This window comes from Martes martes (genome assembly GCF_963455335.1).
Source record: "Martes martes genome assembly, chromosome: 4".
In the NCBI taxonomy this organism is placed as follows: domain Eukaryota; kingdom Metazoa; phylum Chordata; class Mammalia; order Carnivora; family Mustelidae; genus Martes; species Martes martes.
In genome coordinates this window covers 57,446,069-57,590,247 of record NC_137891.1, presented here as the reverse complement: position 1 = coordinate 57,590,247, position 144,179 = coordinate 57,446,069, and the positions used below count along the sequence as shown (strand labels likewise).

The following is a 144,179-nucleotide window of genomic DNA, read 5'->3' as shown; positions in this document are numbered from 1 at the left end:
TTTGAACAACATGGGTTTGAACAGCACAGACCCACTTTTTTGTGGATTTTTAAAAATAAATACAGTACAGTACTATAAATATATTTTCTCCTCCTTATGATTTTCTTCTTCTTTTTTTAAGATTTTATTTATTTATTTGACAGAGTTCACAGGTAGTCAGAGAGGCAGGCAGAGAGAGAGAGAGAGAGAGGGGGACGCTGACTTCTTGCTGAGCAGAGAGCCCAATGCAGGGCTCAGTCCCAGGACCTTGAGATCATGACCTGAGCTGAAGGCAGAGGCTTAACCCACTGAGCCACCCAGGAGCCCCTGATTTTCTTAATAACATTTTCTTTTCTCTAGCTTCCTTTATTTTAAGAATTTGGTATTTAATACGTATAACATACAAACTATCCGTTAATCGATGGTTTATGCTGTTGGTAAGACTTCCAGTGGACAGTAGACTATAAGTAGTTAGGTTTTGGGAAGTCAAAAGTCAGATGTGGATTTTCAACTGCGTGTGTATGTGGAGTCAGTGTCCCTAACCCCTGTGTTGTTCAAAGGTCAGCTGTAATTACTGAGAAGTATAATGGCTGGATTCTATGGAAGAAACTGTCAAACTCACTTCCTGATTGTACCACTTTATGTTCCCACCAGTAGTTCTTGTTTCTTTACATTCTTACCAACACTTGGTATCCCCAGTCTTTTAATTTTAGACATTCTAAAAGTTATGTAATGAGATCTCTTTGTGGTTTTAATTTGCATTTCCCTAATGACTAATGAATATGAGCATTTTTTCATGAGCTTATGTACATGCATGTAGTTTCTTTGGTGAAGTTTTGTTCAAACCCTATGCATCTCCATCTACCTTAAGTGGGTGTGTGTGTGTGTGTGTGTGTGTGTGTGTTTTCTGAATTTTTTTAAAATTTAATTTTATTTTATTCTTTTTCAGTGATCCAAAATTCATTGTTTATGCACCATACTCAGTGCTCCATGCAATCCATGCCCTCCTTAATACCCACCACTGGGCTCACCCAGCACCCCCCCCCCCCAAGCCCTCCAAAACCCTCAGTTTCTCAGAGTCCATAGTCTCTCATGGGTTGTCTACCCACCTTTTAAAAATTGAGTTATTTTCTTATTATCGAATTGTAAGAGTTCTATATATAGTATAGCTACAAGTCCTTTATCAGATAGAAGTTTATTCTCCTCCATATGAATTTATTTTTATACAAGGGCTGGATTTGACCAAAAGAAAAAGACAGTAAATGATATTTCAGTCATTAAAAAAAGAATAGCATGTGCAAATGAAAAAAAAAATAAAGTTAGTTTTATGGCTTTATGAGACCCTGATGTGTGGTAATATAGGAAAAGGTGGTGGAAAGTAAGTTTATAAAAATAGAAAGTGGTCTGAACATAGACACTTTTTTATGCCATGCTATGGAATTTAGGCTTTTTTTTGTGAGCACTAACATTAATAAATATCAGTATAATAACAATAATGATACTAATACTTGCTTTACAGTTTATAGAATTCTTTTATATGTATGATTTGTGGTGCTTTCGCCTACATTATTTTATTTACGTCCTTTGACAGCCATGGGAAGACAAAGACTTGGAAGCATCTGCAGCCAATATTAAATATGGGTTTTTGGATTTTGAGCCAGTGTCTTTTTAGTGAGTGTGTGTGTGTGTGTGTGTGTGTGTGTCTGAATTTAATGTGAGATGCAAGAGTGATCGTTGTGTTGGTCTGTAAGGAGTACACTCTCCCAGCAGGGCAGGGGATAGCGTCCTGCTGAGTTTTGGGAAATGGTATAGTAGACCCTGGTAAAGGTTCGGGAGTATAGTTATACTTTGAAAATGACAATTCAGTCAATGTGGTACAAAAATTCCAGAATCTCAGAGGATTTTGTAGACTCTGAATGTTTTTAGTTGTCCTTTATTTGTAAGCTGATTCTAGAGGAATAAAGTCAAATCATATGTATTTGTTAGTTAATTTGCTAAAGAAACATATAGGATGACCCAGTTGGTTTTTTTTGTTTTGTTTTGTTTTGTTAAATTTTTTTTAACTTTCTCTTGAGAAATTCAAAGATAACAGGAAGTTTTTAAACATAATTCTTTGGTTCAGTATATTTGGTTTCTTTTGTCCTGTTCAGGACCCTGACTTGTTTTCCCATACCACTGACATGCACCATTTGTCAACCTCAGAAACATGAAAAAAATTACATGCTGAACAAGCTCACAATTTATGTCTGTCTTCTTTCTTTCTTTCTTTCTTTCTTTCTTTCTTTCTTTCTCTTTTCTCTCTTGGAAGTTTTGACATTTCCACATTTGCTCCTTTTTTGGAAATTTCATCCATCTTTAATTTCTGTGGCTTCTTTTCATGGTAAAGAAATATTCATACTCTCAAGTAAGGGATTTATTCATATTCAAATACCCTCTTACCAACTATGTAAAAGCAAATTAAATAATTATGTTTAGTGTGTCCATACACATTGCTGTGTTATCTGTAGATCTTCTGTGTAATCATTTCAAAATCACTTCAAGAACTGCTCAGGTACTGTGAAATATATCTATGCAGATTTAGCATGGGACTGCTGTTTTCTCACCGATTAATCTGGAATGCCAGAGGGTCTTTTGAAGCATATTTGCAAAGCCCTTCTCATCAAATGTATGCGATTTAGATAGTTTGGGACAATGGAAAGAAGATCCAGTCTATCAAGTCAAACAGAATTGACTCAAACCTGTAGGGCTATGAGGATGTTAGCCAAGTGATCTGAGCCCTGCCTTGCTCATGCGCACAGTGTGTTTGTTAAATGAGGCGCGGCTGGCTGGATCATTTGGTAGAGCATGCGACTCTTGATCTCCGGGTCATGAATTCAAGCCCCATGCTGGGCATAGAGAGCCTACTTAAAAAAAAAAAAAAAAAAAAAGCTAAATGAGACGGCATTTAAAGTATCCAATATAGAGTTGGACATGAGACAAATACTGAGATCACTTGCTCATTTGCATCCACTCTATATCATGTTAATATTTCTTTCTTTTTTTTTTTAAAGAAAGAAGTCTTTAGACTTAATTACCTTCTCATAGGGCTCACATAGTTCTTTTTTTTTTTTTTTTTTTAAGACTCCATCTATTCATTTGACAGACAGAGATCACAAGTAGGCAGAGAGGCAGGCAGAGAGAGAGGAGAAAGCAGGCTCTCCACGGAGCAGAGAGCCCGATGCGGGGCCGATCCCAGGACCCTGGAATCATAACCTGAGCCGAAGGCAGAGGCTTTAACCCACTGAGCCACCCAGGCGCCCCTCATGTTAATATTTCTATATATTTATCCTGCTTCTGTAGGTTTCATATACATACATATAGATATAAACACATACCCATAACTTACTATGACCATTAACTACCATGACTAGTGACCATTTATTAAATATTTTCTGTGTGCTGGGCTCTCAGTGCTTCACGCAAATCATTTAGTCTTTACACTAACACCATAAGGTATAAACTATTACTATCTCCATTGTGCAGATAAGGAAACTGAGGCAAAGAGGTAAAGACGTAGCTGAGACTGCACAGCTAGTTAAATGTAAGCATCAGGGTCAATCAAGGCCATTAGCCTCCAGAGTTTAGATTTCTCTTCTTACAGAGATGTTATGCAGTTGATTTCCTCTCAGTTTTCACAGTATCTTTTCAGGCTAACAATGAAATAAAGTAATTTTATTTTCCTCATATTTTGTGTCCCATCCTTATTCATATGAAGCATGTCACTGATGTCACTGGACTCATTTGAGCATCTCTCAGGTTAAAGTAACTTATCTAATAACTGCATATGTAAGCAAACACCTTGGTGTACTGACGCCTGAATCAAGCTGGAATAGATCGTACAACACTGAACTGGAGCTTTTAATTGTAGATAATTTATTAAAAGCAGGGATAACAATTATAACAGGCACATGTTTGATGACGTAAAACCTGAGGCTTTTAAGGGGTGGACTTTCAGAATTTTTACCTGTTTTGCACAATGAATTGAAGCATTTTGAATATTAACTTAATTGTAATTGTGTGTACATTATCTTCTCTTCAGGTGTTAGGGATAAGTATTAGTTGAAAATTCTCTTAAATTATGATTATTTGATAATGAAACTTCTTAAGAAGGAAGGCTTATAATTTAAAAGGCCTAGAGTGTTTAAAAGATGATTTTCCTTTCTTAGTTTAGTTGATCAACTTCTTTCTGAACAAAGAATCCTGCTACCTGAAATTATGGATATGTTAAATAGGAAATGTAAGGATATGTATACCTAGCATATATAGTATATACTGAACTACTTTCTGTTACCACATGGCTTATGAATTTTTCTTCTATTATGCATTGGTTCCCAGAAAGTTGAAACTTATACAACTTGTAGAGTAATTGTTATCTGAGTAGAGTATTTTTGATATATGTCCTCAAACAGCATTAAACACTTAAATTATAAAGAAGAATAAACAATATGCATGCATAACACATAGTTCTTTTATTTAAGCCTAAAACAACTTTGAGTAACATTATCATTTTCAACCTGTATAAGGCATATATTTTTCCTTATACGTTGAGTCCAAAACCTAACATTTCATTTTGTGAAACTGAATTGATAACTTGTATATTTGAAATAAGTAGCTGTGATAAAAATGTATCCTTCATTAAAAAGGGTTGTAATTAGGCAAAGTTTTTGAGTGAATATTATGTACAAAACATATAGTGCCTTAAGTAGTATGAGGAATAAATAGAATCCCTAGAGTTTAGGAACTAGCAAAATAGTTGGAGAAATAAATACAAAAATAATTCTCATTCAGATTGGTTTATGGTAAATGTTGGAATATACAAATCGCTTTTTCCTGGATTCTGATATATATATAATAAAGAATTACATAAATCAATTTCTATAGAAATATATACACCAAGAGTTTACATAGCTCCTATTTTTGATATAGTGTATCCCAGATATAGGGAAAGTATGCAGAACTTATCTCAAAAAAATTTTTTTCTACTTGAAGAAAATTAATGAATAAAATATTTTTTAAGGTAGGTGTTGGTAGTATGCTAGGGCTGCCTTCACAAAATACTGGGGGTTTTAACAACAGAAACTGATTTTCTCACAGTTGTGGGGCCTAGATGTCCAAGATCAAGGTGTTGGCAGGTTTGATTTCTTCTGAGACCTCTCTCCTTGGCTTAGAGATGGCCATTTTCTCCTGTGTCTGCATTTTCCTTTTGTGAACGTCTGTATCCTAATCTCCTTTTCTAAGGACACCAGTTTTATGTCAGGGCCATCCATATTTTACCTTGATTACTCTTTAAGGACCTTATAGTAAGTACAATCATATTTTGAGGTATTGGGGGTTAGGGTTGGGGGTTAGGGTAGGGGGAGGGCACAATTCATCACATAATAGCAGGGTAACCATGAAGTGAGTTAGTCTTACTAAAGTTTTATACGTTTAAATCTTCCTTATGGTTCATGCATATATTTATTTTAGACCGCAAATTAAATCGACTTAGTCCAAAACCCAAACCATTCATGTTGATGTTTAGAAAGCCTTCTTCTGTCTTAAAACTCACCCCCATCCACACTGTCATTATTGCCTTCATGCATCCTCCCTTTGACCAGTCTGATTAGGACAAATGGCAAAAAAATGATATGGCTTGAGGATACCATCTGGAATCACTGAATAGTACATAGAAAGATGAATCTTTTCTGAATAATCTAGACTATGAATAGTAAGTCTGTTATTTTTCAAGATTATTTCTATATGCTGCATGTGTACATACTGCTATTTCCCTGTCTTGGCCTTTGAGTAACTGGTGCAGTGTTTTGATTAAGTAGCAGTAGAGGAAAATTCAGTGGGTATGTATGTTTATTTGTGTCACTGAGACTATGAGAAGTTAAAGAGCAATGCCAAATCAAGCTGAACTCCAAAATAGGGCAGGTACTGTGTTTGCACTTTGGAGGAACATTTTAAAATATCTACTGTGTCTAGGACCTCATATAAGACATACATACCTCACTGTATGTAGTTTAGAAGCACTGAGTTTAAGAAGCGTTGAGTTTAAGAAGCATTAGATATACAAAAGAATATATACAGTAATTCAAGGACTGATAAACTGTGTATTTCTGGCATTAATGGGAAAGAGACATACAACAAAGCACCATTGATGCTGGTAGCGTTAAGTACCCAAATGCCAGGTCTGTTCGGAGCGACGCTCTCCGTGGCTGCATCCTGCCTACCCAGGGCTGCACATCCCATCTATCCAGGGCTGTATCCCGTCTTCCCTGGTGTTGAGATAAACAAACACACAAGGCCTTTCAGGTGCAAAGGGAAGTTTCTGCATTTGAAGTAATGCATTAAATAGATGGTTTCAGAGTTTCTCAGGTAGAATCCTGACAGCCCAGCTTGCAATGAAAGCACCCTGATTCATCCTCACAAACACTTTTGTTTTACTAACAATATAATTGAAAATCACAGTGTTTGGAACAGTGTGCTCACTCCAGTGGGTCTGTTGTAAAATTGTGGAAGATTGGTTGCATTATGTCTTCAGCCATCTTGTAATAAATATCTTAGGAACAGTAGTTCATTGATTTAGAGAAAATTATCAGTCTTGGTATGGGGTGGTATGTGTAAAGCATTTAAGACAGAGGGAATTAGATAGTAGACTAAGCTACTACTGAGTGACCCTTGACAAGTTACTTAACTTGTTTGTGCTTTAGTTTGCCTGTCTCTCATCTAGAGGAATGTTACCTACTTTCATAGGGCTCCTGAAAAACTTAAATTGGACAACAACAGTAGAAGAAACCGCCCAGCATCATTTTCTAGTACTTGGCAGTTACTAAATGAATGGAAATACGGTTTCTTTTCATCTCCGTGATTTTTAATTTTCTCTTATGATCCTGGAAGTTGATATTTAAAACAGACAAATAAACAAAACAAAACAAAAAACCTCAATATTTTGCTTAAACCATAAGCCAGGAGTTATTCTTCATTTCTGCCTTTTCCTTATACACCCGGTCTAATTTGTCAGTGAATGAGAGATCCACCCATATTACTTACAAATTAGCCTTTCAGTTTCCATACCCTCTTCCCTCTCTGCTGCTGTGTCATCCAAGGCATAGTAATTGCACACCTGGACAACTCCAGCTGCCCATTAACTGTTCTTTCAGTTTCCATAGTGTTCCCTTCAATGGTGATCTTAAAACATAAATAAGAACCTATCACCTCCTGTCTGAATCCATCCAGTTGGTTGCCCATTGTGCCAGGAATAAAGGCCAGACCCTTTGTTGCAGCCTCTGAGGCATTTGATGTTCTGGCTTCCCCTGGTCACTCTCTTACCTCTGGTCACATTCACGTTTTCTCAGTTCTCAAAAAAAAAAAAAGCCAAGTTATTTTTCACAACTTTGCCCTTTTCATTCAAAACTCCTTCTAAACTCACCCCAGCCTCCCACACATAAACATGACCTGAATGTCTTCATCCTTTCCTTCTCAGTTTAAATGTCACCTCTACAGAGAGGGTTCTAGGCATTTCCTCTGATTTGTGTGTTCTTCTGTAGTCATTGTTATTGTTGTTTGTAGATAATCACGTCAGCCCCACTGGCTGAGACGTCTCAGCAAGCAGAAACTTGAGCAGACATTGTAAAGAGGAATAAAACAAAGGCCAGGAGAGCAAGAGAAGAAAGGAAATGCTAAGTATTTAATAAAGTAAAAAAGGTCTGACACATTCTTTAATCTACTTGAAAATTTCTTTAATAACTTGAAACCTTATATTTCATGACATAATTTTTTTGTTTGGAGTAAGATATGATTATTAGTAACTGCTGGTTGAAACAAGGGAAAATATTTGTCATTATCTAGTTTATTTAACCCAGTATGTCAAAAATGCAATCATTTCCATGTGACTCAATATAAACATAAAAATTGTTAAGGATATAGTTTACATTGTTTTTCTTATTAAGCCTTCAAAATCTAGTACATTTTTATGTTTACAGCACGTTTCAGTTTCCACTCGTCCCAGTTCAGGTGCTCAGTAGCCACATGTGGCCAGTGGCTATCGTGTTGTTCAGTGAGGATCCAATGGTGATTCAAATGAGATTCAGTATACCACTCTTTCAACGTCTGGGATGATTTTTGGTTTAATTTTGGGACAATATAACTTTGAATTGTTTTTTTCATATTAAATATGTTAGATTTCTGTTTTCAAAGATTTTTAATCAATTTGTGGAAAAATATTTTCTGACATTTATGAAAATGAAAAACCTATCACTTCTGTCTTAATTATGTTTGAAGATAAATAGAGTTAACAAGGGTTAGTTTATACCAGAGAGTTAATGGCACTGCTAGACTTTCCGCTACTTATAAGATTTAGTGGCGAGGCGGTTTATATGGAATGGCATTTACAAGTGATTTTTAAAATTGAGTGGGCATCAGGATCACCTGAGAGCTCATAACCCTGCAGATTTTGGGGACCACCAGAAATTCTGACTCTTGGTTAGAGATGAGAATCTGCGTTTCCAGTATGCCTCCATGTGTTGCTACTGCAGCTGATGAGGACTGTTACGGGGCCAGATCATTCGTCTACCCTCAGGCACGGTGCCTGTCAGGATTGTCCTGAGCAGAACCTTTCATTTCTTCTTGTATGTGTGTGTGTGTGTGTGTGTGTGTGTTTGTTTGTTGGAGGGTGGTGATGACAGATGGAGGACATTACCTGTCCATTCATACCATTCATATGAAGAATAGAGGAGCAAAAGAACCATAAAAGGGGAAGAAAGAGAGAAACACTTAACAAATTTCAGAGCAGGAAATTGTTGAAGAAATGCCACCGAGATGCGGGGGTGGGAGTGTGCAGTATAAGCTCCCTCATGACAGTGTCTTATGTTCTATCACTTTTGCTGTGAGGGGTGGGGGAACAGACTCTGTATTCTAGGTCTAGATGATAGACTTTTATTGAAGCAATAATAGCTCTGTTGAATACTCAACCACAAGCCTAATATGTCCCGGCTATAATTTATCTGTTTCTCTAGCCATTTAATACCACTACATTCCAAATTTTAAAATTAGCTGTGAGGCTTATGTGGAAACAAGTACTATTGTTTATATGAAAAGAGTATTGCTTATGTACCTACCATATCATGTTGAATTTCTACAAAGCTGTCATTGTGTGAATCAGGCCTCTCTCTGCGAATACTAGATAAAATTAATATTAAATTTCTGAGTAATGAGAAAAATCATTACCAAACTAAATATAACTTTGATAAAGCAGTGAGCTTGAAAATTTTTAAAGGCTAAATTTAGAAAAAAATCAAATGAAATTAATCTTTATTTCTTCTGCAAGCTTTAATTCCTGTTGTATTATCTAATATTAATTGAGTACTTATTATTGGCAGGCATTGTTCTAAATGTTTCACCTGCCTTAACTCATTTAGTAATGAGGATAACAACCCAATGATTCCGTTATTATTGTTCTTGTTTTTAGAGGGACGATATACAGCTAGTTAATAGCAGAGATGGTATTCTGAAACACTTACCTGCTTAAACTCTTACCTGATACTCAGCTGGCTTAGTTTGTTCTTTTAAGGCAGGATTCTCTCTTCCTTGTTTTTCTGTTCTACAAATCTATACCCAGCTACACAGCCATTTGAATTTTTTGCTTAGAATTTTTTCCTGTTGCATAATTTAGTACTTTCGCTTTCCTCTATGTCTTCTCTATGTCATTTACTTTATCTGAAGTGTAATCCCCTTTCTGCCCCTTGGTAACAGTTTACATTAATTAGTTCTTGAAATATTGAATATATTTATACATGTTCTTACGGTTATTAGAGGAGAATTATAACAGCTTCAAAGAATTTTTTAAAATGAAAATTGAATCTTCCCTTATTCAACACACACAAGTTTCTTTTTTATACATTTCTACCTAGTCTTTTATATAAGTGTGTTTATGGGCATGCATTCGTTTTATAGTTATTCACCATGAGTAATTTGTATTTGGATTTTTTTCACCAATTTTTTTAATTAAGTTTTTTTTTTCTTATTAAAGAAATTTTTGAAATTATTTTTGTAATATCACATAAAATTCCATTAAATTGAAATAACACAATCACCTGTTTTCCTATTGTTGTATAGGTTGATTTTAATTTTTTTTCCTGTTCATAATTTCGTAATGCATGTTTGTACATGAACACAACTTTTTAAAACAGATTGATTTTTTTTTCCCTACTACTAATTCAGTAAGTCAATAAGTCAGCCTTCGTTAGCTTTTGACACATATTGTTGTATTTCTTTTGCTTTTAACTGAGGATTTTTTTATAGAGTTTTAACTGTTCTTAGGCATACACTCAAAGGTTTACATATGTAAAATGTAATCATTGACACCCAGAGTATTTCCAGTTCCCTAAAAAAATACCATTATGCTCCTACTTACACACAGGTTAAATTTGCCTGTTAACTGTGTTGCTGTATATATTAGTAGCTAATTCTTTTTCCTTGTTCTGCAGTATGCCATTGAATGTATGAACAGCAGTGAGTTTACTCAGTCTACTGTCCATGGACATTTGGGTTGTTTCCAGTTTGGGGCTATTACAAATAAAGCTGCCTTGAGCATACTTTGCATGTCTTCTGTTGGACCTGAGCCCTCATTTCTAATGGATATATTCTCAAGAACAGAATTACTGGATCATAGAGGATACGTATGTTTAGCTAATATTAATTTTTTATGGTTTAAAATCAATTTAAAATACCAGTACAAATATTTCTGTGTTATATATTGGTAAGAAAATTATACTCATCATACAAAAGGGGAGAGAATGAATAAAGTAACAAAGTTGTATTTAGAAACTGTGTTTTGTTCATGGCAAAACTTAGCAAGTTACATCTGCCTTAGATGATTCCTTTTCTTTCTGTACACATTTATCATACATGGAACTATATTCGTCCACATAAATACATTCCTAAACCGTTAAACTTTTCTTATAACAATAAAAATAGTGATAACTATTTTTTAAATTGAGATGTAATTGGCATACAACTATTCTAACTGCTTTGGCTACAGACACCTTTCACTTCTACTTCTCATGGAATTTGCTCATGTGTATCACCTCCCATTTAGTAAGTACTGAACACACACTACCAACTGACAGGTAGGTATTTGTTTATGTTAATGAGCCTCATGGAACCATACCTTTGCACTGTGTTTAAGATAGAGTTCATGTAAATAATTTAGGTAAGCACAGCACATGCAAACACCAAACACACAAATCCTGAGCTTTACTGTGTATTAGTGAATATGATTTTGAAAACATGCTTTTTATTTAAGTAAGGTTATGAAAACAATGAGTTTTAAAGAATTTAAACTATTCTTAAAAATTAGATCTTCTGCTCATATTATGGTAAAAATTTCCCTGAATAAATTGGATGATTTTTTTATATCCTCTCTTATACTTCTCAACCAGGAAGTAAGCACAAAAAATTCCTTTAACACTGGCTTTCCTGCATAGTCATTAAGTAGCTTTTATATTTGTCAGGGTGTGTTGGCAATAAATAGCTTCTCTCTGGGACACCCAAATTATAGCCCGGTGTTGAAGCTTAATTATATCATTGAACTGCAGACCAGACAATGTTTCCATTATTGCAATTCTTATTTATTGGAAGATAAAAGGGTGTAAAGTGAAAAGAGTAGTTGGGAAGTGATAATGATGGGCTAAGTACTATGAAACTCCCTGCCACTGATCAAACTATGTCAGTGTTTATTTTAGTCCTCAGGAGTAGTAGTGACCTGTTAAAACTCCATCATGTAAAGCCATTTCCAGGCCTGGGGGTTGTGATGAGGTGGGAGAGAAATAGAATGATTTATTTTAAAGGCAAGACAAATACCAGATTTAAACATTTTAAATTTGTATGTTCCTTTCCATATGGTTATGTAAGTGACTTTACTTTTGGGGGAAAAAAAAGTTGGGATGGAACGTTTAAAGACACTGCTATTACATTGGAAGTAAAGCAGTAAGACGTGATTTTTTTTTTTTTTTAAGGACAGTTTTACCAACAAATGACAACGTACCCCATACTGGCTCTTCACAGGTATGTTTTCACTCATGGTCTCACTCTGGTTCTTGGTATCTGAATGAACCTGACCTTCTGAAGACCATGAGTAGGGTCTGGTGTTAAGCATCTAACAAGCATCCAGACTCTAACTGTTGGAATAACTGTTAAAAAAAAATTAAGAATACTGTGGTATCTACTATAGTATCTGACACATAATGAGTGTCTCAGTAAATATTTGTTGAATAAATGACTGTATTAATGAAATAGGTATATTTAAAAATGTAGAAAATGAAGAAAATTTATATAGTACTTCAATAAATACATATGTATAGCATAAAGTATAATTCACAATTTATGAATTTAACTGATCTCTGAAGGTTTGTGTAGCACGTCAAGCAGCAGTTCTTTTCCTAGCTGTATACCCTAGCCGAGCACTTGCACATACGTGTGAGTAGTCAGGTGCTGCAATACCTGATGCAGAAATCAGCAGACTATCCCAGGGTCTGTCACTAGAGCAAAAGTAAGACATTGCTTTCCATGCATTCAGTAGGACATTATATGGGCGTAAGAATGAATGAACCTGAGGTACACCATCAACATGGTTGAATCTCAGACACATATCATTGAGTGAAACAAGCAAATCAGAGAAGGACATATTGAGTATGATTTCTTCTATATGTTTTCAAAAACTAGAAAATCTAGACACTTTTGTACATAATACATAAATATGAATGTACTTAATTATATTCTATGAAGGGAAGAGTGGGAATATTGATCAAAACTTCATGTTAATGGTTAATTATTTGGTCATATACCTGGCAGGTGGATGTATGACTGTAGAAAGGCACAAATGAGGCTTCCACAGGCTGTCAATGTGCTCTTTCTTTACTTGGATAATGTTATTCAGTGTTTCATTTATTATTAATATTTAACCTGTACAAGTACATTATATGCATGCTTCCTTTTCTGATATATTTTACAATTTAACGAAATAAACTGCTTCTTAGGGGCATGAGTATGTTAGGTAATATCCTTGTATTCATGGAGCTTTCAGCTAGAGTAAAGGTAGACATTAATTCAATAATTGCAATTACCCTAGGTTTATTGAATAAGAAGTACGTGGTGCCATAAGGCTTTGCAATAGGTGATATGATCTAATCAAGGAAGTGCAGAAGGAGTTTCACTGAGAAAGTGAGAATTGAGCTAATATCTAAATCATGAGTGGAAACTAACTTGGAAAAGAAGGAAGAAAGGTAAGAGTATTTGTTGTAGGGAAACTGATCTAGGCTTTGTGGTGCAGGAAGGAGCACTGTGAATGAAGAAAAGAAAGAAGGACAATGTATTGGTGCAAAGAGAGAAACAAGTATTGGGAAGAATATTATTCAAGAGGTAGGTGGGATTACAACATGGATCCGATAGTTAATATTAAGTCTTTTGTCTTTTCGCAGAGTGTTGAGAAGCTGTAGAGATGTTTGAAGTAGGGAGATGATGTAAACAGATTTACATTTTGAATTTATCACTCTGGCTGCAGCTGGGTAGGGGCAAAGGTAGGGACAAATGGGGAGACCAGCTGAGCGACTATTTTAGTAGTCCAGGTAACACATTATGAAAGCTTGGATGAAGGTACTGGTAGAGGGGATGAGAAGGTATAGATTGATTTAGAAAACTTTTGAGGACAAAATGTAGGGGATTTGGTAATGAAGTGGATTTGGGGAGAGAGTAAGAGATACCTCAAGAATGGTTTCTAAGTTTCTAGCTTGCGTAAATGAATGGTTGGTGGTACTCTTTAACTGAGATAGGGAACAGAGGAAGAAGGCCATCAGTTAAAGGGACTCTATATGGCTCATATTTGTACAAATTAAATGTGTGTATATTAGACCTCTGAACGCAGATACTGATCTAATTTAGGCCTTCTTTCAAAAGTGTGTTTCTATACGGTTTGCATTACATCTTGAGCTGAATATTTGATATGGTATAAGCCCAATTTTTTCTCCCTCCTTTTTTAGAGTACAGACAGACATGAATATAAAGGAAGTCTTTTTTGTCTCTTTCTCTCTGCCTTTCAATTTCCAGTCATCACCTCTTCCTTCTACTATAGGAATCTCTGACTCACCTTTTAACATATTAGAGGATTATTGGTTCTTTGCTGCTCACCATGGTTAAAATATTACCCTTTCTCAATAATGAAGCAAGTGGTGTCTCATGTTAGGCTTGTTCGAGAATTTATGAAGATCTTAACATTTCGTATAGGTGTAATGATTGAAAAGTAGCTCTGTGCTGTCTGTCCCCTTTGAATAGGGAAGGTTAATTAGGGCCTTCCTGAGTCTAAGACATACGGCTAGAATCGTAACATCTCATTGTTTTCTTCAAACCAGAAATCCCATAGTCATTCTTCCCTTTAATTTCTGATAGTACGGTGGACTGTGTATCTAGAGAAATCTTCCCATTAGTAAAAACCAAAAAATGCCAACAGAATATAGTTTTTGAGAAATCTATTTTTTAAAATTTTTTAAGATTTTATTTATGTATTTGACAGAGAGAGAGAGAGATCACAAGTAGGCAGGGAAGCAGGCTCTCCGCTGAGCAGAGAGGCCAATGCGGGGCTCAATCCCAAGACCCTGAGATCATGAACTGAGCCAAAGGCAGAGGCTTAACCCACTGAGCCACCCAGGTGCCCTCAAAAGTCTATTTTTTAAAAAGATTATTTAATTGTATAGCTGAGTTGGTGGGAAAGTAAAGGGAATTTTAAGAGTACATGAATACCATGAAATCACAAATCAAGAGAAGTTAGCAAGCACTGAAACAGATGTTCTTTCTGGGATATTTGGCAGTTCTTCATGGTATACAGTTTAGGATTTGAGAACATTTTTGATAAACAGAAAATAGCTTTGGCAGGCAAAAATTGGTTAGATTGTACTGGAAAACCCTCTGTATAATTAGGATCTCTGGAAGGAAACTCTTACTGCGAGTTCATTTAAACAAGCAGAACAGATACGAAAGAGGTGGGAGAGAGAGGATGGATATGCTCTTGATGGAGAATAGGAATAATTACTTTTCTTGGTCTTGGTTCTGCGTGCAGTGTAAGCATAGGAAAGTTTTACCTGAAGAAAATTCCTAACTTCACCCTCATGTAATTCAAATTCACATTGAAAAATAAATTTCAGTTTTAAGGTTGATAATTTCCCCAAGTACTTTGCAGATGCAAGCAAAAATCCCACAAAAAGAGAAGCACTTTAAGTCAAGGCCTTAAATAATTCTTACAGATAAAATTTCAAAGGGCATGAGATCATATTAAAAATCAGCACTAAATAAGGTAAAACAAAGCATAAGTTTATTCAGAAAATAAACACCAAGAAACAAATTAAAAAAGATAGTAGCTACTGGAACTTTCACTTACAAAATATAAATTAATTATATTTAATATGTTTAAAAATAATATAGTTTATCTAAAATATAGCCAAAGACAAAGACTAAAAGCAAGCATACATTTGAAAAAAAGAACCAAACAGTAGTTTGAGAGATTAAAAAAATAGCAAATGATAGTTGAAATTCATTTTATGGGTTCTATAACAGAGGAAACACAGCTGAAATGGGAATTTTTTGAGATAAAAGATCTAAAGAAAATACAAAGAATATAGAACAGAGAGACAGCTAGGAAATATGAAAGAGACTTTAAGAGGTGTATAAGATAAAAAGATAAAATGTCACATATATCTGATTGGACAGCCAGATGGAGGGAAGAGAGAAAATAGGGTGACACAATATTCAAAGTGATGATGGCTGAAACAGATTTTGAATTGATGAAAGACATTGATCGTCATATTCACAAAGCAAAACAAATCTCAAGCCAATAATATAGTATAGTATAATCAACAGAACACTTTAAAAAATATATTTTATTTATTTATTGGACAGACAGAGATCACAGGTAGGCAGAGAGGCAGGCAGAGAGCGGGGTGGGGGCAGGGGGGAAGCAGGCTCCATGATGAGCAGAGAGCCCGATTTGGGGCTCTATCTCAGGACCCTGAGATCATGACCTGAGCCGAAGGCAGAGGCTTTAACCCACTGAGCCACCCAGGTGCTCCAACAGAACACTTTAATATAGTATAGCAAAATCACTGAACATTGATCAAGATGAAGAAAGACAAAAAAAAAAAAAGTTAACAAAGAACAGAAGGTAGAAGTAGATGGTAGAGACAAATCCAAACACAGCAGTGATCATTATAAATAGGGATGGATTAAAAGTTCCAGTTAAAAGATTATTGGGCAGAAAACAAAACAAAACAAATCCCAGTTCTGTTGTTAATAGAAAAGCTCCTAAACTGAAAAAAAAAGAAAATGTTGAAAGTAAAAATTGGGAAAGATACACCAAATAATTGACAACCAACAAAATTTTAAAAAGTTTATTTTTTAAATAGAAGATAAAGAATAATCTAAAAAATGTTTCTTGTGGTGACCAGCCTCTGAGATGACCCCCTAGTGATCCTGGCTTCCTGGTAGTCATGGCTTTGTTTAGTCTCTTATCCCCATGAATAGGCATCATCTGTATAACCAGTAAGATACTCCAGAAATGATAATGTGAGAGAGAGGGAGGGAGGGGAGGTGGAAGGAAATAGAAAGAAAGTTATTAAGCTTTGAGAGGAAATAAACAAATTTTGATTTGTTATATAGATGACGTGATTTCCCGTTAGGAAAAAAATCTACAAATTATTAGTAATTTTTTTAAGGATTTATTTATTTTTTTAGAGAGAGAATGAATGAGAAGGGGAAGGTTGAGAGGGAGAGGGAAAGAAAGAGAATTTCAGGCAGACTCCCTGCTGAGTGAGGAGCCTGTTGCAAGTCCGTGCCCTCAGTCTAATGACCCCCAAGATCATGACCCAACTGAGCCACTCAAGTGCCCCAACAAAATTCAAATACAATTCCATATATTAATAATATATAGTTAATTTACTAATATTTAGTTAATATTTTAACTTGGAAAATATTCTATTTTAATAGCAACATGAATTATAAGGTATCTAAGAATAATGAAAATCATGCAAATTTTTTATGGAAATTATAAAATTGTATTGAAAAACATTAAAATACATCCAAATAAATGGAGACGCTATTTTTAAAATGAACATTTTCCTCAAATTGTTGCATGATTTAATGCAATTCCTATCAAGTCTCAACAAGACTTTTCATTAAGCTGACTATCTCATTTTAACATTCATATGGTAGATCAAAAGGACAAGAACTGCTAATTCACTACTGAAAAAAGTAGTACAAGGAAGCACCTCTTAGCCTATCAGATATCAAGATCTATTTTAAACCTATTATAATTATTACAATGTGCTAGTTCAGGAATAGAGTGCTGGAACAGAGTGCTTAGCTCATGAGCAACCCACACATACATGGGAACTTGTTTCCTTAGCATTGCAGATCCGTAGAGGGAGCTTAGTCTTCTGGCAAAATATGTTGGGAAAATTAGCAATTAATATGGAAAAGATAAAACTAGACCCCACCTCACACTTCACATAAAAATCAATTCCAGTTGGCTTAATAACTTAAATTTGAAAGGGGACATAATAGAATGTTTTTGATCTCTTCCTATGAACGGATTACGTTTAAAAAGAAGCACAACCCTAGGGATAGTTTGATAAATTTCACTTCATTCAAATTCAGGGCTTCCTCCATCAAAAGGTACTGGGAGAGTAGTGAAATGACAGTTCTAAAGCTGGAATAAAATGTTTATTGCCCATGATCAACAGAATTTAGAATCTAAAATATAAAAACTTGGTAAGCTAATAAGAACAAGACAAGCAACCAATGAAAAAGTGGGGATAAGATGTAGTCATTTCATAGAAAAGAAATCAAAATAAGCAAGAAAAATTTGTAAATATGTTGACACTAACCTGCATCACTGGAAAGGCAAATTTAAACCACTGTGAGTGTTATATCTCAGTTTATATCCAGGATTAAATGGCAATATCAGCATTACTGAGCAACTAGAACTGGCAGATGCTGTAGATGTACCATGCTTCAGAAAACTGTGTGGAATTAATGGTAAAATTCAGCAAGAACTGTGAGCTAGCAGCTCCACTGCTAAGTGTACCTCGGACCAGGGCTTCTCAAACGATCCAGGACAAAGGAATCCTAGTTTTGAAATTTTCCTCTTTCCCTCCTTCCCACTTCCTTTTCTCCCTGTCACCTCTCTTCTCTTCCCCTTCTTTCTTTCTCCACCCTTATAGTTATGATGCTCATTTGAAATACAATTGAACTGCATTTGTTTCACCTCGCTTTCAGGGTTTTTTGTGTTTGGGTTTTGGTTGTTTTTTGTTTTTCTGCTTCTTGTTCTTAATTATTTTATTTTTCTAATATGAATGCTATGCTTTCAAAAGTAAAAATTATATATAAAAAGAGATTCCTTACAGAAGCTATGCCTCCTCCTGTATTCCTTCCACTCTATACACCTCTCATGTAAACCAAATTCACTGGAATTTTTTCTTTTTTTCTTTTTTTGCTGTGTTTAGAATATATATCAGTTTATTTTCCCTTCTTTCACAAATGGGGTTATTATATATGCTTTCTGCATTTTGATTCTCCCCCCAGCCCCCATGACATTCTCTTGAGATTTTCTTTCATTTCTCAAAGACCTTCCTCATTCTTTTTTTTTTTTTTTAAAGATTTTATTTATTTATTTGACAGAAACAGATCACAAGTAGGCAGAGAGTCAGGCAGAGAGAGAGGAGGAAGCAGGCTCCCTGCTGAGCAGAGAGCCTGATGTGGGACTTGATCCCAGTACCCTGGGATCATGACCTGAGCCGAAGGCAGAGGCTTTAACCCACTGAGCCACCCAGGCACCCCCTTCCTCATTCTTTTTTTACATAATTCTCCATTGTGTGAATACATCACAGTATATTCAGCCAACATCTTAGGTTGAACACAGAGGTAGTTTTAATATTTTAGGTTCCATTTATTTGGAATCACTTCTTTTGTCTTTATTTTGCTTATGGGTACTACTACATTCTTGAAGGTATGTTTTGTCTTAACAAAAGAATCAGTTGAAGCTTACATTGCTGTCAATAAATTAGGCATGAAAATAAATTACACAAATTTTACTACTCTAATTTAGCTATAATGTTAAATGATAAATTTTAAAAACAGGATTATTGGGGCACCTGGGTGACTCAGTTGTTGGGTGTCTGCCTTCAACTCAGGTCATGATCCCAGGGTCCTGGGATCAAGCCCCGCAACAGGCTTCTTGCTCATCGGGAAGGCTGCTTCTCCCTCTCCCACTCCCCCTGCTTGTGCTCCCTCTCTTGCTGTCTCTTTTTTCATCAAATACATGGATAAAATCTTTAAAAGAAAAAAAAAGTACTAGTGCATTGGGGCTTGCCTTCATTTGCTTCTGAGAACTCTCAGACCACCATGGGAAGAAGGCCTGACCTCCTGAACTACTAGAGGTCACATGAGAAGAGAAGACTCAGCCATCCCAGCTGAGGTCCTAGACAAGAGCATGAGACCAGTGTAGATCCTCCAGACTCAGCTGAATCATGTCAGAGCTGCCCTACCACCCCAAAAGAAGTCTAAGACATAATAATTATCATTTTAAACCACTAAGTTCTGAGGTAGCTTATTATACAGTGAACTTCAATTTCCTAATACTTATTAGCAAAACCCCACATGCATTTTGCTTGGTAATCTGACTACCAAAGATACCTTCCTATAATGGATAGTTGTAAACTGTGTCTTAGTCATCTAGTTCTGGCCAGTGGGGTATAAACAGGAATTACTGACTGACGTTTAAAGAGGGAAGCAGTTTTAAAGGGAGGTGATTTTGATAGTCTGCGTGGTCCTTTGGCTCTTTGCCCTTCCTTCTCTGTCAAATATATAAAAATAAAATCTTAAAAAAAAAAGGCTTATTTACAAATGAAAAGAATGTACAGATATTTATAAAATATATATGTATTTAAATTTTATCCAGCTTTCATACATTTTTGGATTACAGTTGCCAACCTGTAAATATCATTAAAATATCACGATTGTAACTACACATAACTCCTATGTGGTTTTTGCCGTAGTGTGACTTACCTGAGTTCAAACCGTCAGACTGGTAAAGCCCTATTAAATGAGATGAGTTGACTGATTCTAGCTCAGATATTACAACAAAATCCAGTTACTATTAAAGCTTCTAAATGCTTACCCCCATTTCTGTATTTGTCCTATCATGGACTTAAAACAGTTCATGGACTGGCTTGAGTCCACAAACCACGTGTTGATATGTGCACTGGAAACATACACCAGAACATTTATGGCAGCACTGTTTGTAAAAGTAAATATTGGAAATACCCCAAATGTCTATCAATAGTGGAATGGATAAATGCATTGTGGTATGTTCACATGGTAATGTATTATAAAACAGAGAAAATATATCACTCCTCTATCAACTTAAATCTCATAAACACAAAGTTCAGTTAAAAAAATAAAATCAAAGAAAAATATATTATAGTAATATTTTCATTTATATAAAGACCCAAACAGAAATAACTAAATAACACATTGTTATTAATTTATAGATATGTGGTAAGACTCAAAGTACTGTAAGGAATTAATAGCATAGGATAGTAATTAACTCTAGGAGTGGAATTCAATCAAGGAATGGTATCCAGGGGCCTTCAAAGTGACGGTTCGTGTTCTACTTCATAAACTAAGTACTGGGCATATGGATATTTGTTTCATTATTAGTAAATTGAGCAGATACTAGATGTTATTTTGTATATATCAGAGGTTTCATAATAAATTACTAAAAGTATAAATATGTAAGACTAAAAATAGGACTTTTTGAAAGACTTGTAAAGAGATCTAAATAAATAGGAAGATATTCCTCTATGGAAAGTCTCAGAATTATAAAGCTTCTAGTTCACATGAGTTCTATACATTTGTTCCAATTCCAGTCAGAAAAATGAAGAAAATAAAATTCAAAAATTAATATCCATATCTTAATGTCTCTGAAGGAGAGGAGGTCATCATTGCATACTGAGTTCAATATAAAGATTTGATCATGACAACACAAAAATTTGGTTTTTAAGGTGTTCTGGGATAAAATATATAATAAGATGCCTACATTCAGTGAGTTCGCCAGGACCATTGTAGAATTAATACTAGGATCATTGGAAATCATGACAGAGAGCAGGGGTGCTGGATCTCAGGCTCTCCTACGTATTGACCTCATGACTTTAACTGCATCATCCAATTTTCTAGTATCTAAAATGAAAATACCAATAGTGTTAGTAACTAAAATAAAAATTACTTGTCTTAGCCTTACTGTAATGAAGAACTCCATGACATTAGATTATTTTCAGGTTTACTTTGGAAATGAGAATGTATGGTATATGAATGTCCTTTTATGTGGCTGCTTTTGTATTTCTATTTTGTTAGCTTTCAGTCCTATATGCCCATTGGTAGGCCACTTTATTTTCTTTTTGGTTTTATTTTCTGCCAGGAAGGGCATATTTCTGAAGCCCTTTTTATTTTAGTGTGTAGCATAGTACCAATAAGCTCTCAGCTTAATTAACGGAACATTCAGTTTTAGTTGACAGTAGAGTGAGTGGATCAGGGACGCAAAAAAACACTTGAAATGGTCCATCAAATGTTATTTCAGAAGAAGTAAATTCTAGCTTTTTACCCTTTTTCTCTCTGATATTAAATTTAGTTATTCTTTGTCATAATATGTATATATTTTTAATGTAAGCTCTTTGCCCAGTATGAGGCTTGAACTCACAATCCTGAGATCAAGAGTCACATGCTTCACCAACTGAGGCAGCCACGTGCACCATCCCATTATTTTAAGTCTTGAGAAAGGTGATAGTATTCCAAACATAACTTATTTTGCAAATCAGGAGACTTTTGAGAGTAGCAAGGGAAGCTGTTATTAATTACGCTTGGGCAGTAGTCAGAGACTGTCACTGCCCTGTGCAAATTTGGGCTACTGGTCACTGTAAAAAGGGTTAACTATGACCAGTCAAATTGAATTTTAATATTCAGTGGAAGATTTGCTATTTAGTAATTATGAAGTAATCATAAACCTCTTTTAACAAAGCATTTATGTTAAAACATTTGATTTTACTGACTCTATTAGAATGGTAATAACATTGAGAAATTAAATGATTCCATCTTTATGATACATTGTCTCAGGTAGAGGAGGGTGGAGACTGTAGGAACTGACTTTTCTTGTTTCCATTTGGAACAGTGGTTTTTTTATGTCATAGATGCAACCTAAAATTCAGCATTTAACTTTTGAATTCATCAAAAATTTAAATTTTCTGATTCATTTCTTAGAGTTCTACGTGTTTTCTTTGTTTCACCAGCACTGTATAAGAAAAATGGTATTTTTCTATTTTCATCCCTCACAAGGGATGACATATACTGTATAGAGAATGACCCAGCGCTTTAAGTTGGAGTTATTGGGTTCACCTTAATTCATCCTGGAGTTCAGTGACCTGCTCCTACAATTATTCCCTTATCTAGAGTTTCATCATGTGAGTCTTGGAACATAGCTTATCACTGGTCAGGCTCCTTTCTTATTCTTGGGCTTATTCAAACCTTCAAAAGCTAAATTTGCAGCTGTAAAGTATCCAGAGTAGTTGTTAAAGAAGACACATGTCACCATTTATATAAGTTTGAGCTTTTCAAGTTTCCTTCCTCTAAAATTATTCTGAAAAACCTGACTTTATTTCTTAACTATTTAAAGAAAGAAGAATATGCATTGTTTTCCTATGTACATGTTTCATTTTTTAGTAGTAGGCCATGCTTATATACCTAGGTTAAATATTTCCATCCATTATTATTGTTATCAGTGAAGAAATTCATGACCTGTGAAGATTTTTGAGCGTACGGCTTATTATTAGAAAACTAATTTAAAATTACAGGGGTTGTTACAGGAGAGAGAGACAGAAGAACCCAGTATAGCCTATGTCTGCCAGAAAATTTTTAGACTTTATGATGGGAATTTATGCAATATTGTTTTCTCACAAGATACATAGAATGTTATGCAATGACTGAATAGAATATTAGAGGCCCAGTGTGATCATGCATCTTTATTCCCAAAATTTCCTGGCTTTATATTTTCATAGCACTTTTTCTGAGTATTTGTTGAACTTATATTATCTTGAATGATATGTCCTTAGGTTTGCTTTCCACTTGAATGAGGGATCTCTGAAGGCACATAAAATTATTATTTGTTATAATTCTTAATCATATTGCCTACTCTGTATTAGGCCTTTAATAGATATGTTCAGAGTGATTAATAAAGAAATGAATGAATATATTGGGATTTTAATGTTCAGAGGGAACATTGAGGAATTAAATGATTGCTCGCAGTAGGGTAGCAGTAATGTCAGGCCTCTTGAATTTAAGCTTTCTATACCCTATACCACCAGCCTGTTCTAGTATCTTCAGCCTAATTCCCTGGTCCAGGACTATAGGTTGTGGCTGTGTTGTTCCTTGCTGGAAGTGAAATAGCACAGGAACTACTAACATTGAATTGGGTTCTGGGAATTAAGTGATTGATCTGCCTTACTTCATATTTCTGATCTTAATGTTTTTTGTTTGTTTGTTTGTTTGTTTGTTTTTAATGAGGAAAATAATGTATATCACATGTGATGGTACTGAACATTAAGTAACATGTGTAGTAAGTCTTTAGTACATTGGCTAGTACATTTTGACCAACCCTGTCATTCTCCAATCACATTGGCCTACCTCAACTTTCCAGAATATGCAGATTGTTGGTGCTTTGGTGTTGCTGCTGCTGTGCCCTCCACAGAAGCCCTCTACTCCCCAGTTACTTTTGCTAGGTCTTTTCCTAAACATTAAATTCTTGGAGAGCTCTTATCTAATCAGCCTATCAATAATATCCCTGATCATTCTATCATCTCATCTTTTTTTATCTTTCTTCATTATACTTAGCAGTCTCTGATATTTTGACATATATTTTTTTATAGTGCCCCTCTTGCTTGCAAGAATGAGGTCCAAGAAAGCAGGGACTTTGTCTTCTTTACACACTTCTCTAGCTGCAGTGCATAGGAGAGAACTTGGTCTATTGCATCATCAAACACCTATTTTTTGACTGAATGAAAGGAATTGTATGAGAAAATGCTGCTATTAAGAATCAAAGTATTGGGGCACCTGGGTGGCTCAGTTGGTTAACTGTCTGCCTTTTGCTCAGGTCATGATCCCAGGGTCCTGGGATTGAGCCCCACATTGGGCTCCTTGCTCCATGAGAGCTCCCCTTCTTCTCCCTCTGCAGTTCTCCCCTTCTTGTGCTCTCTCTCACTCTGTCTCTCAAGTAAATAAATAAAATCTTAAAAAAAAAAAAAAAGGAAACTATTAAGGAGGGCACTTTTTTTGATGAACACAGGCTATTATATATAAGTGATGAATCACTGAATTCTACTCTGGAAACCAATATTGCACTATGTGTTAACTAAGTAAAATTAAAAAAAAAAATCAAACTACTTAGAAATACTTGTATATATGCATATCACTCTAAACATTAGCATTTTGTAGGGAATAAGATTGTCAACCATATATAAAAAGATTGTCAACCATATATAAAAAATGAAATATAGGTCTTGAGTCCTTCCCTATTGCTCCCACACCCATGCTTTTTATGCAGATAACATAGTCCTTAAAACATTTTTCTATCTCAGGCGCCTGGGTGGCTCAGTGGGTTAAGCCTCTCCCTTCAGCTCAGGTCATGATCTCAGGGTCCTGGGATCGAGTCCCGCATCAGGCTCTCTGCTAGGCAGGGAGCCTGCTTCCTCCTCTCTTTCTCTCTGCCTGCCTCTCTGCCTACTTGTGTTCTCTCTCTGTCAAATAAATAAATAAAATATGTTTAAAAAAAATTTTTTTCTATCTCTTCAAAACCCAAACAAATAACTCATCTTTCAAATTAAATATACCAACCCTCAAAACAGTAAAACACTAACTTTTTAGGAGATTGACTTCCTAAGAAATGGATGCCAGAGTACACTATTTGAGAACACAAAATGTGGTTTTCGAGAACATAAAATTTATGAACTTTTTAAACCTAAGTGATATGTTTCATATAACTCTTCCATCCTTCTCGATTTAGAGTAGTTTTATTATTTTATTATTATTATTATTTCTGGTAATAACATTGCTTCTAGGTGGATAGAAGTGATTAATAATTAAAAATTAAGTTTCATAAAATGTTGGTATTTTTAGTTACACACATATCCAACAATGACAGTCAATGTGGTTAAGTAATGTTCAAGTATTTGTACTCTAGGGAACAATTAAATCATTTAGTAGAACCTGGTGTTTTCTGTTATGCGTGAACATAGAGAACTATAGTTTTCTGGATAGTTGATCTTAAAGTGTAGCAAAATGAAATGTGCAAGTAATTAAAGAAAATGTTTTAGTAACATTTATCTTGATAAATTATTTCAGTTCTACGTTTCATCTTGCAGACACATCCACAATGTTATTGAATTCATGAAATAACTGAAAAAGCTCATACAAGTGGTAATTGTCTTTATATTTTTGAGCAGGATGTTAAAAAGATTTTAATAAATAACCATGGTGCTCTATTAACACAACTTCTTCAGTAAGGTATTGCTGTTTTTAAAAGACTAGTAGTTTCAGGGATGCCTGGGTGGCTCAGTCCATTAGCATCCAACTCTTGGTTTCAGCTCTGGTCATGATCTCATGGGATGTAGGATCAAGCCCCATGTCAGGCTTAGCGCTCCATGCTGAGTGTGCTTGAGCAAACTCCCTCTGCTCCTCCCGCCATAAATAAATAAATCTTAAAAAATAATAATAGTAGTTGCAGTGTTTGCATATTTTCTGTATACAAACTGATTTAATCTCATCTTCAAAAAACTAAATCAAAACAGAAGAAAAAAATGCCTTAACAGAATATGGTTATAGCTCTGTGGAATTAGGTATTCTAAGTCATAACTGGTTACAATGAGTTGTATGGACTTTTCTATCTAGTGAACATTATTGACTAAGTGATTATGGGAACCATAAAATGCACTCCTTATCCGGGACTTCTTTGTCTAGAAGTACACAAAATTTTACAAACCTGTCCAGAGCTTCATGTATCTAAAAGGCTCATTTTTCTACACTTTGGATATCTTATTTTCTATATAAGATCTTAGTTGAATTATTCAAAATTCAACATAAACATTATGAGGATATAGAAATGTATAACGTTAATATAGAATACATTGAGCATCTACTAAGAATGAGATTACAAATATTTGAAGGTGGTATGATAAATAACACAACTCAAGAAGGGACTTATGGGGTTACTATAAGAATTTGTTGATTTATATACTTGAGATTTTTTGGCGGGGAAGGGAAGAAGGAGAGGAAGAGGGAGAATCTTAAGCTGGGTGTGGAGCCTGACTTGGGGCTTGAGATCATGAGTTGAGCTGAAATGAAGAGTTGGATACTTAACCGACCGAGCCACCCAGAGGCCCCAAGATTTTTTTTTAAATCTTTTTTCTATTTCCTTGAAAGCACAGCCCTATGAAAAATAGAACTCTTACTGTGTTTTATTGGATTACTTAATTTTCATTTCAAGTTTATTTGCTGTTCTATCTTATCTGGGCCATTTTTAGGCCTAATTCCTTTATTTATTTATTTATTTTTAGTGGAGCATAACACCCTGGGCATGGAGCCTAATTAAGATTCTCTCTCTCCCTCTCCTTCTGTCTTCCTTCACCACTTGCTGCTCACATGTGCTCTCTCTCTTTCTAAAAAAAAAAAAAAAAAAAAAAAGAATATAAAGAATTGACTTCAAAATTTCCTTAGAAAGTGTAAGAAATATAGTTTTACCAAGGTGGTAACTGAAATATGTTCCTGGTATTGTGAGGGTAAAATTAACACTCCATATAAAAGCCGTATGGAATAAAGAATCTGTTTTAACCAGTTATTTTTTTAAATATTTATCAAGTCTGATATATCTGGGACAGGTCCATTGACTAATTAATTTACTCATTTACCAAGTATTCAGAGCAGGTTCCAAGTCTCCGTACTAATAACAATGGACTAGTCTGCAGGCTAGTTGTAAAAAGAATACATGTGTGTCAGTTTTCATGATGAAGAACCATATCTCTTACATGTCTGTTCACCTAAAAGAAAATGAGATGAGGGTGTGTATTAAGTCCTGCCAGTCTTCCCCTTTATTAGCATAGTAAGGTAGCCTTGATTTATCGCGCAGCTTTGTATGATCTTCTTTCTTGGCCTTAAGATAGAAGGGAAGGGGGCACCTGGGTGGCTCAGTGGGTTAAGCCTCTGCCTTCCGCTCAGGTCATGATCTCAGGGTCCTGGGATCGAGCCCCGCATCGGGCTCTCTGCTCAGCGGGGAGCCTGCTTCCCTTCCTCTCTCTGCTGGTCTCTCTGCCTGCTTGTGATCTCTCTCTCTCTGTCAAATAAATGAATAACATCTAAAAAAAAAAAAAAAAAGATAGAAGGGAAGTTGGTGCCCACCATGGGCTATATATATTGTATGCTTATCCCTCACTATACTCCTGAAGTAAATCTTTCTTTAAGTGAAGAAACTGAAGATGTCCAGAATGAGACAAGTAACAGAGCCAGAATTAAAATCTGGGTTTATGTGAGTTTAAAGCCATTCCCTTAGATTTTTACTGTGAATTATTTGAGGAAAGAGGTAATCTCTTAGGTTGAAACTTTCGTGGAGCATGACGTGTAACATTGAATCTAATAGGTGGATCTTCTGGTTGCACTAGAGAACACCTCTGAGAAGGTATGTGGAACATCTGGGGTGAAGGAGTGGTGGAGGTAGGGTTGGTGGTTGCTCAGGTCTTGGTCAGCAAAGGGGTATTTACTCTTAGGAGCTTTACCATAGGGGAGAGTAGGCTCCTTTCTGGAAATGAGAAGGCAGGATCTAAGATCTGATGGAGTAAGGGCTTGATTTGCTGGTAGGAGTGGTTAGAAAGGGCATCTGTAGGTGAAATTAGATTGGTGGTCAAAGTGAGCTGAGGTGTGAGCTTGAGAGATGGCCCTGAGCTCATCATGGGTCCTAAGCAGCTTCATGGGGAGCCTGGTGTCACCATTAGGCTGGATTCAGGACAGGATGATTAATTAATTGAGAGGAGTGACCATAGTAAGGAAGCATTCATCATTAGATAGTTAAAATTTTTAAGAAAATAAAAACTTGCCATTGGAGTTGCAGAAATTATGTTCTCCTTAATGAGGAATTATAAAAATGAGTTTGTAACAGATATAGTATATAGAATGAAAGACCTGCTATACCTTAAAAAAATACAAATCTATATGTACTTTGTAAGAATATATGCATACTTACAAAAATGCACGTGTGTTTATACACATTCATATATATTTGTATACTGCCAGGAGTGAGATGATGGCCATGCTCAGTAGAGGACAAATTAGAGAATGATACTAATTTTAAGGAGAATATAATGAGCTGTTAAGTTGTGTTTTAAGACTAGGCTGGGGAGGGGCAACTGGGTGGCTCAGTGGGTTAAAACCTCTGCCTTCAGCTCAGGTCATGATCCCAGGGTCCTGGGATAGAGCCCCACATCGGGCTCTTTGCTTAGCAGGGAGCCTGCTTCCTCCTCTCTCTCTCTCTGTCTGCCTCTCTGCCTACTTGTGATCTCTGTCTGTCAAATAAATAAATAAAATCTTAAAAAAAAAAAAAAAAGACTGGGCTGGGGACTGATATGTGGTTAGGATTAGAAATATAACTTTGGGAGGTAATAATAGTAGCAGCTCCTGTGGTTCATTAAGTCCCTGAATTAATGTGTATATAGGTAAAGAAGATAAAGTTAAAGACCAATTCTTGTATTAAGGGTGGGAGGAAAAATGTATACCCCAACAAAGGAAATGAGGAAAGAAGAAAATAATCACATGAAAAAAGACCAGTGTTTGTATTTAGAGGGCTAGCCTTTATCTACTTATAACAGAGGAATAATTGTCAAAATGAGAGAAATCCTGAGAACAAAGAGACACCCCAAGTCATTTTCCCAAAGGGAACAGGAATCAAATTTTCATGATTTCCACTGGAGACCAAAAACAAGCAAACAAACAAAAACCCAACAAGAAGAAATAACAAAACAAAAAACTTGTTCTGATTTTGACAATTAAATATGCATATATAAATGTCTGCACTATCCTGTAAGCTCCGTGAAGGCTGAGGAATTGTGTCTTCTTTCTTCATTTCCTGAATGCCTGATACATGTACATTTATTTAATCGAATTTACACCTTCATTGGAAGAAGCAATAACCTCCACTTACAGGTTGGCATTACAGGGGCAGAGTTCATGTTGCTTCAGCGTTGTAACTGGGTCAAAGTTAAGAACAGTTTTTAATCTCACGTAGGCTTTTTAAATCAAAAGTGAAAGCCCAGGAGAATAATGATAATCACTCTTTCATTCATTTTCCTAATGGCTTTCTGATTTTTTAACTACTATTTAACAGATATGATATTAATGAAAAAATGTTGATTATATTGAAATATATATTTTAAGGGACAGTAATGGTTTCTATCTTAGGTGGTTAAAATTATGAAACAAGCTATTGTAACTATATTCAAAATACAGCTATATAAAGTATTAGGCATTTTAAATTTTTCATTTATTTTTTATTCACTTATAATGACTACATCTGTTTGACATTCATTCAACAGTCTGTCTATCTGTCTGTCTGCCTACCTATCATCTTCCTCACTCTTCTAGCCAGGGTGGAATTATAAAGAGACATAATATCTATTTCCTAGTAGGAAGGAGCTTCATCATAGCTGGGCAAATGACATATAAAATTGAATAGAATGCAGGCTAAATAATAATACCAAGTATGTCTTGTAACAATACATGGCTCTATCCCTAGTCAGTAGGAAATTCTTAAAGTGTCATGAGTTTTTAGGAAGGAGAGATCACTGTGGCCTGTCAAGAATATGAAACCTAATATAGGTGCAGTATTTTAAACTTGTACCTGGATTGTTCTCATTATGTAGAAAAAATATTCTGATTTCTCTGTGCCAAATGGATAAATGATATAAAATATGATCAGGTAACTAATAGGAACATGAAAAAAATATAGTTAGGTGATAGGTGATAGGTGATAGGATTCTGGGTAATAAAATATTTATTCTAGTTTTCACTTCAAAATGTTGCTTGTGTATTGGTGTTTATAAATGAACTGTGTACTTTGGCTTTGTGTAAGCAAAGAGGAGTAAGCTCTGCTATGTCCTTGTGTTAAATCAAGTAACTAATTCATACATATGTTCATTCAGGAAGTGTTTGTTCATTTATGCATTTAATCATATACATGTTTATTCATACCTCCTGTCTTAGTTCAAGCAGCTCTAACAAATTACCAGTGACTGGTTGGCTTAAACAAGAAACAGTTATTTCTTACAGTTCTAGAAGCTGGAAGTCCAGGATCATGGTGCCAGTATGGTCAGGTTCTGGTGAAAGCCCTCTTCTGGGTTGTGGACAGCTGACTTCTTGATGTATCCTCACATGGTAGAAAAAGAACAAACTAGCTCTCTGCTCTGTTCTTGTGGGGACACTAATTTCATTCAAGAGGACCCCACCTTTGTGACCTAGTGATTACCTTCCAAAGGCCTCACTTCTAAATACCATCAAATTGGGATTAAGATTTCAACACACACATTTTGGGGAAACAGATACTCAGCCCATAACACCTCCTATCCATTGGAGTGATCCAGACACTAATGGTGTGATGTTAGCATGGATGGGCAGTTGTCTTCAGAATGCTGAAGGAGTCTGGAAGAGCTCCCCATTTCTGGAATGTTAACTCATATATGTGTGTGTGTATGTATATAAATATGTATATATATGTATATACATATAAATATGTGTGTATATATGTATATATGTTATATACGTATGTATATTACACATATATATACGTGTGTGTGTGTGTGTGTGTGTGTATATATATATATATATATATGAAACTCTGTAAGTATTTAATGAACACCTATTAGCTTCATACAAGATATGGGGACTTTTCTGTTTGGTGATGTCTAGTAGTCATTCTCACATTACAGATAGGAAATACCCAAAGCAAAAGTTTACTTAGTCCAAAGCTAAATAAATGTGTAAAATCTGTAAGATCTTTTTTTAATTGATATAAATAATGGTTCCTTGGGGGCGCTTGGGTGGCTCATTCGGTTAAGTGTCCAACTTTTGATCCCAGCTCACATCTTGATCTCAGTCAGTCCTGAGTTCAAGCCCACATTGGGCTCCACAATGAGTGTGGAGTCTACTTAAAATAATAATAATAATAATCCTATTCAGTAGAATTCTATTGAATAATTCTATTCAATAATAATTATTATAATAATTACTATTATTATTATTTATGGTTCCCTAAAGAGTGGCTTTTCAGAAAACATAGATCATGTTTTAAAGGGATGTACATACCAGTGAAAAAACCATATGCTATGAAATAGGGGGAATTATGTAGTAAATTATTTTTCCTTTGTCACATTCTACACTTTTTAGAGTGATTATGGTTTTCAGTGAGAATTTGCCTGATCGTGAGGCCCCTTGGATAGTAATGAACTCATGCAGTGTTATGATACAATACATAGAAAGCGTAATCCATTGTGTCTGAAGAAAAAATCTCTTTAAATACATTGTGAACACAAAGAATTCCTGAAAAACAACTGGTATCTAAATGGTTTGAAAGAGTTACTATAATTCCCTACAGGCCTAGTTAATGAAGGCAGTACCTATCCCTATATTGAAAAGATGAACATGGTTTTCAGATATAGGCAATTTATGTGGGGAGACTGTGGTGACAGAAAATACTTATTTCCTTTAATCCAGTTTACCATTTAATCTATAAATGCAAACCATGTTAAGGGATGCTTGAAAAAAATAAACTTGAAAGTCAACATTAACCTCCCAAGAACCAGCTGAAGTGCTCAAAAGACAATAAAAGTAAAATTTCATTATACAGACTTCAAGTGGGTTTTTAAAAAAAAACACCTAGCCTTTCCAACTAAAATGATGAATGTTGTTCTGATTCTAATTGACAAGTATTATATAAAAAAGAGTTCTTGCCTTCGTTCTTATCAAAACTGTGGGGATTTCCAATGATAGGACAATATTATGTGGGTGGAAACTTCTCAGAAGAATAGAGAACTTATCAGTATTTACTTAAGTTCTATTACATTCAGAGCCATAAAAGCAACTACACTCATAAATTTATAGCCAGTCAAGGATATTGCCTCTTCCCCAAAGAGGCTAGATATTAAAGGAGTACAGTGAATGAGCTCAAATCATGAAGTGGTTTCAATATTGGAGCAGTTTTGCTCCTTCATATTTCAACTTGTAGCCAATATGTTATGAAGAATCACTGGCTAGCTAACTTTGGGCGTTTGGAAGCAAAAAAAACTGATCTTAACCATTTTTTTTCTTAGAGATTTTGTTTTTCTTCTATAGTTGGTACCTAATAATAGTATTTACCCATTAATGAGCTCTAACTGTAGATGAATGATCACCCTACTTGCCTTTTATAATTTCAGATTTGTGGATGAAGAGATAGAAGTTCATAGAGGTTTAGGATCTTACCCCGAACCATAGCAGAAACAAGACTTAAACCCAGATCTTTCTGATTCTGAAGCCGATTCTAGATCAGTTTCCTATTTCTGCTGTAACAAATTACCACAAATGGAGTGGCTTGAAATAACACATATTATTATACGTGATACTGTTTTATAACACAAGAAATCCCAAAGGAGTCTCCTTGGACTGAATTTAAGAAGTCAGGAGAGCTGCATTGCTCTGGAGACTCTGGTGGAGAATCCATTTCCTTGCCTTTTCCAGCTTCTAAGGGTTTTTCTCCACTCCTTGGCTCATGGCCCCTTCTTCCATCTTCCATCTTCAAAGCTAACAATCCTATCATTCTAACCTCTGTTTCTGTCACGACATCTCCTTTTCTGACTCCTCTAACTCCCTATTCCGTCCTCTAAGGACCCTTCTGATTGCATTTGGCCCACCTCGCTTATTCAGGATATTCTCCCTATTTTAAATTCTCAACTTAATCATATATTCCAAGTCACTTTCTTTTCTTTCTTTTTTTTTTTTTTTAAATTTATTTGACAGAGATCACAAGTAGGCAGACAGGCAGGCAGAGAGAGAGAGGAGGAAGCAGGCTCCCTGCTGAGCAGAAAGCCCGATGTGGGGCTCGATGTGGGGCTCGATCCCAGGACCCTGGGATCATGACCTGAGCCGAAGGCAGAGGCTTTAACCCACTGAGCCACCCAGGCGCCCCGTCCAAGTCACTTTCTTTTTTTTTTTTTTTTTTTTAAAGATTTTATTTATTTATTTGACAGACAGAGATCACAAGTAGGCAGAGGGGCAGGCAGAGAGAGAGAGAGAAGAGGAAGCAGGCTCTCTGTGGAGCAGACAGCCCGATGTGGGGCTCGATCCCAGGACCCTGGGATCATGACCTGAGCTGAAGGCAGAGGCTTTAACCCACTGAGCCACCCAGGCGCCCCCAAGTCACTTTCTTTTGCCATGTAAGGTAATATACTTAGAGCTTCCAAGTATTAGGACATTTTTGGAAGGCCATTATTTTGCCTACCACAGAAGCTAAGAAAAATACAGGTAAATAGTACAGTTGTGTGTGTATTTTTTCTTAAAGATTTTATTTATTTATTTGACAGAGAGAGAGAGTGAGCACAAGCAGGGGGAATGGCAGGCAGATGGAGAGGGAGAAGCAGGCTCCCCGCAGAGCAGGGAGCCCAATGCATAGTCCCATCTCAGGACCCTGGGATCATGACCTGAGCTGAAGGCAGACTGTTAGCCACTGCACCACCCTGGTGCCCCAGTTTTGTATGTATTTTAAAATTAATATTTTGATACTATAATTTAGTAGACCAAATATAACCAGTAAGATTAATAATCACTAAAAAGACTATAGTAGTATAATATAAGAGAAGTAGTTTAGGATCCAGATAAACCCTTGCTCTATCGTTTTCTAACCTTAGATAAATCTCTTAGTGCTATTTCTTTAGAGTTGATATGGTGGTAAAATTACATCAAATATTATTCCTTAGAACAAATAAAAACGTATTTAAACACTTAACTGGTAGATGTTTAACACATGCTTGTTTCTTCTCCCTTATTTTTAGAAAATAACAAAGAGAAGTGGTCAAATAGTACAGGCTGCATGCAAATGGCCCAAGTACTGAGTGATGATGATTAAACATGCAAAAACTGTTTTCTAAGTATGTTTACATTCTGCGTAGGCCTTATTTTTATTTAACAGATAATATTGTGGTACTCAGTATTCGCTCCTTTTTCCCTTTCATGTTTATACCAACATTCATATTCATACCTGCATTTTTTTTTTCCTAACAGTGTTAAATTTGGGCATTTGAATTAATTCATTCGCCTGATGATGGCTTTTTCTCATTTCATTTTAGGTACTTATTTTTTTAAGATGAAAGTTTTTCATTATTTGTTGCTATTCTAATTTACAGCTAGTAGTTTTATGGGACATGAATTGTGAGTCAGTCTTAAAAATCATTTTTTTTTAAATTAATTGCAATCGCATCTTACAGGACAGTTATAATAAAAAGTACTCTCCCTGCCTTGTCATTCCTTCATTCTCATCAAATTCTCAGGGCAACTCCTAACTGTTGGTTTTCAGTTCTTTTCTGTTGGAGTGCTACTCTGTAATTCTTGATCACATGCGTGTCAACTTCTGAAACTTGAGGATATGTCCCCCTTAAGTTACCCTATCTTTCCTAGCCCTTATTTTCAGTATTTGTTACAGTTTTCATTTTGTTCTTTTATTGTTCACTTTTATAACTTGAAATAATGTAGTTAAAAATTCATTTCTGTTTTTCAGCAGGTCTGTGTTCTTAATTTTTTAAGAGTTATTACTATACTACTTCTACTCATTTCCTCAACTTTTCCTTCCTCCTGTGGCTTACTTTGGTCATCTCTAAGCTTGTTTATATTTATATTTTTCTATAACCACCACCAAGTCATCCTTTTTCTTCTTCTTTTTTTTTTTTCTATATATTGACTGTAAAGGTTGGAAACATGTAAACTGTTGACCGTCCACAAGTACTGTCTAATGCTGAGGCTCATAGGATACTCTTCTACTTGGGTATAGGTTCACGCCAAAAACCTAGGATGTGGTGGGAAAAAAGTTTACTGTGTTCAAATGGATTCTCTTGGTTCTTGTTTATTATTATTATTTTTGCTTATTATTACTAAACTCAATTGCTTGACTACAGTCTAAATTGACATTTGCTTTATATCTGGGCTTTAACTTTTTCAGACAGGTTTGTTTTTAACCCTGAAATTTCGAATTATGTTTCTTTTTGTTTCCTTCTCTTATATTATCCACATTTTTTAACCCCCAAAGTCTAATGTTGTCTCAGATTTTCTTCCCCCCCCAAAACATCCCTTGTGGAGCTCTATATGCTTTTGAAAATCTCATGATGCACAGAGTTAGAAAATTTCAAAAGGATATGAATGTGGGCCTTTTTTCATTCTTGGACTTGAGATCCCTAAGGGCATGTTCAGTTTTGAAACTTATATTCTGCTTTAATTTGGGGATGTTTTCTAAGTTTTTTTTTAATGATTACTTCTTTCCCGTTTCTTTTCTTTTTTTTTTAATTTTCTCATTCTCATTTTTATTAGTTGGATCTCCTAGATTAATATTCTTTGTCTTGACTCTTATTTCATATTATTATTCTCTTTCTACATTTGTTCTTTACATTTTGTGCTTTGGTTATTATATGTTTAAACTCTAAGATCTCTATAACTATTTCTATTATTTATTTTAATATTTTTAAACTATAAAATATACCATACATGCATAAAAGCAAATAAAATATTTTCTTCAAGATTATCTTAGCTGTTCTTATTCTTCTGAGAACTACATAGATGTTTAGAATGGGCTTATTAATATTCATTAAAAATCATGCATGAATTTTCGTTGAAATGATGTAACTTTACTGGCAAATTTGCAAAGACCTTGGTTTTTAGAGTCACCTGTTGATACCATCTTCAACGTTGGGGTTTTCTGCACAAAAGCGTTATATATACATTTTGCAAGTACATTATGCTTTTATAGAAAACGAGTCTTAACGAAAAATAAAAACACACCTCTGTTTTCTTTACTCTGAGGTAAAGGAAAACCTGTATTAGTCAGCTGTTGCTACACTCATGCTGCATGACAACAAGAAGAAGCCATAAAATGCTCAGTGGCTAATTGTTACTTTATTTATTTTTATACTCTCAAGGGTGTAATAGGGCTGATGTAGGCTAGGCTCCTTTGGATTTGAGCTATATTACAGGCCTCTGATTATATTACAGGCCTGAAGTTCTGTTGAAGGAGCAGTAGGTAGAATGGCATATTCTTTTTGTGGCAGATCACAGGTACACAAGAGAACAAGCCAAGCCATGCAAAGTTCTGTTACATCATGTCCACTAATGTTTCATTAGTCAAAGCATTTTCATGGCCAAGCTCAACGTTAGTGGGATGGGGAAGTATCTTCCACTCACAGTGCAGGCACTAGGAAATTACCGAGCACAGGGTGTGTATATATAATCCTAGTGTAAGAAACTGAATAATTGGGACAATAATCCAATTTATATCAGAAGGAAAGTATATGAATATGAGTATTCTTGATGTTTATGACTTTTTGTTTATTTTGCCGTTATTAGAAACTTCCTCGGGCTTTTTAAAAAAATTTCACTTATAAGATTAAAAATGTTACTTGTTTACTTGTTAATGATATGTAAGTAGTTACTTTACTATAATGGTGGTGAAAATCAGAGGACAAAGGGCCTCAGTCTCTCTTGTGAATAGAAGACCTGTGTACAAACTGTCCAGTGAATATTCCTCAACATACATCAGTCATTTCATTAATTCTTCATTCCCCTAATCCTGCTGCTGCTCAATTTCCAATCTTCAGATCTCTCCAAGTTATCTGCTGGCTTTTCTTCTTTCTCACCCCTCCATCCACTTGGTGGACAGGTCCTGTCAGCTCCAACTCAACATACCTTTCAAATCCATGGACTCAATTTTAATTCCATTATAATTTTTCATCTCCAACCAAGAGTTTTACCTCACAGACATTTGGAGTCAGAGCCATCTTGGAAAAGAGGAATCTGAGAATGTCCCATGTTCAGAAGCCTCAACTGCTAGAGCTCTGGCTCCACATTGACTACAGGATAAAATCTGAATGTCTTTAGGACAGGATCTATAGCTCTTCAGAGCTTGGTCTCAATATTTTTCTCTCCTGAGGAACATTCAGTTTCCAACTCCTCTCCATCCATCACTCAAACTATGTGGAATGCTGACTTTAAAACTTTTTCCTCTTCTAGATGATTCTGTCACTACTCCAACTATCATCCACTGTCTTCTACACTCCGTAAGTCAGTTCAGATGTCACTTTTGCTCTTAGCCTTTGCCTGACTCTCAGTCAGTGTTCTTGTCCTGGGGTTTTTACAGCATTCTACCCAAATACCCATTAAAGAATTTCTCTCTTGGATCCTTTACTTTTTGTTATAAATGTATAAAAAAATTCTTACAAAAACCAGGTGATATATAAAGAAGAAAATAAAGTCTATAGTAATCACTGTTCTCTGCTTAGGAGAATGCGGTTAATACTTTGGTATTCTTTTGTTTTAAAGGTCAGTTGGCTTCATTTAACAACGCGGCAGAGGCATTTTTTTCAAATTACATCCCATTGTAAAAATTAATTTAGCTGTTTCTCTCTCACCCTAGACTGTTCATTCCTCCAAGGAGCATCTATTCCCACATAATGCCTTACTTCCAGTGAACAGTGCAATGTCTGGCAAATAGGAGGCATTTAATTAATAGTTTTGTGAATGTTAAGTGCAATGGGAATATGTTTCTAAGTCCAAATATCTCAGTGAATCAAAAAAAGTTTAACTATAGTCAATGATAATATCTAAAAGTGGTAGCATTTTACTAATGTCAGGACATCTTGTTATGTTAAATATCATTTTTTGGAATGCTGGCTCTGCGGCAAGGTGATAGTTATGTTGTAATTGTTTGTTAATCCTATTTTCCTCTGTTTTGACCTTTGGAAATTATTTGCCGTAAGGAATTCAGTCACATAAGGCTTTAAAAATTGATCAAATAATGCTGCAGTTTTAATACTGGTAAAAGATACAAAGGGTTAAATCATTCTAGTCTTTTTTTTTTTTTTTTTTTCTTTTAAAGACATGTAACTCTTTTGTCTGATCTCCTTATGGTCCTTGTCACAACTGTATGGCTTTTAATCACTCAGACATTCAGTGAGTTACTGCACTGCTGGAACCTTAATAATGTTCTAGTTTGTTTGGATGATCTTCCTGATAAGGTCCTGACAATCTCTCAGTATAATGGGAAGACAATCAAAATAAAAAATGCTCTAAGAGTTCAGGTAGTAGAGCATGCTATTATTTTTCACATGGTGCAAGGATATTAAAATACTGACTTCCATGCTTTTGATTGAGTTTGTGATGAAATTCAAGAAAAATTGAAAATTTGAATTATTCTACTGCCAGTAGGGACTGTATATCATGAGCAGAAAGCGGGCATATATAACCAACTGTTGTATCATAATCTCAAGAGTGTCAGATTGTCCTTCTTTTATATGAGTTTCTGTGGTATGTCTAAGCAATTAGTTCATTATATAGCTCTTTTATATTTGCAATTACCACATGGAATTTTACAAAAATATCAGATGTCAACTTCAGTGCACATTGTTTGAATAAATAATAATAATAATGACTTATATTGATAGAGTATTTCAGATTTTTCAAGGTGCTTTCCATTAAATTATCTCATTTAACTCCCCAGCCCTCTTAAATAAGCAGTGGAATTATAATTCTCCACTTGTCCCCGCTGTTCTGCCTTCTTCCCTTTTACTGTTTCCCTATTTCTCTTTCTTTCTTTTAAAGGAGAAAATTTGGTGTTTCAGAAGAACACAGAATATGAATTCAGGTATTTAATTCCATCCTTGCTCCCATTGAATTATTTTGGTATTGGGCAGATCACTTCCATTTCTTAGAACCTTGGTTTCCTAATTGGCAAAATAAGAATAATGCAGAGCTTCACTCCTCAATGTTGTGAGGATTAAGGTGAAATATAGGAAACATAAAAAAAAAACAAAAAGCAAAAAAACAAATGTAATGTCCTTGTTAGGTTTTTTTAAGGGGATCTTGGGATAACAGAAAGAGAACATTTTGGCCTTACTGCTTCTTAATTATAGTACTTGATCAAGTTATCTAACCTTGAGCTGTATTTTTCTCATGTGTAAATGGGCCTAATAATTCCTATCTTGTGAAGTTGTTAATAGAAAAAATAAGGAAACATATATACTGTTCCTAACACAGTTTTTTGAAATATAGTAGTACATAAACTCTATTAAAAATAATTTGTCTTCCTTCCTCCCTCTTTACTACCTCATTTCTTCCTACCCTATTCTTCTTCCTCCATCTCAACTTGTATGGCAGAGAAGATGAAGTACATGATTGCAAAACCTTGAGGTTGAATAATTAAAACATTTTTTTAGTATCAAGATTTTTCTCTTTTTTCAAACAAAATTGTAAGCTGCAGTTGAGGAAGGAGAAGGGGGGTCCAAGCCCCCCTTCGCCTTCCTCTCATGCTTTAGGACCTCCCTTTAATCCTGAAAACTTTTCCCAGTAGAATTTGAAAACCACTGATATAGGCCAACCCCTTCATTTTACAGATGAGGAAACTGAACTTGAGAGAAGTTGAGTGACTGACTTAAACTTGCAAAGTGGGTAAGTGGTGAGCTAAGGCTAGAACTCACTGTGTTTTCACCTTACCCTATTGTTCCCCTTACTAAGTGAAGGTACAGAGTGCAAATGTGTATATTTAAGATTCCTCTCTTGAAGGATAGTACAGTCTATTTATGGAGATGGAATTTAGATTAAAAAGATGAAATGTGGGGCGCCTGGGTGGCTCAGTGGGTTAAGCCTCCGCCTTCCGCTCAGGTCATGATCTCAGGGTCCTGGATCCAGTCCTGCATTGGACTCTCTGCTCAGAAGGGATCCTGCTTCCTCCTCTCTCTCTGTCTGCCTCTCTGCCTACTTGTGATCTCTGTCTGTCAAATAAATAAATAAAATCTTAAAAAAAAAAAAAGATGAAATGTAAGGTAGTATGATGCAGCTATGAAATGGATGGAATAGGTAAATACTTCAAGAAAAGAGGAACACGGATGATCCTTCTCTTTTGGGACGGACTCTTCCAGTTCCATGAGGGCAGGGACTTGTTTGCTCTTTGTCATTTTATTCCCAGTGCAGACAGAAATGTCTGACTTCCAACAATACCAGGGATACTGATTGTAGGCAATAGAAGCTTAAAGAAAGTGGACAGGGACAACTATTTTAATCAAGGATATGTTATTACTCTCCTAATTTTGTGTTACTAACAAGAGACATTTATTGTGTAAAAACATTTTATTTGCTGTGTAAGAATCATATGCTTTATTCACCCCAGATATGTCTAGGACACTACTGCCATTTGAGAAATTACAAAGTTGTTAACATTTCCATTCATGTGGTAAGTTAGGAAGTTAGAAGAGGAGTATTGTATGAAAAGTTTTAGATTTCCCGGTTCTTAAAAATTAATTAAAATGAATTTGATAATGGTAAAGCCAATTCAGAAAGCTAGAAATATAATTAGAGTGTTAAAATATGTTAACATTAGTCAAGCCTTTTTTAAAAAATTTGGTTTATCTGCCATTCAGAGGAAATTTAGAGGTCAAGAATTATAAATAATTACAATTTAAATAAAAAGCCATTACTTGACTTATTTCTTTAGAAAATGAAACTAAATAATGCCCCTTTGTTGTTTACTGAAGGAAAGATATGATGGCATTATAGGTGTCCCATAAACATGGTTTTGTGAGTTTATATAATTAAGAGAGCATGAGTGCATGTGTGGTGTGTATGTGTGTGTGTGTGTATGTAATGAAACTGTCTCCAAGCATGGTCAGGTACAAAGGTCCATCACTTAAGTCTCAGAACTAAATAAACATGTGAGTTTATGATTATTTTATTGAGCTTGCTTATTTTATGAGCCACTAATAGCCCTTGGATCAGTTATATTGATGAGCACTGGAAACCTAAGTCTTCAAAGAGATTTTATTTATTTATTGTTTTTTATTTTAAAGTGCCAAGAAGAAAATGGCCAGTTCCCAGTCTTATTTTTCATTTACAACAAACCATAGAAATAAAATTTTTTATTATAGAGAAGAAACTAAAATAAATGTTAAGTGTTTATAAGTGGTAATTTGTTTATGACTTTCTAATTTACTTTCAATTTCCAAAGCAAACTGTTGAACTTCTGAGTTAAAGTATATGTTTTACTGTCAACTTCAATACCAGGCTTATGCTGCTTTTACACTTGCTGAACTTATTGGCAAAATTAACAGGGTTATGTGGTTTAGCATTTGTGAGGAAATAATGTGTAATGAAGCACAAATTTTAAAATTTGTTTTTGTTTTGCTTTTACATATACTGTAATTTATTTATGTAATTTGCATATATTCATGTAATTTATTCATGTCCTTTTTTTGAGAATTTCTTTCTGTGTAACTTTCTGTGGGCCTAGATGGAGTGATGCATCATTCCAGTTTAGTCTTTCCAAATTTGCCACCAGGTAAGCCCCTCACCTCTTCTAGAGCTAGGAAAATAAATCAGTGTTGTGAGGTAAAGAGACAGCCCCAGTTTCACAGAAAAAGACTTGAAGAGTCTTTAGACAAGTAAATGTTCCCTGACCAAACTATTAATATTCCTAATATGAATAGATCTAATTTGAAAATTAAGCATAAAAGTTTCACTTAATGTAGTAGTTGTTGTTTTGGGTTACTTAATCTGTTTCAAAATAAAAACTTACCTGTTTCAAAATAAAACTAAAGATTTAATATTTAGCTTTAGAATTAAGTAAACTCCTTATTCTGCTTTTTTTATTAGCATCTTTTCATTTTTATTGATAACACCTCTACTAGAGTTTGTCATGTGAAATAGAGGCATTTGCCAGTTTAGCTTCAGGTATTGTAAATATTGTGGGTTTTTTATTTAGATTATCCTAAAGTTAAAAAGGAAACCATTTCACCTGATACTTGAATGTGTTCCCTGTGGTCAAAGCCTACCTGGAAATTTTGAAGGGATTCTTAGGTTAATTTTTGAATCATGACTTTTAGTGCTAGACTATTTATTAAAATCACACTATGGAGAATGAAAAATATTATTGTCAGTTGAATCCTGTGTGTTTAGAATTAAATCCTTCAAGTTTCTTTACATGTATGAGAGTGGAAGAACAGTTAATTCAGGTGACCAAATTTGGAGTGTAAGGTTAAAGGATATCTAAGCAAGAAATGCCTATTTTCTAAGTATATAAATATTCTAAATAGGATTTATGTCCAAGTTAAATAAAACCAAAATCTAGTGTCTATTATTCTGCTAGACCTTGCATTTCTTTGTATTACAATTTACACCTTTGTAAAAATTATGAAAACAAATTCTCATGATTCATAATCTCACATAAATTCAAATGATTTTGAAATTCAAATGATTCTGGAGACAGAGGATAAAGACCTTTAAGGGGAACTCCTGGATATGAGAGCTCTAATAATACTTCTACAGACATTTCTAAAGTCCTAAAACTTGTCATTATATAGATTCTGAAATCCAAGTCTCTTAGAGTGGATTTTTTTTAACTAATATTTTTCTCTCAGTGAAGATAGTAAAATTTATAGCAAAGTAAGAGCTAGATGTTGAGTCTGGGAATGGAGTAGCTAATGGAGCCCACTGTAAAAACTAAATAAAGTGTCTTGTTAGACTCTGGAGTCCCCAAATGTGATGCAGTGACCTGAGAATGCATTTGGTATCAAATAAATTTAGGTTAGAATCTTGGTCTTGTCTGTGTTACGTGTCCCTGCTGAAGTTACTACACCTTTTGAGTCTCAGTTTTCTCATCTATAAAACTGAGGACAGTAACACATCTTAGTGTAGGGCCTGGTTAGGATTTAATTAGAAAAGGGCCTTGCAAAATGCCTTGCTCAGAATTGGCCCATCGTACATGTTAAGGCACAGAACTCTTCTTTCAGCGCAACTCTGGGATTGTCCCGCCAAAGCTACAGCCCTTTCTAAGAGAGATCAGCCTCTTAGATTATCTTCCTAGTTTTGCTCATGAATGAAGGCAAATGATTGTTTTACCTAAAAAAATAGAAATGATTACCTTTAACAGTCAGCAGTTACATAAACCAAAAAGGACAGGAGAAGGGCTATATTTCCTGCAAGTTAATTAAAGCTTTTATTTCTTGCATACCTTAAACATTCTAAAAATCTACACTTTTTTTTTTAGTTTCATAATCCATATGGAATATCTGGATTTTCTTCTGCCTTCTTTGAAAAAACAAGTGTGTGACTCCTTCATTTGTTTAGAGTTTCAGACAAATAATAACTCACACTAAGAATTTTATGAAGGCCAGTTACAATCCTAAACGATTCACATGTATTAACATACTTACTCCTCAGTTATATGTGAGATATTATTTCATTTTTACACATAGAAATTGAGACAAAAAGAATTCAGGTACATTTCCCTGAGGTCACATAACTAATAAGTAGTAGAGCCAGGATTTAAACTTTCGGAGACCGTCTTTAGAGCGCTATGCTTATTCATAGCACAGTAAAAAATCAGAGATAAGTCAGTCTATATAAATAATACTGGGCTCTGTCATTAATGAGGTCCTGTCTCTTGTTTTTAATAGTTTTTTTTTGTGTGTGTATGTGTATGTGTATGTTTTGTATAAAGAAATTGCTATGCTGTGTGAGTACTTATTGGTTAAATAAACATTTTGTTTATTAGAAACTAGGTAACAGGAGGAAATATAACAAGTGTCCTATATTTGTTTAACTACCATGAGGTATGAACATGAAGGAGCACTTCACCATAAACTGAAAAAAATTGAAACGTATACTTTTTCAATCCCGAATAGTTTAGATATTTTTTGGTGTTTGGGTAAGAATTTTGTTTTTGAAAAAAATCCTCTGCTATTTAAGAACAGTGTAATTTTTATTGAATGGATGCTTAATTGCCTAATAGCTAATATTTGGCTTGTTTATGTTATATGTAAGGTAATTATGTTATTAATCAAAATAGTTTTAAAAGTTTATCCAGAATTAGTAACACACCGGAAAATATCTACCATGTGCAGTGCATTAAATCTGAACCTGGGAAAAATAGCCTTCCCTTTTTGGAAAGGGACACATACTGATGGTCAGTGTGTGCAGCCACAATGGAACCCAGGCTGGAAGTGCCAAAGAGAGCAAAGCAGGCAGCTCTGGCAAAATCCTACATGACTGCACTTGAATATGCAAATACAGGTCTTTGATATGATTTTCAGTTTTACATTAAGACAGGGAAATTAAGAGTGAATAATAAAGATAGCATTTAAAATAAAAACTCAGCTGGAGAGCGAGAAACTGTTCACGACTCTTCGTTTCTTCATATCTAGGTGTGATACCAGAATAATATCTTACCTTATTTCTTGAACCTTACCCTAAAATAGCTGAGGTACTACATAGTGTTATACATACTACTGCAGAGTAAGTAGAGGACGCCTGGTCTCCAATCCTAAAACTGATCTTGAGTGAGTAACATCCTTTCTCTGGATCTCATTCTCTCATCAGAGGTTGGAATTAGGTTGTTGGCTTTCAAACAGTGCTCTGCCAAGTCCAACAGATCTGGAGTGCTTTAGTTTCCCACATAATTGACTTTGTGTTTTACCTCTTGGTTGCATGCTTGATATTTATTTAAAAGATACTCCCATAAAATAAAGATTTGAAAAGTTCCTGGATTAGATTACATCTGGAAATCCTTCCATATTTTCTAATCCATTTCTTCTGTTCTAATTTCTGGGCTAGAATTAGACACACAGATTACCAGTGCTTTATATTCTAGACTTTTCATGGGCTACTCATCTACCCATTTGTACCAGTGGCAGCTCCAGTTGTTTTTCAAGGTCCAACTCTATGGCCATCTCTGTGATGGAGAGACTTCATACACCAGGGAAAAACTCTCCTTCCTTGGAATTTTAGTAACAGTATGTTAGCATATTTCTTTATGAGGCACTTACCTGTTCCGCATTCTCTCATGGTTTTTATGTCTTTGAAGAGTTTCCGTCTCTAATTCCTGCAGGGATAGCAAGAGTATAGGGATGAATAAAAGATAATGATGCAATGATAGGGCACTCCCTGGAGAGCATGTGTGTCATCAGGAGGGGTCAGAGCCTTAATGGGCTTCCTGGAGACTGTCCACAGGGAAATTTAAGATCAATAGTACCAAATTGCATTTCAGTAAAACAGAATGTACACCCAAATGTCTTATGAAGGTTTTAGCTTTTGGAAATTTACATTAAAAAATAGAAACCAAATAATGCCAGAATAACAACCAAAAAATGTGCAATGGCCAATTCTGTACACCTCTGAACTACACATGCATGTATGTCTTCATTCCTTAACATGAACACAATCTATGTGTTTATACCTTTGTTCAACAACAAAATTTAGTGTATATTATTGGGAACAGTCTTTTTATATAGGCTTGAGTCAAATTATGATATTAATTAAAACCAGGTCAAGCTTCACTGTCAAGAGCAATATGACAATATCCTCAAAATGATAAAATTGTAAGTGGGGGTCATGTTTAAAGGTAAAATCTTTTGCTCTTCACCTCAATATTTTCCTACTCTATGCTCTGCTGTATAATGTAAATACCTTCCAGAACAAGAAGGAAGTTAAGGAACATTTCACAGTATTACTAGAGTTAAGTAAGAGGCAGATGGCTTGGCCAGTTGCCTAGAAGAATAGTCTCATCTGAAAATTGAGGAGGGTTTTAGTGCCAGCTTCTTCTGTTAATCTCAAAGGAGATAGTTTTCTGTTTTGTCACTTTTCCTGAGCAACTTTAGTACTTACTAAATAAAGTAGGATATGCCAGAATACTGACAAGTTTATATTCTTTTAAATATTGATCTGCTGGTGATCACACTTTACTTATTCTCATCAAAATAGTTTTAATTTTAAACTATCCAAACAAAATTTTAAGCACTCATATTTTAATCCTCATATAACAGTGATAGTGTTTATATTACATTTATGCTAGTGTTTTATTATTGTTTCCTATTTGAAGTAATTCCCAATTAGCTTTCATATTCTAGTTAAAAGAATAATCTAATCTTATTCTGTTTATGACTAAATAACAGAGTATTCAGTAGTGACTGGGCATTTAGGAAGGATGCTTGAGCACTTCTGAACTCAATGACCTATGAACTTAACATGCACAAACAAAAAAAAAGTTTGAAATGATGTGTTTATGATAAGATGACAGCTTTTCAATTATGAGGAAATCACCAGTTGTTTATCAGCTTGCACTCTACTAAAATAAGTATAAGATTGATTATATTCCTTAAAAAAAGTGAGTGATGATTTATTAAAATATATATTCATTTATTTCAAATAGTTTGAATAAAATTTCTCTTGATTTTATTTTAATAAATCAGCCAAGAGAAGTTCACATTTTCTTTCCAGCACAAATGTAATTCTTAAAGTAGTTTTGATAGTTCAGAGATCTCTGCACTACTCAGTACCTTTTCTTTTTAATAGTCCTGTTAACAAAGTAGACAGAGATGATCATTTATTATAAGAAAGGATAATCCACCTATTTTCCCCACGGAAATTCCCGCTGGTGCAGGGCCCCTCCCTGCACAGACTCTTACACTTCTGCCATTTCTTTCCTCAGCCTTTGTTACACTGCCCCCTGCATCTCGCCAAGCGGCCTCACACTGTAAATTGTTCAGGTTAGTCATCTCTCTTTTTTCTCCCTAAGAAAGTATAGTCTGCAATTTTTCATTGAAGTTCAGTATCATTGATCTAAAGCTGAGCTTATTCAGTGATAAGTCTATTCTCTTTAAACTCAAGGAGGCAGCTAGTATTTAAAAAGAAAGTATAGATAATATTTTTAAACTATATACCAGATATTTTCCTTGAAGATTTATCATAATAGATCCGTTGCAGGACTAAACAGGCTAAGATCTTAATAAGCATTACTAGTTATATTTGCTTAGAACTATTTCCGTATGTTAATATACTTGGTCAATAATAACTAACAACAATGATGAGAAGAAAAACCAACTTAACACAATTTTCTATGCAGAAGACATTTTCATATGAAATACCTCATTGAATTATAACTACCCTAGTCTTAGTAGTAGTATTGTATTAGTAGTGTTATTACAGATACTAGTAAAGATTCAAAAGTTGGGTTAAGAAAGACTAAAGTTAAGGAAGCCAGTGTATGGCAGCTTTCGGAATGTAAATCTTTTATTCTTGTAATGAAATAAAATTCTGGCAAAACTGACAATATTTTTCTTTTTGACCCAGTATATCATTGTGGGACAATAATCTCAAGTAAATATGAATTTTTAATATCAGCATTTCTTAAAGTAGAAATTATTAGAAACAAATCAAATTATTAAATAAGAGAATAGTTAATTATATATCTTCATGAGAAGCATTAAGCCTGCATGACAAGGTGTGTTTTTTAATAACATGGGAAAATGCTCACAGATTTTTTTTTACATTATTTTTTTAAGTTTTTTCTTAAATACCAGTTCATTAGTATACAGTGTATTTCTAGTTTTAGTACAGTGTAGTGATTCATTATCTTTCTGTTAATCTCTTTCTCTGACTTATTTCACTTACAATAATACTCTCTAGCTTCATCCATGTCATTGCAAATGGCAAGATTTCTTCCCTTCTTATGGCTAAATAATACCCCATTGTATAGATGTATATGTATGTGTGTTTATATGCGTATATAAGTATATAGACACATGCCTCACATCTTCTTTATCCACTCATCAATCGATGGACACTTGGGCTGTTTCCGTAATGTGGTTATTATAAATAATGCTGCTTTAAACATTGAGGTGCATGTATCCATTTAAATTAGTGTTTTTGTATTTTTGTGGTAAATATCTAGTAGTGTGGTTGCTGGATCGTAGGGTAGTTCTATTCTTAACTTTTCGAGAAGCCTCCACACTGTTTTCCACAGTGGCTATACCAGTTTGCATTTCCATCAAAAGTGTAAGACAGTTCCTTTTTCCTCCATATCCTTGCCAACATCTGTTGTTTCTTGTATTGATTTTAGCCATTCTGACAGATGTGAGGTGATACTCTATTGTTGTTTTGATTTGCATTTCCCTGATGATGAATGATGATGTCGATCATCTCTTCATGTGTCTGCTAGCCATCTGTATTTTTTCTTTGGATAAATGTCTACTCATGTCTTCTGCCCATTTTTAAATTGGATTATTCGTTTTTTGCATGTTGAGTTGTTCAAATTCTTTATATATTTTGGGTACTAACTCTTTTTCAGATATGCTGTTTGCAGATATTTCCTTCCATTCCACAGGTTGCCTTTTAGTTTTGTTGGTTGTTTCCTTCTCTGTGCAGAGCTTTTCATTTTGATGTAGTTCCTATAGTTTATTTTTGCTTTTGTTTCCCTTGCTTCAGGAGACATATCTGGTTACTATGGCTGATGTCAGAGAAATTACTGCCTGTGTTCTCTTCTAGGATTTTAATGGTTTCAGGTATCACATTTAGGTCCTCAGTCCATTTTGGATTATTTTTGTGCATAGTGTAAGAAAGCGGTCCAGTTTCTCTCTTTTTACGCTGCTATCTAGTTTTCCCAGCACCATTTATTGAAGAGACTGTCTTTTTCCCATTGGATATTCTTTTGTGCTTTGTTGAAGATTACTTGACCATATAAGTTTGAGTCTACTTGTGGGTTTTCTGTTCTGTTCTATTGACTTAAGTGTCTGTTTTTGTGCCACTACCATACTATTTTGATCACTACAGCTTTGTAATATAAATTGAAGTTGAGAATTGTGATGCCTCCAGCTTTGATTTTCTTTTCAAAATTGCTTTGACTATTCAGAGTTTTTTTTGGTTCCATACAAATTTTAGTGTTGTTCTAGATCTGTGAAAAAAATGCTGTTGATATTTTGATAGGGATTACATTAAACATGTAGATTGCTTTGCATATTTTAAACATTTTATCAGTATTTGTTCTTCCAATCCCTGAGCATGGGATGTTTTTCCATTTCTTTATTTTAGCTTCAGTTTCTTTCATCAGTGTTTTATACTGTTCAGAGTACAGTCTTTCACCTCTTTGGTTAGGTTTGTTCCAAGGTAACTTACTATTTTTGGTGCAAATGTTAGTTGGATTTTTTTTTTTTAATTTCTCTTTCTGCTGCTTCATTATTGGTGTGCAGAAACGCAACAGATTTCTGTACATTGATTTTGTTTCCTGAGATTCTTCCTGAATTCATTTATTTGTTCTAGCATTTTTTTTGGTGCCATCTTTGGGGTGTTCTGTATACAGTATGTCATCTGCAAATAGTGAAAGTTTTACTTCTTTCTTACCAGTTTGGATGTCTTTTCTTTTTGTTGTCTGATTGCTGAGGCTAGGACTTCTAGTAGTATGTTGAATAAAAGTGGTCAGCATGGGCATCTTTATCTTGTTCCTGACCTTAAGGGTAAAGCTCTCAGTTTTTCCCCATTAAGGATGATGTTAGCTGTGGGTTTTTCATGGGTGGCCTTTATTATGTTGTGATATGTTTTTTCTAAACCTCCTTTGTTGAGGGTCTTTATCATGAATGGAGTTGTACTTTGTCAATTGCTTTTTCTGCTTCTACTGAAATGATCATATGGTTCTTTATCCTTTCTGTTATTGTGATATATCATGTTGATTGATTTGCAAATAGTAAGCCACCCTTGTAGCCTAGAAATAAATTCCACTTGATCGTGGTGAATGATTTTTTTAATGTATTATTGGAATCTTTTTTGTTAGTATTTCGTTGAGGATTTTTGCATTGGTGTTCATCTGGATATTGGCCTGTAGTTCTCTTTTTTAGTGGTATGTTTATCTCTTTATAGTATCAGGGAAATTATGACCTCATTGAATGAATTTGGAAGTTTTTCTTTCTTTTTCTATATTTTGGAATAGTTAGAGAAGAATAGGTATTAACTCTTCTTTAAAATGTTTGGTAGAATTCACCTGTGAAGGCATCTGGTCCTGGACTTTTGTTTTTTGGGAGTTTTTTGATTACTGAATCCATTTCTTTGCTGGTTATCAGTCTGTTCAAACTTTCTGTTTCTTCCTGTTGCAGTTTTGGTTGTTTATATGTTTCTAGAAAGTTATCCATTTTGGCTAGGTTGTACAGTTTGTTGGCTTATAGTTTTTCATAATATTCTCTTATAATTAATTGTATTTTTATGGTATTGGTATTTCTCCTCTCTCATTTGTGATTTTATTTATTTGAGTCCTTTCTCTTTTTCTTGGTAAGTCTGGCTAGAGTTTTATCAATTTTATTGATTTTTTTCAAAAAACCAGCCCCTGGTTTCACTGATCTGTTCTACTGGTTTTTTTAGTTTCTATATCATTTATTTCTACTCTTATCTTTATTATTTCCCTCCTTCTACTGGTTTTAGGTTTTGTTTGTTGTTGTTTTTCTGTCTCTTTTAGGTATAAGGTTAGGTCATTTATTTGAAATTATTCTTGCTTCTTGAGGTAGGCCCGCATTGATATAAATTCCCTCTTACAACCTCTATTGCTGCATTCCAAAGGTTTTGGACCATTGTGTTTTCATTTTCATATGTTTATGTGTACTTTTTAATTTCTTCTTTAATTTCTTGGTTGACCCATTCATTGTTTAGTAGCATGTTAATTAACCTCCATGTATTTGTGGTCTTTCCAGGTTTTTTCTTGTGATTGACTTTTAGTTCCATAGCATTGTGGTCAGAAGAGATGCATGTTAGACTTTCAGTCTTTTTGAATTTTTCGAGCCTTGTTTTGTGGACTAATAATACATGATCTGTTCTGGAGAAGGTTCCATGTGCACTTGAAAAGAATGTGTATTCTGCTGTTTAAGATGAAATGTTCTGAATATATCTGTTAAATCCATCTTTTTCAGTGTGTCATTCAAAGCCATTGTTTCCTTGTTGATTTTCTGTTTAAATGATCTGTTTGCTGATGTAAGTGAGGTGTTAACATCCCCTACAATTACTGCATTATTATCAGTGAGTTCCTTTATGATTGTTACTATTTTATGTATTTGGGCGCTTCTGTGTTGGGTGCATAAATATTTACAGTTGTTATATCAGGAAATGTTCACAAGTAATGGTCAGTGAAAAGAGCAGGATATACAATATACAACAAACATTATCACAGTTATGGAAACATACCTTTGAGTCCTGAGCCTAACTGCTCCAATGTGTTAGGCTTCTACCCATCTCAGGATCTCAGGGCCTTCTCTGGAATTCTCTTGGTCCACTTCTTTGCCTGGTTACTCCTCCTTCAGGTCCCCGATTAAATGTTATTTTCTCAGGAAAGCATTTGCTGACCCTCAGAGTTGTTTTAGACTAGGTATGCTCTTTCTCCAGTTATGTAATTCTCGTAACACTTAAATTTTCCTTCATAATACTTTTTATGATTATAGTTAACTTACAGTATCTTTTGAATATCTGTCTTTCTCAGTAGACTCTAAGCTTAATTGAGCAGTAACTGTGTCAGACTTGTTTGCTAAAATGCCTGGCACAGAGACTGGGACATAAAATGAATTATAAATATAAACAAGTAAATACTTGTTGAATAAATGAATGAATGAATGAATGAATACAGGGCACTATGCTGAGAACTTTTCATGTAATCTTATTGAGACCCCACAAAAATGGTGTGGAGTAGGGAACATCTTGGTCACATTTTATGAGTAAAGAAACTAAATCTAAGAGAAAATTGTCCGAATTTATATAGCAAGTAAGTGGGACAGCTTAAATTTAAACTCTGGTATCTTTAATTATAGTGCCCAAGATTTTAGCCTCTGATTGTGTGTTTGCATAACTAATGCAATTAATAAGAAAACTATATCTTATTGAACTATATTAAATGTTTACATTTGTAGGTCAAATATGGTAATATATCACCAATTTCCTATTTATTAATAATAATGATAAATGAAATTAGTGGTAGAATTGCTGTGTGTTTTTTTGCATACTCTTCTACATTCTTCAAATTTTCTATACCAAGTATTTATCATTTTCTGTAAAAATAAAGACAGTCATGGGGCATCTAGGTGACTTAGTCAATTAAGCATCTGCCTTTGGCTCAAATAATGATCACGAGGTCCTGGGATCGAGCCCACATTGGGCTCCCTGTTCAGTAGGGTGCCTGCTTCTCCCTCTCCTTCTATGTATACTTCCTCGATCTCTCTCTCAAATAAGTAAATAAAATCTTAAAAAAAAAAAAAGACAGTTATTAAAGTCTATTCACCCTGAACTGGTGAGGCTAGATCTCAAGTCTATTTCTTTGGCACAAAATCCCAAAGAATTACCACTGAGTAAATAGACTGTGAAAGAGAACATCAGAGTTCTGTGTATTGCAAAGTTGATAACTCTCTTGTGATTTGCTGTTAAAACTGACAGCTAATCAACTTTTCTGGTTAATGTAATCCAGAGTCAATCTTTAAAATACATTTTTAAAATTTCCATTTGAAATTCTGTGTAAAATCTAAGGCTGCAGAACAGGAAGCCACATTAAATCTATAACATTGAAAGAATTAATGTATTGAGCTGGTTAAATGTATTTCTTTATAATATGCCTTTCACCTTTTCTGATATTTTCTCATATACTGCTAGCAGTCGAGTTTATAGCATTGAGCTTTAAAGACACACATTTTATTTATTATAAGCATTAGTATTCAAGGTAAACTTAGCTTTCAAAAGTTTGTTTTGTTCCTGGAACCCACCAAGGTAACATAATTTAAAATTTATTTCTGTAATTTTCATCATACTTTTGACTTCCCTCCCCATGATTGTTATCTTGATTGTTCCTGCTCTTGAAATAGATACAAATGAGCAAGGACTATGAATAACAACAGGTACCTACCACTCTAGTTTGTTAAATACTTTTAACAGGGAAGGATAAAGTTTCTTGGAATATAGGCATTTGATAGGCATGGAGTTAGGTCATGCTGCCTACACATGGATCCTGATGATTGTGATAGCTTCTGGCTCCATATAAGTCTACTCCAGCTGTGCATTCATTATACTCTGGGTCCAAAGAATCAGATATGAATCCTAAGTGATCATACAGGGCCTATTCTTACATATGATTTACCTGCCTTGAATGAATGAATGAATGAATGAATGATGAATGATGAATGAACGGACTATACCCTAGCTGGATTCTTAATTTCTAGCTGTTGTTTCTTGGTGATTACATTGGACTTGTTGGCCTTGACCTTACAGATGAACCTGATTGTTCCCTTTGCACATTGTCCTTAAAGACCAAGCTTTGCCAAATTACTTCCCCTTAAGCCCTCTTAAAGTAAAGCTTTAATTGTCCCTCTTGAAGGGACCCCAGCATAATTTCTTTCTGGACATTGACAGTAATTTTAATATATTTTAACAACTAGATTTAAATAACTTGGCTTGGCTTTCCTTTCTTCCTTCACTGATCATATGCATGTTGAGTTTGTGTTATCTGCAGAGGAGTGAGCTAAGCTTTGAGAGGGAAGACAAATGCACTTAAACAATAGTCCTTGCCTAATGGTATTGTGTACTTTAGTTAAATTAGTAATAATTTGCTATGGTTCATTTGCAGAAATCAGTGTGTTTCCTTATAGATGGAACCTGGCCAAATTCAAGCAAATGACAAACAAAAATTTAAAAACCTTTTCTAGGCTTAAAATTTTAAAGTTGATTTTGAAAATTCACTCTCCAAAAGTGAATTCAAAAACTGAGTACTTTAAAAATCTTATTTAACATCTCAACAATTTAAAATAGGACAAAACTTAGTAACCCACTTGTTTCTTCCCTCACTCTTTTCTGAATGATGTCAGTGCTTTAAAACTCAATTTCAAAATCTTTAATTTCCTTCATGATAATGTTTACCTTGGGACAGGCTTCTCTTGCCAACTCACAAACAGGCTGTTCTTTTGCACATAATTGCATGTGTGGATCAACCGCTCTTTTTATTTATTTTATTATACTAGTAAAATTTATAGCGTGTTCTTAGCTCCAGGACCTGCCACATTGAAGACTTCCAAGATAGATATGTATTGATCATTTTTTGATCTTTTTATTTGTAAACTGCTTTGTAAACATTTAATGGCCTCCAATCATTCATGGAAACAAATCTGAAAATTCTGCCTAGCTCTCTCTAAACCTCCATAATATGATCCCACTCTAAAGACCCAATGACATTTCTCACACATTCTTTCGAACATCCATTACTCGATTTCCTTTGACCCCCCAAATCTTCTTTTCTTTTGTTCACCAGTCAAAATTTACACCTTCTGTAAAGTCTAGCTTTACAGGTTGGATCATTCCAATCTTCAATTATGAATTGTCCTCTGAATTTCAGAAGTAACTAGAGTTAGAAGAATGTAATTGCCCAGTTATTCATTCTAATTATTCTTACCAGTTTTTCTCTCCACAAATAGTTAGGACTCCTTAAGACTAGAAAGCATGTTTTCTATCTTTATGTCCTCAGACCCTAGCACAATGGTATTCCTCACTAAGGACCACTTAATAGGGAGTTTAGAAATTGCTTCTGTTATATATAATTTGACAAAACTGAACATTTGGACATTTTGAACAATAAGCTTAGAATCATGCAATTTTAGAAGTCTGAAGCATTAGGAATCTTAAGGATTAATATACTGAATTCTTCATGGTACAGATAAGACTGAAATTTAAATGGAGACAGTATGGATCATCCATTCCTGGGGGACTTTATCTCAGTGTCTTTGATATCCTTTCTTGTTCTGTTTCCTCTGACTTTAAGTGGAATATATGTGTTGTGATGGTTCTCATCTATTAAAAGATGTTAAAATACAGTGTCTTATTTATGCTTTGGTCAGAAAGGCAGAAACCACTTCAGGAATTTGAAGAAGGAAGGAATTAAATTCAAGAAACACAGGGCTCACAACACCATTGGAAAACCTACAGAAACAAAATTCAGGAAAGAAGGCTATTAGCTTTCAGGTTCACTGCTAACTTTGGAGCCAGGGAGCTGCCATCACTGATCAAACTGTCTCCAACATCAAGGGGCTGGGTTCCAGGAAAACGGGCAGCGGGCTTTATAGAAACTTCCGTATGGTAAAGCTCAGGCATTTATTTGCTTCCCATTGCCACATGAGCAATAGATTCTACATCTCTTCCACCTTGTAAATGTATGCAAGTGTTTCTGAATGGCAGAATCTGAACTGGAAAAAGAAATTTATTCTTATATTTGCATCTTACTAGTTCTCTATTCCAATGGTTTGGTGCCTTTCCGCACACTTCAGTAGCTCACAAATGATCAGTCTGCTATACCACTGAACAGTAATAGTGTTTATAATAATAGAATTGTTAGTACTGGAAGGAACTAGAACTAAATTGAACCCATCTTCTCTTAATTTAAAAGGTCAAAATTGCATAGTAATGGGGTTGGACAGCCACCTTTTAAAAGCCTACCTCCTTGGCTAGAGATGGAGGGTTTTCCACTACATGAGCTCTGAACCTGCCCATTGCTCTATACTTACAGTCAATTTAATTTTATGACCTTCTGATTTAATGAGATAAGTACTTCTTATGCCTAATTACTTAGTGCTAAAACCACGTTTTAGTTTTATAAGACACACTTCAAAAATTGTTATTCAATTTTATCACATACATACTGACCAAAAAGGAGTTTAGATTGCTCATTGCTGTTTCAAGATGAAATCACCATTTTATCTGATGACTTACAAAAGGGAAAGTTGACCAATAAATCTGTTTAATCAGATCTCTCAATATTGTGAATGATCCTCCTGGTAGCCAGATATTATAAGTCTATTGTGGCCACTTCTCATTTTTACTTGTTGTTCTGCATGGAACTTACTGTGGCACTAGGGCTTTCTTAAGAATAAACCATTCCAAAATCACACTGTTATTATAGGTTGCTTTGTCCTCAGGCTTTCTAGTATTCCTTTTGGGCTATTGGTCTTTCAACATGCAGTTAGGGGATTAAAGTAAATCATTTAATCCATGCAGCATGTCACTCAATAGTATACTTTTGGAAATTGTTTCCACAGGAGCACCAGTGAAAGCAGCCAGTCTGAGATATTGACACTATAGAAAAAACTGACAGCTTACTCCTTGTATTGATTCTACTCTTCTCTACAAATATAGACTCCGTTCCCTACCACAGCCTTGTAAGTGGTGACTGCTGAGGTTTCTAAATTGCTTTGTAAATTATTTATTACTTGACACCTTGTAAAGACCTCTTTTCTTCTTGTCTGACTTGCTAGTGATTTCTAAGGTCTCATTTATATTGAAAGGTCTCAGTCTATACTGACCACACCTTCCTATAAGTTTTTCTTATTACTTTATGTTGGAAATATGACTAGTTCTACCATATTATGACCATACCTTTGTCATTCTTATTTCTGATATGTTGTCTACAAATTGTCATAAATGCTTATATGCATATGTTCCCCACTGAGCCCTGGACAGGCTGGCAATTTGGAACTTTGCACGGGCAGTTAAGTAACGCATTTTCAAATTTAAAAAGTTGAAAATATTTGGAGGCCACTTATTTAATGTTGGAGGAAATAGTTTTTATTAGTAAAAATTGTTTATCACATCAGATACACATTTAATTCATGTACACTGATATAATAGAAACAGTGTTCTGAAAAAATTTGCAGATCCTTTTTTTAAAATTACTCTCTTCTTACTTCAATTTTCTTTTGTGATTCTGTGTACCATAAAATTTTTAATGTTCACAATACGGATAATAAAAAACAGACTATTATGTCTGTAAATGGGGCAGTTTGAAGACTGTGACTGCCTACTTTTAGTTGACTAAAATCATATACACGCATATAAAAATACTCAACATAAAAGTTTTGTGCTTGACAGTATGAGTTTCTTCCTTCCTTTCTCCCTGGTTTCCTACATTGGTAGGCTCAAGACCACTATATACTTGGTGACTCAGGGCTGGAGTTACTGTAGCATCCCTTATAGGTTGGGAATTCAAGAAGCTTCTCGTCCCATCCATTCTTTTTTTTTTTTTTTTTAAGGTTTTTTAAAAAATATTTTATTTATTTATTTGACAGAGAGAGTGATCACAGGTAGGCAGAGAGGCAAGCAGAGAGGAGGAAGCAGGCTCCCCACTGAGCAGAGAGCCCGATGCGGGGCTCGATCCCAGGACCCTGAGATCATGACCTGAGCCGAAGGCAGAGGCTTTAACCCACTGAGCCACCCAGGCGCCCCTCGTCCCATCCATTCCTTAAAATTCACTTGATTATGTTTGAAAAGTGTGGACTTCTCAGTGTCATCTCCACCATTTATGAGCTTCTGTGACTTGAGGAAAGTAAATTAGGTTTTGTACATACTAGTTTCTTCAGTAAAATGAAAGAACAATAATGATGATAACAACCCAGAAGGTTATTGGAAGAATAAATGTGGTAATATAGGGTATTAGCACAGGCACATATTAGATATCTATCATGGTTATGACATAAGTTGTACATAATTTTTGCTAAAGAATTTAATTTTATGATGTTTTTATTTTTATGTAATACCAATAGATATTGCTGAGAATAAAGAAAATATGTAGCAAATAATGGTACATTGAAACCATAACATCTTTTAGGAAATTTTTTCTAACTATAGAAATTTAAGGAGGATAAAAACATACTTGTAAGATCACTGTAATTTGCAATGAAATCAGGAATACAAATCTGTTGGAAGACACAGGTTTTGATCCATTATGAAGATTTATAAGCAGAGGAAGCCAACTATTTCCAGACAGACTGCTGTGGGCAAGAGAGTGCATAGGAAAAGCAAAGCTGGAAACCAGCAAGCTGTCTTTAGAGAAAGAGACCATTGTAGCCATACATGTCAAGCCTGTTTCAGTGATACTCTTACCAAGCAAAGTTTGGTCTGGAGCAATGCTGATTTTCTTGTCCACCGTTTTATGTCAACATATATTGTTATGACCTTGTTTCATTCTTTCCCTGCATACTTTAATGGCAGTTGCTTTTTTTTTTTTTTAAGATTTTATTTACTTATTTGACAGAGAGAGATCACAAGTAGGCAGAGAGGCAGGCAGAGAGAGGTGGGGAAGCAGGCTCCCCGCTGAGCAGAGAGCCCGATGTGGGTCTTGATCCCAGGACCCTGAGACCATGACCTGAGCCGAAGGCAGAGGCTTAACCCACTGAGCCACCCAGGCACCCCTGGCAGTTGCTTTTAAAACGAGTTGTCTATACCTATTTTCATACTTTACTTCTGGCTTTAAATACTTGTTTCTTAAAATTGTTTCAATGTTTTAAGGTCCCGCTAAAGTGCCACCTTCCCGTAATCTGTCCCTAGAGTTCCCACTCACTTGTTTCTTTTCTTTCCAAAGTCTTTTGGCCCTGATAACGATGAATCACCCTAACCATTATCTGAGGTTAGATACCATCCTATTTGGTTAAGTAATTATTTAATATAAAACTATTCCAGAGCTAGACACATGTAAGGCAAGGAAGATTATTTTACTGCCCCTTCAGTAGCTACATAATGAAAGATTAAAAGGAAAACTGAAAAGCTGGTTAAGTCAGAGAGTATTTTCAGATAAAATGCGCATTCTAGCACTAAACTAGAGTTTTCTAGTAATCCTCTATGTTGTGCAACATCTTACATATATATCCTACTGTCGCCTATTAATAACTGACTTTACCACACTACTTCAGAGATTCCATAAAGCTTTCACATAATTTATTTCATTTATTTTTCAAAATAATTTTATGAGATTAATCTTAACCTCATTTTGCAGAGAAGAACCAAAGCCCATAAGAGGTTATGTGATTGGTTCTGAGTTGCACTGAAGTCCTTTGCTTTTCTGTCAGTCCCAGCTAACCTCACATAGTGTGGCTCGTTCATCCTCACGGTAACCACATGAGGAAGGCCAGGAAGACATTTTCTAGCTTTGGTTAGTAAGCAGTGGGGCTGATTTCTCTTGATAAAAAATGAGAGAATAACTACCCATCCTAAGCAATCTCTGCGTATTTCCTTTTCGAGTCAGGAGAGGTGGGGGCATTTCTCTGAATAAGACTGATTTGACACAAAAAACCAGGTGACAGCCTGCAGACTTACTATCTGCAAGAGATGCATGACAGAACAGAGCTGGGACATGATTTAAAACATTAAAAACATACATACAATGTATACATATATATGTACACACACATACATACACATATATTCAGATATATGTGAATAATAAAATATTAAAATACATGTGAAAACATGTATATCTATTTATATTTCTATTGTTAAAAAATAAACTGAAGCATATTAAAAATGTTAAGAGTTTACTTGAGCGAAAATCAGTTCTTTGCTACTAATTTCTTTAAGCCTGATTATGTTTTTATTGTGCTTCATTTCCAAGAGAAATTTGAAAATTTGTCCCAAGTAATTAGAAGTATGTATTCTTTTATTGTCTCTATTACAACATTTCCTACTTCAAGTGGATTTGCAGACATAGACATCAGTGCCAAATAATAGAATGACTACCATCACCATATTAATATTTAACAAAGGTGAAGTTTCCAAACAGCATCCCATTGATATTTACATGATAATATTAGGGCTGCTAGCTAAATGATTATAAACTTTAACTTCATTCATGAAAATTCATTGAGTCCATACTTTGTTGAAAAATTTGTGGGAAAATCCAAGTCTTAAAAACGCTGAACCTTTCTACAAAAACCAGAGTGCAATGAGTCTATGAACATGTATTCAATAAATTAACAGACAGCATGAAAATAAGTGATATAATAAAGTCAGACAAAGTGTTTTTTCAGGGAGTGAAGAAAAAGCATTCCCTGTCCTTCCAGTACACACACACACACTCACACACACACAGAGCTGACAATGTAGAAGGAGACTAAGGAAAAATCATGTGGTAGAGAAGTGAAAATTTAAGTCATTTTTATTGCCTAAAATAATGAGACGAACATTAATAAGGTTTTTATTATAGTTGCATAAATTGGGCTTTAATTTGTGACCATTGAGAATACTGCTACAGATTGAATTTGTTTTTATTGAATGTAATAAATAAAGACTGTACATTCAGATATCATGAATCGTGTATTTAGAAACAATTTTATCAGGTGCAGGTACTCTGACTTATTAATCTTTGAAATTATTGCCTAGATTAGTGCCTAGAACATAAAAGTGGCCATTAATTTTTTTTTGAATGAACAAATGGTGGTAAAATGTAATATTTGAAAGGGCCAAATTTAAGATAATGTCATTTAACTCAGCATATGTAGAAATAAACATGAGTTCAAATACAAAATCATAGAAAAATGTTTTAGTTTAACAATGAACATCTACCTTAAAAAGTGACAATAGCAGTTTTTTATTTAATTATAAATTATGGCCTGCCAGTTATGTACAAGGTAATTTTTTGGTGGTAAGGAAACAACATAGTTTAATGAAGTTTCATCTCCATCAAAGAATAATTATGATCCAGTAGAAAGCTAGTATATGTCATCAAATAACAAAAATCAAGGATAGAATGAGATTAGTATCATAGAAGAAGTGGGAAAGGCAGTGATTTTGGAGTGAAATGAATTTATGCTCATTTTATTCATAGTTGTGTGACTGACACAGATTATATTTTTAAGATTGTACCTGTTATTACCATTTAATTTATGAAAAGGGAGAACCTCCCCTGCAAAATTCAAAACTGATATTTTTTTTTTTTTTTTTTTTTAAAGATTTTATTTATTTACCTGACAGAGAGAGAGACAGAGAACACAAGCAGGCAGAGAGGCAGGCAGAGAGAGAGGAGGAAGCAGGCTCCCCGCTGAGCAGGGAGCCCGATGCGGGGCTCGATCCCAGGACCCTGAGACCACGACCCGAGCCGAAGGCAGCGGCCCAACCCACTGAGCCACCCAGGCGCCCCTCAAAACTGATATTTTAACAGTTCAGAACTGTCATGAAAGAGTTCCTACAATGTTTGTCTTTTGTTTCACAAAAGTTAACAGAACTTAATGTTACTGCAATTAGAAAAGTAAGGAAAAGACACAGAAAACATAGAAACAATGTCTTGTGGAAGTTATATTAAAATGGAGCAGTATCAAATAAATCATTACTACATGTGTAAATGACATTAAAATAAGTGTAGAAAAAGTTTTGCTTGTCTCAGATAACCAGCATAATATTTTGTGGTTGTGAGAATTGCAGTTTTAGGGAAAATCTAAAGTAGTGTCTACTAGATTTTGACATGTTGTCTTATCAACCAAGTATGAATTTTGTTGTAGAAAGTGCATGTCCTCAGTTCTAGCAACCTATCATCCAGAATAACCTGGTTAAGTAGAATCCATAGCCCTTTGCTTGCCTGCTGCTAGATTTGAATGGGTATGTAAATGATTTGTAGATGAGAAGGGTTTAATGACTGAGAACCAAACAGAGCTGTCTTTTTATTTGAATCTATATTAAAGCCATCCAAAGTTCCTTAGGTACATTAAAAAAAAAAAAAAATTTTGTAAAACAAAATCTGTTCCCTCTATTGGCAGAAAGAAACGCTTTCGTGTTTGTGTGTTGTTAAAACATATTTAACTTTAGGGGCACCTGGGTGGCTCAGATGACTAGGCATCACTTCCAGCTCAGGTCATGATCTCTGGATCCTGGGATCCAAGACCCTTGTAGTGTCCTTGGGCTCCCTGCTCAGTGGGGAGTTTGCTTTTTCCCTCTCCATTTGCCTCTCCCCACGACTCATGCTTTCTTTCTCTCTCTCAAATGAATAAATAAAATCTTTTTTAGAAAACATAGGGGCGCCTGGGTGGCTCAGTGGGTTAAAGCCTCTGCCTTCGGCTCAGGTCATGATCCCAAGGTCCTGGGATCAAGCCCAGCATGGGGCTCTCTGCTCAGCAGGGAGCCTGATTCCCTCTCACTCTCTGCCTGCCTTCTGCCTACTTGTGATCTCTGTCAAGTAAATAAATAAAATCTTAAAAAAAAAAGAAAAACATTTAACTTTATTAGACATAGGACATAATATCTGATTTCTTATAGAAAGAAGTCCTAACTGTGGACATAATAGAGAAATAAGAGGACTAAATCTTAGTAAATAATATACCTAATAAATAACACAGAGGCAAAGATAGCATTGTTTCCTATAGCTATTGAAGAGCACATCATTATAAATTCAGGGCAGAAAATCCTTATTTCATCTTAACTCCTGTTATCAAATCTATTTTCCTCCTGGTTGCTCCCTGATCTTCCTAGGTATCTTCGTTTTCACTACAGCATTGAATCCCTCCAGATATTTTTGTGTTTCTAGCTTTTGCTACTCTGTGTTTGAATTTATTCATAGGATTCCTTAGAAATTACTGTTTTATTAAAAGAAGATTATGCTATGATATGCCAAATCAATTTAGAAACTAAGCTTAATTGCATTTAATATTAGCCTGGTGTCTGTTTTTAGATACAAAATTTTCCCAAAAAAGTACACTTTAATATTTTAAATATACATATTAAAGGAGGTCTCACTGAAAATTTCAAAAGAAATTTTAAGTATTCATACTGCAGGCAAACACTAAGACATTTGGGAACCACATAGGATCCTTAAATTCCATCATGTAATTACTTAGAGCATCAATCATCAATATATAACTCTTAGAAAAATCATGCTTAATGCCGGAGATGCATATAGACTCTTATTCAGACAACAACGTCTATAAATTAAATTTCTCTGAGAAAATTATATTTTCCCAATTACAATTATTTTTTTGGAGTATACTATTCAAAAGCTATGTCAGCTTTTAGATCTTCTGTGTCAAGATAACAAATAAGAGAGGAAAACAACAATGAAACTCCACTATGAACAATTATATGCCAACAAATTTAATAACCTAGATGAAGTAAATAAATCCCTAGAAAGATACCAACTATACAAAGTGAGTCAAGATCTGAGTAGGCTTACAATAAATAAAAAATTGAATCAGTAATCAGAAACTTTCCACAAAGAAAAGCCCACAATCAGTTGGCTTCAGTGATGAATTCTGACAAGTATATGAAGAATTAACACAAATCCTTGGAAAATGCTTCCAAAAACTGAAGAGGAGGGAACCTTTCTGAATTTATTCTACGAGTTCAGTATTTTACCTTTATAACAAAGCTAAACAGGTATCACAAGAAAACTATAGAACAGTAACTCAACAAAGAGATACAAAAATCTTCAACAAACTACTAGCAAACCAAATAGAGCAACATAAAAAAAGGTGATGCATCATAACCCAGTAATATTTATCTCAGAAATGCAACATTAATCCAACATACAAAAATCAACTACAGACAATGCATACAAAAGGATAAAGGACAAAAGCCACATAATTATCCCAATAGACATAGAAAAAGCCCTTGACAAATTCCAGCATCATTTCTTGATAAAAACATTTAACAATCTAGAAATAGAAGTGAAGTTCCTCCACCTTATAAAATGCATCTATGAAAAGCCCACATCTGTCACCATATTTAATGCTTGAAGACTGAAACTTTTCCCTAAATACCAGGAACAAGAGAAGGATGTATGTGTTTGAGACTTCTACTTAACATTTTATTGGAGCTTCTAGCTAGGGCAAATAGGAAAACAAACAAACAAACAAAGGAAAAAAGAAAAGGAAAAAAAGAAAAGAAAAGAAAAAAAAATGTATCCAGACTGAAAAAGAAGTAAAATGATCTCAGTTTGCAGATCATGATATTGTATATAGAAAATTCCAAGGAATCCCCAAAAAGCTATTAGAGCAAATGTGAGGTAAATAGGGCTACAGGACATAGGGCCAATTAAAAAGAAATAAGTTGTGTTTTTATGCACCAGCACTGAACAAACCAAAATTAAAATTAAGAAAACAGTTCTGTTAACTATAGCATTAAAAAGAATAAATATAAAGAATAAATTAAATAAAACAGTTAAGACATGTACACTAAAAACTCTAATGCATGATTACAAGAAATTGAAGAAACCTGAATAAATGGAAAAACATCCCATGTTCGTGGTTAAGAAGACTTAATATTATTAAGATGGATCAAATTGATCTAGTGATTCAACACAATTGTAATACATTCCAGTTATTTTTTTTATTTTTAATTTTTGGCAGAGCTAGACAAGGTAACTCTAAAATTCATATGAAAATGGAAGGGACCAGGTGCCTGGGTGCCTCAGTGGGTTAAGCCTCTGCCTTCGGCTCAGGTCATGATCCCAGGGTCCTGGGATCGAGCCCCGCACCGGGCTCTCTGCTCAGCAGGGAGCCTGCTTCTCCCTCTCTCTCTGCCTGCCTCTCTGCCTACTTGTGATCTCTGTCTGTCAAATAAATAAATAAAATCTTTAAAAAAAAAAAAAAAAGAAAGAAAGAAAATGGAAGGGACCTAGAATAGATGAAACAATCTTGAAAAAAGGGACATAGGAGGACCCATGCTTTCTGACTTCAAAACTTACTACAAAGCTAGTAATGGATAAAGAAGACATGGTATATATACAGTAGAATTATTACTCAGCCATATAAAGGAATGAAATCTTGCAGGTAGACCTAGAGGGTATAAATCTAAGTAAAATAAATCAGAGAAAGGCAAGCACCATATGATTTCATGCAAATGTGGAATTTACACAACAAAACAAATGAACAAAGTAAAAAGAGACCCAAAACAAAACAAAACATAACAACCAGACTCTTAAATACAGAGAACAAATCAGTGGTTGCTAGAGGGGAGGTGGATGAAATAGAGGGGATTAAGAATTTTATCTTGATGAGGAATGTATAGATTATTGAACATTATATTGTACCCCTGAAACTAATATAACACAATATGTTAATTATACTTGAATTTAAAAAATGTTAAAAGAAAAAAAAGAAGACTGGATACTGGCATAAAAATAGCATATAGATCAGTGAAAAAGAGTGAGAGTCCAGATAAAAACCATACATTTATGGTCAATTGATTTTGACAAGGACACCAAGACAATTTAGTGGGAAAAGAATGGTCTCTTCAACAAATGGCGTAGGGACATTTGGAAATTCATATGCAAAACAATGAAGTTGAAACCCTGCCTAACACTGTATCCAAAAATTAACTTAAAATGATCAATGCCCTATATATAAGAGCCAAAACCATAAAACTATCAGAGGAAAGCATAGCTTTACCTCTTCATGATCTTGGCTTGGTCAGTGAATTCTTAGATATGACACTAAAAGCATCGACAGAAGAAAAGAAAAACAAAACAACCACTAACAATGAAAAATAAATTGGACTTCACCAAAATTAAAAAACTTGTGCTTCAAAGGACCACAAGAAAGTGAAAAGGTTAACCCACAGAATGGGAGATAGTATTTGCAAGTCACATATCTGATAAGGATTTCGTATTCAGAATAAAGAACTCTTACATTGCAGTGTATCATACAAAAGCCAATTAGAAATGGGCAAAGGGTTTGAATAGATGTTTCTGCAAAGAACTTATGTAAATAGCCAATAAAAATATGAAAAGAAACTCATTGTCATTAGTCATTAGGGAAATGCAATTTAGAACAACAGTGAGAGAGAATTCACACCCACAATGACGGCTATAATGAAAAAGGCAATAGCAGGTGTTGACAAGGATGTGGAAAAATTGAAACCTCATACACATTACTCGATGAATGCAAAAAGTTGCAGCTGCTCTGGGAAAAAGTTTGGCAGTTCTCAGTAAGTTAATGTATAGTTACCATACCACTCCACTCCCAGGTATGTACCCGAGGGAATTTAAAATATATATTCACACAAAAAATTCATATGTCAATGTTCATAGCATCATTATTCTTAATAAACAAAAAGTGGAAACAATTCAAATTTTCATCAACGAATGGATGAATAAACAAAATGGGAAATAGCCATTATATAGAGTATTGTTAAATCATAAAAGGAATGAAGGACTGATACATGCTACAACGTGGATGTATCATGGAAACACGCTAAGTGAAAGCAGTAAGACACACAAACACACAAATATTGTGTAATTCCATTCATGTGAAATGTCCAGAATGGGGAAATCATAATTAGTGGTTTCCAAGGACTGCTAATAAGTACAAGTTTTTTGGGGTTTGATAAAAAATGTTCTGGAATTAGAGAGTGATGAAAGTTGTACAACCTTTTGAATATTATTAAAACCAATGAATTGTAAATATACATATATAAAATATATATTCATTTATATGTATATACATATATATTTATAGAATTTAATAGTGTATACATGAGTGTATGTATGTACAATACCTGGTCTATACAAATAATTAAAGAAATGCAAGTGTAAACAATAACAATATTTCTAGTGTTCAGGTTAGCAAAAATAAAAGTGATAGTATTTGAGGAGATTGTGAGGTATTCTGTTAACCATATGGTGTTGGAGTGAGTGTAAATTATTGGAATCACTTTGAAGTAATTTGACCTCATCTCTTAAAAAAAGAGTCTCTGCCTGTCTCTACAAAAACACATATTGTTAGGAAAGATGTTTGTGGTTATTCGTGATAACATTATAAAAGGAAAGCCCTGGGAAAAACCCAATTGTCCATTGGATGAGTGATTACCCACTAGAGGATGATATGGAAACATTTCCTGGATATATTCTCAAGCAAAAAAGACATTTGTAGGACATAATGTAAATTACTATTTGTATTTTTTTAAGGGTTTTATTTATTTGTCAGAGAAAGAGAGCACAAGCAGGAGGAATGGCAGACAGAGGGAGAAGCAGGCTCCTGGCTAAGTAAGGAACCCATTGCTCTCAAGACCCTGGGATCATGACCCGAGCCAAAGGCAGACACTTAACCAACTGAGCCACCTAGGTGTCCCTATTGTATATAAGTACTATACACACACAGTTTTTGTATGCATAGATTTTTCTCTGGACAGACCCACAATAACTCAAAAATAGTGGGTAGAGCCACTAGGAAGGGCAACTTGGGAATCTGGAAGGAAGGGGAGATTACTTTCCATAAAGAAAACTTTATAGTTAAATAATTATCAAACATTTGAAGAAATTTCATGTGGTAATGAAAAGCATTGGTTTAGAGAACGATCTTTGACATTCTCTAGCTCTATATGTGTGTTTGATTTGTTACTGAATTCATTTTGGGCAATTAACCTCTCTATACCTCAGTGTTCTCATAAAATAAAGATAAAAATGATGGTCACCTACAGAGCTGCTGTAGGTATTGAATAAATACAGAATGTAAAGTAACACCAGGCCTGGCAAAGAGGAATCATCTGATAAATGCTATATAATATTTTTATTAGCAATAGTAGTACCTCAGAATGATTGAATGTACCAAGGTTTTGGCTTCCAGTGAGAGGATGTCAAGATATTCTCACAGTAGCAGCTGATCAAGATCAGAGTTTCCTACTCATGGTGCCATGACAAGCTGATGAGTTAAAATTATTATGTGTTTTGTGAGTAATTTGTTTCTTTTAATACTTGACCAAAGTTAGAAGATTGTTTATGTTAGAACTAAATCATTGCTGTGCCTGTAAAGACTCTCTCACTCTCCTGAATTAGGAAATTAATTTTTGAGTGGGATAGAAAGGAAATTGCTGACAGCTATGGGTGTGCCAATGGAGTGTATGGGGACATATGGGAAAATCATGTCATCACAAGCTGTAATCCTTTGCTATGGATAGAAACTAGTTCAAAGTCAATAAACGCAAAGTTCCAGATGATTTAAAGATCTAGGAATCACTGTAGAATATTTTCAGAATACATGAGCCTGAGTTGCCTCCATAATCCTAAAGGCCAATAAAATTCTAGGCATGATCAGGAAAGAAGACGAAAATATAACCTTGTTCTTTATATTAAACAATAGCATTACTGCTTTTAAAATACCAGTGCAGTGATGAGCACTCGGTGTTACAGGCAACTAATGAATCGTTGAACACTACATCAAAAACTAATGATGTACTATATGCTGGCTAATTGAACATAATAATAATAATAATAAAAAATGCAGGGTAGTCTGGTTATCACATCTCAAGAAAGGTACATTCTTAGAACTGGCATTATTAGGGCAAAGTTATAAGCATTTTAATAGCTTTTGATATATACATGTTAATATACATATACATGTTTGGGGGAAGGCGGTTTACATTGTTACCAGCATTGTATGAATCATATTGGTTATCTGCAGCATACAATGTTGTCATTTACCAAATAAGCTAATTTACTAGGCATAAAATTGTATTTTGAGGTGAATGTCCTTTGAATATTACCAAATTTGGGCATTTTCCCATGTATTAGTTACCTATTTACATTTCCCTTTGTCTAAATTGTCTATTTATGTTCTCCTGATGACTGTTTATTTATTAGGTTTTGATATTTCTATTACAAACTTAAATGATCTCTTATTACTTACATATGAATAATCCTGAGATCTTATACAGTGAATTATGAATTGTGGAAATTAGTTCGAGTCTCTTCTCTGCCAGACTCTATAATGTGATTTTGAATTACACCAATTATATTTGGTGGGCTACAAGTGGAAGGAGGGTAGATATTCTGTAATTCCACTCACTGATGAAAGTTATTATAGAAATGTTATCAGAATCTGGGATATATTCAATGCTTAACACTTACTGTGATTATCACTGAGTACTTTTCTTTCCAGAGGATTTTATTGCTAACTTATTAGGATTTAGAAAGAAGGAATCAGAATTTAAATAAAAACTTGGAACAAAAAAAACAAAATAAGAAAGAAGGTCTCTGTTTTTGTAGAGTGACATTTTCTAAAAAGATGTTAGTTTGGGGGTGTACTGATTTTACCCGCTAAATATTTGATGTGGTTACTGATTGCTAAATCTGATTCTTCTGGTAACTTATTGGTGAACCTTTGACAAGTCACTTAACCTTTTTGTTTCCTCAAGCACAAATGAAGCGTTAGTCTTAGATGTCTCTAAGCTCCACGCTAGCTGATTCTTTCTGATTGATTTATACCACCCATTTCTTGCTCCCAAATACGCCTTTGGAATTTCCAAATGAATTTAGGATTATCTGTGGTCCACCATGAGTTGGCTTCTCTTTTTATCTAATTCTTTAATCCCTTTTTCAGCACAAGATAAGTAGTCCAAAGTTTCAGAAGTTTGGAACTCAAAAACCATGTTTTGAAATTATACTCATTCACTAAAATACAAAGTTAAAGCAAAATATGTGAGAGCATTATTTTAACTTGCAGTCTTTTTGAGTGTGTTGCTCTGTCCTGTTACTCATAAACAAACACAGACATGCCTTATGCTGGAAAGAATTATATTGCAACCTCCATAATAGAAGGGTTGCAGAAAGTACATGATACAAGAGTTGCAAATATATGTATTTGGGGATTCTTGCCACATGTTAAACTAATTTAAAAATCGTCTGAAGAAGAATGTGATGAATTCATTTAACTCTGTTACATTTTAAATATTTTGTAGATACACAGACTCTAAATAATTAACTCTGCTTACTCCTCAATGATTTAAGTGGAATGACCCTTGACAGTCTGTTTGTAATAACTAACACGGTGCATTTTAATTATTATTTTTTAAAATTGGGAATAGACATCCCCAGAGTTTTAAGGTTCTTGGAGGTAAAATTGCACTTTTCAAATTGGTTAATTTAGTGATTTTTCTTAATGAAAATGAAAGTGTTCTGCATTTTAAAAATGTGAAGCTGCTTTTAAAAGTGATTATGTAAGTAATTCAAGATTAGGTATCTATTACAGGCAGTTGTGCCCTTTCTTTCCACCACAGCATATGTATCTTCTAATGTATTAAAAACTGTGTAGCCTGAATGTTAAAGAGGTCTGAAAATAGACTCAGTGATTTTTATATAAAAATCTGAGTTTGGAAGTTCAAACAAATACTAATTTCATAAATATAAAAGTTAAAGATAGCAAAAATAAAATCTATCATAAGCTTTACAAGCAGCTTTAGTAGTTATTAAATACAGATTCTGCACACAGGGAACTCTTATCTTCCATTTTAAGTGCCTGTTTATCTTGTACTTGAACTCTTCCCTCATTTTATCCTTTTGAATAACACTGTACTAAAGTGGATCTCTGATTAATATTTAAATGTACATGGGGATAAATAGGTAACCTAATCAGAGAAAATAATTAACAAGCCACCTCATTCTCATATCCTTTAATTCCTACAAAGGAGCATATATCTTGATTACTAGAATATCATTCCCTTTGACCTCCTTTTTAATTCCAAGTTTAGTAGGTTTTGTGATTGAACTGGCTCACTAACACTTAATTATAGTTCCTAAATATTTTCTGAATATGCTGCTTGTGTACTGTTTTTTTCCACATTTGACTTTTCTCCTCTTGTATAATATCAAGAGATAATCTGCAAGGATTATTTTCCCCATTCAGTTTTGCCAATTTTTTGATAGGATGCAGGGCCACACAGGAGCTTAGGTGGGAACTACTGAGATATATTTTTGGCAAAAATAATTTTATTTGGTGATTAAAAATGAGGTGGGTCTCCATGTATCAATGTGGAATTATATTTATGTTTTGATGTTTGCACATTACAGTTTTATTTGGGCTAAAAATTTCTGTAGGCATATGAAATGCTTACATGTATAGAAAATTCTACATGTATATATGTATGTTGTATAGGAGAATAAGTGTTCATGAAATATATGTTTAATTTATTTATATATAGATGATCTATAGAAATGATAAATAATTACCTATTTTTATATATAACCCATCACTTGCCTTCCTACCTATTTTATTACAATCTTTGTCTCTATAATTCTATCACTGGGGAGTGAAATTGGGAAGCAGAAGTATTGACTTTTAAATTTTAATTTACATAGATTATAAAATTTGCTTTTTTATGATCAATCTTACAAGACTTTTATAATTAAAAATACAAGGAAAGTGATAAGTATTGTCTTTTTACAAATATATTTTATAAAACTATTTAATATTTTTAATAAAATTTCAAAACTGTTTCAAAAAATATTACCTAATTCCATTAAAATTTAGTAATACTTTTTTAAAATACATGGTATTTGGAAATAATTGTGAACAGAGGTGTGTCAAGTATAAGATAATTATATATTTAAGTGCTTTAAAATAAAACATAATAACTAATAAATGGAATTACCAGATTTTGGGGTAAGACAACTAAAATGTAAAGAATTCAGAAGCTTTTGAATTGATTTACAGTTTGGGTAAAACTTGTCAAAAGGATTCTAGAGTTAACTTTAACATTATAAACATTATAAACAGAGTAAGATAGTAATTTTGAAAAAAAAAAAAAAGGACAAAAATGAATGGGGAACTAACCATATTGATGTTAAACAATATTGTTATTAGGCTACAGTGATGGTGTTAGTGGCAGGAATATACAGAGAGAATATTGTAACAAATGGAGAGACCAGAGGGAAACTCTCATGTATAGGTAAGAAAATTCATTCTCCTGTGGAAGTAAGAAGGTTAGGGTAGAACATCTATTCTACCTTCCCTCCCCAGCAAGAATTTTCAGACACTGTTTGAGAAGAGGGCTGGAGCCATTTGGAGCCAAATATAAACTCAAATAGGATATGTTTTTCACAGGGATTTACTCTGTGTGTGTATGTGTGTGTACATATATATGTGTATATATAAAATATGAATTGTATATTTCTTTATAAATATTAATATAAATATGAAGATAGTTTTATATAAATTAGCATATATATATATATATAAAAGTGTGGTTTTTTTTAAAGATTTTATTTACTTATTTGACAGAGAGAGATCACAAGTAGGCAGACAGGCAGGCAGAGAGAGAGGGGGAAGCAGGCTCACTGCTGAGCAGAGAGCCCGATATAGGGGCTCGATTCCAGGGCCCTGAGATCATGACCTGAGCCAAAGGCAGAGGCTTAACCCACTGAGTCACCCAGGCGCCCCTATAAAAATGTTTATTTAAATCCAAACTGAAAGGAAGTTAGATCCTCATCTTATACCATATCCCCCAATATTCTAAATATATTAAATCATTAAATTAAAAGAAACTAAATAAAATAGTTAAATAAAAACGAATTTAAAAATAGTAAAATATATTAAATAGTTAAATAAAAAATGATACTTTCTCAACTTCAAAACAGTTTTAATTCTCGAAGAATTTTCTAGGTTTAAAATTATTCAACTATTTAAAAATTGTTTATTGAAAACCCATCTTTTCAGGTATTAGTTATACAGCTGTAAGAGGACAAAAGTACCAGTTTTCCAAGAGCTTGGAGTCTAGCTGAAAATACAACCCAAAGTAATTACAATAACAAATGTTGATCTTATACTGGAAGAACAGTGTGATGAGGGAAACAGAGAAGCTGTAACCATGTAAATAGGCATGGAGACAACACCTAAACTGAGGAAGTCCATTAATACTGAAGCTTAGAGGGGGAGGGGTGAGTGAAAAAAGTTGAAGTTGAGGAGGAAGACCAGCACTGAGTTTTAAGTGTCTTGTAATCCATGTAGAGGAATGTGACTCCATTTTAAGAGCAGTAGGAAATCATTGAAGACTTTTTTAAATTTTAATTTATTTAACCTGAAACAAAATAAAAACAGAACAGTTCCCCCATTTCTCCAACCCCCTGCCAGTGGCAACCACTAGTTTCTTTTCTATATCTATGAGCTTGGTCTTTTGTTTTGTTTCATTTTTTAGATTCCACATGTAGGAGAGAACATACAATATTTGTCTTTCTCTGACTCACTCATTTCGCTTAGCATAATCCCCTCACAAATGGCAGATTTCATTCCTTTTTTATGGCTGAATAATATTATATATATATATATGTATGTATATGATATATATACACATATATATGCATCATATATATATATATGTATATATATGAATGACAGTTTCATTATCCATTCATCTATCAGTGGACATTTAAGTTGTTTCCATATCTTGGCGATTGTAGATAATGCTGCAGTGAACCTAGGAGTGTGTATGTCTTTTTCAGATTAGTTTTTTTGTTTTCTTCCGATAAATGTCCAGAAGTGGAATTGCTGGATGATATAATAGTTCTATTTTTAATTTTTTGAGAAACCTTCATGCCATTTTCCACAGTGGCTATACAAATTTACATTTCTACCAACAGTGCACAAAGATTTCCTTTTCTCCACATAATCACCAACACTTGTTATTTCTTGTCTTTTTGATAATAGGCATTCTAACAGATCTGATGTGATAGCTCCTTGCGGTTTTGATTTGCATTTCTTTGATGATTAATGAGGTTGAGCGTCTTTTCATTTACTTGTTGGCTGTCTGTATGCCTTCTCTGAAAAGTGTCTTTTCAGATCATTTGCCCATTTTTTGATTGAATTGTGTGTTTTTCATTATTGAATTTTAGAGTTCTTTATATATTTTTAATATTAGTCCCTTATCAGGTTATGATTTGCAAATATTTTCTTCCATTCAGTAGATTGCCTTTTCATTTTCTCGGTAGTTTCCTCTGTCGTGCAGAATTTTTTAGAATTGTTTATTTTTGCTTTCATTGCTTTTGCTTCTAGTGTCGGATAAAGAAAATCATTACCAAGACCTATGTCAAGAAGCTTACAGTCTGTGTTTTCCTTGAGGAGCTTTATGGTTTCAGGTCTTACGTTCAAGTCTTCTGTCGGTGTTGAGTTACTTTTTGTGTATGGTGTAAAACAGTGGTTACTGGGAACACGACCTCACTAGGGATCATTATAGGAGATTCAGAGGGGCAGCCGCTGTGGCCATTAGTCAGTAACTGTGCCTCCCAGAGCAGATTCTCTAGGCTACACACTTCCATGACCACTAGCATAAAAAGGATAGAATGAAGTTGTAGCTTTCAAGAGCTGATTTTGAAGTAAATGTGATAGGAATTGATTATTGAGTAGATGAAGAGCTGGGAAGAAGGAGAGAACTTGGGTACCTGGGTGGCTCAGTGGGTTAAAGCCTCTGCCTTCAGCTCAGGTCATGATCCCAGGGTTCTGGGATCGAGCCCCGCGTCGGGCTCTCTGCTGGACAGGGAGTCTGCTTCCTCCTCTCTCTCTGCCTTCTTCTCTGCCTGCTTGTGATCTCTGTCTGTCAAATAAATAAATAAAACCTTAAAAAAAAAAAAAAGAAGGAGAGAACTTGGTAAAACTTAGTATTTCACTTTGGGCTTCTGAGCTGATGATAGTGCGTGCCATTTATAGGGTAAGAGAATGCTGAAGAAGTAGACTGGACTTGGGAGTATATAGGTAACTTGTGAAGACAATTTCCATTTAGGGCATGTTGAGTTCGACCTACCTGAGAGACAACCAAAATGAGGCTGGATGAGGGAACAGGCCTGTGTTAGTTAGTCTGACTATATCTCTGTCTGTCTCTCTCTCTGCCTATTCTTATCTATATCTATATGTTTATATATTGTATATTCATATATATATATATAGATGCAACCATGAGAAAAGATGAGATTGCCAAACTTTAGAGTGTAAGACCTGACAGCTAAAACAGCAAAGATATTACACAAAACTGAGTGAAAGTGACTATCGGGCTGACAGTGCACTTGAGGAAACACACAAATAGAAAATTCAAAAAGAATATATTAAAAGCATATTTTTAACATTAAAACACACAATCATTATCTTTTGAATGAAAACCATCTTTTAAAGTGTCTGTTGTATATTTATTATAAAGTTGCAGTTCACTTCTATCTCCTGCTGTTGTATATCTCCCTTCCCAGTAATTGGTTATTAAAATTGACTTTGGAGGCAACAAAGCTCTTTTTCAATGGAAAAAAAATAAAATAAGCTGTATTTGTTAGACTTCTTTGTAAAAGAGTCTGCCTAGGAAGTACAATTGCTATGCTAGTATATTAGTTCACTTATTAAACAAACTTTTTTTTTAAGGTGTTCTCTATTCATTTGAGAGAGAGGGAGCACAAGCTGCGGGGAGAGGGAGAGGGACAGAGAGAAGCAGAGTCCCCGTTGAGCAGGGATCCCGGGGCAGAGCTCAATCCTAAGACCCAGAGATCATGACCTGTGTGGAAGGCAGATAATAAATCATCTCAGCCACCCGGGTGCCCCTATTAAACAAACTTTTTATGTATGTATTACTACCAGACTATGGAGATACTGGGGTTATGATGATGCATAAGAGGCTGTGTCTAAAACCGTAAAAGACTCAATCTCAAAAAACAGACTGAGGGTTGCTGGGGGGAGGGGAGACGGGAGAGGGTGGTGGGGAAATGGACATTGGGGAGGGTATGGGCTATGATGAGTGCTGTGAAATGTGTAAACCTGGCGATTCACAGACCTGTACCCCTGGGGATAAAAATACATTATATGTTTATTAAAATAAAAAAATTAAAAAGAAAAAAGAGGCTGTGTCTATATAGGTATACCACAATATATTTATATGAACATTTATTTTCTAATAATAAGTTTAAATAAATAAATAATGATTGAGCAGTTCTTTATAATTTCCAAAAAGCTCAAGTGTATGATCATGGTTGAGCCTATTTTCAGAATGCTTAAATACATTATTACTATTGATTGTCATTTAAAATATCTTTAATTTTAAATGAGGATGCAACCCAAGTATAGGTTGAGATTTCCCAACCTTAGCATAACTGACATTTGACCTACTAATTCTTTGCTCTGAGCCATCAGCACTCTGTCATTGTCAGGGATTTGTAGCATCTCTGGCCTGTACCCACTAGATACCAGTATCACTCCCCCTTCTCTCTCTCCCAGTTGTCACAGCCTAAAACATCTCCAGACATCTTCAGATCTTTCCTGGGCTGGCAAAATTACCCTTCACTGAGAACCACTGCTATAGTTTGATAATTTTCCTAATTTTTCCCCTAATTTTAGGTAATTTTCCTAAATTTTAGTGAAGTGTTGTTTCAAAAGTGATATTTCTTTTTTTTCAATAATGATACTTCGTATAAGTTAATGTAAAACTGGAATTATGCCATGCCTATATAATGGAAATATTTTCACTGGAGTTTGGTTCTTGTCTTCAAATAAGTAGACAAAGTAAATTGAAGAAGAACACAAAACAGATGACGTAAAAAAAGGGAAAGCCATTGGAACCAGAAAGGCCTGATTTGAATTCCAGCTTTCTGTCAAAGATGCAAAAGAATAAGTAACCTTGAATCCACAGGATGATGAATTTCTTTTCCCTCATGCTTTTCCTAGATGTTAATTCAGCCTTCTAGAATCAAGGATTTGAACATTATATCTTCATCATTTTCTGATAGGCTCTCTAAGTAGCCCCAAGTCCCATTACTGCAATGGCTTCTTTTTGTAAGAAGAAAAAAATTCATTTTCTTCTTCCTCAGTTATACAAATAAAACACATTGATCCCATTGCTAGATATATAATAAACTAATTGTCCCAATATTCTGGACCCCAGTGATGAACAGTAAATAAAGAAGTGGAGAGATATCTATGTGCATCTTCTTTGAGTATATTGAATGTATGGGAAAGCTCATATGTGCAATATCAGTATATAAGAAACTAGTAGTATATAAGGAACTGGCGAGTTATTGAAGTTTTTTTTTCTTTTTTTAGTATAGTTTTTTTTCTTTTTATAGTATAGTAAAGAGAGTCAATGGATTTTTTTAAAACCTCCCCAAAATCCATAATACTGAAGAGTGTACTAAACTTAGTAAAAAGGTTCCCAAGACATTTCATTAACAAAATAAATTGATTATAACTGACCAGAAAAAAAAAATAACTGTATATTTGCTCTTCTGTAATTTTCATAAAACTGTCAATAATTGTCACTTCTAAGAATATTCTTAATGGGCTGCTGTCTATATAATGAAAACATTTAACACTTTATGTGGACTACCTTAAACTGCTAGAAATAGTAACACTTCCTTAAGATACAATCTTACAGCAGATTAATTTTTATACTCTTTATTGAAGTATAATACAGATACATTAGCATAGCTTGATAAAGTTTTGCAACTATACAATCCCATGTAGCCACAGATTAGAATTTGAACACAGAGATATGAGCACCTTTTTGAGACCAATGATATACATACATTTCATGTGGATTGACTTTCTATTAATATATTCATTAAATAAAATTTTATGTTACATATATTATATGCATAGTATTATACTAGGTACAATAAGGAATATGAATGACTAGGTAAGATTATAACTCTGGAAAGAATGGCTGAGTTTGGAGACAATGAAAGGAAATGTTAGTCATCAACTCAGAACATTCTATAATTATATACCCAACCTCATCGTCCCCCATGAGGAGAAAAGACTCAATTGCAAGATCAGTCTGTCTGATTCAAATGATTGTCTTGAGAAATGTTTCATCATTTAGTGTCGTATAGTGAGTAGTTTTGAAAACCTACATTATATATTTATGTCCATGTTATATGCTTTTTAAGTTGTTAGAGTCATACTTTTTTATCAGAATGGTAACATTATAAAATGCATATTTTAGGGTGCCTGGGTGGCTCAGTGGGTTAAGGCCTCTGCCTTCGGCTCAGGTCATGATCCCAGGGTCCTGGTATCGAGCCCCGCATTGGGCTCTCTGCTTCGTGGAGAGCCTGCTTTCTCCTCTCTCTCTTCCTGCCTCTCTGCCTACTTGTGATCTCTGTCTTGTCAAATAAATGAATAAAATCTTTAAAAAAATGCATATTTTAGAAACAGTTGCCTATATACAGAATAGAATATACATAGTGAAATGGATGAGGGAGGGGAGGGAGCAAGTGAAAGATTGGGAGCTGTTGCAAGAGCTCACACAGGAAGTGATTGCATCTTGAATTAGGAAGACTGGGAATGAATAGGTAGGGATAAATGAGAAATGTGTTCTTTAGGATAAACCTGACTTGGTCATTGAATTGATAAGATTAAAGTGGACGAAGTTTGCTGTTCATTGTTCAGATTGTGTGTGTGTGTATGTGTGGTATTACTGGAAAAATAATTATACAAAGATAAAGTCAGGAAAATCAGAAAGGAAAGCTTTTTGTTTCCTCCAAGTAAATGGTTCCACTTTACATATAAAACTTTATGTGTATATGTATATCTATGTATATGTATGTAATGTGCAATGACCTGTTTCACAATAATAAGAGTTTGGGGATAATATTTTTTGGCAATTCTGATATTCTTGATGTAATTCTCACCAACGACAATATCCAGAATCTGCTCCAGTGATATTTCAGCCTTAATGGACAGATGTTATCATGTCCAAACTACCTCCGAAACCTGGAAAGGCTTGGATGAAGCCACCTGACATTTCACCTCTAAACCAGCTAGTTCTGTAGGCTCACCGGGGTCATTCTTTTAACTTCACAGTAACCAGATTGAAGTTTTTGGTCCCCACTTATAATACTGTGGAAAACTTACTGTATATGACTGAATGCTTTCTAAGGTTAAAAGGATTAATCAAAAACTGCCTGGCTCAGTTGGTAGAGAATGTGATTATTGATCTCAGGGTCATGAGCTCAATGAACGGTGGGCATAGAGTTTACTTAAAAAACACTGAGGATATAAAATTACATTTTGCAGTGGAGTACTCATTGTAGTAAAAATTTGGATATGGTAAGTGCTGTGAAGTGTGTAAGCCTGACGATTCACAGACCTGTACCCCTGGGGCAAATAATACATTACATGTTAATAAAAATAATAAAAATTTCAAAAAAAATTTGGAATTATATTTCTAAATAGTGATGGTAATTTTAAATGCGTGAGATTCCAAAAGAAAATAGAAAAGCAGCAAGCTAAAAAATGAGCATTTATGAGGTGGATAAGGAAGAGAAAAAGAGGGAGTTGCCCCACAGGTAAAGGAGAAATCAGGATAATATAACTTTAAATAAAAAAAAGTTATTATATTTGGTAAGTCGGGGTTAGATTTCAAGGGAAGCTAATGAAACTTCGATTTCAAAGGACATCACTTGTCTGAGCCCCTTCTGGACCCTGTCCAAGCCTTGACAGTGTGTTTCTAGAAATTTATTTCTCTTCAAGAGTTCTATCAAAACTGCATAAGCTTCAGCTCTGTGAAAAATAGATCAGATACTATATAGTTTTACTGTATAGTTTTTCCTACTTGATATTAATTTTTACTCATTTTAAAATACAGTGGTAATACCATAAAAATTATTATGATGTGCTCTTAACACTTAATCCAAACGATTTTTGCCCCCAGTATTCTGATACAAATACTCATTTATTTAAATTTTACATATACTCATGGTTTAAATTTTTCCAGAGGTCCATATTTCTAACGTTAATTTGGTTGTTGTTTTTCGTTTTCTTTTCCACAGCTGAAGGGAGAACAGTTAGAAGAAAATATTTCTGCTATCATGATGCATATTAATCACTGAAAAGTGAAATTGCCCTCATTAATGTTAGTGTAACAGTATTTACCTGAACAAACATTCCATTTACTATCATATTCCAATATCACAGTGAAATTACTGGCTGACTTTTTTTTAAAGATTTATTTATTTATATTGGGGGCAAGGGCACAGGGAGAGGGAGAGAAACATTTGAGTAAACTCCGAGCAGAGCGTGGACCCTGACTCTGGGCTCGACCTGAGCCAAAACCAAGGGCTGGACGCTTAACCAACTATGCCACCCAGCTGCATCTGGCTGATTTTTTTTTTTCCACTAAAGATTTAGAATTAGGTTTTTTACTTTTAGGGTCCTAGAGTTGAAAGGTTATTGTTTGGTTTCTTGTATCAAATAACAAACATTAAGAGATTATATCGACAAAAATGGACAAACCTAAAAGAGAAAGGATTTATTAATACATATCAATTGTTTCTTTATATTTAAGCCCAAATACTTATAACAGAAACATAGTCACATAGCTTTTTTAAAATGAAATTTAATTTAAGAAATATATATATATATATATTTGAAAGAGTACAAAGGACTTTGTAATTCTCAGGAAATTTTCTTTGTTTCAATGTATAATTAATATGTTACACAGCCAATGAATATCTTTCTTTTTATTGCATATTGAAAATCTCAGTAACACATATACATATGTATAGTGGATCTTCATTATGTGCAGGTTCTGTGATTGCAAATATGCCTACTTACTACCGTATATTTCTAACCTCAAAATCAATACTCAAGGTCCATTGTCAGTCATTCTTGGATCTGCTGACTGGTGAAGAGTTTGAGTTGCTCAATAAGAATGTGCCCCGTTTAAAAAAAAAAAAAAAAAAAAAAAGAATATGCCCCGTTGAGATGATGCAAAGCATTGCTCTGCCCTCTTCTTTCAGCTCTCATACCAATAAATGTCCTTTTCACAACATATTTAATGCCATGTTTTTCTCATTTGTGTGAGTGGTGTTTTGGTTTGTTTTGTTTTGTTTGGTGATTTTGCTATTTAAAATGACCCCTAAGTGTAGTACTAAAGTACTGTCTAGTGTTTCTAATTGCAAGATCTCTGAAAAAAATATTTTCGATAAGCTTCGTTCAGGCATGAGTTAATAATGCTGTTGGCTGCAAGTTGAATGTTAATGAATATGAGGGGTCTTAAAACAGAAACCCACATAAAGCAAGGTTGCAAATTGGTTGATAAAAATCTAGTCAGAGGCTCACAGGAACTTAACCCTCTATTTCTCCTAGGAGCAGAGGTTCTATTTGCCAATTCAGTTTTTGCAGTATTGTCCCTCTGAAATTCCTAAGAGAGCACAACTGTGTAAAATAAGACGGTCATTGAGGAATCAGTGAATAGGAGGGTTTATACCTCTTTCTGTTTACCTACAAACCAGGTAAACAGATTTACATTTTTCAGTCCAGCTTTGTGGATCCAGTGGAAAGTGGTTTTCATTATTCATCTCTTTATAAAGATATAAATAATAATAATAATTATTATTATTATTATGTGATTGTAAGTTTCATGGGGGCAGGGATTTTCTTTGTTCATGTAAAAATACTCAGTGACTAGAAAAGTGCTTGGCATACAAAATGTACTTACGTGTTCAATATAAATGCTCTCCTGTCTCAAAGTTAATTGTTCACATATGTATTTTGTTAATACATTCAGTAAGTATTTGGGGAGTGTTTACCATGTGGCAGACACTATTCTTGGCCCTAGAGATACAATAATGAATAAAGAGTAACTTGAATGAGTAGTGAATAAAGAGTAATTTACAGCTGAAAGCAGTGGTTTCTAGACTTTCTTGCACATTGGAATCACCTACAAATCTTTTAAAACCCTGATACCAAACTCCATCCTATGTTCTGATTTAATTAGCATATGATGCAACTTGGGCCTTGTGGTCTTTGAAACTTTTCCAGATGATTCTAATGTGCAGCAAAATTTCTGAATCACTGGCCTAATGTATAAGTTAAACATTAAACAATTACAAATTACTTACTTGAGAGTGATAATAGCCTGTTACTTTAATTTTGAAATAATACTTTGCCAAAAGCCACGAGCTTACCTGTTAATATCATTTTAATTTGGTCCTGTGTTTTTATTCCAAAAGGAACACTTCATTATGGTATTTTCAAAAAAACAATTGCTTTTTTCAAAAAGAAATCTATCTAAAAGGAGGTGAAATAAACTTAACATTTCAATTAAGTCAGTCATATAACTACCTTTATTAAATGGAGAGGCAAATATTATTTAGTTTTCGCTAAATTAAATGTCACGTTAAGGCGCCTGGGTGCCTGGGTGGCTCAGTGGATTAAAGCCTCTGCCTTTGGCTCAGGTCACGATCTCAGGGTCCTGGGATTGAGCCCCGCATCGGGCTCTCTGCTTGGCAGGGAACCTGCTTCCCTCTCTCTCTCTGCCTGCCTCTCTACCTACTTGTGATCTCTGTCTGTCAGATAAATAAATAGAATCTTAAAAAAAAAGTCACGTTAATATGTTGTTCTTCCTGTGTATATAAAAAAGCTTTAAAGAGGAATATTGAGCATTCATTTATGTGTGTATGGTGTGTTACATTTTTTGAATAAAAAAAAAAAAACAGTAACTCATGTATTTATATAGGTAGGGGTGGATGGATAGATGGGTGGATGGATGGATGGATGGATATCTGGATGGATAGATTTGGCTCCCAGATACTAAATTTACAGTCATAGTACATTCGTTCAAAATGTTCAAATCTAACTGCACTCAGCATAGTAAAACTGCTGCTATTTTTATTAAATATTATACCTCTTTAGGACATACTGGAAATAGGTACTGACCCAAACTGACAACTTCTTCCTTCTCTTCATTTTGCATAATGCAGCAACTTTGGTATCAGAGTGCCACCACAATCTTGAATATTCTGACTAACTTCGCTGAGTTTGCAGTGGCAACAATGGTAATACCCATTGTAAAAAGGCAAGGCAGAAATAAGTGACTGTCGAATCCTAACGTCCCTTATATCCAGACTTTTTTTATTTTCCTTACCAGTATAATCTATATTTCAGTTAATAATTTAGTACTAATCAGCTCCTTATCTCCTGAAAAGGAGAGTCTGTTTTGAATCACAAGGCAACTGACCTTGAAGGCAGGTTTAATATATGCAGATTTCTCCTATCACTTCTCCTCTGTTCCTCAGAATGTTTTCTTGGTTACATTTATGTCTGGGCTGTGCAGTCCCCCTTGGTCTATCCTAACAGTAACTGATTTCATGCTAATACAGTCTCTACTCCTCTTTAGTTTTGGGCTTTACATTTATTTATGTAACTGCTTTTAAATAATGATCTGATCTTTTAATGAGAAAATAGGAAATAATATGAATAGTTGAGACAGTCATGCATATTATAAAGAATAGTAACATATTTTTAAACAAATTCAGCTATTTCATAAGGTGCTGTTTATCTCTGTGCAGTGTACTTAGATTTTACTATAAAATGGCACTTTTTAGCAGTGATGGGAGTTATTTGCAATGATCAGATAAATGGTGAATCTAAAATAAAGATTTACAATTGCTTCCTTGGGCTATAGTCATGAATTAAAGAGCAATGTAAATTGAACAGTGAGCTATGGATAATTATAATTGTTCACAGAAAATTATAACAATATGTAAACAAAATCTATTAGAAGCTCAGTTTAAGTGTTAAAATTTTTCATCAATTTTAGGATAGAGGTGTGTTCCAAAAATAATAATAATGGACATTTTTTAATGTTGGGAATGAGTGATTAGACAAGTCATGTGGTCATTCTGATCATTGCATGATCATCAGAAAAAGAAGGAGGAAAAAAAAAGACAAGGAAAATTGTTTTGGTTTATATAAAAATGCTATATAATCTGGACTTTAAGAAAGGATTTATGAAGCTCTTTGAAAATAGTATCCCATCGTTACAGCCAGTGCCAAACTTCTTTCTTTGCACCTCGGTAGTAGCAACTTGCTTTGAAGATTAAAATGTCTATTTTTGTTTGATTTAATTTTTTAATATGCTTGTTTCCCTCATTAAAGTGTGAGAAGAGACAAAATTTCTGTTTCAAAAGGAATGATGGTTAGGTCAAGACAGTGGCAGCAAGGAAAATAATGCTTTTTTTTTTTTTAATGAAGTGATTTTTGAAAAGTGAAAGGTAGCTTTGCTTTAAATGAATACTTAATTCTCCACTTAATGGTTTCCTTACACTGAAAACTATCCATTGGTGTGGATAGTTTTTCCTCCTCATCTAACTTTTAGGGATCACATTTATTTAATCTTCATACTTGAAAAGGTAAAATATGGAAACAAGAGAAACTACTAATGTGCTTTTGGGGTTAATATGGTATTTTTGGTAATGAAAATTAACCTCAAAGAAATCAGATTACAGGAAAAAGTTTATTAACTCTAACTTTAAAATGAAATGTTTTAATATTGATATTAACATTCCAGATTATTTTCGTGAAAATTATTTTCCATAATTTAAACTAGAAAACATGTTAATAAAAATAAAAATCCTTTTTATGAAAATTCTTTTATGAAAATAACCTTGATTTGTATTAGCCTGTTTTCTATTTTAAAACATGCTATGAAGGAATGATTACATTAAATATGAAATATAGAACAATTTAACAGACTTAATAATCTTACAGATAAGATAGAAATGTTTCTGCTATTATCTTGGATAGTCAATAGTGAACTGAGTTCTTGTCTTCTTTAAACACCATATAGCTTTCATCTTATGTTGCTCTAAAGAAATTTAAATAAATATTTCACATGTTGGTTTAGAAAACCATTGCTCTGAGAGAAACATTTTTCAGGAATATTAGTTATGCTTTTTAATATTGACCTTTTATCTACAACTAATAGTGTTTTTCTCTCTGGAGTGAACTGCCCTAAACTGGGGCTGAGAAGGTACATCTTGGCCCACAAACCATGGTATCACTCTAAAGAACAGCAACATTTTGCTCAGCTTACAGAACGTATACTACAAAGTGACCTCTGTTAAGGGAGATTTTCAGTAGGTCATAGTTTATCATAAATACTATATTTTTGGATCTAGATTAAGTTACTATATTTCTACTTAGCAAATATATGCTACTTACTATAAATTACTGTCTTAGGAATTAGCATGAATTTTTGATGTTTTTCCCAATTAAACCTTTAGAAATAAGCTTAAAAGTACTCATAAATTTATGCTGAATGTAGGGTTTAGTAAGTCCCATTTAAGGATAATTATTCCTCTATCACCTAGGCATAAAATTAATATAATTCTCTTAATAACTACTTAAGCTTTTAATCTAATGTAGCCTTAATGAATTTTACCCATAAGAAGTACTTGGTAAAGCAATAATGAAAGACTCACTGTGTGGTGTCCATCTGTCTTTTTCCTGAAAATAGCTGAATTTTAATGTGAAAATATGCAAACAAATACCATAAATGTTTTATGTAGCTAAGGTTTATACAAGTAAATTATATAATCTTATTTTGTTCAATTATACTATGCACGTTTCCAAAAATCACGTATCCTAAATCATGAATATTCCACAATCACTATAGCATAAAAAACACAAAAAATACTAAAGAATGCAATACTTGCTAAAATTATGATGCATAATTAAAAATCTAAAAGTAACCATAACTAAAATTTTTTCTCTGTGACATTTTCTTCTTTTCCTTTTTTTCCTTTTCTTTCACATCCATCTTGTTGTCCTTTTCCTACTCTTTTTTAAGCAAATAAAAATATTCTCAATTTAGCCTAATTAATTTTGGAGGTAGAGAAGAGGGATTGGTCATATATGAAAGTAATTAGCAAGTTATCTCATGTTAAAATCAATACAAGAAAAACTCTAACCTCCCTTTAGCCAACTCCCTGAGTTAACTCAGGTTTTGAACTTCCTTTTGTGGAACATACTAGTTTTCAGAGTAGGTTAACTTCCTTAAGTAGTAGGCACCTTTTTTTTTTTGTTTAATAGCATTAACTGTTCTATTTTACATTTTTTCTGATTACTGATAAGGTTGGTCATTTTCCCATGATTTTCTTCATAAATCTATTTTATTTTAATTTAGTAAGAACATTGACCATGAAACCTACTCTTTTAACAAATTTTTAAGTTACAGTATAATAGTATTGACAGAGTGCTGTATGATTATAGCTTATTCCTCTTGCTTAACTGAAATTTTATACTTTTTGTTTGTTTTTTTAAACAGACTCTTTTTTTTTTTAAGGATTTTATTTATTTATTTGAGAGAGAATGAGTGAGAGAGAGCATGAGAGAGGAGAAGGTCAGAGGGAGAAGCAGACTCCCCAGGGAGCTGGGAGCCCGATGTGGGACTCGATGTGGGACTCAATCCTGGAAGTCCAGGATCATGAACTGAGCCGAAGGCAGTTGCTCAACCAACTGAGCCACCCAGGCGCCCCATGAAATTTTATACTTTTTGATTAGTCACTCCCCATTTCTCCATCCTCCTGGCCCCTGGCAACCACAATTCTCATTGAATCTGAGAGTTTGACTATAGATTTCTCATATTGGTGTAATCATGTAGTATCTTTTTCTGTGACTGGCTTATTTTATTTAGCATAATGTTTTGAAGGTTTATCTATGGTGTAGTATGTATCAATAGTTTATTCCTTTTTAAGGTTGAATAGTATTTCATTGTATGGCACACTTTCTCTATCCATCCATTTGTGGACATTTATATTTTTTCCATCTTGGCTATTGGGAAAAGTGTTGCAGTGTCCCCTGACCATCTGACCAACTGTATATAGTTATCAAAGGTCAATTGTATTTGTTATGTAGCATGGTTATGTCATTTGTTGTTCTTATTTCATCATCATTTAGTTAAACATTGCATAATTTGCTGAAGCCTGAGTATTAAAAGAGATTTTTTTCCCAACAAAAACCTAGTGGATACTTTGGAAGTGGATAAAAGCAAGTGGATTAAAATATATAAAGTATTTTTTAAAAGTATAAAATTCTAAAAGGCTTCTGCATTTAGGTTTTACTGATAGCTTTGACTTTTTCCTCCATCAAAAAATAAAACTAGACATCAAAGGCAATGTATGAGATTTATACAAACAAAAAATTTAGTAAGAAATCACAAGCAGTGAGTACTTACTCGAATAAGAAGTCTTGGTTAGCCAACAAAACAGCAGCACTTTACACATTTAAGTCGAATAAGCTATTAAGAACGGGTACACCATTTTCACAATTTTGTTTTAATTATTTTATTTGCTGAATGAGTTCAATGAATTACCAATCCTAGCACTTAAGACAAGAAGTCTTCTACTGTACTTTGTAATTGATTCAAGAATGTAAAACGTAAAGAGTTTTCTCTTCACTGGACTGAGCCTGACTGGATGCTGTGGGTGTTTCCACATCTGAGTATCATTAGGAAGACAAACTACCCACTTGAGGTGATATGCCTACTATTTGGATCTGCTATATCTTCTGGAAATTCTCAGGTTTTTACCCTATAAAACAAAAAAAATAATTTACAATAACATGGATGGGAAACAGGTTTCATCTTGAAAGCCAGCTCTGATTAATTGCCAGTGACTGCTTGAGGATCTGTGCTGGGATGAAGTGTAGCTCCTTCCCCCTTCAAGGAAAATGCCCTGATCCAATAGTGATGCCCCCCCCACCACCCCAGGGGAGGGTACAGGATGGAGTAGAACAATAAACTATGATAGCACTATTCTCCTGAGCTATATCCACATTTCTCTTAGTGTTTTGAGTTCTGTGAATGAATGACTCTCTTTTTCTTTTCTTCTTTTGGGACGCCTTTATGGGTGATATTCCTCAGCCTTGTTTAGTTACCACATAGATGAGAAAGACTGTGAACTATGCACAATTCACTGCTTTGGTTCACACAGGAAATATGTCTGTGTTACTTCTTCACAAGTGAGAACTAATTCATGCTGATGAAAACCACGGGATTCTCTTGCTGTTCACATCTCCAAAAACTGAATAAATACAGGTAGCCTTCACTAAAGAGAATCAGTCCCTAAAATGCATCCCTCAGATACGAGCCTCACAATTAGGAGTGCTACGGAATATGAAGGCAAGTGAACTATTCAGTGATCACTGTTTAGTTGATTAGTGAATCTGGTTGCTAAAATGACTCCACTATTTTCTTCACAAATTCTTCACATGGTTTTGAGTATATTTTAAGAGGCTGGGCTTCCTAGATGAAAAATGTAACAATTTTCTAACATACAATATTCACAAGGTTTATGATATTAAGAAGTTGAATAAGAAATATTACTTTGCCATAGTTTTTAACAAATGTAGGAAATGAGATTCTGACTTTATAATGTAAATGTGGCTGGAATTCTTTCTTGGAAGATAAAATCAATAAATGTATTCTCAGAAGTAAAATATAATCAGTGAATCCTATTTTCTAAATGTTCCCCAAATTCTAAATGCCCCTTGTCACGTGTGCATGTAAAAGGTGTACTATGCTATATAGATGCGAGGTGTTAGAGGTTGATGATGGGAATGGATAGGTCCACACATGTTAGGGATAATTCTGTTTCAGTTCAGTGCCTAGAATGTAGTTAAGCATCAGAAGTCAAAAGAAATGAAAGCTTATTCATATAGCTATTTTTATTGAATGCCTACAATGTGCTAGCAACTCTGGTAGTTGTGTCCTTGGGAAGTTTACAAACATTCAAGGGACACAGATTCAAGTGTAGATAGTTAAGGAGAATATGTCCAGCCATATTAGGGTTATGTCCAGGCTACTACTGTAATATATCACAAATCCCTGTCATTTCAAATTACAAATGTTTTACCCCAACATAAACAAAGTTAGCTCTATTGTACAGTAAGAAAAATTGAAATCGTTAAGTGCTTATGTTAAGTGTTAACTTACAGTCTTGGAATCAGATTTATAACAGTAAAATCCCATTTTTTAGAACATGTGGTATGTGATTTCAGCCCCTTGCATGACATAAATCATGTTACAAATACTTGAAACCCGAGAGATTCTCTTTTCTATTTTTAACTACTTAATGACATCATTTATTGTCTACTGGGAATCAATTTAGGAAATCATATTCGTCCACTAAGCACTTCAGATAAGGTGATTCCATGAAGCATTCCAAGATTATCACAAGGAATTGCTTTCGTATGCCATAAAAGAGAAAGAAATGAGCAGAATATGGCCTGCAGAGGAGTTTACAGTTTTACAGCTCCTCCCACGTAAGTCACTGTTAACAGTAACAGTTAACTTTGGATTATCACTCACAGATTGAAAGCCCAGCAGCCATCACACACGCTGGCCTGTGGTGGCACTTGTATGTGTGTTTCTAAGTCAATGATGAGGGTATCAGAACCGATACTGGACATGGAGATGGCAAATTACAGTGAAGTATTGGACCCAACTTACACAACTTTGGAGTTTGAAACTATGCAGATTCTATATAATTCAAATGGTGAGTTCTCATCTACTTGTAGACATAAAAGAAAGCAGGTATAATGGGAGGGGTAAAAACTGAGCTTCCCAGGTGGTAGCTCTGTATCTCCTTGCTGAAGAATTCAGGGCTTGGTTTTTAAGACTATGTATCTGAGTTTTTGCATTTCCTCACAAAATTTAAATTAATATTGTTATGGCTCATTTATGTTGAGTCTTTTTAAAAGTCTAGTTTCGCGTAACAGAGTGACCTCAGAATTCTGTCATAGGCCAGTTAAGGTAAAAAGAACAGTTTCAGAAGTTACTTTATTTACTGTAAATCACAGTAGTAAGTAACATTGGCAGACTGGCTGTGAAGTACATTTTCTATGTGGTATTTAAAATGACACACAGAACGCTGGAGGCTTTTACTGGTTGCCTCCTCCTGTCGTTTCAGTTCTCAATGGTTGTTGATGAGAAACTTCCTTTAAAATTACTATAAGTTTTTACACTGAACCCAGTATGAAAGGAAATAAAGGCTTATATTATAACCTTACTACTTGACAAGCTAATGTTTAGCCTCACAAATCTCTTGGTATTTATCTACTGTAACTTTTTAACTTCAAATAAGGCATGGATTGTTTAGAGTTCATGTCTTTATATAATATAGTTTATTGTTGACTTTGTATTTAGGTTTTTCCCAAGTAAAAGTCTTGTCCAAGATTACTTATAATTGTCAGAACACCTCAAATCTAGTAATTACGTATACTTTGAAAAACGTGTGTGTGTAAGTGTGTGTGTGTGTGTGTGTGTGTGTGTGTGTGTGTAGTATAGTTCGGGATTGAGAATGTATCTTCTACTCAGGATAGGGCAATGTTCTGTAGTGCTCCTCAGTTTTACAACTGCTAATCTCATTATATTTATAATAAACAACAGCTTATTAGTGGGAAGATGTTTTTTAATCCTTAGAAGTTAAATTCTGAAATTTTAGCACAAAGAGAATTAAAAGAAACCCTTAGTGCAAATCTTAGGAAATCACTATTTTTATTCCTTAGGTTTAGATTTGATTAAAGATATTTAATAGTATATTTGTCTCCAGAGAATCATGATTTTTTAAAAGACTGTATATTACTATATAAGGACAGATTTAGCATAAATATATAACACAACTGACTTCTGTGTTGTCTAACTTGTTTTGTAATAATGTTGTTAACAATATGTAAGTATGACATTAAACTGGAAGCAAGAGCTGAATTTTTTTCCTGTTTCCATAAATCTAGAATGCAATCACAATCCTAACAATTCTGTCGTATTTCTACATCAATTTTGTTTATGTTACCAAAAAGAAAAATTCCTCATGTTAAACTCCGTAATATCACATGATTAACCCTTAAACATATTCTCATTAAGATTTTTCTTGACAAAATTATATATGGTAACGTCTGTCTACTCGGAAGTATTCGTAAGCAGAATATATGTGTTTTCACAGAATATAATTGACACATGACAGACTTTAATTTTATCTTTTGTTATATTCAAGATACGATGAGTTGTTCTTATGTTAGAATTTAGACAGATCTAAGTTCTCTAACATCATGAAGTTTATATTCTGTAGGGAAAGAGGGGGTGGTAAATGAACAGACTAGTACATAGTTTTTAAAAATGAAGTAGTTATTTAAAAAAATAATCAGGGTTCTGTATTCTACTTGGAAGGCAGATGAGGGATGACTCTTAGATGTGTGTTCAGAGAATATTTCATAGACAGTGAGAGACTGGAGCAGAAATCAGATCACCAGTTCAAAGACATCCTTGAGGAAGAACTTTCCTTCGAGGCAGGAGGAGCAAATCTAAAGATTCAGAGATGGAAGCTGCCAACTCTAAGGAGGCTAAAAAGGCAACATTGTTGAACAGTGAACAGGATGGAAAGTAGTACCAAGTAATGGAGTCAGAGAGGTGGGAGAGGGCTTTAACACACAAGGCTTTACAGCAAGCCTGAGATGCGTAGGCTTTTTTCTGTTTCTGAGGGTTAGGGACAGAAGACTAATATGATGTGAATTTCTTGTTCCAAGAGCACTTTGGGGTAATAAACAGTAGGGGAGCAAGGGTGGAAACAGAAAAATGAGATAAGAGGCTATTGCAGTAATGTAGGGGAAAGATTATAGTTGATTGGATAAGGGTGACCATGGTAAAAGGGCGAAAAGTTGTGAATTTGATATGTATTTCAAATATGGACTTAGTATTAGATTGGATATGAATAATGACAGGGAGAATCCAATGAAGACCACGAGGTTATTGGCCCAAGGTACTGGATGGAACCATTGACTGACTGACACAGGGAAGACTGAAAGAAGAACAAATTTGAGGGGAAAAATAGAAGAGTTCTGTTTTGATACATTAATTTGCAATTCATATTAAACTTTATTATTTTTTTAAAAGATTATTTATTTATTTATTTATTTATTTGACAGAGAGAGAGAGATCACAAGTAGGCAGAGGCAGGCAGAGAGAGAGGGAGAAGCAGGCTCCTCGCTGAGCAGAGAGCCCGATATGGGGCTCGATCCCAGGACCCTGGGACCATGACCTGAGCCAAAGGCAGAGGCTTAACCCTGTGAGCCACCCAGGCGCCCCTCCTATTGAACTTTACAGTGAAGTAGTTAAAAAGGTATTTGGGCATTTCAAACTGATACCCACGGAAGACATCAGGGCTAGAGATAAAATCTGGGGATTTTTCTCTCATACACATGATATTTAACATCATGGGACCAAATGGGTTTTCCCTGGGAATGAGTATATTTGGGGGGACTTAGACCTATGGTGTCCCGAAGTTTAATCTTCAGAAATAGTGAGGGAAGACTGTAATGGAGACTGGCAGAAGTGGCCAGTGGTTAAAAGGAGAGCACTAGTGTGCTCCAAGAGGTCAAGGAAATGCACTGTTTTGGCCTGTGAATAATTAGTAGGGTAATATAAATAAGAAATACTTAGTATTAACTTGAAGGCTACTCTGCTTTTTCTTTAACAGATAGCTCTGCTCCAGAGACAACAAGTATGAATACCACAGACAATGGTGTCAACTGCCTATGTGCCATATGTGGGGACCGAGCGACGGGAAAGCATTACGGAGCATCAAGCTGTGATGGGTGTAAGGGCTTCTTCAGACGCAGCATACGCAAGAGTCATGTTTATTCCTGCAGGTACCTGAGATGCTCCTTTTGAGAAAGTTATCTTTAGAGGCATTTCAAAATGGCATGCAAGAAGTAAGGGATAAAATCAGGGCTTTTGGAGCACCCGTGTGGCTTAGTCGGTTAGCATCTGACTCTTAATTTCAGCTCAGGTCGTGATCTCAACGTCTTGAGATCACGCCCAGAGTCCAGCTCCCCACCCAGCATGGAGTCTGCTTGTCCCTCTCCCTCTTACCCTTCCCTCACTTGCTCTCTTGCTCTCTCGCTCGCTCGCTCTCTCAAATAAATAAATTAAATAAATAAATAAATAAATAAAATCTTTTAAGAAATCAGAATTTTCATACAAACAAAGTCTGTATGAAAAAAATCTGTAAGCTGTGTTTAAAGTATGGGTATGTGGGTGTGTATGCAGGATGCATTCCTACAGGTGGTTCTTTTTTATGAAACATTTTAGACTTATAAAACATATAAAAAAACCCCACATACTTATCATCCAACCTAGACCAATATAGTCGAAGCCTTTAGTGAACACACCTCTTCTATCGGTTTCTCTTTCTCTCCCCCTCCTGTCTGAAATGTGGTATTTGTCTTTTCTTTATGTTCCTTTATTGTTTTACCACATGTTCATATACCAATGGACATATTTAAATCTGTATTTAAATGGTTTCACAATCTGTGTGTTTTTCTGCATCTTGATTTTCTTTTTAACATCTCTACCTCCTGAGTCTTTTAAATACAATTATAAAAGTATGGATGATTTTGGTAGCTTGTCAAAGTCAGTGAACAAGCTTAAATTTTCAGTCTTAAAATTTTAAGTGTATTTCTCATGCCACACTTTTGCCATTGAATTCAATGTTTTGTCCAAAATATATTTAACTCTATTGTATATGTCACATATTTCCAGTAAGCTTAAAAAATATCTAGTGAACATCGTAGTACAAGTTAGGATTAGGTACTCCACCTTGAATCTTCAGAATGACAGTTCTGGAATGCAGATTACATCTATATGAAATATGGACTATTAAAAAAATGACTGATGCTAACAGAAAAATATCAATGTTTGCTCTACTGATGAGTACCATGTATAGAATTGCTGTGTTATTTTATGAACAAGCTGGACATTTGGGAAAAAGTTAATCTCCCTCACAATACGATGCCATTTGATTTCTAGGGTCTGGAAAAAGCTAATGTATTACTCTCCAAATATCTAACTAATGTTCTGTAGTAATTTTTCCAGGAGGGCTTAAAGTTTGGTTAAAAGAAAAAAAAAAAGTAAATCATCCACTTTAAAATCTTCTTGATAAACAAAAAAATATATTTAGATGAGTCTTGCTTTTATGTACATTAAAGCTCTAGATATAAAAAAATAAACCAAGTAGATTTCCCTCATTAAAAGCATTTTCTCTAAGATTACATTAAATATTCAGTGCTTTTACAAAATTTACAAAATTAACAGTGAAAATAAATACAAAATAACATGTAAACAATGTATTTTGAGTCATACGCTCTGTTAAAGATGAAATACATATATATGAAAAATAGTGTGATCCAAACAACTAAATCCAACAAAGACTTTTAAGAATCAGAAAATATCAGCGGGGCGCCTGGGTGGCTCAGTGGGTTAAAGCCTCTGCCTTTGGCTCAGGTCATGATCCCAGGGTCCTGGGATCGAGCCCCGCATGGGGCTCTCTGCTCAGTAGGAAGCCTGCTTCCTCCTCTCTCTCTACCTGCTTCTCTGCCTACTTGTGATCTCTGTCTGTCAAATAAATAAATAAAATCTTTAAAAAAAAAAAAAGAAAAGAAAAGAAAATATCGGCACCATTGGCTTTCAAGATTTCTTCCCTTCCTGTATGAGAAAAGTGAGAAAGGAGTGTTCCCATAGCAACTTTTGGAATTAAAAAATATTCCCACCACATGTACAGTTTGACAACTCACACCTTCTCATCATGAGTATTGCTGCCAACTTAGACTTCTTTACATATTTTGGTATTAAAAAAAATGCTGTGATTTTCCATTTGGAAAATACTTATTATAATAATGAAAGTGTAGGAATGTAAAGGTTTTTTAAGCTCAGATTTTGCTGGTCTCAAATTTATCCATTTCCTCAGATGTACAAATATTATTTCTATTTTAGCTCTTCTGTCCCACTGAAGTTGGGCTTTCCCTCTAAACCACTTTAATTGTTGTTTCAATATTTCTCACATCATGTTTTCTTTATTATGGCTGTTTGTAAACTTGTATGTGTACTCTGTTAGATTATAGTTTCCTTGAATGGAGGAGACAGGTCATATTCCTTTGTTTAATCCCTACACCAGGATCTTGTACACAGAAGGTGCTCAATATGTTTATTCAATTTTTGCATTAATGTTAGTTGGGTGTATTTTCCTCTTTTATTTATTGGTAATCAGATTCCTTCTCCTGAAGCCATGAATTCCCAAGTGAACAGTTCTTTTTCCTCATCCTAAAAATACCTCTCTTCCAGCTCAGTTCTTTTATAGTAGACTTTATATTCAATCAGTTCAAAGTGGCTACCCATCATTTTTAGAATAACTATCTTCTTTTGTAGATCACCAGTAGGTTCTTTTATTCCTATCATTAATAATCAGTAATATACCAGTTATTACAAATTGATATTTGTAATACTGATACAATGTACATTGTATCAATCATTGTATCATCAATGTACTTTGATACAATATCAATGATATTGATATTATTACAAATAATCAGTAATATACCAATACATATGGATATGGGTAATTTTATGACACAATTTGGAAGAAATATTATTATTTTACTATATGATTGATATTTGCTCCAAAGTCTATGATTTATATTTACCCTACATGCACACAACTTTTTGCTGAAAGTCCTTCCAATTAGACAGCTGTAAATTAATTTGGGAATGTTAAATAACATCCCCACGTGTTCCATCAGGAGTGAATGGTGGACTGGAAATCAAGCTCACATCTAACTCCAGAGACCATACGTTTTAGTTTTTTTAAGTGTTTAATCCAGGTTTTGAGTATGTTCACAGAGTTGTGCAACCAGCACTACAACCAACTTAAAACATTTTCATCACCCTGTAAAGAGACCTCCTACCCTTAAATTGTTGCTCCCCATTTCCCTTAACTCCCTCCCCTCCAATGACAGGCAATGATTAATACACTTTCTGTTTCTATAGATTTGCTTCTTCAGGACATTTGATATAAATTAAATTACAAACACACCTCACTTTACTGCGCTTCACAGACATTGCATTTTTTTTTTTTTTTGACAAATTGAAGGTTTGTGGCAACTCTGTGTTGAGCAAGTCTTTTGGTGCCATTTTCCAATCAGTATTTGCTGACTTTGTGTCTGTGAGTCACAGTTGGGTAATTCTTGCAATATTTCAAACTTTTTCATTATCATTATTATTTTTGTTATGATGATCTGTGATCAGTGGTTACAACTCTTGGAACATTCAGATAATGGTTGGCAGTTTTTAGCAATAAAATATTTTTAATTAAGGTATTACATTGGTATTTTAGACTATGCTGTTGCACACTTTATAGATTATGGTATAGTGTAAACATAACTTTAATATACACTGGGAAACCAAGAAATTTCATTTGACTCACTTAATTATGATACTAGCTTTATTGTGGCGGCCTGAAACCAAAACAGCAGTATCTCTCAGGTATGCCTGACTTCTTTCATTTTGAATGTGTTTTCAGGGTTCACCCGTGTTGTAGCATGTATCAGTACTCCATTCCCATTCAATGCCAGACAATAATATCCATTGTGTAGGTGTACCATATTTTATCTATCTGTTCATCAGCTGATGGGTTTTGGGGTTGTCCCTTTATTTTGGCTGTTAGTAATCATGGCAGTTTGGACATTTGTGTGCATATTTCTGTGTGAATGTATGTTTTCATTTCTTTTGTGTATATATCTAGGAGTGAAATTGCTGGGTCATATGCTAACTCTAACATCTAACTTTTCTTTAAAAACTGCCGAACTTTTGGCCAAGCAGCTGCATCATTTTATATTACAAAAAATTATATTAATTTATTTATATTAATATAATTTATTTATTTATATTAAATTATATTAATTTATATTACAAAAAACTATATTACAAAAAATTATATTACAAAAAAAAAAGTATGAGGGTTCCAGTTTTTCCACATCCTCATTGACACTTGTTATTGTCTGTTTTCTTTTTTTTTTTTCCCGATTATAGTCATTGTAGTGGCTGTGAGATAGTACCTAATTATGCAGAGACCATACTTTAAGTGTTGTTTTCACCCATCTCTGGATATGTAATTTGGCAGTTAGAGTAAATTTCAGTTGCATTTGAGGCACATTTAAAATTAATAGAAGAATATTTAAAAGAGGAAAGCATGAAAGTGCAGAGGAATGAAGTTCTGATATATTCTTCATTATACTGAAATCATTTAGCAATAAGCAATTAGAATTCACATGCCAAGGATTTTTAAACTAGGTTTGGCTTTCCCAACTCAGGATAGAAGTGATAATGTATAGTGTGTATACTGGTGAAAGGTCAAATATCATTCAGCTTTATTTTATTATAAAGACTGCATGAGAAGTGAGGCTTGTATTTCCATGTACATGCTGACCATTAGACTGGAAAAGTTGCAGGTAACTGTTCTTACACATTCTTCCTCTTGGGCCAAATTTGACCACATATATACAAGGTCTACTTATCTGTTTATTTGTGTGTGTTTGTTTTTGTTTTTGTTTTTGTTTAATGAACAGTTTTCTGCAAACTAATATATCTTTGATATTATAGGTTCAGTCGGCAATGTGTTGTTGACAAGGACAAAAGGAATCAATGCAGATATTGTCGATTAAGAAAGTGTTTCAGAGCAGGAATGAAAAAAGAAGGTAATAATATATAGTATAATAATTATAATTGTTGGTGGAAATTGTTATACACCTACATCCTCATGCATTCACATAAATTTTTCACATGAATTCTGATTTTCTTCAATGAGGAATCTCTAATTCCCTAAGTTTAAGAATTTACCCAAGGACCCTGACACCCAGTCTTTAATGATTGTCTGATTCCAGACACTAGTACCTCTGCTACTGTGTTATACCTGGAAAGAAAAGTATTATCTAAATAATATCCCGATACCTGTTTGAAAGAGAAATGGCAAAATCTGTTAATAGGTTGAAATTATAAACATCATTTTTAAACACATATTTATTGTCAATAATAATTGAATATCTTTGTTTATCTCATAAACATTGATTGAATATTAACTTTTTATTCATTGATTTATTTATTTAGCAAATATTTATTGAGCACTTCTTTCTAAAAACTGTTGCAGATGCTAAGGCTTCAGTGGTGAACATAACAGAAAAACGAGTCCTTCCTTTCAGGGAGCTTATATTCCATTGAGGAACAGAGACAGTGGACTACATACTCTGTTTCTTAATTTCATTTCAAACGTAGTAAATAATCTGATTATATTATCCTACGTTCTAACTGTGGTTAATTTGGAAACAAATCTGTTGAACACATGTAGACATTTGGCAGGAGATAACCACTGCAGTATTTTATGCTTATCAGTTCACATGCTTATGCCTATTATATACCAAGAAATATTTTTCAGAACTATTTCACAAACCATTAAAAAAATCAAGTTAAATACTTCAGAAATGTAAAGTATATCAAATTTACCTTGAACATAGCTAGTTTTTTCTTTGTCACAATATTTTAAAGAGACCTAAATTCCATTGGTTTCATTCGGATTACTAGTCTCCAAAAGAAGGCAAAATAAAGTTTACAAAATTAAAGGGGAAGCACTTTGTCATTACAAAATGACTTATTTCTAATGACAATATTTAGTAGTTTGTAGGATTAATTACATACTTGGTCAATCAATTTCATCTGTTTCTATTTGAACCCCAGCACTACTCCTACATAAGTATAAGGAAGTCACAGTCCTCTATTTCCTTTAAAAATTCACAGGTTTTGAAAGAAAATTACTTTCAAAAATAGTTAAATTATATCTCCTACCATTCATAGAATAATGCATTAGGTTTTTCTAAATAGATTAGGAAGTAACTTCTGGAGATATATTTCTCTTATTTACAGTAATAACATAATACCAAGGTTAATCGGATAGAATCCTATATAAACATGGTTTTATGTCAAAAATGATAGCAGTGGGGCACCTGTCTGGCTCAGTGGGTTAAGCCTCTGCCTTCAGCTCAGGTCATAATCTCAGGGTCCTGGGATCAAGCCCTGCGTCGGGCTCTCTGCTCAGCGGGGAGCCTGCTTCCACCCCCTCTCTCTCTGCCTGCCTCTATGCCTACTTGTGATCTCTTTCTGTCAAATAAATAAATAAAATATTTTTTAAAAATGATAGCAGTAAGATTACAAATGTTCACAATATCTTTTGGTATGTTTCTAAGGATTGATCATGTAAATGAAATTCATTAAAGCATAGCTTACATTTTAATTTTTTATCTCCACATATGCATTTCCATATGAGTCAGTTTAGGCTGAAAATCAATGACCATTTCTGTGGGGAAAAAGAGTAAGCTACCAGTAAATATGATTTTAAGATAAAATATTAATGATTCATTCCCAGCTTCAACACTACTCACTCTTAAAAGCAAAGTCCAGTATTTTCTCTTCCAAATTAATGACTTCATGGCTAATATTAAGTATGGGGTAGATAGTAGATTTTGGCATAGAAATTGGTGCATCTCTTTAATAAAAGAATAATTTAATTAAAAATTCTAATAGTTTTATATCTTCTCTCTCCAGCAGAACAGAGCATTGATCTAAATAATTTAGGGGTTATAGGCCTTGTTTTCATTCTTTTTGGTTAACTGAAGATATTTTTACCTCCTAAGTTTTAAAACCTAACATTGAGAGGCACCTGGATGGCTCAGTCGGACTCTTGAGTTTTGGTTCCATGTCAGAGCCAAAGCACGGTGTCTTCTTGAGATTCTCCCACTTCTACACTCACTCACTCTCTCTCTCAAAATAAATAAATAAATCTTTAAAAAATAAGAAAGTAAATAAAATCTAACACTGATATTTGACTTATATTATTCTTTATATGACAAATATACAAGGTAATATTCCCTCTCTCACTCTTCCTTATATTTAAAATGTAGTTTTCAGGGAGCCTGGGTGGCTCAGTCAGTTAAGCATCTGCCTTCAGCTCAGGTCATGATCCAGGGTCCTGGGATCAAGCCCTACATTGGGCTTCCCCTCAGCAAGGAGCCTCCTTCTTCCTCTCCCTCTGCCTCTGCTTGCTATACCCACTTTTTGTGCTCTCTGTCAACTAAATAAATAAAATGTTTTAAAAATAAATAAATAAAATAAACTTTAGTTTTCAATAAGGAATTCAAGAACACACATTACTTTTCCTTTCCTTTCTGAAACAAGTAGATCTAGCTCTCTTCTAGAAGCTTTTTATATGATACTTAAGATGTCTTCACCCTTCTAAAATGCTGATGTTCAAACCTTAGTCTCCTCTGGAGACACCCCTTCCTGCAACTTTTGCTTTATTACTATTTGTTAACTGTCCCAAGCACATTGTTTCATAAGAGATCATGAGATTGCAAACTTAAAATCACCTTTACTAAATACAATTCACTTTTCATTTCTCCTAGTGTTTGAGAAAAAAAAAATGGAAATTTCAAAATCTGTGATTCCTATCTTCTGATGGTGGATATACTCTTTGACTTCGTCAATCTCACAGGCGATACTCTTCCTCTACTTATCTTACAGTTTTATTAACTTTGAGAGAATGGAAAAACCATCCTATTACAGATACTGCATGGTTGAACTGACTGACCCAACGCTTTCTGACATGCCTGCGATCATGAAGTTTCAAAAGGCAATATTTTATGAGATCCAGTGACAGGCTTGGCTTTCTTTTTAAAAGTGGTGCAGAATAAAAAATAGCCTTAGTCATACCATGCTTTCCCCTCTGCCCCTTAGCCCCTTCTTTCTTTTTATACTATTACTTTTAAATTTTAAACTATATTTCCTGACATGTAGTGAAAAGAACTGGCCAATGAATACTGTGATTTTCTCTCCTAGCTGTGCAAAACGAACGGGATAGAATAAGCACCAGAAGAAGCACATTTGATGGCAGCAACATCCCTTCCATTAACACACTGGCTCAAGCAGAAATTCGGTCTCGCCAGGTACCTGCTGCACTCCAGCATCCAGTCCTGTCCAACAGAATCGAATATCTATTTAGGCATAATTCAAAAATAATCTAAGTTCATTTAAATGGGCTCACTTCTAAAATGAACTACAGTTTTACTTTGAAAATATTAGGTGAAATGTTGACTTAATTTTGACTCTTCCTGGATAACTTCCTATTTTTAAACAGAAAAATGCAATGTATTTCAGTCTAATGTTGTTAAATGAAAGTTTGTTTACAAGGTTGGTTTATAATACTGAATGCATAGCACAATCCTCTGGGGGCAGGAGCTTGCTTTACTGATTAAGTCTGCAAAATCAGTTACTGTGACTTTTGGGAAGCTTGGTTGAGACCTATCCTCAGGGCTTCCTTCTTTGAAAATGGTTTCTGAACTAAAGAATTCACCTTGGCATCCGTTTTGGAAACAAGTATTTAAGGGAAGAGCCAGAATCCAGAAACCAATGGAGAAGGAGTTTATTATTTTAAATTTCTAGAATGAGAATATCAGTTCCAAAGTTTAAAATTATTTGTCTTATATACATAAAAATAAATCATTTAAGAATCAAATGAAGAAGGGCGCCTGGGTGGCTCTGTTGGTTGAACATCTGACTCTTGATCTCAGTTCAGGTCATGATCTCAGGATTGTGAACTCAAGGCCCATGTTGGGCTCCACACTGGGCGTGGAGCCTACTTAAGAAAAAAAAAAAAAAGAAGAAGAAGAAGAAGACTTAAAATCCTTGCAATTTCCTGAGTGATAAGAGAGCCTTTTTTTAGTCATAAAATCTCCAACAGACCTCTCCAGAGTTTATGCTAATGAGGTGACATAGGGTGGGTCCCAGAAGAACCAAATTGAGATTCAAGGATTGGAAATTTCACTGTCTGTGAAGAGAGGGGGCCGAAGACTGGGTTATAAAAACTCTTGAACAACAAACAGGTTGGTGAACACATCAACATTTTGGAAAAGTGATTTCCCCCCCGAGAAGGCATGAAAGCTCTCCACCACTCCACACCCCTACCTACCTACCTTGTTCTATGCATCTTTTCCATTTGGCTTTTCCTGAATTGTATTTTTTATGATAAACTGGTCAATGTAAAAAAAAAAAAAAAAAGGATCAAATAAGAAAACCTTTTGAAGACAGTTTATTTTAGCATTGCCCCATTAGAAAAGTTAATGATATTTTTCTATTATAAAAAATTATGAAATAGCTAACTATTAATCAGGTTCTATAATGAGTCAGTGCAACTACTTTCATTTTTGATAAGCACGAGGGTGGTATGATGAGCCTAACATCTCCATTATCATCAATCCTTGATTACTTAATGATCCTATAGAGCATTTACAGAACGGCTTAAGAGGCCGTGAAGAAATAGACGTACACATAGATAGACACACACACGCGCACACACACACATATGTTCAAAAATTAAGTTTGTAAGAAATTTTAGAAAGCAATTTTAGCTGAAAAGCATCTTAAAAGCACTTATATTTTATATAGTTCAAAATTATATATAATTGAAAAAATTTTTCAGTACAAGTTAAGCTTCTCAATGTTGCTGAGTCAAAAGTTGGTTTCTTAATTTTACTTTGGTGGGCTTCCGTGTCATGCGGCAATATCGCTAGTTCTGGCTTCTCTTCTAAATTGTTTTTCCTGTTTGGTAAACTGTATCCCCTGGAAACTTTTTTTTTTTTTTTCCATAAAATCACAGAGCATGTTTCATGTGACTACGGCGTATCTTTTTGTATAGTCATTTTGAATTAGGAAAATCCTGGAAGTTGAGTAACTTATTTTATGGTTTTGCCGGTAAAAAAAGGTACTGCTCCCAGAACATAGTACTGTGAAGTGAATGTTTACAATTTAGCTCGTACTGATAGGTCTGTTTGTCTCAATTTTAAGTTTATCTTAAAATTGTATCTCAAGATACTGTGGCAATGAGAGTGCCCACTTGAAAGCTGTGTACTTGTTGCAGTCATAAAAAAAAAGAGAAATACTGCTCATTATTATTTTAAATGGTAAATTAATGTGATCTTCATGCTAGATCTCGGTCTCCAGCCCTGGCTCAAGCACTGACATAAATGTTAAGAAGATTGCAAGTATCGGTGATGTCTGTGAGTCTATGAAACAACAGCTCCTTGTCTTGGTGGAATGGGCTAAATATATTCCTGCCTTCTGTGAGTTGCCACTGGATGACCAGGTATAGTTAAAAGATGTCATGAATGCTTTGGGAATTTTTTTTGAACGTGGCTATGTTTTTGTGTTTTTTAAATTATGTTTATAGTAGATTGACCATATTTAACAAAGGTTCAGTTATGAGAGAAAGATTGGTTTTCTTGTCCATTCACCTTGTTCTCTCAAAAGGCACAACTATTTAACTTCTATTTTAGGGGTCCTGCAGATTTATTTATTGGGTGAAGTTGAGGAAGACAGGGTTCTTCCCTCCTAGAGTTTAAAAAGCTTTAGTGAGGAAGAAAAACAGATAGCAAGGAACTGCCATTGAGAGAAAAGTATTGGCAGAATAAACATCTGGAGGCAAGTGGTATGCTGTTGGGTCTTGGTGTTTATGGAAGGTGCCATATAAAATTCCACTGAAATACCAGACCACTCATAGACAGAAGCCACATAGATTGTGTTGGTGTCTTTGTAGGCACTTTATTCAATTAACATAAAATTTTGCCTTTCATGTTGTCAATTTTATTCTAGCGTTCACTATATAAAAAGAATATATCTGGCAAAAAAAAATCTCTAGAATCACACTCTGAAATGTACAGAGAGATAGAATTCAGATACAATAATCTTTTCCTATTACATATATTTTCATATTTTATCATATATACCTTAAGACATTTTAATTAATAGCTAAGAATTTTAATTTCGTAGTCTATGAAAACTAGATTATTCACTTCAGATTCATTTTGAATGCTTCCATCTAAGTAGTTAATAATATTTTGTAGATGCCAGTAGTTTGAAAATTTTCATTCTGCCACATTGAGTAAACCATCATATGTATACCTAGCATATATTTTTATACCTTCTGACCAGTGCCCTTTACCACTAATACACAAAAACAAAGAAACAATCAAAGGGAAAGGTGCGTGATTGTTTAAAAAATCCAGGAAGGGCAAAATATTTACACAACCAGAATGAAAAGTGATCATAGGAAGTCAGCACTTATATTTCTAAGACAGCATTTCACATAGCGACCCAAAAAAAAAAAAAAAAAGTGCTATGAAATCTGAAATCATTCTTAAAATGCTCTGTAACTGCCTTCCTGGTGTGAGTCAGGGTTATTGACATATCATAAAGATAGCTTGGCTCGGAAGGTTATATCAGAATGAATAATGCTAAATTGCTAAAACATACGTGTGTGTCTCACCCCAAGCCATATAAGTAGGGTTATGTTATTTATCAGTTTTATATTTTTATTATCACTCCTCTTTAAAAGTCGCTGACTTGTGTATGAAGACAATGATTTTAAAATTGGAAAATTAAAATCCAGTAACCTGCCAGAAAGAGTCTGTATTTACCAAAGGACACTTAAATACTAACAATATAACATTAATAGCCATGGATTGGCAAATGTCCATTGTGGTTAAGGCACTAATAGAAGTAGCTTTCAGTTGCATTATATATTACATTATTTTATTTAGTCATCTCAGGAGCTCTGGCATAAGTGTTATTATCTCCACTTAACAGTGTTTAAAACTGACCCTAGATCAGTGAAATTCACTCAGAAAATTCATCAAACAAATATTTAGTAGGACTACATTTCAGTTTTAGGAACTGTGATGATTTGACAATAAAAATACAGATTGTGTCACTATTCTCATAAAGTTTGCATTCTATTTGGGAGAGACAGACAATAAAAAATATACAGATTATGAGTAAGTCAATTCTAGGTGGGGATAAGTTCTATAAAATAGAATGGAATGAGTTGGAGAATAACTGGCGTGGAATGGGAAGACATACATTAAGTTGGAGATTAGACATTTTTTCCTGAGACCTGAATTACAAGGGGCCAGGCATGCCAAGATCTGAGGACAAAGCATTCCCGAGACAGGAACATCACGTTCAAAGGGTCTGAGGCGAGTAGGAATAATGTGCCTGGAGAAAAGTGAACAAGGGATGTGGAAAGATAAAACCGGAGAAGTGGGTGGGGGCAAAGCGAGGCCAAGGTTAAGGAGTTTGGGGTTTATCATAAAGATAATAAGGAACCAGTGAAGAGTTTTCAGCAGAGGAGTGATATTAAGTGATTATTATCTTGCAAATATGTTCTGGGAAGCTCTGTCAAGAAGGATTTAGGATGGGAGGAACCAGAAAGGAAGCGGGCATACCTATTAGCTCAGGCTAGGCGAGACCAAGAATGACAAAGGCTCCACCGGGGGTGGGAACAATTACGAAGCAGTGCCTAGATTTGCTGTACAATTCGAACAGAATCAAAATGGACTCTTGTTTCTGACATGAACAAGTATTTTGGATGATGGGGCCATTTACTAAGACGATGAAGGTGTTGGAGACACATTAATTTGATGTGTTACATTTGGAATGCTGCTTGTTCTTCCGGTGGTGACGTTAAGCAGGCAGTTGAGTATATGCATAGAGCTCAGTTGAGAGCTTAGTGTAAAGAGTTAGAGGTTCAATCTAGAAAGTGTCAGCAAGCAGATCACCCATCCTCTTCACAAGTCCTCCCTTGCTTTTGTTTATTCAGTTTATTATGTGTAACAGAGTGTGTTTTACATATACTTTCTTATGTAGTCCTCTGAATACACTTGGAGATTTTTATTACTGCCTCCATTTGATAGATGAAAACAAATGAGTCCCAAGCGTACTGGTGAGCTTTTCTAAGGTTGAACAGATAGTACATGGCCAAGCCAGGATTTGAACTCTGCTTTGTTTGATTCTCTTTCATCCTAAAACACTTTTCTTTCTGCTTTTTGTTGTTGGTGGTCGTGGTTTGTTTCCTTTCTGTTGACTTGGAAGTTTTAGATTTTTGAAAAGTAAAACTCTGTTGACATGGTAAAATAGAAAAATAGAAAGCTTAATGATGGCAAGTATCTATGAATATTACAGTTTATTAAAAAAATAACAACAAAAAAGATCCCAGGCTTAAAGAATGCTGAGTTAATCAGACACATATTATACCATCTTCTGATCATTATATTTTATTAATTGTTAAACTTGAAATTTTTCATTAAGGTGGCACTGTTGAGAGCTCACGCAGGGGAACATTTACTGCTTGGAGCTACGAAGAGATCCATGGTGTATAAAGATATTTTGCTTTTGGGTAAGTTTTTGGTTTTTGTTTTTGTTTTTAATTTAAGAAGAAATTATGCATGCTTCATCCTTACACAGGGTCTATTCTGTATGTACCAAGCATTCATAGACACTGTCTAAGGGTACTCTTACTTTACAAATTGGATTTAATTGATTGTGTCCTCACTCAAGGCCCTATCTTTCCTTGACTTGATTGCAAGGAAGTTTAGACGGCATTGAGACATTCAGGGTGCATTTAAATTTAAAAATAAGAATTGGAGAACGTGGTCACAAGGTACAAACTTCCAGTTGGAAATTAAATAAATACTAGGGATACAGCATACAACGTGGTGACTATAAACACTGCTGTATAATATGTGGGCAAATTGTGAAGAGAGTAAATTCTAAGCATTCTCATCACAAGGGGATTTTGTTTCCTTCTCTTTTTATTGTATCGATGAGAAAATGGACACGAGCTGAAACTATCGTGGTAATTATTTCACAATATATGTAAATCCAATCATCGTGCTGTACACCTTAAACTTATACAGTGATATATGTCAGTAATTTCTCAATGACACTGAAGGAGAAAAATTTAAAAATAAAAGTGAGCTGTTGCTCAATAATCATAGTATTGAATTATGTTTATATCATTACAGGACAAATCATAGTATTGAATTATGTTTAGATCATTACAGGACAAAGTTAGTGATCTGTGTGACCACTTTATTGGAGTCTCAGTGTTGTTTCACACTCCTTCAGTGTCTATTTAATACTTGTAATTATATTGTTTTATACACGTGAAGGAACATGTTTATTTCCTAGGATATCGTGGCTAACAGTATGATGCAAAATCCCGAGTTAAATTTGGTGACTGTGTCTGAGAATTCTGATAGTTAAGTAGCAGTGCTGGAAGAGGCAAAAGTAGGATGGCAGATTGAACGAGTGATAAGACAGAAGGGAAAACTCTTGCTTTCCTTAAGTAATTGTTCCAATCCCCCACACCTTACTTACCTTTTAAATTAGGTTTCCTATTGAGAGAGTTGAGATCCCTGGAATAATTACTACCTCCACCTCTCTCTGGCTATATGAAATGGTGACCAGATTGTTTATTCTATTTTTGTGATAGATGTTGTGTCCCCAAATAGAAATAAATTGAATGTAATATAACGATAGCTAATATTTGCTGAGGACATACTATATAAGATGCATATCTCTTCGTGCTTTACATGTAAACACACACTATCTCGTGTAATCCTCAGGATGACCCTGAGGGGTAGGTATTGTTATTCTGTAGGTGGAGAAATGCCTGCAGAGAAAGTTTACCTAAAGTTACAAACCTAGTGAGGGATAGAGCCAGGATTCTAAACTGCATAATGTGACTTAGAGACTATGCTCCTAGATTCTGTTAAACGCTCTCTTGTATTTAGAAGACTGCTCTCATACTGTTCTCAATGTAGATTTGAATACAATATACCTAAAAACCCAAATGTCTTTGCTACCTAGTTCTAAATTTTTTTACCGTGAATAATTAGGTAAACTGACTTGGGAGCAAGGTTACATTTTCCGAGTTCTTGGGCACATGTTGTTACACTGAAGATTATCTTTGCCTGCAGTGAAAGAATTCAGAATATTCTGCTTTTTACAAAACCAGAAAATAGCAACCTAGCTGTTTTCTTAGGAATTTTTGTCATTATAGCCAGAGACTTTGAAATTAGAGCGTCCTTAGGGATTAGGTAGTCTAGTCTCTATCCAATTTCGGAACTTTCTAGAATTCATCTACTTAGACTTGTTAAAATTGTGTCTCGAGAGTTATTACAGCTACATATACCTAGACCACTAAAGGAGTCCTGTTTTTATCCAGTGTAAGCAAGGAAGTTTCTTTAGGTTTTGTGTTACACTCATTAATGAGTAAGACACTAATAGATAACTGACATAGTGGAAAGCTAATCATTATATTTTGTTTCTCCCTTGTCAATTATTAGCTTGTTATTGGTCTGTACTTTTGTGTTATCACTAGTGACTGAGGCTGTTAAAATGCATGTGATCATATTATCAATGTCATTGATCCTTGACATGTTCTTAAGTTTTTCTAACGTAACTGACCTAACACTGCTGAGAGGAAATACTATTACTACTCCTTCAAGAGAAGAACCATATAAAACTTTGATGTGTAAAAAATTAAATCATATCTGATGGTCTTTTGATGAGGGGTGCCTGACCTTTTTTTTTTTTCCCCAGGGAACAACTATGTAATTCACCGTAACAGCAGTGAAGTTGAGATCAGCCGTGTGGCCAACCGGGTGTTAGACGAGCTGGTACGACCATTTCAAGAAATTCAGATAGATGACAACGAATATGCTTGTTTGAAGGCAATCGTATTTTTTGATCCAGGTTTGTTTTCAGAATTCCATTAAAAAATAATGATAATGAAAACTAAACTATTATTTCATATTAGATTGTTCACTCTCACACTCTAGAAAGATTCAATCTTTAGATCGCTCCTTTCTTCCTTTATTAGACGCAAAAGGGCTGAGTGATCCGGTAAAGATTAAGAACATGCGGTTCCAAGTGCAGCTCAGTTTGGAGGACTACATCAACGACCGGCAGTACGACTCCCGAGGGAGGTTTGGCGAGCTGCTTCTGCTCCTGCCCACACTGCAGAGCATCACTTGGCAAATGATTGAGCAAATACAGTTTGTGAAGCTTTTTGGGATGGTTAAAATCGACAACCTACTTCAAGAAATGTTACTGGGTGGTGAGTACATTTAAGAATTTCCCTTTTATTTCTGGGCATCCCACTCTGTACAAGGTTGATCTACTGATTTTTTGCCTGTGACATAATGAACTCAGTTTTTTCATTTAGAAAGTCTGCAGAACCCACTGGATGGAGACAAAAATACTTGAACATATTGAAATCCTCATTCTTAATAGTGTCCACCATCTTTATGCTATACAGTTCCTCTTGCCTTAGATTTTATTCTTTCAAATATGGTAAATAGAAATATATTTCCTATTTTTAGTGCTCCTTGGGGTGGATTGTATATTTTTAAGCCTTGACTCCTTTAAAAGCTCAAGGATACCAGCATTGCAACATAACCTAAAAATATTCATAGTAAAAATCTTAAAAAATAAACACTTTGCTCCTGAAATAATTAATTGACATAACACAACAAAAAGGGAAAAAATGAGATTTCGTTGAGGCAATAAATGTCAGGAATGAGTTAAGAAATCATTTATTTTGTGCTCTGATCTAGATTAAATTTCCTTGTAAAATCACTTTATTTTATTTTATTTTAGTTTTAGTTTTCTGGTACTTAATGTGTTCCTAATGACATCTTTCTGAAATAAAAGTTGTTAATGCTATTAGTGTGATCCCAAATACTATAAACTTGAGGTAAGTGATTCTTGGAATTGCCTTAACAACAGGCAGCAAACCTAATGATTCCAGGAAACGGCACACAAGGTCCATTATTAATATACAACATAATATGATACAACATTAATCTAACCAATGCACAGTGAAAGCTGACATTGTCCTTAATATGGCAGCAGTTCTATTAATTTCTTTTTGAAATCCCAAAAAGCACTTTGCCAAAATAGGAATATTCAAGCTGTCAATCAAAACATTTGTTGCAAGGTAAACTTGCTGGTGTCCCTGATTAAATTTCACTGATGCAAGCATCTTTTTATCTTCTGTAGGTGCTTCCAATGATGCTAGTCATCTCCATCATCCCATGCATCCACATTTGTCTCAAGATCCATTAACTGGACAAACTATACTTTTAGGTCCCATGTCAACGCTGGTTCATACAGACCAGATCTGTAAGTATCTGGGCCACTTTTCAACCGTGATACTTTTTTTTTTTTTGTAATTTTTTTATTTTTTTATAAACATATAATGTATTATTAGCCCCAGGGGTACAGGTCTGTGAATCACCAGGTTTACACACTTCACAGCACTCCCTATAGCACATACCCTCCCCAATGTCCATAACCCCATCATCCTCTCCCGACCCCCCTCCCCCCAGCAACCCTCAGTTGGTTTTCAACCATGATACTTTTTAAACTTAATTGTCTGAGGAAAAGTGGGATTTGGGGAAAGAATCTGTCAGTATCCAGAAACTGCAAAAATTAGGTACCATTTCCTCTCTAGGACTCAACTGTGGGAGATTCTGACGTTCAGCAAGTCACTTATTCTCCTTAGGCCTGACCTTGCTCCCTAAAATAGGATGTGAGCACGTAAATGCTTCCAAAGCATTTACCAGGACGTAAGGGCAGTCCTGGTATTGCCTGGTCACGCAGGACCGTAAGAAGGACTGTGCAAGCTGGACCCATGCAAAGAAATCTTAATAATCAATAGGAAAATTATAGTTTGCTTGTGATCTTTAAAAATGTTTGCCAAAACTTTAAGAACTCTCTTAACTACAAGTTATAAATGTCGTGAGAAATTAAAAAATGATAATCCTGAGATTTATTTAGTTCATTGTAATATAAACATTAGATTCGTCAGCATGTTTTATTTCTTCATTAAAAAATTTATGAAGTGTAGGGGCACCTGGGTGGCTCAGTCGGTTAAGTGTCTGCCTTTGGCTCAGGTCTTGATCCCAGAGTCCTGCTCAGTGGGGAGTTTGCTGCTCCACCCCATCACTCATGCGTGCTCTCCCTCTTTAAAATAAAGAAGTCAAGTCTTTAAAAAAATTATGAAGTGTAGCTCAAAGAGTGCTTGCCACCTTCTCCTGCTCTAACTTGCAAGTGGAAGTGAGCATCTTTTTTATGCCTTGATGAATTTTACTGTTTTGGAAGTTTGGATCAGCTTCCAACATTTTCCTTTGCACTTTCCGTCTCTGAAATGTCTCTGAGAATCCATTTAATGTGAAGGTTTGTTTTGTTTTGTTTTGTTTTGTTTTTTTAACAGGTTTCACTTCCTCAGGGACATCTTCATCCTTTTCAGCACAATCAGTTTCTTCACTAATGTCCATCAGTTTTCCTTCACTAAGCTCTAGAATGCAAGTTTAGAGACTCAAACAGCAACAATATCTGCATTCCCAGGGGTGTCTGACTCCATCCATGCTCCATTCACTTCTAGCATAATCACTTTTTGTTTCTTTTTCTTTTTTTCTTTTGCCAATTTTGCTCTACCCACGTTTTGCTAAGTGTCATGAGAATATGAGAATTTATCACGAGGAGACAAGGAGGCAACACAACTACACAATTAAAGTTGTCAGTACATGAACTGAATAAAATGTATTCAGTGACCAGTCACAGACAAACTTAAAGATGTGATGTGATTGGTCACTGATCATAATGCACATCTGTTACTGAGTTAAGTAACGTAGACCAGAGAGTTAACGGGTTAAGTTCCTATGTATCAAGTTACTCACAGTTAGTTGTGAGTTACCGAGCTCGCTGAAATTTGAACCATGTTTTTATAGGACTGGTGCTGTTTACCCAAGCTGTGATAACTGAAATTTGTGCATGTCAGATTTGTGCAGAGTGAGGCCTCTGGGAAAGCTCTTTGGAACTAAAATGATTGTATGAATAGTAGGGGTTAGTAGCTGAGTTCATCTGATAGTGTTGCAGATTTAACACAAATTCTAATTTTTAAGCTACCTGAGAGATAAAAACCTCTATTTGACAAACCTTCTAGAATCGTGTCTGAATTTATACTAAGTAATCCCAGATTTGCCTTGGATGTATCTCCTTTTTTTTTTTTTTTTAAGATTTTATCTATTTATTAGAGAGAGAGAAAGAGAGCACAAACATAGGGGAGGGGTAGAGAAGAGGGACAAGCAGACTCCCTGCTGAGCAGGGACCCTGATGTAGGGCTCCATCTCCAACCCAGGACCCTAGGATCATGACCTGAGCTGAAGGCAGACACTTAACTAATTGAGCCACCCAGGTGCCTGGATGTATCTCCTCCTAACACGAAACCAGCTAACTCACTGAGATTCCATGAGTTATTGTCATGTAATTATGATGCATACTGGTATTACCTACTGACTTTACAGCAACCCTTAATAACTAGTTACAATGTGGTTTCATGGAAATGTTCAATGAAATGTAACGATTCAGTGCATATGATCTCACTGCTACCTAGTGATATGAAAAGTAGAGGCCACAGAAATACTTATTACCACTGCTATCCCTTAGATACAAGCACTGGGAAACCTATGTGTAAATTGTGTCTGAAACACAAAGTTCTTTGAATATATGATAGAGGCAGAAGTAAAATTGTTTAAAAAATACATATATACAAATAACAGAAATAGTATAACCTGTGGCTATAAATGTACTTGAAAGACATTAATTTGGGACCATCCTTGCAAAGCGTATGTTACCATTTTCATTTCATAGTCAAGAGTAGAGAGGGAAGCCCATTACCATCTCTCTTAGAGATCAGTTATTCATAAACTCAGAAAATAAAACACATTAACAGCATATTAAACATTGTAGGCATCAGCTGGCAAGAAAGTTTAACAATTCTGCTGGTGGTTGAATCTTTTACTTTTTGAATGCTAGTTTTCTAGTATTTTTAAAAGCATATTTGCTGACTCTAATCTTTTTAAAATCACATCCTATTTTTCTTCTTTATTTTCCCCCTTTCGGCATAATGTTCATAAGAATCATTTGTTTCATACAAAGCAAAACATCAAACATGCACACAGAAATTTAAGCTCATGTGTATTTTTCTGGCCTTTTAGAGCAGACCATTGTAATCTTAGATTCATCCCAAATATCCAGAAATAATTTTTTAAAACAAATATGGTTATCCTTTTGTCAATTAAACTATACCTAAAAATGTTGTTTCTAAGTAATTGCTAAGCCATATTTAATAATATAAAGTCAATACATTGAAGAAAATGAGGCAAAGGGAACTTTTCTTATTTTTGTATAGAATTTTTAAAAGCTATTTTGGGGAAAAAATCTATAAAGTTTGCAATGCCTCAGTATGATCATCAGACATTTTCTACTTGTTCTGTTAAATATGTGGAATGGTAATAAATGTGAATGTTAAAATATTTCAGGTTTTTAAAAATTAAAGGCCTAGACTAGTTCCTAGATTATTTTATAATATAGTAAAAGTTTGCAATGGGAGGATATACTATTCTACGCAATGAAGTATTCAAGCTGTAACTTTGTCTTTCAATTACTTGGGCTGGTTCTTTGCATTGATGGGGAAGGGACAGATGAGCTCAGTGGTAACAGAATAATTTTGAAGCAAAAGAGTCGGTATTTTTCAGATGCTTTTACCTATGATATAGGTTTCAAAGCACTTGAAAAGTATCTTAACTTTTTATGTCATCTAATATTTTGAGTTAGTGGAATCCAAACCAAATGTATTTTATTTTATGTGCATTTTTTACTGCAAAAACTGTGACGTTTTCTAAGATTTGAAAAAAAAAATAGCCTTTTGTTAATTGTTTGTGTTGACTTTTTTTCCTGCTGTGTCTGTAATAGAATGAAATGCTCATAAATGCTGTTAAGAAAGGCAGGAAATGACTTTTAAGGGACTATTAAGTGACTATTAAAATGTTCAGGGGCGCCTGGGTGGCTCAGTGGGTTAAGGCTCTGCCTTGGGCCCAGGTCATGATCTCAGGGTCCTGGGATCGAGTCCCGCATCGGGCTCTCTGCTCAACAGGGAGCCTGCTTCCTCCTCTCTCTCTCTCTCTCTCTCTGACTGCCTCTTTGCCTACTTGTGATCTCTCTCTGTCAAATGAAAATGAATAAAATCTTTTAAAAAAATAAAATAAAATGTTCAAGTATGCAGCGCCTGAGTGGCTCAGTCGCTTAAGTGTCTGCCTTCAGCTCAGGTCATGATCCCAGGGTCCTGGGATTCAGCTCCATGTCAGGCTCGCTTCTCAGCAGGGAGCTGCTTCTCCTTCTTTTCCTCACTCCTGCTCCCTCTCTAGCTATCTCTGTCTGTCTCTTAAATATATAAATTTAAAATCTTGGGGAAAAAAAAAAGGATGTGCAAGCATGCTCTATTCCATTTGAATGCTATCTGAGAGTTCAGAAGGCAGTGCAACTCCAATAGGTCTTCAAGGAGCTCATAATGTATCAGATAATCCTACTTTATCTATTATCTTTTAAAAATATCTCCAAAAAATAAAAATAAAAATATCTCCAAAATAAAATAATGCATATTGATGTCATGCAGTACTTCCTGGGTCACCCTCACATCAAATTCTCTGCTTCTCTTTTAGCAACTCCTGAGACCCCGCTCCCTTCCCCACCACAGGGCTCTGGACAAGAACAGTACAAAATAGCCGCCAACCAAGCTTCGGTGATTTCACACCAGTCTCTCTCCAAACAGAAGCAGTTGTGAGAGTGTGTTTACTCCTGAACGGCACTGCGTAAATGTGAAAACTTGTTGGTCTTGACGTAACTCAGGATAGTACTTTTGGCAAACTTTGAGCCAAGGCTTCTTTATGGTGCTGTTGTAAGATGGGATCCTGGTTTTTTTGTTTATAGGCTCCTTTTGTTTGTTGTTCCTATTGTTTAAAACTTTCTGGTGCAAGCAGTGTATATCTGAATTTCCATATGTTTGTATATTGTATTTTTCCAACTTCCCTTGCACTGTTCCTGAACTAGTTGAATCTTATGTACTGCTTTCATTTGTTGTCTTGATATTAATTTAAATCTGTAAATAATTGCTTCATTGTGATGTGATGCAGAACTAAGTGGTCTTTTTTGACCAGAGCAGTAGATCAGCAACTCCAGGTTAATGTACAATGAACCAAGGTTTTTTGTTGTTGTTTTGTTTTTTTATCAATTTTAAACTTGCCAATTAGAAAATTAAAGCAGTTGCTATAGAACAGGAAATATTTTTTTGAGGAAGGATCGCTTGTGGGTATCCTGTGGCTAAAAAGCATCTTTCTGGCCCACAGTTAAATATGCCCATCTTTAGCTTAGGAAATCATAAAAAGCCATTCCAAGGATGACTGGCTATTCCTTATAATCGGCCTCTATTTGAAGATGTATCTTGAGGTAAAACATGTTTGTTTTACCAGTTAGGATACAGGATAAATGGTTTAAGGGAAAAAAAAAAAAGGAAACCCTTAAAATAGTGGCTCAACCAAGAGAGACATTGATTTTCTCTCCTAAAACAATCTAGAAGTAGTCACCATTGACTAGAACTTAGCATATGTTCATATCTAGTTCCCAGCAAGGCTGGGAGAGCAGCCTTTAGGTGGCAAGCCTTGCGCCCACTAAACTGCACCAGTCTGGGAGAGTGCTATTGGGAGACAAACCCCCATCTGTCACCCGTGTATTGTCACACCTAAGACTCACAGGTAACAAATATTCATAAACCTGAGGAGTAGGAGAGCCACCAGCTTCACGTCCAGGGCTGCTTGACTTTAATGAGAATAAATCTGAGGTGGAATGAAAAATGTGAGCTTCTCACTATGGTCTTTAAATGTATACAATTGAGAGATGACTGAATACTATCCATCCTGTTACCTTAGCACATACTCACATGTAATCAATGAGTGTAAATTTGTTGCAGCATGAATAAGAAACCACTGTCGTAGTTTTAATGTCTTCCCCCCGACCAAAAAGAAAAATTTGAAAACAAATTTTAAAAAAATGAAAGATAGAATCCCAGATAGGTTATGATGAAAACAAACACATTCAAATTACTGACTCGGCAGATTTTCAAAAATCCAGTGGACTGAGGAGTATAATTCATTGGAACCCTATTTGATTTAAAGCTGAAGCTTATTTAAAACAGTTAATGTTGGGCCACCTCAGGAAAGAGTGACCTCTTCTCTTTCTCTCTCTCTCTCACACATATACACACCATACACATTTATTCAGAAGCAGGGAAAAACTGGTTGAGTAATTATCAGTGATATAAAAAATAGTGTCCCAACCTGAATTCAGTGATTTTTACAGAACCTCAAAATTTCTGAAATTTCATAATCCCCACCTAATTCTATAAAGAAAAAGGTTCTCTTAATGTTAACTAACTTATTAACTCAGAGTGGGAAATGATTTATTAGAAGGTATTATTGATTTAAATAAAATAAAAATTCCTTCAATATCTGGTACTGGAAAACTATAAAATGTACCTTTGAAAATGAATGAGGGAAGAGGAAACTTTACTTAACTCTTACTTTGTGGAAATTTACTCTAGCGTCTCAGTTTCATGCTTTTCATCTTTAAAAATACAAATGTCTTTTGTAGACTTCTGTTTAACTTTTTGTGCTGTGCTCTTAATAGATATTAAAAAAATCTTTAAAATATAAAACATAAAATTCATTTTTAGCAAGCCCTTTAACTTATCTGCATATACTTACTAAACAACTTTGTTTTAGAAATTATTGCTAACAATTTTGTTTAAATAACTATGGTCAGGGAATTTTTAATATAATATTTTTGTATACTTAACTGCCAAAAATGCTGGGCAAAGAGGAACTGAAGTTTTCAGCATATTTTCAAAATATTGATAATGAAACTTACTGCTTTTATATAGCACAAAACTTTTTTTCAGGTAATAAATATGAATAATTTATTGTGAAATAGTGATTCATTTTATAAATGTAAAATTATTTTTATAAATTTTATTGTTGAAAATCAAAACTTAACTAAATTTTGTAAGTGTTAAATTATAGTGAGATTAAAATATTTCTAAACTGTGATATGTTGTTTCACTGAACTTTCTAAATAAAAATTGAGAAAAAAAACTGAAGTAGGGTTGCTTCATTACTGTTTAAAATGATTTTGTAATTTTAGAGATATGGTAGTATCTTTTATTTGGACATTTAATTAAATTCATAAGGAGTTCACCAATACTGGTTTTTCAAAGCTGGAGCAAAATTAATTAGTAATTTCTAAATAATTGTAGAATTGGATGCTGATGGAAGGGAGAATATTCATATCTGGACTTTACTATGTGGTTTTTCTTGACAGTTTTGTGACAATAATTAAAATAAATGAGCAAGCATGGCTTACATATACTCCGGCAATACCTTTTAACCTAGATGTTTTAATTGCTATTGTCCTCGTCCATATTTAAAACTTCTTTGTAAAACTTCTTAAAATGTGAAGACCAGTAAATTTTGTTTTTATGAAATTCTACTCTTTTATGAAAATTCTACTCTTTTGTGAAATTTCTACTTTTATCAGGGTAATATGCCTACATCATTTAAAAATATAAATTATTCTTAAGGTTTATTGTGAAAACCTGAAGTACTCCCATTTGACCACTGCCCTCTTCCCCACATTCTGTCTTTCAGTAAAAACACTCAAATATTATAGCTATTTTATGTGGTATTTTTCTCCATAGTTTGAAAGCATTGGTTTATATCACATTTTTTCGGTTTTAGAGCTTCTCTCTCTGCAAACATTCAACTCCTGCCACATTCTCCTAACTTTTTATAAATCAAATTTTTTTACTTATTTACTAGTTATTACTTAAATATACGCCTACCTTGTTTTAAAATATGAAACATATAATTTTTATATTTTTGTGGATAATATAAGAAATATACTCTAATTTTACAGAGAAATTCAAAAGAGAAAGAATAGTCTTGCTTTCAGTCACAGGAGGATTGCAACTTAGAATAAAGGAAAAACGTTGCATGTATTAATGTTTTATTGGACTCTATATTCGAGTGCAATTTGACATCTATTTTAACATGGGCATTTGAGCAAATCTTTTTAATTTACATTCCTTCTTTCCCTTCAAGATGTTGCTGAACTGCCCAGAGAAAGACTTTAAGAGTAAGAAAAAAACCTATACATGTCCTGAAATTTTCAATTCTTTTTCTGCAAAATATGAGGCAGATGCCATCAGAGTAAAAGAAAGGCAGACTTGTCCATGATTAACCACAAGCATAATGGTACGTCTATGAAAGTGATATGAAATTCCACAAATAGAGCCCTCAAAAACTTCAGAGTTGTAACAGGAGAGCCTAAGACCAAGAGCAGAGCACGTTGACAGTCAATGAAAGTCAAAGCAAAGGACATAAGAAGCTACATTAGTGACCCACTGCTGGGGGCTCAGTGTGTGATACACCTGATTTACCTTGGGGCAGATGGATTCATACTGAAAGAGGGTCTGGGCCACAGCAATTTCCAAATTGGGAGAGTTGTATTCAGTTACAGAAGAGAAAGAGAGATCCTAACTTCAGAGTACTATAATAATTACGAGAAAGAAGGGACTCAACTCAATAGTGAACTTCCCCCTACAACGTACCCTTCCCATCATCCCCTCCCCAACACTCCAGATTCTTTCTTACAGGCACAGATAATTGAGGTTGTGAATACATAGGCATATCTAAGTAGAAGGCAACACCTTGGGTGGGGAGGATGCTACTGGAGAGGAGAGACAAAGGGAATTCTATTTACCTACCCAGACATGGAAACTGAAAATAAACAATTACTGAAGAAGTCAGTGAACTTTCCTGCCATGACCATGGTAGCCAAGCACTCCATTTCTTATATCCAGTTTGGTCCCTTATTTAGAGAAATAGTTATTTAGAAAAATACAAAGTTTGTCCATTAAAACAAAAAAGTACTAGGAGCTTCAAAGGGGATACAGGGACAAGTAAGAGGAAAGAAGACACTGTATAGTAGCTCTAATTTTACACAAGTTGCAAATAACAGGGTACAAATATATATGTGTGTGTGTATTTCTTCTTGATACTTCAGAAAATAAATATAATTAAAAATTTACAGATAACCATTAACAAAACTAAAATAGGATTCATAAAATATACCATTGTAGAAAAAAAGAAAAAGAAAAATTTAATAGTCTGGTGAAAAAGTAGTTTTAAAAAAAATAACAAGGAAACAGACAACTAAAAATAATATGGGAGAGATATGCCAAAACTTAGATACCTCATTAAGTTTTACAGTTTAAAAAAATTACCTAGTGCAATATAATTACTTTTAGATTAGATTAAAAGTTCATCTATGTCTTTATTACATAATTCTTTCATAATTCTATAGTACGTAATTTACAAAGTGATCTCGTAAGCAACATTTATGGGTTATCCAATATGTATATATTAAATCCCTACACTTTGCCACAAATTTGTGGCCACTGGAGCTCTCAAGTTTCTAGAGGAATTTTGAGGAGGGAAAACATTAAGCTAAAGTCATACAAATAATTATAGAGAACCAATCATTACTTTGTAGTCCAACTGGATGTTCTGAGAGTTTCCCAGATGAGTTTACTTACAGATCAGGAAAGAGCTCTCAGAAAAAAACTGAAAGAAGACTATAGGTAAAGTCCAGTGAACAAAAACATTAGCGTCAAAACCTGAGAGTGTGAAGGGGGACAGAGGGCAGATGACACAGTTCCTAATGAACCATGCTAAGTATGTTAGATTTTAGTATATCTACGTGATTCACCAACTGGTTTTAAGAAGGGCAGAACGTGATCCAAATTGATTTTTTGAAATAGATTCCTCTGCTAAATGGAAAATGAGTCAAGTTGGAGAAGAAACAGTTTCATTGAAAGGAAGTAAAAAGAGATACCTGTATTCTGGATGAATGTGAGAGTACCAAATTTGGTACCAAATAAAATGCTACCGAATATATACCAATATATATGATTATGTTTTGGAAGCAGACACAGTCAGACTTTTACCAAACTTGATATTGGGTATGTACAATGGTACAGCTACTTTGAAAAGAATTTTCATATTCTTACCTGGGTTAAACATACAGTTGCCATATTTTAGCCTGAAATACCAGTCTTTGGTATTACCCAAAATAAATGAAAATATATGTCAGATAAAGACTTGTGCAAAGTTTTTTATTTAGTAGAGCTAAAAACTAGAAGCAAACTAAATGTCAAAAAACTGTCAGTGGGGAAATAAATTGTGGTATATTCACACTGAGATTAAATCAATATAGAAATTAAAAGGTGAATTACTGATACATGTTACAAAATGGACAAATCTCATAAACGTGATGGGCAAATGAAACTGGACAAAAGTATGTACCATCAAAAAAAAAAAAAGCAAGCTATAGCAACTATCACAAGAGAAAGCAAATCAACTATTGTTTGAGTTTGAATCTGATTTCAAAGAGGCAGGAGGACATTGGGGAGTTGGGGGAGGAAGATTTTGCAGCTTGATTTTGGTGGTGGTCATATCTGTCAAATTTGCCAAGCTTTACATTTAAATGTGTGTATTTTACTGTATATAAATTATATCTCAATAAAGTTCACAAAAGTGAAATACACTACATTATTTAAAAATTACAAAAAGAACAAAAAATAAACATAATTAGTGCTAGAAAATAATACATAAACAAGAGAGTCCAAACAAATATAACAAGAAAAAATACATAATTTGTAATAAATCCAGTTGCTAGTGCTCTGAAGTGACAAATAAATTAGATGAAATCTTTGATTAAACTACCTGAGAAAAATGGAGGGAGCACAAAGAAACATACAGGCCAATAACTCTTATGAATATAACTGCAAACTATCAAAAAATACTGGAAAAATAATTCTCTGCTATAACAAAAAGACAATGCAACATTTTCAAGTTGTCTTTATTCCAGAAGTGCGTGATTGGGTTACCATTTGAACATCAATCATTATGGCAGGACCATCTTTACTGAGTGGGCACCACAACTTCTGCTCTGCCGAAGCTGGCCTCTGTGCCTCCTTTCAGAATATCCTCCCTGCTAAATATCCTCCCTGCTAATCTCAGAGTCTGATTCCTACGGAATGCAACCCGAAACAACTTACAAAATTCATTTAGATTTATATGCTATCATAGGCAACTGTAAAATGAAATTAATTGCCCATACAGATGACAGTATCATCAAAAACAAAATTGGTAAAAATCAGATTTATGAAGTATAGATTGCAATACCATCAGATGTCAACCTTAAAAATAATCTAATGAGAATTATTTATGTTGAGATGCTGAAAACTATGAAACATTTCTGAAATTTATCTTCAGAGAAATTAAGGCACCAATTAAGGTGTGCACGAGGAGGCAAAGGAGGCATGAAAAGTGTTGACGAAGTCAAATTACAGATGCATGGAAATAGTAATAATAGGCCATGAAGAAACTGGAGTTTCCATTAGAAGAAGTTAGAAAAAATTACATAGGGGCGCCTGGGTGTCTCAGCCAGTTAAGCAACTGCCTCTTAATTCTGTTTCAGGTCACCATCCCAGGGGCATGAGATGAGTCCAAGTCGGGCTCTGTGCTGGTGTGGAGCCTGCTTGGGATTCTCTCTCTCCCTCTGCCTGTGTCCCCCTCCCCTAAAAATAAAAAAGAGAGAGTTATGATAGTTAAGGTTTTGTAATGGAAGAGTCCTGGATAACAAACTTGTGGTTTCCCCTTTTCACAGTCAATTTCTTTTCTTTTTCCTTTTCTTTCTTTCTTTCTTTTTTTTTTTCTGATGTTTCCTTCTTTTCTTGGTCCTCCCAGCATGCTCCTGCTTGTCCTATAAGATGCAGTAAAGATAACACCTTCACCCTTCTGTGATTTTATAGCCTTCTTAGGTAAATTAAGGACTTCCTTATATGTCTTACTGTTTGTTGTTTATACTGCTATTTGTAGCATTTATTTCAAGTCTTTAATTCTTGTTTATTGTCAGTTAGAGTGATGCCCAAGTACAAGTTGGTGGCATTTTGCATTCCCAAGATCCAACAGAATTCTTCACAATTATTAGGTGATCAATAGTGATTTCTAAATTAGACAAGAAATTAGTCACAACTATGAATTCTTTTTTGTTAGTAAAGCTCAAGAAGGGAAAGAGCTGAAGATAAAATAATATATTTACTTCTTATTCAATGGATTATTTTTAGATAATGGTAACTATTTCTGCAAGGCAGTTTATCACATTAACTTTTAAAAGTAAAAATAGTAAAAAAAAAAACAAAAACAACAACCTGTTTTTAGTTAAGTGAAACATTATCACAATCTCTGTCTGTATTATTAACCTATAATCTTTTTCAGAGACATTTTAAAGTCTGATTCCATCAACTTATTTTTCGTATTTTAAAATATAAACTTTGTTAAAAAGATATTTTGCCACACAAAATGTATTATATTTAAATGGCAAAACAGCATCAGAACACAAAGGGTCTTTTATTATAATAGGAGTTTGTGCTCATTTAATCTAAACTGTAATTCACACAAGTCATTCACCTGCTTATACTAGACATTAAGACAACAGGCTGGTTAGTAGACAGTTGCAATATTGCCTGTTTATTTTTTTAATCTATGAAATGATGTGGATTTAATACACTGGTAATCTAGGAAAAACATGTAAAGCCCATTCACCCTAAGATAATGACAGTAGAAGAGAGAGGTGAAATTAGGTTATATTATTGATTATTTTATTTATAAGTCATTGGTGCCCTTGTACTGCATAATAATTCAATTTAAATATAAATGTAAAGATCTAATGAGCAGTTATCTGGCAGATGAATAAGTTCAGAAACACAAATCAAAACGTGTAGTGGTGTGTGTTTAGAAAAATACTGATCTTAAGCTAGAGTTGGTTTGCTTTGTCTAAAAAAAGAAAATCTGAAATGACCTCTAATGCCATCACAAGACACACAGCATGACAGCATCTCCACAGTATAATTAAGTATTATGTATCTTACAGAACTGCCATAGAATTGCTTCTACATTCTTTTACCAACATACAGAAAATATTTTTTACTCTCAAATATATTGGGATGATTCTTGAATAAAAATAAAATTAAGGGGAATTTTAAAATAAAGCCCACTTAATACCGCACAAATATTTATTTTAGACACACTGGGGTCACGGAATGTACTAATGTACTAAGCTGAATTTGGTCAGAAATGCAAAAATGAAGGAAACAAATTTTTGTCTTAAGAGTTTGAAATATAGTGAAGAAGATTGACAAGTTATTAATATTTATAACAGACAAAGAGGTAAGTTAGGATGCAGTGTACCAGAGCGATTAAGAGTTTAGGCTCAGCCTAGATTCAAATGTGGGCTCTAGTGTGTAATATCTGTAAAATTATTTGCAAGTTCTTCCTGAATGTCAATTTCCTCCACTTTTAACAAAATAAAACAAAACAGACATAAACAAAAGAGTTATTATCCTGTTAACATCAGGTAGGCTATGATAAGGATAAACTGAGAAAGTGTATAAAATGTGGTTATCATGGAATCTGAGGCTTAGTAAATACTAAAAAAAAAAAAATCGTAATTACTAATAGAGGCACACACAAGGCCTGAGAGTGCAGATTAAAAAATCAATAATTTTTTATTACGATTATTGTAAGGTTTCGTTCAAAATCATGATCTAATGCAAGTATTAGACAGTTGTCTTCAGTATATTGTAACATCTACCTATTCCTTCCCCTAGTTTCTTAGAACATGTTTTGGAGAAAATTCTCTTTAAAATATCATCTTAGAAAATAATGAAGTTCTTTTTCATTCTATTTATGATAAAACATCTTAATAATGCTGTCATGTGAATTTCAAGAGCTTAGATAAATAAATCCGTTTTTTAACCAGTTAAATAAAGTCTCAGTTTTAAATGTGAGCCCAGAAACTGGTATTGATCATAACTTGAATATATACAGGAATTCTTTAAAATACTACATATTCCTTTTTTTATGTGGTAGGCTAAAATGACAATGCTTTTTTCATATTGTGGTAAAGCATTGCAATAGGAAATTACATAAGCTAGCCAAGGATCTACTGAACAACATTTTTAAACATGAATAGAACCATAATCATCGAACTATGAAATGAAAAACAATTATCTGTATATTGTATAACAAAAAGCTTTTTGACATTAAAGACAACAATTAAAAGGGATAGACAATATCTACTTTAATACATATCTCTATTATTATATAAAAAACATGTAGCTGAAAAGAGAATGATAGATATGCAAGGAAGTGGTTAATCTCCTCCGAGAATTAATGACGCACCTGAAGCAGGTAGCTAGAATGACCCCAAGCACACACCCCACGGGTTCAAATTTTATGTGGCAATCTTTAAGATCCAGACAGTCTGAGTGACATCGTCTCTGCTCTTGCTGCCCTAAGTGCCATAAATTATTACACAGGTGCAATTGCAAGAGTGCTATAAATGAGAATCACTCTAAGTTAATTCCTACAGGTTGAGAATTTTCTGTAATTACAGAAAGCTCAGAGCGCTGGTCATACATGGATTTTGAGATCTGGCCAAGTATTCACAGCAGTTCACTCTGGGGCCAAGACTGCCTCCTGTCTCTCTGGTGGATTCAGATAAGGTCGGATACAAAGAACAGTCTTCCCTAGGAAACCACCTGAAGAACCACAAAATTAGTCCCCTAACCTGTGCAGTGTCACAGCTTAAAGAAAAAATTCAGTAGCAATAAGTATAAAAAGGAAGACACTTAGTTACAGTTACATTTTAATAAATGGAATTACAATTCATGCAAGTGAAGATATGTTGGTTTGTTTGAAAGAGCCATTTTTTTTCTTTATCTGGCACAGAACACCACCTTAGGAAATTATAAAATTGGACCATTTTGATTAGCGATATTTAAGACTTTTGGTCATGCTGTTTTCTCTATTCAGAATACTCTTCACATGGTTAACATATTGTTAATAATTCATGTGTCAGCTCTTCAGAGAGACTTTCCTTGACTCCGTCCCCTGAGTTACCTTTCCTATTATCGGTACAATGTGTCTCAACTAACAATCATTTTACTATTTGCTCATCCACCTCCTCTGTCTTGCCTTCTCCCCCATTTAGAGTGTAAGCTGTATGAGACAAGAAATCATGTCCAATTTCTTCATCCTTGTACTGCTAGTAGAGTGACATAGAATGAAGCTTACATAAACAAATATTTGTTGAGTTCACTGATTAAAAGACAAACATTCAACTTCAGAGGTATTGTACACAGCCAGCACTTATCTCTAGAACAACCACAAAAAAGTGCTACAAAGAGCTGTAAATAAAATGATAGAGATAAAATGGAATACTTAAAAATACTAAATTAATCTATCATAAAGTAGAAATGAGATAAAGAGGGAAAAAACATACAGGATAAATTAAAGAAAAAAAGAACAGATACAAGACGGTAAACAAACACAGACCTATCAATAATAGCCTTAAATATAAATTAACTAAACTTTTAAAGTCAGAGATGCTCGGCCTGAATATAGAGCAAGATTCAACTGTATATTCTTATACATTAAATATAAAGCCACAGATATACTAAAAGTAAAGGATAGAATTATTCTTTAAAAGTTCAGTAAGAAAAAATTATCGGCTATGTTAATATTAGGGAAATTTTTATAATATTAAAGACTCAATCAAGGACACAATGATAAGAAATCTGCATTATTTAATATTGGAGATAAAAACTATATGCAATAAATTGATAACCAAAGAAGGAAATGGACAAATTCACAGCCAAAACTAGAGGAGTTATACACTCATGTTTTAGTAATTGATAGAGACAAAAATCTGTTGAGAAATAGAATCATTAAGGATATAAGGGATGTAAACAAAATTATCATCTAATTTTATTTAATTGAGACATATTACACCAAATAACCAGATTAGGCACTCTTCAAAACCAGATGGACCATTCACAAAGATAAACAATATGTGGTACCATAAATATGTCTTGATAATTTTCAAATTTCTGAAATCATATAGGATATGATTTCTGACTCCAACAAAATCAAATTAGAAACCAATAAAATTAGCATATCTAGGAAGTCACAGATATTTAAAGTTAAGCGGTATGGTACTATAACCCTTGGGTTAAAGAAGAAATCACAGGGAAAATCAGAATACATTTGTACTAAAATTTGATGAAAGCATAGCATGACCAAACTTGTGGAATGTAGCTACAGCAGTGCTTAGAAGAAAATTTATAGTTTTAAACACTTGTTTTATAAAACAAATGTTGAAAAACATCAAGGATGTACCCTTGCTACTTAAGAAGCTAGAAAAATAAGATAAATCCAAAATAATTAGAAAAAATAACAAATATTAGAGGGGAAAAATCCATAAAATAAGATGAGATACATATCAGAGAAAATTAACATATGTAAAAACTTGTTCTTGGAAACATTTATGAAATTGATAGACCCCTAAAGAATAATCAAGAAAAAACGAGAGAACACAAATTACCAGCATAAGGGAAGAAAGAGTAATCACCAATATAACTTCTTCATACATTAAAGTATAACAGAAAATCATTAACAATTTATGGGAATATACAAAAATGTATGAGAAATGGATGTTTCTTTTTAAAATTTCTGTAATAGACATAAGAAAAACTATAAAAATTAAGTAAACATATATTCATCAAGACAATTGAATTCTTTTATTTTTATTTTTATTTATTTATTTGACAGAGAGAGATCACAAGTAGGCAGAGGCAGGCAGAGAGAGAGGAGGAAGCAGGCTCCCTTCTGAGCAGAGAGCCCGATGTGGGGCTCGATCCCAGGACCCTGAGACCATGACCTGAGCTGAAGGCAGAGGAAGCCACCCAGGTGCCCCCAAACAATTGAATTCTTAATGTAAAACCTTCTCCCAGGCCCAGATGGCTTCAGTGACAAAGTCTATTAAACATTTAAAGTAGAAATATGGCTGAATTTATACACACCTTTTTAGAAAATAAATGAGATCAAAATGCTTCCCAATTTCCTTCTGAAGCCAGAATAACCTTGAGACCTAATTTTGAAAAGGACAGTTTAAGTAAAAAAGCTGACAGACATATAGTTTTCATGAACACAGATGAAAAAATCCTTAACAAAATATTATCAAATAAAATCTGACAATATATTTGAGGGATAATATATCATGATGAAGAGCAATTTATCCTGAAAATGCAAGGTTGTTTTAATGCTCAATAAATATAATTTAGCACATTAACAGAATAAAGGAAGAAACTCATCTGATAATCTCAATAGATACAGAGAAAAACTGGTCAAATTAATTTCAAAACTCTCAGAAAATTACAGCAAAGGTGGAACTTCTTCAATCTGAAATACTGTGATAAAATATCAGTCATTTTTCTTTTGAGGAGTTGGTCAAAAATATCTACTCTCCCTACTTCTGTTCAAAATCATACTGGAAGTTAAATCCATTCACTAAAGTAAGAAAAAGAAATAAATGACATAAAGGCTATAAAGAAAGAGGGAAAAAAAGAAATTATTTCTATATAATATCAAGTAACATTTGGGAAATAAAAAAATACCATTTACAGGAATATCAAAATTTAAGAAGAAAAAATTAAATGAAATACATGCAAGACCAATACAATGAGTACTAAAAATATTTCTGAGAAAAAGTAGAGAAGAAGGATACACTAAGGTGTAGATTGGCAGACCCAATAGTGTTCAGGTTTTAATTCTTCCCATACTATTCTGTGGTGAATCTACAGTAGTAGTGAACGTCGTGAATGCAGCACTAATCAAAAGAGAAGAAGAAAGAGGGGAAGGAAAAGAATGAAAAGAGGAGGAAGACAATTTTTTTAAAGATTTGATTTATTTATTCAAGAGAGAGTGAGCGAGAGAGTGAAGAGAGCATGAGCAGGAGGGAGGGGCAGGGGAAGAAGCAGTCTCCCTGCTGAGAGGGAGCCCAAGCTGCGGCTCGATCCCAGGACCCCGAGATCATGACCTGAACTGAAAGCAGCTGCTTAACCGACTGAGCCACCCAGGTGCCCCAGAAGACAGTTATTTTTCAGTATATATGTTGTTAAATGAATGAATGAACAAGTCAGGCGCAAGAGTATGTACTATAAATAAAAGTGAAAAACAGGCAATAGTGTTAGAGGTCAAAATAGTGGTTATAGCGGTTGAAAGGGGCATGCAGAGGGCTTTGGGCTATTGATAATGTTTTGTTTTTAATCTGGGTGCTACATACATGGAGGTCTCTTTTAATAAACTTAGTCTATGTGTTTATGATTTGTGCACTTTTTTAATATGTGGGCTACACTGCAATTAGAAAGTTTATAATTCAAAAATGAAGGTAGGAATTTCTGCTTCTTGTCCTGGGGAAGTCCATGAGAACAGACTTTCTCTTCTACTGTAAAAAAAATAATAAAAATAAAAACAGAAGACTGGATGAAGTAAATGTAACTACTGTTTTCAGACATTGGAGGTATGAAAGTTCAGGATCACGATCCCTTAGAAAGGAAAAAAATCATGGGATTCCTACAATTACCTTGGTCTTTTGTGTGGAGAAAACAGCCAAACCCTGTATGAGGTAGGGAGAGGACTCCAAAGCAGAGCCAAGTGGTCTCACTGAGTTGAGAAGGCCAGAAGTTAGAGATCAGAGTCCAGGGCAGCTCAGATGGTTGAAATATGCTAGCCTTATCTTTTTGCCATACATCTGAAGAAAAAACAACAACAACAAACCCTTGACATATTTTTTAGATGACCTCATTCACAGTACATGCTCAATACTGAGCACTCAAATTATTCTAGCTGATCCAATATGTGTAAGTTACATTTAGTAATGATCAATAATTTTGTTAAGTGATAAAATAATTTAATATTTTTAAAAATCTAGCTTGGGACTAGAAAAGAAATATGCTTTTAAGGTATTTGAAACTGAGTTTATTAAGGTTTTTTATTAAGGTTTTTTTCTCTTTAGGTCCAGAAAGCACATAGACCAGACAATCTCCCTCTACCCCCCACCATTCCTATACCCCCCATATACAATGGGCCTTGGAAAGCTGTGGCTTTTCTCAGTCTGAAGGGATCAGCGTCACCTGTAACATATGAATTAGCTGAGCCTCTAAGAGGCCCCATATTGACCTCAGTCATTTTGTTCAGCAATTCTTCAAAAGCAGGCCAGGGGCTTACTGGTGAACATGCTTGCAATACTGATGTTTGTGCTGTGGAAAATTTTAAGAAGGGAATTCTATTTCCCTGAGCAAGTTTCCAAGCACTAAACTCTCTTTCAAATAATAAAAGAGGTTAGAGACTAACTTACGGAACAGATTCAATTTTTCAATGTGGCATTAATAGGGGCAAAGCAAAGAGACAGATTGCATTGACAAGGAAACAAAAATGGGTAATGGATTTAATGGTTTGAGTTCCAATGGAAGAAATAACATTGTCCATGAGATTGTCATATTTTTTAAAAATGTGGCTACCATTAATAGTTCATACATGGACCAAAAAAAAAAAAAAGCGCTCATATGGTAGTATATAAATCATTAAAAAGTTCTCAGCAAAATTGAGTACAGAAATATTTCTCTTTCCTCTTATTTATTGTCTTCATTGTTCATATCCTCAGTAAATTCTTAAGAACTCAGTTATCATTGATAGTAATATTTGCTGCCTACTAAGCTGCAGTTTTCAACTTTTTAAAACACAACATCAGTAAGAGGAAACATGGAGCTAATTTGTATGTTAGAATAATAACTTGTGGGGTTTTTTGGGGTATGTATATATGAGGAAAATTATTACATTCAGCATGTGATCGGATGGCTAATCAAGGGACATTTCAGTTAATAATGTGTTAATTATTCCTGCCTGTTAGTAAGACATTGATAAAAGGTCAACCAACTAAAAACTTTGAAAATCCCATGAACTTGGTGGGCCCATACTAAGGTATGTGTAATGACAACCCAAAATTTTATACATAATTTAGATGCTAAAAGGAAATTTGGAAATATCAGATAAAACCCTTGATTTAAACTGTAGAGTAATAATTAACTAGAGGGAATGATAACAACCTGTTAAAAGGGAGAGTTAAAATTTTATTTCCAACCAAATGCAGAAAAAAATACCTTCAGTATGACAACTGATCCTAGCACAGAAAAAGGCATGAGGACTCCAATGGTATTGAGTATCTTAGCCGTAGATGTTTGGAAGTGAATTCAGTTCCGTCAATGTGTGAATGGTCATTGTGATTATTTTATGAGAGACAAAGAGAGACAGAGAAGACCTTGACAGGAAAAAGTGCAGCACAAAATTAATGTTAAAATGCCTAATAAGAAAAGGCAGACAATAGGATATTACAAATGAGAGAATTATTTTCAATCTTACTTCATACAATGTTTGTAGAGGTCCTTGAGGAGATAATGCATCCACACTATGGAATGGTCTACCTGCTGGTTTCAATGACTTTGTCACAGCGTTATTTTTCCTTCAAAAGCAGTTAGATAAACTAATAAGCCTATCAGTGAAAACAACTAAGAGTGACAACAATTCAAACATAAGAAGTAGGAGAAAACAAACATCTCAGATGTTAACTCAGCTCAAATCTTAAGGAGTGAGTGTTTGATTTGAATTTTCCATTGTAAGGATTTTTGTCAGTTTAGAATCATTAGAACTTAGTAAACATCCCTTGAAATGTTTCCATGGGAAACCTTATAACTCATAACCAAAGAAATGTTATAAATAGCTAGGACTTTATTATTTTTTTTTTCAAATCTTTGATTTTATTTATTTTTTTGACAGACAGAGACCACAAGTAGGCAGAGAGGCAGGCAGAGAGAGAGAGAGGAGGAAGCACGCTCCCCTCCGAGCTGAAAGCCCGATGCGGGGCTCCATCCCAGGACCCCGGGACCATGACCTGAGCCGAAGGCAGAGGCTTAACCCACTGAGCCACCCAGGCGCCCCTAGGACTTTATTTTTTAAATACTCTTTGAGAAACCAAGAAAGAGCATTTTAAATTACTTAGTCATAGAAATGTCTCTTCCATCCCAATGTACCATGTTCTTCAGAGTTAGATATAGTTTTCTTGGAACTTTGAGTTAGCTAACAGGTATCTATATATATCTATATATATCTATATATCTATATACATCTATATATATCTATATATCTATATATATCTATATATCTATATATATCTATATACCTCACAGATGTTTCCAAAGTTTACCAAAAACAAAATTAAAGTAAACAAAAAATTTTATTTTAGTAGCTGCATTTCCGTAGAGAAGTAAATGTACTAAGGCTATTAACTTACTGAGAAACTTCACTAAAACTTGTGGATGGAAGCAGAAAACCAAGGAGAAGAAATGTTAAGTTAATTTGGATGTTAGAATAATTTTTTGTCGTTTTATTGGCAGAGTATTTTGGTGAAAATTTTTAGATTCAGTGTGTCATCAATCAGCTAACCAAGAGATATTTCAGTAGAGAATATTTTTAATAGACTCTGCTGCCTTTTACGTCAAATATTCAAAAAATACCGTTAAAAGGCTTTTATTTAGTAACTAAATGTATCCAATCTTTGCTATTAAAAAGTACCTATAAAGATAATTTTTCTTTTACTCTGAAGCCCTGTGGCAGTCATTTACAGGTTTATGACTTTCTAAAACCACTAATCTTCTGTGTTCTCTTGTTGCTTTGGATGGTAATGTTATTCAGATATAGTTTATTTTTCAGTGTTACTGAGGTATAACTGACAAAGCTTTATCTATTCAAAGTATACAATGTGATGATTTGACATATATATATATTTTGCAAAATGATTACCACACCCATCCCTCATACATACTTAACTTCTTAGGTGTATGTATGTGTAGTGAGAATGCTTAAGGTCTACTCTCTTAGCAAATTTCAAGTATACAACACACTATTATTAACTATAATCACCGTGTTGTACCATAGAACCCCAGAGCTTGAACTCTGTCTAGCATCTCCCCTTCTCCCTTCACCTCTTCTCTCCCATCTCCAGGCCCTGGTAACCACCATTCTACTCTCTGTTTCTATAAGATCCACTTTTCTTTCTTTCTTTCTTTCTTTCTTTCTTTCTTTCTTTCTTTCTTTCTTTCTTTTTCTTTGTTTCCACATATAAGTGAGATTATACACTATTTGTTGTTCTCTGTCTGGTTAATTTCACTTAGCATGATATGATTCATCCCTGACCTCTAGCTTTAGCCACGTTGTTGCAAGTGACATGACTTCAATTTCATGGCTGCATAATATTCCATTGTGTATGTGTTGTGTATATATAACACATCTACTTTGTCCACTCATTACGAATGGAAATAAAATGTTTTACATATTTTGGTTATTGTGAATAATGCTATAATGAACATGGGACTGGAGATATCTTTTTGAAACACTGTTTTTATTACCTCTAGATATATACCTGGAAAAAGATTGTTGGATCATATAGTAGTTCTATTTTAATTTTTTGAAAAATGTCAGTTCTAGTTTTATAGTGGAACACCATTCTACATTGCCACCATTTATATACAGAAGTTTCCTTTTCTCCACGTCCTTACCAGGCCTTGTATCTATCATCTTTTGATAAAAGCCATCCTTATGATTGCAAGATGATATTTCATTATAGTTTTGGTTTACATTTCATTTGATTTACAGTGATTTGTGGTACTGAGAATCTGTTTAGGTGCCTATTGGTCATTTTTATATCTTCTTTGGAAAAATGTCTATTCAGCTCCTTTGCCCATTTTTAAAATCAGATTCTTTGCTTTTGTGTTGTATAAGCTCCTTATATATTTTAGATACTAACCCTTTATCAGATACATGGTTGGTAAATATTTTCTTCCATTCTGTAGGTTGCCTTTTCATTTTGTCAGTTGTTTCCTTCGCTGTGTAGAACCTTTTTAGTTTGATGTAATCTTACCTGTTTATTTTTGTTTTGTTTCCTATGTTTTTGGTGTCATCTCTAAAAAATCTTTGCCAAACCAATTTCAAGAAGCGTCTTCCCTGTTTTCCTTTAGGGGTTTTATTTTTTCAGGTCTTACATTTAAGTCTTTAACTCATTATGAGTTAATTTTTGGAAATGGTGTAAGATAGGGATCCAGTTTCCTTTTGCATGTGGACATCCAGTTTTTCCTATACCATTTATTGGGTATTTCCCTATTGAATTCTTAGCAATCTTGTCAAAAATTTGCTGAGCATATATATCTGGACTCTGACTCTGTTCTATTGATCCATGTGTCTTTTTTAATGCCAGTACCATTCTGTTTTAGTTACCATAGCTTTGTAATATTGTTTTTATCCTGCCAGGGTACTGAATTAATTTATCAGTCCTAACAGTTTTTGGTGGAGTTTTTTCAGGTTCTCTATATACAAGATCATGTTATATGTGAACACAAATAATTTTACTTTGCTTTCCAATTCAGATATCTTTCATTCCTCCCTACCTTCTTTCCATTCTCCTTCCTTCCCTCCCTCCCTCCCTTCCTTCCTCCTTCTTCTCTTTCTTTTCTCCTTCCCCCTCACTCTTCCACTTTGTGAATTTAGCAAGTCTAAATAGACTTCCAGTACTATGTCGAACAGAAGTGACAAGAGCGAGCATCTTTGTCTTGTTCCTGATCTTAGCATAATGTTAGCTATGGGCTTATTCTATATGGTCTTTGTTACATTGAGCATATATATTATTATATTCCTTCTATACCTAATGTATTAAGAGTTTTTCACATGAAAAATGTTGGATATTGTCAAATGCATTTTCTGCATCTATTGATGTGATCATATGATATTTATGGTTCATCCTACTAATGTGGTGTCTCATATTCCTTGATGTTTGTATGTTCAACTGTCCTTACATTCCAGGGATAAATCCTACTTGATAATCCCTACTTGGTCATGGTGCATGCTCCTTTTACTATGCTGTTCAATTCTGTTTGTTAGCATTTTGTTTTGAGGATTTTTGCATCTATACTGATTAGGGATATTTACTTGTAATTTTCTTTCTTATGGTTCATTGTCTGACTTTTGTATAAGGGTAATGCTGGCCTCATAGAATGAGTTTTCTATTGTTCTCTCCTTTTCAGTTTTTTGGAAGACCTTTAAAATCACTGGCAGTAAGTCTTCTTTAAATGTTTGGTGGAATTCACCAGTAAAGCAATCAGATCCTGGACTTTTCTTTCTTGGGAAGTTTCTGATTACTGATTGAATCTCCTTGCTCATTTTTTATTTGTTCAGGCTTTCTATTTTTCATGATTCAATTTTGGTAGGGCGTTTGTTTCCAGCACTTTATCCACTTTTTTTCTAGTTTTTCCAATTTGTGGGTATGTAATTGCTCATAGTATTTTCTAGATACTTTATATTTTTGTTATTAGTTGTAATGTCTCTTTTGTTCCTGATTTTATTTATTTGAGTCTTCTCTTTTCTTTCTTACTCTAGTAAAGATTAGTCAGTTTGTTTGTTTTTTATCTTTTCAAAAAAAAATCTCTTAATTTCATTGATTTTTTTTTTATTGTTTTCTGGTCTCAATTTTATTTATTTTCTGATTGTGGTTATTTCCTTTTTTATGCTAACTTTGGGCTTAGTTTATTCTTTTCTTTTTATATTACATATTATAATATTATCATATTATAATATTAGAGTATTCTGATATTATATATTACATCATGCTAAGATCAAGAACAAGAAAAGGATGCCCACATAAGGAATTGAGGCTAAATGATTAGATGATTTGGGATATTCAAAAATGTGAAAAGCTTTTGTTCCCATTCAGTATATGACCAACCATCCCAGTTAGGGGCTGCACCTTCAGTTACCCTTATCCAATCCACATGGAAGAAACTGCTAATAATTCCACAAACTCCTGTGAAAAATACAGCTTTGCACAAACTCTCAGCCTTACAACTTTTTAGTTGTTACTGTACATGTTCAAAGTCCTGCCTGGTAGCCATCTTGCTGCCTTGTCTAGACTTGTGTGTTTGACCCTGGTTGTCAGTCATCCCCTCAAGCACAGTGCCTATGTGCTGGGAATTCCCTGTGAGCTGTCCTGTCGCCCTGGCTACTGCCTGAACACAACACCTGTCCATGCAAAAGGATCCAGCTATATCCTAGCTATTTTCCTCTAAAGGATACAAAACTTGCCAGCACCATCTTGACTGTTCTCTCAGACTCCTACCTACCTCATATCATCAAGTGACTCCACAGAGAATTTTCCAAATCTTGTTTTTGCTTTTCATTTTTCAAACCAGATCAGCTTCTGCTTGTTTTAGCTTAATGATTTGTACAGCCTCAAAATGTATTTTGCTTTTTCAAGTGAAATGAATATGAACTGCTACAGGGCACCCTTGCAACTGAGCAGACTTCAAGCTCTGCCATAACCTACTCAGAAAAACAAAGCAAAGCAAATGCCCTGCTAAAATTAATAATGAAAGAACAATACAAAGAATTATATGATCTTCCACGCAGTCATTTGCAAAAGCAAACTTTGTCTCCAAAGATTGGGAGTTTTAAATAATTAAAAGTTACAGACACTGCCAAGCTATGATGAAAAATAGAGTTTGCTTTTTAAAACAGTACATATTCTGCTGATGTAAAGAGAGAGTGGGAGAGAGAGAAAGTGAGACAGAGAGCAACTATTAAGGAGAAAACACATTTTGCACAGCAAAGGTCTTTGAAAACAGCATGTATTATATGAGTTTGATTTACTAGGTATTTTGGATATTTATGCAGCACACAAAATTAAATTATTCAATAGTGTCATGACATCCTTTAATAATCTGACTGGCAAGATTTTGACAAATGAGGGGAGATGGATAAAAACTGATTTTTGTTATAAGTTTAAAAATTGCATGACACTATGATATTGCTGTATTTTATTGCTATCTTTTAAGAAAGACAAATTAAAAATAATTAATTTTACTTCCCAATTTCTGGAATTAGAATATATGCACTATGTGTCATATTTCTATGTGTATGTGGCAGACAGGAAATGTTGGGCTATAGACTCTGAAAATTGCAAATTAGCCTGCTGGTGATAGAATGAAATATCAAACACTCTTCCTTTGTTCTGTCTCATGTCTTCCATTTCTTTCCTGACAGAATGGTCAAAACTAGTCAAAGAGGTTCTGGAGGATTTCATAAAATGGTCACAATGATCATAGTATAGCAAAAGCTTTTTTTTAATCCAAATAATAAAATATGCCTTAGCAAATGGTATAAAGAAAATCATCTCAACCCGTTTGCATGTAAAATTACTATATGTTTCATTATGTTTATTTGGACAGAGACATTTTAATTAGAATAGTCAGATTATCATTGAATATCAAACAAGCTGCACAGAACATCATTCATGAACCTGAATAAAAATAACAAGAAATATTAATATAGTAGTAACCACACAGCACTCGAGGTAATTGTTTATTTCTATCACTGCATTTTGCCGTCAGGGAACATAGTATAAAGTTGTGGAATTTTGGAGACACATCTAAATACTTAAGGAGGAGAAGAGGATATTATAGGTATTGAGCTCATGATCTATATAAAACCCAACAACTTTGAAATTAAGAATTAACAACAACATCAAAAATGTTGTGAGAAATGAATTACATACAGAGTAAAGATGAAACTCACTATGATTAATTTTATTCTCCTCTTTATTTTTTCTATTTTTGGAGACATGTAGACATATGCAAATATACAAAAATAGTAATGCTGTGAAGCTTCTGCTGGCTGGAGTACATTTGAGGCAAAGATGAAGAATCTATGTCCACCAAAATCCAACTTTCCATTCTTAAAGTATGAAATATTTCCCTTTCCCATTGTATCTTTCCCACCTCATTTATCACCAAATTTACTTTAAAGTATACTGGAGCATTAATTTGTCTCCTGGTAATCCTTCCATCTTGGAGAGAACGAAGTTTCAGATGGTAGATCTGTTTCAAATTGGCTTTCTATTCTTTGCAAGATATTTCAAAATAAAAGGAGAGTCTTCAGAAAGTAGTGTTTGGTGAATGGTTATCAGAACTCTTCTTAGTTATCCTTACCACTGGTTGCATTGGTATGGGGGAACAAAATTAGAATGAATAAATGGTTACATTCTGGCAGCATGAGCTCATGGCCAACCATACAGAACAGCTGTTGGGATGCTGTAGATAGGACCATGAGTAGTAAGTTCACTGCCTTCTTTGGTACATTTTCCTCATATCTGTAAACTGAGAAGATTATGCTAAATATTTTCTAAAATGAACATCTAAAAATCTGTCAGATTTCTTGTTCTTTATAAAAACAAAACAAGGGGTGCTTGGGTGGCTCAGTGGGTTAAGCGTCTACTTTTGGCTCAGGTCATGATCTCAGGGTTGTGGGATGGATTGCTAAGCAGAGAGCCTGCTCCTCCCTTTCCCTCTGCCTATGTCTCCCCCTGCAGTATTCTATCTCTCTCTCTCTCTGTCAAATAAATAAATAAAATCTTTTTTTTTTTAAAGAAACTATTAAAACAAAACAAACAAAGCCCCGAAACACCTGACTCATTAATAAACAAATGTTTAGCCACATACATGGAAATTTGGCCTACTTTCTTTCATTTGTAACTAGATTACTCATAATCTATAAATTACTTGAATTTCCAGGGCCATTAACAATTGGTATTTCCATAATGTTTCCATTTTGAAAGGAATATAGGAAACTATAAATAATGCCCTGAAGTGAAATATGTCAAGAATGTGTAAAGCAAAATAACTACTGTCACTCATTTATTTTTTGAGGGGGAAAAATGTATTCCAAAGTTTCCTCTTTTTAGAGAACAACTACAACCTATTAATATAATTTGTAAAGCCATTTTATAATATACATACTAATTTGAAACAAAATATTTAAATATGGCATAAAATTAAACCCCAGCCCTCTTTTATCTGTATTCATTGCACCAAGAACTCTCTAGAAATTGATCGTTCTGAGCCGAGTGACAGTCATGTTCAAATATGACATATATTCCTATGAGAGGTAAAAATTAGTGAATTGACATAATTCTAGTTTAGCCATGTTTACATTGCCATTCTACAAACGAACTTTTCTTCCTAATAGAACAGCTTGACAATTCTCAGAAACCCAGACTACTTGAGTGAAAATTCAATAAGTAACTTAAGAACACCAAATGGTAACCAGGCCTTGGGGAAGCTATAGAATTGAAACACAACTTTTTTTTGACAGTTTGTAGTGTAGCTCTGGTGCTCTGTTTCAAAATCTGTCAAAAAGATGATAACTGGACTTAGGAGTTTAGTTTGATTTTTAAACCAAATAATCGGACAGCCTGTCTGGCATTACTGCCTTTGGCCATTTAGGAAAAAAAAATCTGAGTTTTGAAAGAGCAAAAACATTAAAATCATCAAATTGTTGCTGTGTACTGGCAGAAACGTTTTCTAAGTTTCACGGCATGAGCATCCAGTCAGGGCAACCAGATAATGAAGGCATCTTCCCTGATGTCAATAGGACTCGACAGCAAACACATCCCCAAAGAAATGATCTTTAACAATGATGTCATCTAACGTGGTGGGGAAATCATCGACCTCCATTTGTTTCAATGGTGATTTTAGTTTCATTTTCTCAGCATCAATAAACAGGCACCCCACATTTATTTTATCTAATACTCAAGTAAAACTAAGAAAATTGACCCTAGAATCTCATTGTTTTTGAGTTTCATCACATTTCCATTAAACATCTACAAAGAAAAGGGAAAACTTAAAAAAAAAAAAACAAAAAAACCCAAAAAAACCCCACCGCATTAATAATATTGTATTTAGAGTTGTATTTGACTGGAAGCTTATTCACAAGAGTAATTCATACTTATATAATCATAGTGTCATTAGACCCTAGAGTTTGGAGATACTTTAAAGATTATGTCATTTTAAATTCTGCTGTTTCTGTATTCTGTAACATCTGAATACAGAATATATTAAATTAGGCCATAAAACCAACAAGATCTTGATTATTTTCATGATGACTTAAGACAACAGCAATCATAGATAATATTTATTATAAATCTTTTACTTCTCACATGCTGTACTAAGTACTTTATGTACCTTTTTTTTCCCCTTTGACTCTCAAACCCTTCTGTGAAGTAGGTACCATTAATATCCATTTTACAGTGAGGACACTGAGGCTTAGAGAGGCTTCATGATTTTCCCAGAGCACAAAGACAGTAAATGGTATCCACAGGTGATTCTTAATCATAGCCTACCTGGATTTATATAGAGATGTCTGACAGGTTTTTAATTCTCATTACCTAGATAAATAATTACCTATGGAAGTATTTGCAAATTTTCTACTTGGTGTACTTAAGGGATTTGAAATGGTCTACCCATTAGAAGAAAAAAACAAAACAAAACAAAACACTGTGGACCTGGTCGAAAATTTACATCAATCAATTCAACAATACAAACAAATTATTGAGGAACTTACACATATCCTATTGCATTATTATTCATAAGATCCATGACTATTATTCCAAAGGCACATAATACCAAAAGGTAAGTTTCAAGGGAGTAGATAAGCCTGGGACAAATCTTACTGAGAGGATTAGCATGTAGCAATGAAGCCGGGGAATGGTGCTCTGACACAGGGCTTTGTGTAAGAAAAAAAAAGAAGAAGAAGAGATTGCTGAAAGAGAAAAAGGATAGATAGAGACAAAGAGGCAGAAAGAGGGAGAGAGAGCGAGAGAGATAAGAAAGAGAGAAAACTGACAAATATAAGCTTAACTTCCTCTTTGGTTTAGGATTGGTGCTACTTGTAGCTGTCTAATGTTTTTTAATGCCCATGTGTATATTGAGCAAGTAAAGAAGCTTTTTAAAAAGTCATCATATTTATGCTTATGAGACATAGAAGTAATACTTGTCGAAGAGGTCTGACAACTAGGCTTGATGCTGAAAATATGAGAACTGGTTTAATGGGAGGACCAGTATAGAAATTGCTCAATGTTCTCTAGATGCTTAAACATGACCAGAAACATAAGAGGCTGAAGAAAACTGTATTTCCTTAACTTTCTTCACGGGAAGTTCTGTCAATGGTGGGAAGATGGAGTACTTAGGGCAAGCTTTGGCTCCTCCCCGATGGTTACATTAGCCTCTTTTCTTAGGAAATTCTAGTCTTCTGCTAAGTGAAATGTGCAAATTTGGAGCTTGGAGTTTGGAGATAAATTCCTCAAAGCACTAGAGTATTGCCACAAACAATTCCTTGTTTTCCCTTCTTCTTCCTATAGATCCCAGCATCTTCCTTATTTAAACAAATGTAAAACAGTGGTCTGACAATATTTATTTGGACTCTCAGGTTACGAGCCATCTTAGGGTACCCATCTGTCTTAGAACATCCCTGATCATTGCAGAATCAGAGGAAGCAATGAATACATACCCCATTCCCACTGTTTTAAGCAATTACTTACCTTATAATACAACCAAGCAAATGATGAAACCCAAAGCAATAAAAATAAATCAGCAAGAAAAGTGCATACCATATTTCTCCTTTGCTCTGTATATCTTCTTATCACTTCCATCTTTTAATACAGGATAAACATCCTCTAAATAAACCATAACTTTACCTCTGCAGGCTAAATCAGCCAAAAAAGAAGAAAAATTATCTTTTTGTAGTGAATTAAATATCTGACTAAAGATGGACCACTGTTCAGTTCATATGCAATTGTCTCTAGTTCTTTCCAGAAAGCTGTAGGGGGATATTTGTCTGGTCTGGAGAAAGTGGTATTTATATTTGTGCTACGCGCTCTAAAGCAGATTCGGTTAACTTGCATATTCACAGGGATAAATAGTTAACCCCTAGGTAATATTTGGCAATTTTATCAGATCAGAGCCATTAGGAAAAATGTAGGTCATGCAAGGCAAAATGCAAGAATAGGATTTCCATGTTCGTTTTTTCCAAACAACATCAGTAGGAGCAGCTGTTTACAAACTGCGGAGAGGCATGGAGGACTGTGAAATTCTGTCACGGCGTCAGCACCTAGATGAAGGCTTTCCAGGGAAGTCCTAGTCATCCGCAAAGGGCACACTGGGACTTGGAACTTACAGACATGTGTACATAGTAAGGAGAAACAGAATGGCCAGAGCTTTGGAAATACTGTCTACAATAAATGTTTTACTTTTAAAAAATTACTGTTGAACATATATAAACTTAGAAAAGAATTCTCTGCACATGTATTTTACTGGCGTTGTTACAGGAGAGGCAGACAGAAATCAGTTAGATGAGTGAAAGGCAGAATAACAGAATGTGAGGAGGACCTTACCCAGAATCACAACAGAGACATTCTTGAGAGCCATAACTCACTGGTTTTATCAATTCTCATGAGAAAGATTCAGCAGTTAACACCAGAGTACCTGATCAATTCCACAGTTCATATATATATATATATATGTATGTGTATTTTCCTGTCTCTACCATTTCCCTTTGATATTACAGTCTTTGCTTTCTTCAGTACCCCCTGAAGTGGGACCACCCTCCACGTCCCACTCCCATTTTTAGGACTTCAGCTGCATCACACCTCAACAACTCAACTCTGCTGATGTTTTTGCCCTCTGTTAAACAGATGCACTCAGAGCCACTCACCCTTAAACAGTAGGACACTCTTTCGACTTCCTACTGTGTCCTGAGTTCTTTGAAAAACAGACCAGCTATTTCTTTTTGCTTTATTGTACACAGTGACTGGTATCATGTACGAGCTCAATGAATATTATTTAAATGAGTTTATTCTGAAATTTTAGAACAATATGGCAGAGCTATATTAGCTGCTTTAAAATCCTCTTCTTGTACGAACATCTGTGCCATGTCACAGTCGTTGCTGTTGATTACCTTCTGTCTTTGGAACAAATCATGGTTCTTGAGCTCTTTGTGTATTCAACAATTTGTGATTGCATTATTTGCATTTTGAATATTAGGTTGTGGAGTCTCTGGATTCTGTTAGCTTTCTCCAAAAAAATATGACACTTTTCATTTGTCTTCTAATTAATGTGGTTAGACTCAAACAGCAAACTCTCTTCCAACTGCTGTGGGCAGCTCGGTTTGAGCATTTACATTAGTTGGGAGGTTTATGGACTTCTTATATGCTGGGTCTAGAGTCTGGGACTGGAACAGATTTTTATACAGAGAAGTGGGTTCCCTTTTTCTGGATCTCTCTTGTGCAAATTCTTCCCTTGCTTTCTGGCTTTCGCTAGTTGTCCTGTCTTCCTTTTCCTGAGGCCAGAAAGATGGCAGAAATTCTCTAGGAGCTATGCCCCGCTGCTTGCTCAGCCTGCCCTCAGGCTAAAGCCACAAGGACAGGCAATCACCCCTTGAGAGTTTCTATTTCCAAGCCTCTGGTCTCATCCAAAACAGGCTTGCTTTTGTTCACTCTTTAAACCCATAAGGTGGTTGTTTCATGGTATTTTGCCCAGAGTTTATAACAGTAAATAGCTGTAGGGAGGTCAGTCCACCGAAAACTTATTCTGCTATATCAAAAGTTAAACTTATAACATCTGTTGGATATTTCTAGTATCTTTGCATTCTGGGCGTGATATTTCAAAGTCTTGTTTATATTTTTTATTTTAATCTCTCTGTAGTGTATTCTGGATAAATTTATTGACTTTATCTTCTCATTTATTAATTATCTATTCAGACTGTAGGGACTTCTTTTCTACTTTCCATTTATGTTAACTAGTAGAGAATAAGTAAGAAATTGATGAAAACTAATAACTAAGGAAATTAATGAAGATAATAATAGTCCCTTTAAGGAGAGTAATAATGGATTCACCTACATTTTTAAAATTTCTTTATTACATCCTCTTTGGGGAATATTCTTTTTTTTTTCCCTGAGAAGATTTCCTTTTACTTTTTTTGCACTCTATTCTTGATTTCCTATATCCATATCCATATTCCAAACAGTACAAGATGGCATAATTTATCTTTGTAAATTGCTTTCAAAAATCATTATCATCTTACTAATTATATTGTCTGTAAAATTTGCATTGACTCTAGTCACATTTACCACAGATCTAACTCCATTTCCTGGATCCCTGACCAAATACCAGTTTCAGCCAACGTCGTCTGCATCTGCCCATATAAATCACTTCATAAAGTAGAATCTGCATTCCTCACAGAAAATGGATTCATTTTTGAATCCAAACAAAATAAATCATAAAGGAGAATCATGAAGTGAGGATAGCCCAATTTTCATTAAGTTCCTTCATTAACATAGTTTAAAGCTTCAATTCATAATCAAAATGTTGTAAAATTATGTCCATCTTAATCGTGTAATTTTTCTTCTTTCTATCTCATCCAGTATTCTCATCTCATACAGTTTTCACTTAGAACATTTTTTTCTCCCTTTGTTTTCAGGGTCTTTGTGCTTTTATCTGCTGCTTAATCTCATTTATGACTTTCAGGTTTCTTTATAGGATCCTGCAGAAAGTTAAGAAGCATTTTTAATATTTTAATGTTAAAGATGACAGAGTCTGGATTCAGTAACAATATCAACATTTAACCTTTCCCTATGGGTCTTCAATCTTTTAATATTAATTAATTCGTTAATTCATTTAACATTCCTTGAGTGCTTTCCTAAGTCAAGTATTTGATGGCTATAAACGTTATGTTTTCTGATCTTAGTCTCACAGTCAAGTGATGGAAACAAATACTGATACATTTGAGATAAGCTCTTTAAACGAAATACGAAATACGTACATGGAAAGCACATCTTCACTGACCATTGCCAGCTAAATGTCTAGTGCAAACCTAAATCAGATGGAAGGCTGTCAGCAATCATTATTCATGTTCCTGAAGTGATCACTTCTATAGCCACTCAGCCTTTGTTTCTTTATTGGCTAGGAATTAAATTATTTTCTCCATATGTTTAAAATGTAAGGATGATTGTTTTTTACATAAATTTTTTAACTTGTCCAAGCATTGTAAATAGTGTAAAGGGTGAAAAGTGGGAATGTCATATGTCACAGTGTATCAGGGTAATGAGATGTCTAACAAAGACTCATAGACATACAACCTGAAAAACTCTTCTTCGTATTCATGCTCTTGATAATTTCTTGTTCATAATATAACATAAGCCAAGAAAACTATTTCTTTCAGTAGACTCGTGGGTCAACTCAAGGTAAGCCATTATTCTATAAAAACATTGTTCAGGAATAACCTAATTAGGTCTTATAACCACATTTCTAAGGGCTCCTGTTCTGTTATTATGTGTAAAATATAGGAACACTTCCCAATAAAGTGAAAATGAGGAAAACTGATATGATATCTATAGGAGTAAGCTAACAATTTTCCAGACAACAGAGTTATATATTTTGCATTATTGTTCTGAAGACCTATAGACTTTGATTACTTGGGACTGCCTTTTTTTTTTTCCCTTTTGCCCTTCCTAGCTGAGCTGCAGATTTAATTTTATCGGTCTGAGAAATATGAAGCTAGGGAATTTAATAATTGTTTCACTAGGTAAGGGATGAAGTAAATTCCGTTGCCTTTCATTTGATTACAATCTTCCCTGCTGGTTTAATTAAAAATATCCATGTGAGGAAGAAGAAACATGGCAGAGGATCTAATTGTTTTATTGTATTGGATGTAGAGTAGGAACAATGAAATTGAAAGTTTAGAGTTGTAAAACTTAAATGTTTCATGTAAATCTAAAATGTAGACACAGGTCAGCTATAGACAAATGTCAGTAGAGTAGATTCAAAATGCACTGCAGGCAGAAAAGATGACATTTATCAGTCATCCATACATCAGTAACTAAAACAATTTTAGGGTTGTCTAGACAGGCATTTATTATTTCTTAAATTTAAATCTTTAGTAGAAGGACAACAGCAGCCATAGTATCTAAATTTAGTTTCACAAGAAATGAGAAGAAGGCCTAGGAAAAATTTCAGAAACATGTGCAGGGATAAGTAGGAAAGAGTTTCTTTGCTGTTATTACACACAGAAAGCAACTATGAGATTAAATTAGCTTTCTCAGCTATCATGACATAGGCCAGAAAAATTATACTAAATATT

At 34.4% G+C, this 144,179-nt stretch overlaps 1 protein-coding gene across 3 annotated transcripts; it reads left to right on the top strand.

Moving 5' to 3' along the window:
- Positions 1–39,814: 39,814 nt before the first annotated feature.
- HNF4G (hepatocyte nuclear factor 4 gamma) lies at positions 39,815–116,229 on the top strand (the record flags this gene model as incomplete). Of its 3 annotated transcripts, none has more annotated exons than XM_080799910.1 (10): positions 39,815–39,852; positions 91,958–92,129; positions 96,913–97,007; positions 100,195–100,301; positions 102,341–102,496; positions 105,496–105,583; positions 107,794–107,946; positions 108,074–108,310; positions 109,255–109,377; positions 113,760–116,229. In XM_080799910.1, 9 exons carry the CDS (start codon positions 91,984–91,986, stop codon positions 113,879–113,881), a joined length of 1,227 nt encoding a protein of 408 aa, XP_080656036.1. In that variant the 3' UTR covers positions 113,882–116,229. The 3 variants fall into 3 exon arrangements, with proteins under 3 accessions (XP_080656036.1, XP_080656037.1, XP_080656035.1); XM_080799911.1 differs by lacking the exon at positions 39,815–39,852 and adding an exon at positions 56,337–56,378; XM_080799909.1 differs by lacking the exon at positions 39,815–39,852 and adding an exon at positions 88,846–88,981.
- Positions 116,230–144,179: the final 27,950 nt, after the last annotated feature.